This window comes from Salmo salar, chromosome 03 (assembly GCF_965601325.2).
Source record: "Salmo salar chromosome 03, fSalSal1, whole genome shotgun sequence".
In the NCBI taxonomy this organism is placed as follows: domain Eukaryota; kingdom Metazoa; phylum Chordata; class Actinopteri; order Salmoniformes; family Salmonidae; genus Salmo; species Salmo salar.
The window spans coordinates 50,296,390-50,440,568 of record NC_138293.1 but is presented as its reverse complement, the minus strand read 5'-3'; the positions used below and the strand labels follow the sequence as shown (position 1 = coordinate 50,440,568).

General features: G+C 42.1%; 4 protein-coding genes and 1 long non-coding RNA gene across 8 annotated transcripts in view; 3 read left to right on the top strand and 2 right to left on the bottom strand.

Moving 5' to 3' along the window:
* Positions 1–7,733: 7,733 nt before the first annotated feature.
* LOC106600632 (F-box/LRR-repeat protein 12) lies at positions 7,734–9,654 on the bottom strand. The gene is made up of 3 exons (XM_014192133.3): positions 9,456–9,654; positions 9,230–9,305; positions 7,734–8,856 (listed from the first exon to the last, which is right to left on the bottom strand). The coding sequence occupies exons 1-3, from the start codon at positions 9,554–9,556 to the stop codon at positions 7,825–7,827; spliced, it is 1,209 nt and encodes a 402-aa protein (XP_014047608.1). The 5' UTR covers positions 9,557–9,654; the 3' UTR covers positions 7,734–7,824.
* A 234-nt stretch (positions 9,655–9,888) lies between these two features.
* Positions 9,889–21,288, top strand: csn6 (COP9 signalosome complex subunit 6). Its single transcript, NM_001141023.2, is given in 10 exon segments — positions 9,889–9,938; positions 11,572–11,697; positions 16,343–16,474; positions 16,849–16,937; positions 17,133–17,195; positions 18,419–18,466; positions 18,555–18,669; positions 18,825–18,917; positions 20,489–20,589; positions 20,836–21,288. Coding segments are annotated over 10 exon segments (951 nt in total). The 5' UTR covers positions 9,889–9,895; the 3' UTR covers positions 20,977–21,288.
* Positions 21,289–38,284: 16,996 nt separating this feature from the next.
* LOC106600631 (uncharacterized) lies at positions 38,285–42,959 on the bottom strand. Its single transcript, XR_001327866.3, has 3 exons — positions 41,789–42,959; positions 41,416–41,536; positions 38,285–40,938 (listed from the first exon to the last, which is right to left on the bottom strand). It is a non-coding gene; the product is annotated as an uncharacterized LOC106600631 (long non-coding RNA).
* A 21,301-nt stretch (positions 42,960–64,260) lies between these two features.
* LOC106600630 (solute carrier family 26 member 6) lies at positions 64,261–94,139 on the top strand. The gene is made up of 19 exons (XM_014192131.3): positions 64,261–65,048; positions 66,888–67,027; positions 67,809–67,919; positions 68,053–68,393; positions 68,639–68,791; positions 69,369–69,451; positions 71,340–71,487; positions 72,777–72,890; positions 73,000–73,077; positions 73,155–73,250; positions 73,599–73,705; positions 74,256–74,325; positions 75,149–75,241; positions 81,626–81,733; positions 83,004–83,135; positions 88,127–88,333; positions 88,759–88,813; positions 92,003–92,151; positions 92,299–94,139. The coding sequence occupies exons 1-19, from the start codon at positions 64,909–64,911 to the stop codon at positions 92,323–92,325; spliced, it is 2,352 nt and encodes a 783-aa protein (XP_014047606.2). The 5' UTR covers positions 64,261–64,908; the 3' UTR covers positions 92,326–94,139.
* Positions 94,140–129,485: 35,346 nt separating this feature from the next.
* The window catches only part of LOC106600629 (nuclear receptor coactivator 6), a 31,312-nt gene continuing 16,618 nt past the window's right edge, over positions 129,486–144,179 (top strand). For 2 of the 4 annotated variants that reach the window (XM_014192129.3, XM_014192127.3), the window contains exons 1-8: positions 129,486–129,604; positions 139,436–139,763; positions 139,989–140,144; positions 140,287–140,409; positions 140,510–140,632; positions 140,737–140,840; positions 140,968–141,676; positions 141,920–142,063. In XM_014192129.3, coding sequence (XP_014047604.3) covers positions 139,484–139,763; positions 139,989–140,144; positions 140,287–140,409; positions 140,510–140,632; positions 140,737–140,840; positions 140,968–141,676; positions 141,920–142,063 — 1,639 coding nt within the window. In that variant the 5' untranslated portion in view covers positions 129,486–129,604; positions 139,436–139,483. Of the gene's footprint in view, positions 129,605–137,694; positions 137,754–139,435; positions 139,764–139,988; positions 140,145–140,286; positions 140,410–140,509; positions 140,633–140,736; positions 140,841–140,967; positions 141,677–141,919; positions 142,064–144,179 lie in introns of all 4 variants that reach the window. The other 2 variants (XM_014192128.3, XM_014192130.3) reach the window with 2 other exon arrangements.

The following is a 144,179-nucleotide window of genomic DNA, read 5'->3' as shown; positions in this document are numbered from 1 at the left end:
AATACTTTCCGAATGCACTGTTTCTGAATGCACTGTATATATACAGTGCGTCGGAAGTATTCAGACCACATTTTGTTACGTTACAAACTTATTCTAAAATTGATTAACTAGACTGTGCGGTAGGCTAGTATACATGATGATATTATTATGGATAAAAACGAGAATATTTGTATTTGTCAAACGGCAGTCAAGCATCGATATTTATTGGAAAGGAGCATCAAGATCACAGTGCATTTTCACGACCCTGTGAAGTTCATTTCATCGTAACTTATTTCATCTCTAGCCTAATAAACCACATGGTTTCCCGAGTCATAGTGGGAGGACCACTCACCATATCGCTCTAAGTTTACTTCGATTAGATGGTTATTATATTGATATTTGTGCATAAAAAACGTTTCCAATGACATTTCTCACATAATTAATTGTAACAACACAAAAAATTCTCACCTTATGTAGTTTATTTTCTTTTGTCAACATTTGGAAAGTTTACCGACAAAGTTTCTGTTTCCATCAGGCCTGTCATATAAAAAGGTTGGATGGAAACCTGCTTAGATGTTAGGTTTTTATCCAATTGGCCACAGATTTTCATGCGAATATTCTAAAATCCGCATAAAGAAAAAAGGCGCATTATCCATAATAATTTTATTTTGTAGACTAGCACTGTATCTGTGAGCTGCTGTCTAGTAGCACCCTTGGAAAGACCAGAGTACATTTGTATATATTGAACTCAACAGTTTGTGTGACAAAACTATTGGTAGAGTTGAAAATGTGATGGAAACATATTTAACTCTAGATTGTATTCGGTACATGAAGACAAGTGAAAAAGTACATTTTGTGTGGACTTTTATTTTACCGGGGGGGGGATGACGCAGAGTAGTTCGAGGGCAAAGGTGTTTGTGTGCCAGTCGAGAAACATATCTACAGTTGAAGTCGGAAGTTTACATACACTTAGGTTGTAGTCATTAAAACTTGTTTTTCAACCACTCCACAAATTTCTTGTTAACAAACTATAGTTTTGGCAAGTCGGTAAGGATATCTACTTTGTGCATGACACAGTAATTTTTCCAACAATTGTTTACAGACAGATTATTTCACTTATAATTCACTGTATCACAATTCCAGTGGGTCAGAATATTACATACACTAAGTTGACTGTGCCTTTAAACAGCTTGGAAAATTCCAGAAAATGATGTCATGGCTTTAGAAGCTTCTGATAGGCTAATTGACATCATTTGAGTCAATTGGAGGTGTACCTGTGGATGTATTTCAAGGCCTAACTTCAAACTCAGTGCCTCTTTGCTTGACATCATGGGAAAATCAAAAGAAATCAGCCAAGACCTCAGAAAAAAAAATTGTAGACCTCCACAAGTCTGGTTCATCCTTGGGAGCAATTTCCAAATGCCTGAAGGTACCACGTTCATCTTGTTCAAACAGTAGTGCGCATGTATTAACACAATGGGACCACGCAGCCATCATACCGCTCAGGAAGGAGACGCGTTCTGTCTCCTACAGATGAACGTACTTTGGTGCAAAAAGTGCACATCAATCCCAGAACAACAGCAAAGGACCTAGTGAAGATGCTGGAGGAAACCAGTACAAAAGTATCTATATCCACAGTAAAACGAGTCCTATATCGACATAACCTGAAAGGCCACTCAGCAAGGAAGAAGCCACTGCTCCAAAACCGCCATAAAAAAGCCAGACTACGGTTTGCAACTGCACATGGGGACAAAGATCATACTTTTTGGAGAAATGTCCTCTGGTCTGATTAAACAAAAACAGAACTGTTTGGCCATAACCATCATTATGTTTGGAGGAAAAAGGGGGAGGCTTGCAAGCCGAAGAACACCATCCCAACCGTGAAGCACAGGGGTGGCAGCATCATGTTGTGGGGGTGCAGTGCTGCAGAAGGGGCTGGTGCACTTCACAAATAGATGGCAGGACTCAGTCAGGAAGTTAAAGCTTGGTCGCAAATGGGTCTTCCAAATGGATAATGACCCCAAGCACACTCCCAAAGTTGTGGCAAAACTCAGTTACACCAGCTCTGTTAGGAGGAATGGGCCAAAATTCACCCAACTTATTGTGGGAAGCTTGTGGAAGTCTACCCGCAACGTTTGACCCAAGTTAAACAATTTAAAGGCAATGCTACCAAATACTAATTGAGTGTATGTAAACTTCTGACCCATTGGGAATGTGATGAAAGAAATAAAAGCTGAAATAAATCACTCTCTACTACTATTCTGACATTCACATTCTTAAAATAAAGTGGTGATCCTAACTGACCAAGACAGGGAATTTTTACTAGGATTAAATGTCAGGAATTGTGAAAAACTGAGTTTAAATGTATTTGGCTAAGCTGTATGTACATTTCCGACTTGAACTGTATGTCACTCCCTTTGGTTCCTTTTCCAGGCGTCATTGTTTCTGTTTCAATTTCATGTCTTGTTTTTGTTCATGTTTTTTGTTTCATTTATTTCTCTTGAGTGTTAACCATTTCCGAGTGGTCCCTGACCATAAGGGGTCCGGGGCCATTCGGTCTTGGTCTTGAATCGGTCTTGCTTTAGGTGGTTTCGTACACAACACTGATTTCAACTACATAAAATAAGCACCCAAAAAGAACTGAAGCCTTTTTGGTACTTCCCTTACGCTTTTCCACGTGATAACTTTTACTCTACCACAGGTCACTATAGTCTACCAGTCTATCCTGAACTCTATCCACCATTCATATTGACAATAGTGGTAGGTGGATCATTTGTCCAGATCTGCAATAGGCTAACTAGCAATCATACCACACATAAAAGTATTCAAAGTTGTATCAATTGTAATATGAACCCACAAAAACAAATAGGAATAGCTGATAGGCAGAGGAGAGACCAGCTGCATCACTGCGAATGAAAGAACAGTGAAGACATGAGACACACAGCTCAAAAAGCTCCCCTATACTCCCCCATTGCCAGTGTACCCAAGAGCAAAGCTAGGTAACAGAGTTTCTAAACCCAGTGTCCCAATACCACGATACATCAGGGAATACTTCTCGAAGTCGACTCGACAGACCAGACCGAGGTTTGGCAAGTCAATGGGAGAAGAAAAAGAATGTGTCCTTAGTTGTTAATTTTCACGAAATCTAAAGGCAAAACCTAGATTCGAGCCAATGTCCTATATAGTTGAAACTGTCATACTACAACCTCTTGAAAGTGACAAACTGACATGTTTTCCTTATTTTTTTTAACAACTTGATGTCGGACGAGTGACTTTGATTTGACAGCCTGCACATGCGTAATTCGGCACAACACGAGCGTTCGACCCGATGACGCGTTTCTGTGCATGAGCTTAGCTAGCTAATGTCGCCATGACATCGCCTACAAGCGTGATCAGGGATATCTATTGAATAAGTGGTTTCTATGCGTCTTTATATAAATTATCTTTGGCAAATTACCTTGGAGCAAGGTTGAAGATACAAAGGTTAAGAAAACGTAATAATTACATGCAGAAGCGTTTTGAAAATAAACAAATTAATTGGACCAGCTCCAGAGCAAAATGACTGGGAGTAAATGGTAGCAGTACAGAAAGTTTGCCATCAAAGTGGAAAATAAACAATCATAGTACATTTCAGCTAAGTACTCAGCAAACACATAGCATGGTCCAACTCGGCAATGGCGTTGGTCCAATGAAAGTGTTCCTTTTCAATTATTAAGTTGCCTTAACTTTTTTTTTCAACCTAGGAGCAAAGCAGGAAGTAAAAGCAGGATGTTTACCCCATATAAAGAGAATGAATAGAACCCTTGCCATTTCTAACCCTTGCAATTTCACTGGTAAACTCATTGGGTATGCTCTACAACATTCGCAGAGTACGACCCTGCCTCACACAGGAAGCGGCGCAGGTCCTAATCCAGGCACTTGTCATCTCCCGTCTGGATTACTGCAACTCGCTGTTGGCTGGGCTCCCTGCCTGTGCCATTAAACCCCTACAACTCATCCAGAACGCCGCAGCCCGTCTGGTGTTCAACCTTCCCAAGTTCTCTCACGTCACCCCGCTCCTCCGCTCTCTCCACTGGCTTCCAGTTGAAGCTCGCATCCGCTACAAGACCATGGTGATTGCCTACGGAGCTGTGACGGCACCTCCATACCTTCAGGCTCTGATCAGGCCCTACACCCAAACAAGGGCACTGCGTTCATCCACCACTGGCCTGCTGGCCCCCCTACCTCTGAGGAAGCACAGTTCCCGCTCAGCCCAGTCAAAACTGTTCGCTGCTCTGGCACCCCAATGGTGGAACAAGCTCCCTCACGACGCCAGGACAGCGGAGTCAATCACCACCTTCCGGAGACACCTGAAACCCCACCTCTTTAAGGAATACCTAGGATAGGATAAAGTAATCCTTCTAACCCCCCCCCCCCTTAAAATATTTAGATGCACTATTGTAAAGTGGTTGTTCCACTGGATATCATAAGGTGAATGCACCATTTTGTAAGTCGCTCTGGATAAGAGCGTCTGCTAAATGACTGTAATGTAAATGTAATTGGGTACACTTGCAATAGATACAGTAAAGAGGTAAATCGAACTCGACCAAAACAATGGAATTGCCATGGAAACGCGTGGAAGAAAGGGTCATGGGAGAAAGACACCCAAGTCTCCTCATTGCCCCCCAGAAAAATGTGCCTACATTCAGGCTATTGTTTATGTGTATTTCACACTATGTTTTGGTAAAAATCGGAGTATAATGCTTGTATGGATGTCAACCCCAAACACATCTTTACCAATCAACTGCATTACAGATAAAAATGACTGACTACCACCACCAATTTCAGTATGCTAGCTATACTAACCAGCTTATATGAACGGCAGTTAGCATTTAGCAGTCACTTCTTCTAAACCTGAAAATGAACAACTTCTACATGTTATGCTGCGAAAACAGCCAAATATATCAAAATCAGGCTTAAGTAACCATATTGTGGGCCTGTTAAAATACATAAATATTGACTGATTTGACAAATATCCACTTTGTTAGATCAGATTTGTTGAATTTGCACCAATCTGGTCAAAAGAATGTCTGTATTCCATTGGGTGTGTTCGGAAATGTAATATGGCGTGCCAGAGTGAGCTCAGTGCGCTCTGGGCATTCGTAAACTCAGAGCATTGTCAGATTGTCATTTTGTAAATTCAGAGCGCACACTGGACGCTCTGGCCGAGGAGTAGGGTTGGTGTGAGTGTTCTGACCATAGCTAACTGGCTAACTATTTCTAGACACAAACAAGAGAACACCTCACTCTGACCATTTTACTTGCCCTAGCTGCTAGGGCCTAGCAGAACAGGTTAGGCTATTTTCATATTATTAAGAGAGTTGGTGACTGTAACTGTGCTTTTTGCTGATATTTACTGACACCGGCCATATTCAACGAGTGTTGAGCATTCGTAAATTAATCAGTTATTCTGCACTCACACTCAGATCAGTGCTCTGAAATCAGAGTAGATAGCCAGAGTGAATTTACGAACGCAACCATTGACTCCTTTATTGCATCTTTGGCTGCCTGGTATTGTGATTCAATCATTTCCATGGTATTTTTTCTTCTTCTTCTATCCACTGATGCTGGATTGCCATGGTAATAATGTAGAATGTTCATTTCAAATGATGCTAACCAGAGCCCTATACACTGAGTGTACAAAACATTAGGAGTACCTTCCTAATATTGAGTTGCAGCCCCCTTTGCCCTCAGAACAGCCTCAATTTGTCAGGGCATGGACTCTACAAGGTGTTGAAAGCGTTCCACGGGGATGCTGGCCCATATCGACTCCAATGCTTCGCACAGTTGTGTCAAGTTGGCTGGATGTCATTTGGACCATTCTTGATAACACACAGGAAACTGTTAAGCGTGAAAAACCCAGCAGCGTTGCAGTTCTTGACACAAACTGATGCGCCTGGTGTAACAAGTGTAAAATATCCTTTATGTATTTCACCGAAAGTCCCTCATATTTATTTTAAGATGTATTACATTACTTTCAAGGGTGAACTATTTTATTGTATTTATTTTCAAAATTGTGTTAATGCTGTGATGTCATCAATGAGAGTCATGCTTTTACTCCTCAGTTTGCTCAGAACGTGATGAGAAGAGGCAAATATACTTGTATGGAGTCCAGACGGCAGCATTAACTTTTGCCTTGTATTTATATCCATTCCATGCAGGTATGTTGTGAAATGTGCCGATTTTGTATTTCATGTTTAGTGTGCCTAGTTAGCTGTCGTTCATTTTGTTACTTCGCCCGGGCATGTCAAAAATGGCATTGTTGCTTCATTGGTATGGCTCAGGTATAATGGTACAATAGTACACTCTCTAAGAAATATTTAGCACTTATTAGCACATTTTTTGTGTATTGGTGTACAACATTTATAAAACAAAATTAGTCTTTTGAAAATATGAACATGTACATTTTGTACAATGTATTTTTTTGTTGATGCTTTTACTACTGAGTTTGCTCAGAGCGTGATGAGGAGAGGCAAATATACTTGTATGGAGTCCAGACGGTAGCATTAACTTTTGCCTTGTATTTGTATCCATTCCATGTAGTCATTAAAAGAGACAACCGCCAGAATTGTGTCCAGAGCCCTATCTTCCGGTACAGGGCCGGTTACACTGTCACCTACTATCATACCCCATTCAAAGGCACTTAAACCTTTTGTCTTGCCCATTCACCGTCTGAATGGCACACATACACAATCCGTGTCTCAAGGTTTAAAAGTACTTATTTAACCTGTCTCCTCCCCTTCATCTACACTGATTTGAAGTGGATTTAACAAGTGACATCAATAAGGGATCATAGCCTTCAGTTGAATCCAGGTGGTCAGTCTATCGTGGAAAGAGCAGGTGTTCTTAATGTTTTGTATACTCAGTGTATATTGCCATGCTTGCATTGTTCCATCTTTCTTACGTTCTGGATAACTGTGATAGGGGGCAGGACCAAGTTTGGGATAAATGTTGAGTGTGTGTTTTACAGATTGAGAGAGCTTGAGCCCGTTTCCTGAATATTTGTTTATTCATGATCTATTGAGGTATGTTCTACTTTGCCATTTATTTATTTTATTTAACCAGGCAAGTCAGTTAAGAACAAATTATTTTTTATTTATTTTACCAAGTAAGTTGACTGAGAACACATTCTCATTTACAGCAACGACCTGGGGAATAGTTTCAGGGGAGAGGAGGGGGATGAATGAGCCAATTGTAAGCTGGGGATGATTAGGTGGCCGTGATGTTATGAGGGCCAGATTGGGAATTTAGTGAATACAGGCAACATAATGCTTTGGAGAATCACACAACCAGAGTATTTTTCCTAGACTTGAGGGGGCCAGTTAGCAAAACTAGTGGGCTACTTCTAGCCTACTGAAACCCCCCCAGAGTTGCAATATATTCATTGACTCTCTTCTCAAGGCAGCCTCCGGAGGCATGCAATTACGAAGCCTCCAGAGACATGCAGAGGCCGAATTGCAGTAAATGCTATACGGCCACTGCAGACATTGGATTGACCATGCAGTGCCTTTAAGAGCTGAATAGCCCTGGTCTAGGGGTTGAATTGAAACATTACATTTTCTGTGAGACAGTTCATTGCATGTGTTTGTATAACCGTTAACTGTCCCTTTTTTGTTCAATAGCACAGCTGTATGAAAGTTTAAAATATAATTTGATTGGGTTTGTTAATGGGTACATTTGTTTTCTACATATGTCAACAAAAAGGTGATTCATGAGAGTTTGCAAACAGGTTTTAAATATAGCTTTGACAGCTTGTATTTTACCACTGTAGAATAAGGGAACCAGATGTGTAACATAGTATGTAATCTAGTCTGATGTTGTTGTAACAGTGCAGTTGGTGAATAGTAGTGTACATTGTGGCAGCAGAGCAGCAAGTGAGCGGCGCAGACTTGGCACAGGGTCATTCTCATCCAGTTTATCATTGCTCTCATCACCACCGTCTGCACCATCCTCCCTCCCCTCCTCACCCTGCCTCTCCCTCTCCCCCCCTCTCTCTGGTGTCTTTGGGCAAACCTGGAAGAACACCTCACAGAACTCCAACCGGCGCAGCTCCCGCAGCGTCCTGCAGCTCCGTAGCACCTGCATCTCTCTCAGCTTGCAGCATCTGAGGCGCAGGCGCTTCAGGTCCCTCAGGCGGCTGGCGGACAGCAGGCCTGGTCCCACCTCCTTACCGCCAAGGCTTAGCTCCTCTAGGCCGAGCCAGCCCACCCCCAGCCCCAGGGAGGCCATCTGTAGCTGGGCGCCAGGCCGTCCAAAGTGCCCTATCTCCAGGTACTTGAGCCTGGAGAGCCCGTTTAAGCCCGAGTCGGTTTCTTGGGCAGCACTGCGCCTAAGGCCTTCCGCTGTCACCCGAAGGACATTGCGCAGCTCTAGGCGGCTAAGTTTCAACCAAGATGCCAGACTCTGCAGGTGCAGGTCTGTGAAGGAGGGCACGTTATCAAGGACCATCGTCTCAATGGCAATCCCTGACGTGGAGGCAGGCACTTTCCCAGTCTGACCGCGTCCCTGTTGCTGAGTAGAAGCAGTTGATGCAGCTTCAGCTTGTTTCTCAGGACTGGGTGGGGTCTGGGTGAAAAAGCTCTGTGGTAGCTCACAGCCACGCAACTCTAGGACCTGCAGCGTTGTGGGCAGGAGCTGGCAACTACGCAAGCCTCTCAGGTCTGCGTGCAGCAGGGAAAGACTGCGCAGACGGGGGCACCTGGAGGACAAAGCCTTAAGCCAGGACTCAGAGAGAAATGCTCCGCCTCTAGCAGAGAGCAGCAAGCCACGCAGCCGCAGGCATCGGAGCCCAGTGCCCAGATACTGGCGCAGTAGAACCCACAGCATGCGCGACGTCACCTGACCCAAAATGGACACCAAGGGCAGGGAGAGCAGTTGTAGAACAATAACATCCAATGAGGGAGAAATGGAAAAGAAACAATGCATCAGTGTTTGAGTGATGACTTGAACATTCTTTAGAGTTAGCTAGTCAACAGGTAGGAAATAGGCCTTCAATGCAAGCATCAACATTGTATTTTGTTGCAGAAGGTGAGAGGCCTCAAACAGGAAGTTAACAATAATCGAATCAAGTCTGCTGAAATCTCATTGTATGTTAGGAGAAACATGGATATACCACAAAACGGCTGACGTCTTTAGACATAGCAGCCTCAGAAATCTTTTCATGTCAAGTCATGAAATGGTAAGATCATCATGCAATAGGCACCATTCTTACCCCTTTCCATGCAGTTAGATCAATAGTTCGCCATAGTCGTTGGTCTTTTACAAGGCGTCTCCATCTCTTACACACCCTGCAAATACACCATATGAATGGCATGACAAAGATACGTGTTTGTCATGCCATTCATGACAAACACGTATCTTTGTTAGCTAACGTTTGCTAGCTAACTATCTTGGATATTTATGTTGAACACAGACGTCAACTAGCTAACTTATTTTACCTTCCAGTTCTGATGAGCTCTCGCACACCTAAATATGATAAAATATCAATTAAAATGTTCTCTGGGAAATAATCGAGAGTAGAAGTTCTGAAGTCTGCCATTTTGTAAACAAAAAGTACCGTCAAGTACACGGACAAAATACACCGACGTACCAAAGTTTCATTCAAGTAATGAACCCCGCAGAAACGGTTGCTTAAGTGATAACGTTCCTACACTAAAAACTCTATGTGCGAAATGAACACCTTTTATGTGAGAGTAACGTTAGCAGATATATATACAAAGGCGTAATTTTTTTAGATAAATAAGCATAACAACTTCAGAATTTCCAAAACATGCATCACCAAATCTGCTTTGTAAATGCAGCAAACAAACACTGCCCCTTAGCGTTTGAGAAAAAACGCATTGTTCTATTGCGTTTGCGCAGCTGTCAGTCGGACAAGATGGCGACGAGCAATGGTGGTGGAATGGAAGTGGATGGGGCTGGTAATATCCCTAAGCATTATTTATTTGATTTTGACAAGGTTGTATATATATATTGTGTTGGCGCTAACTTTACTCATTGGTCGATGGTGTTAGCTCATGTTTAGTTTACCATTATTTCTCCTTTGCGTTCTCTAACGTTACTTCAGCGAGGCTAGCTAACTTTAGTTAGAATAGCTAGCTATCTAGCTAATTTAGCTAACGTGGCTGTCCCAGTTAGTATTTGTGCGTACTGTACCGGTGTTATAATTAGTGATGAGGGAGAAAATGATAGTTACATATCGGGATATTATTTTTGAGTATATATCGTATGTTGTGACAATTTTTGCGCTAGTTTGCAGTACCTACACCAACTCTAGTCGTTTTCTTTCATACACTCTTAGAAAAAAGGTAAAGGGTTCTTCGGCTGTCCCCATAGTAGAACCCCTTTTTGTTCCGGATAAGAACCCTTTTTAGTTTCAGGTATAATCCTTTTTGGTTCTATGTAGGGCCCTCAGTGGAAAGGGTTCTACATCGAACCCAAAAGGGTTTTTACCTAAAACAAGTTTTCTACCTGGAACCACTAAGGGTTCTTCAAAGGTTCACTTATGGGGACAGCCCAAGTACCCTTTTAAGTTCTAGATATCACCTTTTTACTAAGAGTGTACATACAGTAGCTTGTTTTCCATCTTTTTAAATAGGGAGACCATTTGTTTTCAGAACTTATTTCCATGAATCGTTTTCTCATGGTTCTCTCGTCTCTCTGCAGTAGACGTACTGTATGGTGAGCAATATGTTTGGATCGTCGAATTGCAATAAATATAGAATCGTGAGAATCGAAATATGTGTCGGCAGGTAGCCTAGTGGTTAGAGCGTTGGACTAGAAACCAAAAGGTTGCAGGTTTTAATCCCCGAGCTGACAAGGTAAAAATCTGTCGTTCTTCCCCTGAACAAGGCAGTTAACCCACTAGGCCGTCATTGAAAATAAGAATTTGTTCTTAACTGACTTGCCTAGTTAAATAAAGGTAAAATAAATATATCGCGATATCGTTTCGTGAGGTTTCTGGGAATTCCCAGCCCTAATTATTATCTATACAATTACAAAACGATTGCAGTTAATATTTGCTTGTTAGCTAACTAGGTAGTTAATAGTTGACCTCAACTGTCACACATTGATTGGTCCGTCTGTAGTAGTTAGCTACAGTTTAAACTAACGTTAGCTTATCTATTGCTAGCTAATTAGCTAACTATTGTGCTTTCTTAGCTAGCTTAATTACAGCGACGTAATTGGACCTCCACACCGAGCTAGTAGTTAACTGTAGCAATGGAGATAGCTACAGCTGTTATTAGCGAACTTCATGATCACATCTTTTAACATGTCAATTGGAATAGCATTGTTGATAAATTGAAGCTCTGCTGAGTAGAATCAATGTCCTCACTGTACCTTTCCTGTATATTACCAAGTGGTACGTGTTTGTTCAAATCCAGCTCAATTCAACGACACACTTGTATTGTAACATTCATCTAAAGAAAACAATATTCAATACAAGAACACAGATGATTTGTTTGCTCGAAAGCAGGTGTTCATGCTTAGGCCATGTTGGGCTGCGATGGCCAAAAGTAAAGGAAACCCTCCCTCTTTCTGTCTGTCCCACAGCCAGCCCCAGTGTTATGGCGTCTGGGGTCACCGGCAGTGTCTCTGTTGCCCTGCATCCTCTAGTCATCCTCAACATCTCAGACCACTGGATTCGCATCCGCTCCCAGGAGGGGCGGCCCATGCAGGGTATGTGAGCTGATCAGTTTTCAAGTATACCAATAATTCTATACAGTCTTGCATTTGGCATGGAATAATGGACAAGGGGGTGGGGATGAGATTGAAATTGGTTCAGTATATTGCTCTGTAAATGTCTTAAAGTTTAAATACTTTGTAAAAAGTTAAGACAATAATTAAAATACACTGAACAAAAATTTTAACCCAACTTGCCACAATTTCAAAGTTTTTACTGAGTAACAGTTCATATAAAATCATTCCATTTAAATTAATTAATTAGGCCCTAATCTATGGATTTCACATGACTGAGAATACAGATATGCATCTGTTGGTCACAGATTCCTAAAAATAAAGTAGGGCCGTGGATCAGGAAACCAGTCAGCATCTGGTGTGACCACCATTTGCCTCATGCAGCGCAATACATCTCCTTCACATGGAGTTGATCAGGCTGTTGATTGTGGCCTGTAGAATGTTGTCCCACTTTTCTTCAATGGCTGTGTGAAGTTGCTGGATATTGGCGGGAACTGTAATGCGCTGTCGTACACGTCAATCCAGAGCATCCCAAACATGTTCAATGGGTGACGTCTGGTGAGTATGCAGGCCATGGAAGACCTGGGACATTTTCAGCTTCCAGGAATAGTGTAACAGATCCTTGCGTCATGGTGCCGTGCATTATCATGCTGTAACATGAGGTGGTGGCGGAGGATGAATGACACGACAATGAGCCTCAGGATCTCATCATGGTATCTTTGTGCATTCAAATTGCCATCGATAAAATGCAGTTTTGTTCAGTCAAATCAAATACATTTGTATTTGTCACATGCGCCGAATACAACAGTATTACCGTGAAATGCTTACTTACAAGCCGTTAACCAACAATGCAGTTCAAAGAGATATTTACTAAATAAACTAAAGTAAAAAATAAAATGTAAAAGTAACACAAATTACATAACAATAACGAGGCTATATACAGGTGGTACTGAGTCAATGTGAGGGGGTACAGGTTAGTCGAGGTAATTTGTAAAGTGACTATGCATAGATGATTAACAGCGAGTAGCAGCAGTGTAAAAACAAAGAGCAGGGGGTCAATCTAAATAGTCTGGGTGGCCATTTGATTAATTGTTCAGCAGTCTTATGGCTTGGGGGAGGAAGCTGTTAAGAAGCGTTTTGGTCCTAGACTTGGCGCTCCGGTACCGCTTGCCGTGCGATAGCTGAGAGAAGACTATGACTTGGGTGACTGGACTCTCTAACAATGTTTTGGCCCTTCCTCTGACACCGCCTAGTATATAGGTCCTGGATGTCAATAAGCTTGGCCCTAGTGATGTACTGAGTCGTACGCACTACCCTCTGTAGCGCCTTATAGTCAGATGCCGGGCACTTGCCAAACCAGGCAGTGATGCAACTGGTCAGGATGCTCTCGAAGGTGCAGCTGTTGAACTCTTTGAAGATCTGGGGACCAATGCCAAATCTTTTCACTCTCCTGGAGCGGAAAAGGTGTTGTCCTGCCCTCTTCACAACTGTCATGTTGTGTTTGGACCATGATAGTTTGTTGGTGATGTGGACACCAAGGAACTTGAAACTCTCGACCCGCTCCATTTCGGCCCCGTCGATGTTAATGGGGGACTTGTCAGCCCTCCTTTTCCAGTAGTCCACAATCAGCTCCTTTGTCTTGCTCACATTGAGGGAGAGGTCGTTGTCCTCACACCACACTGCCAGGTCTCTGACCTCCCTATAGGCTGTCTCATCGTTGTCGGTGATCAGGCCTAGCACTGTTGGTGTCAGCAAACTTAATCATGGTGTTGGAGATGTGCTTGGCCACGCAGTCGCCCCAGTGTTGAGGATCAGCGTGGCAGATTTTACCACCTAGGGGTGGCCTGTCAGGTAGTCCAGGATACAGTTGCTAAGGGAAGTGTTTAGTCACAGGGTCCCTAGTTTAGTGATGAGCTTTGTGGACACTATGTTGTTGAACACTGAGCTGTAGTCAGTGAACAGCATTCTCACATAGGTGCTCCTTTTGTCCAGGTGGGAAAGGGCAGTGTGGATTGAGATTGTAGATCTGTTGGGGCGGTATGCGAATTGAAGTGGGTCTAGGGTTTCCGGCATGAGTGTTGTGAGCCATGACCAGCCTTTCAATGCCCTTCATGGCTACCGACATGAGTGCTATGGGGCGGTAATCATTTAGGCAGGTTACCTTCGCTTTCTTGGACACATGGACTATGGTGGTCTGTTTGAAATATAGGTATTACAGACTGTCAGGGAGCGGTTGAAAATGTCAGTGAAGACACTTGCCAGTTGGTCCGCACATGCTTTGGCTATACGTCCTGGTAACCCGTCTAGCCCCACGGCTTTGAATGTTGACCTGTTTAAAGGTCTTGCGCACATCGGCTACAGAGAGCGTGATCACACAGTCGTCTGGAACAGCTGGTGCTCTCATGCATGCTTCAGTGTTGCTTGCCTCTAAGGGAGCATGAAATAAAAAGGCATTTAGCTTGTTTGGTAGGCTCGTGTCACTGGGCAGCTCGCGGCTGGGTTTCTCTTTGTAGTCCGTAATAGTTTGCAAGCCCTGCCACATCCGACGAGCGTCAGAGCCGGTCAAGTAGGATTCTATCCTAATCCTGTATTGACGCTTTGCCTGTTTGATGGTTTGTCTGAGGGCATAGCGGGTTTTCTTAGAAGCGTCCTGATTAGTGTCCCATTCCTTGAAAGTGGCAGCTCTAGCCTTTAGCTCGGTGCGGATGTGGCCTGTAATCCATATCTTCTGGTTGGGAAATGTACGAACGGTCACTGTGGGGACAACGTCGTCAATGCATTTATTGATGAAGCCGGTGACTGAGGTGGTATACTCCTCAATGCCATTTGATGAATCCCGGAACATATTCCACTCTGTGCTAGTAAAACAGTCCTGTAGCGTAGCATCTGTGTCATCTGACCACTTCCGTATTGAGCGAGTTACTGGTACTTCCTGCTTTAGTTTTTACTTGTTAGCAGGAATCAGGAAGTTAGAATTATTGTCAGATTTGCCAAATGGAGGGCGATAGAGGGCTTTGTATGAGTCTGTGTGTGGAGTAAAGGTGGTCTAGAGTTTTATTTTTTTCCCCCTCTGGTTGCACATGTGACATGCTGGTAGAAATTAGGTAAAACAGATTTAAGTTTTGTAGCTTATTTTTTGTGAAATGTAAGTTACTCACATCTGTTTCACGATTTCCTTTTTTTCTGCCCATACCATAACCTTGCCGCCACCATGGCACACTCTGTTCACAACGCTGATATCAGCAAACTGCTTGCCCACATGTCTGCCATCTGCACCGTACAGTTGAAATGGGTGACTACTGGCACACTTCTCCAGTGTGCCAGTGGCCATCGAAGGTGAGCATTTGCCCACTGAAGTTGGATACCTTGCCGTACTGCAGACAGGTGAAGTCTCTGATGAGGACGACAAGCACACAGATTAGTTTCCTGGAGACGGTTTTTGACAGTTTGTGCAGAAATTCTTCGGTTGTGCAAACCCACAGTTTCCTCAGCTGTCCGAGTGGCTGGTCTCAGGTGATCCTGCCGGTGAAGAATCCGGATGTGGAGGTCCTGGGCTTGCCCAGTTACACGTGGTATGATGCCGGTTGGACGTACTGCCAAATTCTCTAAAACAACTTGTGGTAGAGAAATTAACTTCTCTGGCATTAGCTCTGGTGGACATTCCTGCAGTCAGTATGCCAATTGCACACTCCCTCAAAATTTCTGAGATCTTATTTCAGCTCATGAAACATGTGACCCTACATTTTGCATTTTATATTTTTGTTCAGTATAGTTAAGACACTGCAAGAGAACAAACACAACAGTGGGAAGGGCATCTTACATGGGTATGGTTACAGTAGGACTGCCACAATTACCATATAACCGAGGGTTATGGCTGAAGATGGTTATGGAATAAAATACCTCTAAATACCCCTTTTTTTGTGTGGAACGAACAGATGACTGAAGATGGGATAACCAGGCATTTTTGCGTTTAGTTTCGACTGTTTCTTGACTCTTAATAACGTGATGAAACGTATTTGCTGAAACAAGAGAACTAGGCTTTGGTTGCTTTTGCAATACCCTCATCAATGTAGCATACAGAAATAGAATGACTGACTACAACGGGCTTGGAACCAATTAGACTGCTAAACTCATGGGTACACTCAACAGCTGCCTGGTATTGTGATGCAGTGATTTCCTTTAATGTAGAATGTTCATTCAAATGATCATCTGGTGCCTCATGCAATGGAATGTATTTTTTGTAATATCAGTTGAGTTGAATCAACAAATCACAGCACATATTTTAGTTCTTGCTTTGCTCCTATGGATACACACACAATGGCCGCCAGTCCACCCATTATGCCAGCATTGACTTGAATGGGATTCCCATTCTATTCATTCTATTTCTATGGCAGCACATGCAGTCAGGAGGAGAGGAGAAAATGTGTCAAAAGCTGTTCCTATTCAAACAGTTATATCAAAGACTGTAGTCATTTGGCTGGCCAATTACTCTCATCCAAAATTCCATGGCCGTCACAGCCCTAGGTTCTAGTTAATGACAGTTTCAATGGGCTTTGCTATAGCCTATATGTGTATCAATTCCAATCGGTTGTTTTATGTTGCATTTTATCCTTTCCTTATCACCCAGTGATTGGCGCACTGATCGGGAAGCAGGAGGGTAGAAACATTGAGGTGATGAACTCCTTTGAGCTGCTTCATCAATTGGTAGATGACCGAGCACACATTGACAAGGAGTACTACTACACCAAGGAGGAGCAATGTGAGTCTCATCATACATACACTGTGTGTGTTCATTTCACTAACCTACCTTACAAAGAAAAGGTCAGGTGGCATTTACTCCCCTTAATTACTGATGGTGATGAAAGTGCAATATGAAAAGTGATGATGTTGTATGTTATGCTGTGTCATGGTTTCGCCACCATCTCTGAAGCAAAACATGTCATAGTAGGCTTGTGCCTGAAGCCCTTGGTGTGATAAGTGGAGCTAAACCTCATTAGGTGTTCTGGTCTATGATTGGTTTTGCCTTTTTAAATCACAATTAATAAGATTACTTTAGTAGGGGACCTGATCCTAGATCAGCATTCCTGTTCTGCTTGATTCATATGGCACCTGACCTCTTCACCTGCCTCTCAGTCAAACAGGTTTTCAAGGACATGGAATTCCTTGGCTGGTATACCACAGGCAGTCCTTGTGACCAATCAGACATCCACATTCACAAGCAGGTAGGCAGAGCAAAGGGGACTACGTTTCATTTTCCTTGAGGTTGGGCATGTTCCATGGGGGAGAAATTAGAGCCATGGTAAAATGTACTTTTACTCTAATTGGTCAGTGAATTGTTGTGATTTGAAATGTCAGTTGAGGTTGTTTGGCCAACAGGTGCTGTTTTCTTATTGGCTTTTCTTCTCTCTTCACTTCAGGTGTGTGAGATCATTGAGAGTCCTCTCTTCCTCAAGCTCAACCCAATGACCAAACACACAGATGTGAGTTTCTCATTTGGAGTTGTTTATATAATAATAATAAATTAATCTTCTTTAGTGCTTTTCATAACACATTTTTTTTAAAGCGCTTCATAAGCAAAAAAAACATACAAGCAATACATCATGAGTATAGCTAGCTAGGTCAACCAATAGAGGCCAAGGGAGAATCTCAATTGCACTCCCTTGACTCTTCGCCCCCAAAATCCACTGGATATACAGTGTTTAATTTGCATTGGATGTGTCTCAATCCACCGCATCCGCCTATGTAACATGAGGTGACAGAGTTTCATTATGTAGCGTCCTAACGGTTTGGCCTATAAACTATTAAGACCTCTCTATGGAAAGAGGATTCTCAGGAACACAATATTCTTCATTTTGCTCTATGACCCTTACAAGCGTCTTGGGACTCGTCTGAAGTCGGTATAGCCAATCTGCCAACGTCTGTCTGTAGCGTTCCAACAGTTTAGGCTACCCACTAATATGACCCCTCTAGTACGCCCAGAGGCCTCACAAGACTCGTCTAAAGGTCCCCCGGTAACAGTTGAAAACATTTATGGAAGTATATGGATACTGTTTGGTGACGACAATAAGGGGTTAAATACAAGTATTATCTCTCAGAAATGGGATAGGCACTTCAGAACCAACTTTTAGTCCCCCCCCCCCCCCCGAATTTTTTTAAAATCTATCGGTTGTTCCATGTAGTTATGTTATTCAATGCGTTTGTATGGGCTAACAGCAGTAAGGCCAAATACACATTTTCATCAAAATGTTGATACTTCAAGGGGTCTTAATTCAAAATCAAATAGCAAAATGATCCTTGGTATGATTTTCTTAAAACAATTCCATATAGCTTATTAGAAACCCCACCTCCACTGGCTTAGACTCTTATGAGTTAATGAAGAAAACATTCTTAAAGGTGGAATCCTTAATTGTGAAACTTTCCATTTGGGATATTACAACAACAAAAAAGCTACTCCCAACAACAAACGCTGTTTTTTTTCCTCGGACAAACATTGCATGCGTGATAGAACAGCAGAATATGTACTGTACTTTGTTATTGGTTTTGTGGACAGTGTTAAAACAAAGGTGCTGAGGCGGACAGTCGAACTGTTTCCCCTAATACGGATTCCATCTTTAAATGAAAGTTACTTGCTTTTATGCAAGACCGTTACTTGGCTATGATACAGTACATATGGTAATTCAAACATATGTCCTGTCTCTCCCAGCTCCCTGTCAATGTGTACGAGTCTGTCATCGACATCATCAACGGAGAGGTAACTCAAGCTCTCCTACCACGCACATCACTGATTAGTACGAGTGGCTGATTTGTAAGCTTGGCTGTCCCATATTGCCCAATCCCAGGCGACCATGTTGTTTGCTGAGCTGGGGTACACTCTAGCCACAGAAGAGGCGGAGCGAATCGGAGTGGATCACGTGGCTCGCATGACAGCCACTGGCACAGGGGAGAATTCAACAGGTAACTATAGTAACGGCTGCCTATACCCCCATTTACAAGGCTCACCATTTTAAAACGCCTCCCCAGCAAATGATCTGCCTGGTACGTCTGATACAGCTAAAGGTTTACAAATGCACTCTCAAACACTCTCCCTATTATGTGTCTCTTCTGTTCAGTGGCAGAACATCTCATAGCCCAACACAGTGCAATTAAGATGCTACACAGCAGGGTGAAAGTAATCCTGGAATACGTCAAAGCAGTGGAAGCAGGTGAGAGAACCGCTGTCTCTGTGTGATGAAAGACCGAAAGAATGACTGTTCAAGTGAGTCTGGAAAGAATATGCTTTTATTACCTTAGAGTAATTTCCAGCCCTTTCTTTAAAAATGCAATATGATCTCTCAACAATCTACAGTGCCTTTGGAAAGTATTCAGATCCCTTGACTTTTTCCACATTTTGTTACGCTACAGCCTTATTCTAAAATTGATTAAATAAACAGAACATCCTCAGCAATCTACACAGAATACCCCATAAGAACAAAGCGAAAACAGGTTTCGAATTTTTTGCAAATGTATTAAATAGAAAACAGACCTTATTTACATAAGACAGGATTGTGTCAAGGCACAGATCTGGGGAAACGGTACAAAAAAATGTCTGCAGAATTGAAGGTCCCCAAGAACACTGGCCTCCATCATTCTTAAATGGAAGAAGTTTGGGACCACCAACAATCATCCTAAAGTTGGCCGCCCGGCCAAACTGAGCAATCAGGGGAGAAGGGCTTTGGTCAGGGAGGTGACCAAGAACCCGATGGTCACTCTGACAGAGCCCCAGAGTTCCTCTGTTGAGATGGTTGTCCTTCTGGAAGGTTCTCCCATCTCTGCAGTACTCTACCAATCAGGTCTTTATGGTAGTGGCCATACGGAAGCAACTCCTCAGTAAAAGGCACATGACAGCCTGCTTGGAGTTTACCAAAAGGCACCCGAAGACTGTCAGACAATGTGAAGACTCTAAGACAATGAGAAACAAGATTCTCTGGTCTGATGAAACCAAGATTGAACTCTTCGGACTGAATGTCAACCGTCACGTCTGGAGGAAACCTGGCACCATCCCTACGGTGAAGCATGGTGGTGGCAGCATCATGCTGTGGGGATGTTTTTCAGCGGCAGGGACTGGGAGACTAGTCAGTATTGAGGCAAAGATGAACGGAGTAAAGTACAGAGAGATCCTTGATGAAAACCTGCTCCAGAGCGCTCAGGACCTCAGACTGGGGCGAAGTTTCACCTTCCAACAGGACAACGACCCTAAGCATACAGGCAAGACAAAGCAGGAGTGGCTTCGGGACAAGTTTCAATGTCCTTGAGTGGCTCAGCCAGAGCCCAGACTTAAACCCGATCGAACATCTCTGGAGAGACCTGAAGCTTGCTGTGCAGCAATGCTCACCATCCAACCTGACAGAGCTTGAGAGGATCTGCAGACAGGAATGGGAGAAACTCCCCAAATACAGGTATGCCAAGCTTGTAGCATCATACTCGAGGCTGTAATCGCTGCCAAAGGTGCATCAACAAATTACAGAGTAAAGGTTCTGAATACTTATGTAAATGTGATATATATTATTTTTCTTCAAATTTGCTTTGTTATTATGGGATATTGGGTGTAGCTTGATAAATGTTTTATTTAATCCATATTAGAATAAGGCTAATGTAATAAAATGTGGAAAAAATCAAGGGCTCTGAATACTTTCCAAATGCACTGTATATCCGAACAACTTTCTTATTGTGTATATTTCTTCCCTCATGCTCTCTTTTGTTATACACTATCCCCTTCTGATTTGGTACGACCCAGGAGAGGTGCCATTTAACCACGAGATCCTCAGAGAAGCCAATGCTTTGTGCCATAGACTGCCTGTTCTCAGCACCATCAAATTCAAGACCGACTTCTACGATGTAAGTTGTCCCTACTTAGGCACTTGGCAAAGCTCAGCTCTTGGTGTGAACATACATATGCTTTTGGTTTAGATTATAGCCTTCGTTTTGTAGTAGTCTGCCAAGTTGGAAGGATAATGAACATACATTTTTGTTGAATTACTACTTTAAATCACTCGAGGGTATTTAATCATTTGAGCAAGCATATATGGGTTGGATTGGCACAGTACTGTAAAAGCATATGAATCTCCTTCCTTCTATCCTCAGCAATGCAATGATGTGGGCCTCATGGCTTACCTAGGTACCATCACTAAGACCTGCAACAGCATGAACCAGTTCATCAACAAGTTCAACGTATTGTACGATAGACAGGGCATCGGCCGGAGGATGAGAGGACTGTTCTTTTGAGCGACACCGAGAGAGAGGGAATGAAAGAAGAGATGAAAAGGTCACAAGCACTGCAAATGTTCATTTGCTTGTCTGTATTTTGTTAAATTGTCTCATCAAACCAGTTTACTGTTTTCAAAGGTAGCAAATGCAAGAAATGTCTCAGACCACTTGTCTATACCATAAAATCACACACAAACAAACTTCTCACTCGCAGTTTAAGGTTTGTGACTATGCACATTAATGAATCCATGTACACGAACAGAAATTACATTTTTCCCTTTTGCTTTGTTTTGTTCCATGTTTCTGTAAGTAATAAATAATCTGATTTTTCGTGGGACTTTGATTCCTCTGTTTATCCCAAAAATATACAATTATAGCTAACAGATTAATATAAAAATCCTTAAGATTCTATTGATGTGTGTCAATCTAAGTAACATTAAAAAAATCCATCAAACTCCGGCAATTTAAATTATACGTTTCTTATGCATGGGCTGTCTCTCAATCTGCCACATCCATGTATGTCGGCCTTCTGCATCAGCAGTGGAAGGTGGCCAAGCTACAGTGGTGTTAGTCAGACCATGAGACATCCCGAAAATCGGTCTTCTCAAACTTCTGTAGTGTCCAAACGGTTTGGCCTACAAACTACACTGAACAAATTTCTAAGTGTTTACTGAGTTAGTTCATATGGGAATCGGTCAATTAGGCACTAATCTATGGAGTTCACATGACTGGGCATACAAATATGCATTAGTTGGTCACATAATTAAAAAAAAAAAATGTTAAGGTAGGGGCGGGGGATCAGAAAACCAGTCAGTATCTGGTGTGACCACCATTTGCCTCATGCAGCAGGACATCTTTCGTATAGAGTTGATCAGGCTGTTGATTGTGGCCTGTGGAATGTTGTCCCACTTTTCTTCAATGGCTGGGCGAAGTTGCTGGATATTGGCGGGAACTGTAATACGCTGTCGTACACATCGATTCAGAGCATCCTAAACATGCTCAATGGGTGACATGTCTGAGTATGCTGGCCATGGAAGATCTGGGACATTTTCAGCTTCTAGGATTTGTGTACAGATACTTGAGGTGATTGCAGTGGATGAATGGCACGCCAATGGGCCTCAGGACCTCGTCACGGTATCTCTGTGCTTTAAAATTGCCATTGATAATGCAATTGTGCTCGTTGTCCGTAGCTTTTGCCTGCCCATACCATAACCCCACAATGTTGACATGAGCAAACTGCTTGTCCGCACAACGCCATCAGCCCAGTAGAGTTGAAACGGATTCATCCATGAAGAGCACATTTTTCCAATGTGCTAGTGGCCATTGACGGTGAGCATTTGCCCACTGAAGTCAGTTACGACACCGAACTGCAGTCCGGTCAAGACCCTGGTGAGAACGACGAGCACCCAGATGAGCTTCCCTGCGATTGTTTCTGACGGTTTGTGCAGAAATTCTTCAGTTGTGCAAACCCACAGTTTCATCAGTTGTCCTGGTGGCTGGTCTTAGAAGATCCCGCAGGTGAAGAAGCTGGATGTGGAGGTCCTGGGCTGGTATGGTTACACATGGTCTGGGGTTGTGAGGCCAGTTGGACGGACAAATTCTCTAAAATGAAGTTGGAGGTGGCTTATGGTAGAGAAGTTAACATTATCTGGCGGACATTCCTGCAGTCAGCATGCCAATTGCACGCGCCTTCAAAACTTGAGACATCTGTGGCATTTTGTTGTGATAAACACCCAACGCTAAGACAGAGTTGAGATCCTAATGTATAATAGCTATTTAGCAGGTGTTTTATCTAAAGCATTTACAGTAGTGCTTCCATTTCTCGCGTGGACAGGCGTACACTGGTATCTGAAACAATTACGCAAGAGCCTTGTTTATATCTGGGCAAACATGCATCCTTGGTCTTATCCACATTCTGGTTGTGCCTACCTGGTAGTAAAATGTCTCATCTGTCTGCATTTTGTCCAGATATCCTGGCCACTCCCTGTATGCAAATGATTTGACATTGATGACATACATTTACAGGTGATGCAATCAAGTTAAGTCACCTGTAGACGGTGGGATAATTATGGTTTAAATTTACAGATCCCTCTACACTTGTAATAATATCCAGACAATGCTTGTCTGACTACCTCCCAAGTTTTAAGGGAGCCTGTACTCAAGTAGATACAATGCCTTCAGAAAGTATTCACACCCTTGACTTTATCCAGATTTTGTTACAGCTTGTCAAACTGGAATTAGGGTTTTAGAAATGTTTACAAATTCATTAAATCAAAAGCTAAATTGTCTTGACTCAAGTATTAAACCACTTATGGCAAGCCTAAATAAGTTGGAGTAAAAATGTGCTTAAACACACTAATGGTGTTTAACATGATTTTTAAATGACTATCTCGTCTCTACCCCACACATACAATTATCTGTAAAGTCCTCATGATGCCAACTATACTGCTCAAAAAAATAAAGGGAACACTTAAACAACACAATGTAACTCCAAGTCAATCACACTTCTGTGAAATCAAACTGTCCACTTAGGAAGCAACAGTGATTGACAATACATTTCACATGCTGTTGTGCAAATGGAATAGACAACAGGTGGAAATTATAGGCAATTAGCAAGACACCCCCAATAAAGGAGTGGTTCTGCAGGTGGTGACCACAGACCACTTCTCAGTTCCTATGCTTCCTGGCTGATGTTTTGGTCACTTTTGAATGCTGGCGGTGCTTTCACTCTAGTGGTAGCATGAGACGGAGTCTACAACCCACACAAGTGGCTCAGGTAGTGCAGCTCATCCAGGATGGCACATCAATGCGAGCTGTGGCAAGAAGGTTTGCTGTGTCTGTCAGCGTAGTGTCCAGAGCATGGAGGCGCTACCAGGGGACAGGCCAGTACATCAGGAGACGTGGAGGAGGCCGTAGGAGGGCAACAACCCAGCAGCAGGACCGCTACCTCCGCCTTTGTGCAAGAAGGAGCAGGAGGAGCACTGCCAGAGCCCTGCAAAATTACCTCCAGCAGGCCACAAATGTGCATGTGTCTGCTCAAACGGTCAGAAACAGACTCCATGAGGGTGGTATGAGGGCCCGACGTCCACAGGTGGGGGTTGTGCTTACAGCCCAACACCGTGCAGGACGTTTAGCATTTTCCAGAGAACACCAAGATAAGCAAATTCGCCACTGGCACCCTGTGCTCTTCACAGATGACAGCAGGTTCATACTGAGCACATGTGACAGAGTCTGGAGACGCCGTGGAGAACGTTCTGCTGCCTGCAACATCCTCCAGCATGACCGGTTTGGCGGTGGGTCAGTCATGGTGTGGGGTGGCATTTCTTTGGGGGGCCGCACAGCCCTCCATGTGCTCGCCAGAGGTAGCCTGACTGCCATTAGGTACCGAGATGAGATCCTCAGACCCCTTGTGAGACCATATGCTGGTGCGGTTGGCCCTGGGTTCCTCCTAATGCAAGACAATGCTAGACCTCATGTGGCTGGAGTGTGTCAGCAGTTCCTGCAAGAGGAAGGCATTGATGCTATGGACTGGCCCGCCCGTTCCCCAGACCTGAATCCAATTGAGCACATCTGGGACATCCTGTCTCGCTCCATCCACCAACGCCACGTTGCACCACAGACTGTCCAGGAGTTGGCGGATGCTTTAGTCCAGGTCTGGGAAGAGATCCCTCAGGAGACCATCCGCCACCTCATCAGGAGCATGCCCAGGCGTTGTAGGGAGGTCATACAGGCTCGTGGAGGCCACACACACTACTGAGCATCATTTTGACTTGTTTTAAGGACATTACATCAGTTGGATCAGCCTGTAGTGTGGTTTTCCACTTTAATTTTGAGTGTGACTCCAAATCCAGACCTCCATGGGTTGATAAATTGAATTTCCATTGATTATTTTTGTGTGATTTTGTTGTCAGCACATTCAACTATGTAAAGTAAGAAGTATTTAATAAGATTATTTCATCCATTCAGATCTAGGATGTGTTATTTTAGTGTTCCCTTTATTTTTATGAGCAGTGTATTTTGTGAAGTGCACCAGTTCCTCTTGCAGCAAAGCACCCCCACAACATGATGCTGCCACCCCTGTGCTTCACGGTTGGGATGGTGTTCTTCGGCTTGCAAGCATTCCCCTTTTTCCTCCAAACATAACAATGGCCATTATGGCCAAACACTTATATTTTGTTTCATCAGACCAGAGTACATTTCTCCAAAAAGTACGATCTTTGTCCCCATGTGCAGTTGCAAACCATGGTCTGGCTTTCTTATGGCGGTTTTGGAGCAGTGGCTTCTTTCTTGCTGAGCGGCGTTTCAGGTTCTGTCGATATAGGACTTGTTTTACTGTGGATATAGATACTTTTGTACCTGTTTCCTCCAGCATTTTCAAAAGGTCCTTTGCTGTTGTTCTGGGATTGATATGCACCCTTTGCACCAAAGTACGTTCATCTCTAGGAGACCGAACGCGTCTCCTTCCTGAGCGGTATGACGACTCCGTGGTCCCATGGAAATTGCTACTAAGGATGAACCAGATTTGTGGAGGTCTACAATTTGTTTTCTGAGGTCTTGGCAGATTTATTTAGATTTTCCCATGTTGTCAAGCAAAGAGGCACTGAGGTTGAAGGTAGGCCTTGAAATACATCCACAAGTACACCTCCAATTGACTCAAATTATGTCAATTAGCCTATCAGAAGCTTCTAAAGCCATGACATTTTCCGGAGTTTTCCAAGCTGTTTAAAGGCACAGTCATTTCATCGAGTTTAAACAGTACAGCAAAAATGGTACTTACAGAGTGCATCAAACATGATTTAGACCTTGTTTATGAAAAACTGTTTATTTCTGTATTTCATGTTTGCTACTTGCTGAAAAGTGTTAAATATGTTACTTTCATCGAGTTTAAACATTACAGCAAAAATGGTCCTTACAGAGTGATTCAAACATGATTTAGACCTTGTTTATGAAAAACTGTTTATTTCTGTTTTTCATGATTGCCACTTGCTGAAAAGTGTCAACAATGTTCCTTTCATCGAGTTTAAACAGTACAGCAAAAATGGTACTTACAGAGTGCATCAAACATGATTTAGACCTTGTTTATGAAAAACTGTTTATTTCTGTATTTCATGATTGCAATTTGCTGAAAAGTGTCAACAAGAGGGCCAGAGGGTTTCTCTGGTCTCTGCTCCTCCCGTTACGGGGTCTGAGACGCCAAAGCTTCCCACCATTAGCTCTGACAAATTGAAAACCCTAGTCATTGGTGACTCCATTACCCGCAGTATTAGACTTATCGCTGGTTGAAAACTGTTTTCTGTCCCTCCCAAAAGATAGAATTTGTAGATAATTGGACTCACAAACAGAACCAAGCCTGGCCTGTTCAGGAGTGACAGACTCCATCCTAGCTGGAGGGAGGCTCTCATCTACGAACATAGACGGGGCTCTAACTCCCCTAGCTCCACAATGAAATAGGGTGCAGGCCAGGCAGCAGGCTGTTAGCCAGCCTGCCAGCTTAGTGGAGTCTGCCACTAGCACAGTCAGTGTAGTCAGCTCAGCTATCCCCATTGAGACCGTGTCTGTGCCTCGACCTAGGTTGGGCAAAACTAAATATGGCGGTGTTCGCCTTAGCAATCTCACTGGAATAAAGACCTCCTCCATTCCTGCCATTATTGAAAGAGATTGTGATACCTCACATCTCAGAATAGGGCTACTTAATGTTAGATCCCTCACTTCCAAGGCAGTTATAGTCAATTAACTAATCACTGATCATAATCTTGATGTGATTGGCCTGACTGAAACATGGCTTAAGCCTGATGAATTGACTGTGTTAAATGAGGCCTCACCTCCTGATTACACTAGTGACCAAGTCCCCCGTGCATCCCGCAAAGGCGGAGGTGTTGCTAACATTTACGATAGCAAATTTCAATTTACAAAAAGAAACAACGTCTTCGTCTTTTGAGCTTCTAGTCAGGAAATCTATGCAGCCTACTTTTTTATAGCTACAGTTTACAGGCCTCCTGGGCCATATACAGCGTTCCTCACTGAGTTCCCTGAATTCCTATCGGACCTTGTAGTCATGACAGATAATATTCACATTTTTGGTGACTTTAATGTTCACATGAGAAAGTCCACAGACCCACTCCAAAAGGCTTTCAGAGCCATCATCGACTCAGTGGGTTTTGTCCAACATGTCTCCGGACATACTCACTGCCACAGTCATACTCTAGACCTAGGTTTGTCCCGTGGAATAAATGTTGTGGATCTTAAAACTTCTTAGGGATAGGGGGCAGTATTCGGAAGTTCGGATGACTGAGTTGCCCAAAGCAAACTACCTGTTACTCAGGCCCAGAAGCTAGGATATGCAAATAAGTGGTAGTATTGGATAGAAAACACTTTGAAGTTTCTAAAACTGTTAGAATAATGTATGTGAATATAACATAACTGATATTGCAGGCAAAAACCTGAGGAGAATCTACCCGGAATTTATTTTTTTGAGGTCACCACCCACTGAAATGCCTGTCAACGGGAAAATCAAAGGAAATCCTCGCAGATTGCAGTTCCTATGGCTTCCACTAGATGTCAACAGTCTTTTTAGAAAGGGTTTCAGGCTTGTTTTTTGAAAAATGAGCTATAATTTGTAGTTTTTCAAGGTGGCTCTCATTTGGACTGTAGTCTAGTGGCACGCATGGATGATGGCGTGCATTTCGTTATTTATCTCCGGTATTGAACACACTATTCTCCGTCTTAAATTTTATCGTTTATTTACATATTAGCGTACATGAGAATTGAATAGAAATGTTGTTTGACTTGTTTGGACGAAGTTTATTGGGATTCCTTTGTATGCATTTAGAACGAGGGGAACAGGTGGATTGCTGAATCAAGCGCGTCAACTAAAATGTCTTTTTTGGGATATAAAGAAGGACTTTAGCGAACAAAACAACCATTTGTTATGTAGCTGGGACCCTTGGGATTGCAACCAGAGGAAGATCTTCAAAGGTTTTTTATCGCTATTTCTGACTTTTGTGATGCCTCTGCTGGTTTGGAAAATGTTTTTAATGCTTTGTACGCGGGGCGCTGTCCTTAGATAATCGCATGGATTAACAAGAAGTTAAGCTTTTAAATGATGTATGACACTTGTTTTTTCATGTTTTTTTGTATTTTGAATTTCGCGCTCTGCAATTTCACCGGATGTTGTCGAGGTTGGGCGCTAGCGGCACGTCTAGCCCAAAGAGGTTTTAATGTTTTTCCTCAAAGTCCTGGAATATCGGACCACCATTTTATTACGTTTGCAATCGCAACAAATAATCGCAACAAATAATCAGACCCCGACCAAGGATCATCAAAAGTCGTGCTATAAATTCTCGGACAACCCAAAGATTCCTAGATGCCCTTCCAGATTCCCTCCGCCTACCTAAGGACGTCAGAGTACAAAAATCAGTTAACCACCTAACTGAGGAACTCAATTTAACCTTGCGCAATACCCTAGATGAAGTCGCATTTGTCATAAGAAACTGGTATACAGAAAATATCCAAGCTCGGAATCAAGCTTCCAGAAAACATGAACGGAAATGGCGCTACACCAAACTGGAAGTCTTCCGACTAGCTTGGAAAGACAGTGCCGTGCAGTATTGGAGAGCCCTCACTGCTGCTTGATCATCCTATTTTTCCAACTTAATTGAGGAAAATAATAACAATGCAAAATGTATTTTGATACTGTCGCAAAGCCAATTAAAAAGCAGCATTCCCCAAGAGAGGATGGCTTTCACTTCAGCAGTGATAAATTCTTGAACTTCTTTGAGGAAAAGATCATGATCAATAGAAAGCAAATTACGGACCCCTCTTTAAATCTGCATATTCCTCCAAAGCTCAGTTGTCCTGAGTCTGCACAACTCTGCCAGGACCTAGGATCAAGGGAGACACTCAAGCGTTTTAGTACTATATCTCTTGACACGTTGATGAAAATAATTATGGCCTCTAAACCTTCAAGCTGCATACTGGACCCTATTCCAACTAAACTACTGAAAGAGCTGCTTCTTGTGCTTGGTCCTCCTATGTTGAACATAATAAACGGTTCTCTATCCACCGGATATGTACCAAACTCACTAAAAGTGGCAGTAATAAAGCCTCTCTTGAAAAAGTCAAACCTTGACCCAGTTTTTTATATTTTCTATCAGCCTATATCAAATCTCCCAATTCCTCTCAAACATTTTAGAAAAAGCTGTTGCAACTCACTGCCTTTGTAATAAAGATAATCTAACGTTTTACCTAATGATATATAAGGAGGGCATTTGCACAACATGTTTACCAACAGCACACAACAAAATTCCAGAGACATATTGAGCAACCAACTGATACCAATCACGACCACACCTAGAGACAGATGGCTGACTTAAGCCCTAGCCACACGAACTGACCACTGGTGTAAAGAACAACATTCCATGAATATCGCAAAGCACCCAGACACGAATTACCAGAAATACACACACACACACACACTTAGGTGTGTTGGACTCCGAGGACAAAGGACACTGCCAAGGGCCAATGGGAAGTCGACACCACCTGGAGAGTGGACCGTCCCTCCACTCATCTACCAGTCAGGAGAGCGGACCTACTAGACTCAACGTCAACACACTGTTATTTAATTGTATAAATTGGATGTACACTATGTTTCGGGGCTCTCTCTTCTGCTAGTTCCCTAAGAGCTAAACGAAGGAGTCCGTGCACGCTCAGCCAAATATCTTTGTCTCATAATAAACTGCCTTACTATAAACTGAATCCACCTGGTACAGCGTCTTGACTTGGTCTCCTTCTCAAGTAATTGATCATCAACACCTTCCTGAAGACAAACAATGTTTACGAAACGCTTCAGTCTGGTTTTAGACCCCATCATAGCACTGAGACTGCACTTGTGAAGGTGGTAAATGACCTCATGCTCCTAGATCTTAGTGCTGCTTTTGATACCATCGATCACCACATTCTTTTGGAGAGATTGGAAACCCAAATTGGTCTACACGGACAACTTCTGGCCTGGTTACGATCTTATCTGTCGGAAAAGATATCAGTTTGTCTTTGTGGATGGTTTGTCCTCTGACAAATCAACTGTAAATTTCGATGTTCCTCGAGGTTCCGTTTTATGACCACTATTGTTTTCACTATATATTTGATCTCTTGGTGATGACATTCGGAAACATAATGTTAATTTTCACTGCTATGCGGATGACACACAGCCGTACATTTCGATGAAACATGGTGAAGCCCCAGAATTGCCCTCCCTGGAAGCCTGTGTTTCAGATGTAAGGAAGTGGATGGCGGCAAATGTTCTACTTTTAAACTCGGACAAAACAGACATGCTTGGTCTAGGTCCCAAGAAACAAAGAGATCTTCTGTTGAATCTGACAATTAATCTTGAAGGTTGTACAGCCATCTCAAATAAAACTGTGAAGGACCTCAGCGTTACTCTGGACCCAGATCTCTATTTTGAAGGACAGCTTTTTTCCATTTACATTACATTGCAAAGATCAGAAACTTTCTGTCCAAAAATGATGCAGAAAAATGTATCCATGCTTTTGTCACTTCTAGGTTAGACTACTGCAATGCTCTAATTCCGGCTACCCGGGTAAAGCACTGAATAAACTTCAATTAGTGATAAACACGGCTGCTAGAATCTTGACTAGAACCAAAAAATGTGATCATATTACTCCAGTGCTAGCCTCTCTGCACTGGCTTCCTGTTAAGGCAAGGGCTGATTTCAAGGTTTTACTGCTAACCTACAAAGCATTACATGGGCTTGCTCTACCTACAGTTGAAGTCGGAAGTTTACATACACTTAGGTTGGAGTCATTAAAAGTCTTTTTTCAACCACTCCACAAATTTCTTGTTAACAAACTATAGTTATGGCAAGTCGGTTAGGACATCTACTTTGTGCATGACACAAGTAATTTTTCCAACAATTGTTTACAGACAGATTATTTCACTTATAATTCAGTGTATCACAATTCCAGTGGGTCAGAATATTACATACACTAAGTTGACTGTGCCTTTAAACAGCTTGGAAAATTCCAAATTATGTCATGGCTTTAGAAGCTTCTGGTAGGCTAATTGACATCATTTGTGTCATTTGGCGGAGTAGCTGTGGATGAATTTCAATGTGTAGACCTCCACAAGTCTGGTTCATCCTTGGGAGCAATTTCCAAATGCCTTAAGGTACCACGTTCATCTGTACAAACAATAGTACACAAGTATAAACACCATGGGACCACACAGCCGTCATACCGCTCAGGAAGGAGATGCTTTCTGTCTCCTAGAGATGAATGTACTTTGGTGCGAAAAGTGCAAATCAATCCCAGAACAACAGCAAAGGACCTTGTGAAGATGCTGGAGGAAACAAGTACAAAAGTATCTATATCCACAGTAAAATGAGTCCTATATCGATATAATCTGAAAGGCTGCTCAGCAAGGAAGAAGCCACTGCTCCAAAACCGCCATAAAGAAAGCCAGACTACGGTTTGCAACTGGACATGGGGCCAAAGATCGTACTTTTTGGAGAAGTGTCCTATGGTCTGATGAAACAAAAATAGAACTGTTTGGCCATAATGACCATCGTTATGTTTGGAGGAAAAAGGGGGAGGCTTGCAAGCCGAAGAACACAATCCCAACCGTGAAACGCGAGGGTGGCAGCATCATGTTGTGGGGTGCTTTGCTGCAGGGGGGACTGGTGCACTTCACAAAATAGAATAGAACATTTTGTGGATAAATTGAAGCAACATCTCAAGACGTCTGTCAGGAAGTTAAAGCTTGGTTGCAAATGGGTCTTCCAAATGGACAATGACCCCAAGCATACTTCCAAAGTTGTGGCAAAATGGCTCAAGTACAACAAAGTCAAGGTACTGGAGTGGCCATCACAAAGCTCTCACCATAATCCTATACAAAATTTGTGGGCCGAATTTAAAAAGCGTGTGCGAGCAAGGAGGCCTACAAACCTGACTCAGTTACACCAGCTCTGTCAGGAGGAATGGGCCAGAATTCACCCAACAATGTTTGAAGCTTGTGGAAGGCTACCCGACACGTTTGACCCAAGTTTAACAATTTAAAGGCAATGCTACCAAATACTAATTGAGTGTATGTAAACCTCTGACCCACTGGGAATGTGATGAAAGAAATAAAAGCTGAAATAAATCATTCTCTCAACTAATATTCTGACATTTCACATTCCTAAATAAAATGGTGATCCTAACTGACCTAAGGGAATTTTTACTCGGATTAAATGGCAGCAAGTGTGAAAAACTGAGCTTAAATGTATTTGACTAAGGTGTATGTAAATTTCCGACTTCAACTGTATCGTTCCATTTTGGTCCTGCCGTACACACCTACATGTACGCTACAGTCACAAGACGCAAGCCTCCTTACTGTCCCTAGAATTTCTAAGCAAACAGCTGGAGGCAGGGCTCTATCCTATAGAGCTCCATTTTAATGTAATGGTCTGCCTATCTATGTGAGAGACACAGACTCGGTCTCAACTTTTAAGTCTTTATTGAAGACTCATCTCTTCAGTAGGTCCTATGATTGAGTGTAGTCTGGCCCAGGGGTGTGAAGGTGAACGGAAAGGCACTGGAGCAACAAACCACCCTTGCTGTCTCTGCCTGGTTAGTTCCCCTCTCCACTGGGATTCTTTGTCTCTAACCCTATTACAGGGGCTGAGTCACTGGCTTACTGGTGCTGTTCCATGCCATCCCTAGGAGGGGTGCGTCACTTGAGTGGGTTGAGTCACTGACGTGATCTTCCTGTCCGTGTTGGCGCCCCCCCTGGGTTGTGCCGTGGAGGAGATCTTTGTGGGCTATACTCGGTCTTGTCTCAGGATGGTAAGTTGGTGGTTGAAGATATCCCTCTAGGGGTGTGGGGGCTGTGCTTTGGCAAAGTGGGTGGGTTATATCCTGCCTGTTTGGCCCTGTCCGGGGGTATCGTTGGACGTGGCCACTGTATCTCCCGACCCTTCTTGTCTCAGCCTCCAGTATTTATGCTGCAGTAGTTTATGTGTCGGGGGGCTAGGGTCAGTATGTTATATCTGGAGTATTTCTCCTCTCTTATCCGGTGTCCTGTGTGAATTTAAGTATGCTCTCTCTAATTCTCTCTCTCTTTCTCTCTTTCTCTCTTTTTCTTTCTTTCTCTCTTTCTCTCTTTCTTTGTCATGTCCTGACCAGTAAAGGGGCTGTTTGTTATTGTAGTTTGGTCAGGACGTGGCAGGGGGTGTTTGTTTAGGGTGTTTCGGGGTTGTTTGGGTTATGTTCTATGTCAGTGTATTTCTATGTTATTTCTAGTTGGTCTATTTCTATGTGGTGTTTATTGGGTTGACCTTCAATTGGAGGCAGCTGCTTCTCATTGCCTCTGATTGAATGTCCTCTTTATAGGTGTGTTTGTTCTATGGGGGTTTGTGGGTAGTTATTTCCTGGTTTAGTGTTTCTTGCACCTGACGGGACTGTTTGGAATCGTTTGTTTTGTATACATGTTTATTTTTTTTTCCTTCTTCAAATAAAAAAAGAAGATGAGTATAGATTTTTCCGCTGCGTTTTGGTCCACTCCTTACGACAATCGGGACTTTCTTTCTCTCTCTTGGAGGACCCGAGCGCTAGGACCATGCCTCAGGACTACCTGGCCTGATGACTCCTTGTTGTCCCCAGTCCACCTGGCCATGCTGCTGCTCCAGTTTCAACTCTTCTGCCTGCGGCTATGGAACCCTGAACTGTTCACCGGACGTGCTACCTGTCCCAGACCTGCTGTTTTCAACTCTCTAGAGACAGCAGGAGCGGTAGAGATACTCTGATATGATTGGCTATGAAAAGCCAACTGACATTTACTCCTGAGGTGCTGACCTGTTGCACCCTCGACAAACACTGTGATTATTATTATTTGACCCTGCTGGTCATCTATGAATATTTGAACATCTTGGCCATGTTCTGTTATAATCTCCACCCGGCACAGCCAAAAGAGGACTGGCCACCACTCATAGCCTGGTTCCTCTTGGTTTCTTCCTAGGTTCTGGCCTTTCTAGGGAGTGTTTCCTTGCCACCGTGCTTCTACACCTGCATTGCTTGCTGTTCGGGGTTTTAGGCTGGGTTTCTATACAGCACTTTGTGACATCAGCTGGGGCTTTTTCAATACATTTGATTGATTGATTTAGTTTAGCCTAGTTGTGGTTTGGATGAGAAAGACCATTTAGTCAAATCAAATCAAACTTTATTTGTCACATGCGCCGAATACAACAAGTGTAGACATTACTGTGAAATGCTTACTGTGCCGGGGTACAGGTTAATTGAGGCAATTTGTACATGTAGGTAGGGGTGAAGTGACTGTGCATAGATAATAAACAGCGAGTAGCAGCAGTGTACAAACAAATGGGGGTAGTCAATGTAATAGTCCGGTGGCCATTTGATTAATTGTTCAGCAGTCTTATGGCTTGGGGGTAGAAGCTGTTAAGGATACTTTTGGTCCTAGACTTGGTGCTCCAGTACCGCTTGCCGTGCAGTAGCAGAGAAAACAGTACATTTTTTGTTTTAACCTTTATTTAACTAGGCAAGTCAGTTAAGAACAAATTCTTATTTACAATGATGGCTAGGAACAGTGGGTTAACTGCCTTGTTCAGGGGCAGAACAACATATTTTTACCTCGTCAGCTCAGGGATTCGATCTAGCAATCTTTCGGTTACTGGAACAACACTCTAACACTCTAGCCACTAGGCTACCTACTGCCCCAACCCTATGACTTGGCTGTCTGGAGTATCTGAAAATGTTATGGGCTTTCCTCTGACACCGCCTATTATATAGGTCCTGGATGGCAGGAAGCTTGGCCTCAGTGATGTACTGGGCTGCACTACAGCGTTCAACAACACATGTATAAAGATGTGAAATGTCACATGTGAAGTGTTAAAAAACACCTGTTTTCAGATGTAAAATGTCAGTATTAAGTACCCTGCGACCAGTAAATTAGAGGTAGTTTCGTGAGCTAATGCTAACTAGCTTTAGCGCAATGACTGAAAGTCTACAGGAACAGCTAACATTCCAGGAGTTCCTGTAGACTTCTAGCCATTGCACTAATGCTGGTTAGCATCAGATAACAAAAGTACCTCTAACTTCCTTCATACTGGATGCAGAGACTTAACATTTTTATCCACCAGTCCATCTGACCCCGGTGGGAATAAAGGGCTTCAGTGCCACAATCTCAAACTACATCCTTAATGTAATAAAATGTTCAAGTGTTAAAGTAATTACTTTTTTTGATTAATGTAATAAGTTGTTACATTAAGCAATGGTTATTACAACTTTTTTGATGAATAATGTAATAACTTCAACCGATCTGATCATGTAATAACATACACTGTTTGCCGTTTTTGTAAATTTTTCAGTAACTTACTATATTAATCAACAGTATGATACTGTATAAACTGATTACAGTAGATTACCATAGAATATGCAGTAAAATACTGTATATTTCTTTCATAGCACAATGTATGACCTTTCTGTAATTCCAACTGTAAAATACCGTAAATGTGATTTACAGTATTAATTATGGTGCATTGTGGGAAAATGTTGTGGGCAGGGAAAGAGTCTCTGGATCATTAACATATTATAAGGCGTGCCTTTTAAGAGGCTATATTTGTTGCATTCGGGAGTGAGAAGGCTGTACCCCCAAAGAATAGAGTAATATACTGTATTTGTGGAATTCCACAAATCTTGTCCTGAAAGGCTACAGTAACTTATTCTAATTCAGAATACACAACCATACTTAATTTTTGGATCACCAAAAACCTTTTGAACACATGGTATTGGATGGTATTGTTGTTTCTAACTCATTAACATATTTTGAGGCGTGTCTCTCAAGAGGCTATATTTGTTGCACCCATTAGTGAGAATGCTGTACCAATTGAATTTACATGTGGTATTGGTCCCCTTACAATGACTTTTAAACAGGAGACAGATCAAACCAGAAGCAAGTCTCAAACGTTTAATGGTTGTGTGGTTAGACATGTCCTTTTAATCTGTATTGCCCTGCAGTTGGCATGCTGGAATATATAATTATATATTTACTGTTATCAATGCTGAGTTTATTTTCCAATCAATTCAACAATCAAGTACTTATTTGTTGTTTAGCTGTACTGTAAATGATGGTGCATTGTGAAGAAATATTGTGGGAGGAGAAAGAATCGCTGGCTCATAAACCTAGTTTAAGGAATGCCTTGTAAGTGGCTATATTTGCTGTACCCGTTTGTGAGAGTCCTGTACCAATTTAAGTGTGGTGGTAGTACCTTGATATTTGCTCGAGTAGCTCAGAGAACCTGACGAGGATGAGGACTGCTGATTTCGAGCATCCTCTCGATGATGACAAGGATGATTCTGGCCCAGTGGGAGTGAGATTTGTGGAGAGAATGGATCCTCGTATTCTGGCTGATCCATATGTGGTGTCAGGTTGGGTGTTGAAGAGTTTGGGGACTGTTGAGTTGGTGAAAGTAACTCGAAGTGGACTAGTGATGATTTATTGTGTTTCTTTCATCCGAACCACATGACTTGCTTTGCTCTTCGGAGCAGGGGCCGTTGAAAGGAGTGATAACAGGGGTAGCATTAAGTGTTGAGGAGGATCAGCTGAAATGGAAGCTTCCTGGTGTTTGTGACACCTGCAGTTTGGTGTGACACAGACCTGGTGGAGACTGTGGGGAAACGGAGAAAACAATGTCTGTTCTGCTGAGTTTTGATGCAGTCTTTGCTCGACAATGTCAAGTTAGGATGTGTTAGTAATCCCTTGAGAGCCTTTGTTTCCCGAAAATACTACACTGTTTTAGGTGCCAAGCTTATCGTTATGTTGCAGCAGTGTGTAGGAGGGAGATTCCTTGATGTGGGAAGTGTGCAGGAGGACATGGGATGAAGTAATGTGTAGTATAGTTGGAGAAAGTTTTGTGTGTATACCGTAGGGGTGGCCATGGGGCTGGAGATCGGAGGTGTCCGGTGAGAGAAAGGCAGGTGGAGGTTGAAAGGGTCAGTGTAGTACAGAAAGTCTCATATGCTGAAGCCATGAAAGAGTGGTAAAAGGATTCCTGTTAGTAGGCAGAGCCCAATAGAGAGGGATGGGAATAATATGTTCTTCAGTAAGGAGGAGTGGAACGTAAATGCAACGTAAATCACAGAAAATAGAGGTTATGGTGGCAGTTGCAAAGAAGTACTTAGGATTGCGAGGTTTTACTGCAGAAGATTTGCAGGGGTGTTGCGTGGTAGTGGTCTGTCCTCCATGACCGTTGGCCTGGAGTAGGATTAGCTGTGGAACTGTGTTTCATTGCTCTGGCATCAAGTTACCATGAATATCTCAGTATTCTATTGGCACTATCCAGAGATAGTCAGAGATATATCATAAGATATATTGTTGTAATTCTTTGTCTTCTTCTTCTATAGTATTATGGCGGTCTGCAAACAAATGTTAGAAGTGTATGCCGCCACCTACTGTACAATCCATTATACTTGGTGTTGGATTCTAGCTTGAAATACTTACTATACTAGAAGTTAATGATTACATGTATAAGGAATGTATATGGTGATGTCAATGGAGTGAGGTTAAGTACTAGGGGTATGGAAGTAACTGAGTGAGGAAAAAGGTAATCACTTGGTTGCAGTCACTGATAAAGTTGGACAGCCGTGGATTAGGGAGGAGTGAGGAATGTGGGCCGAGGTCAGGTCAGGTCAGATGAAGAGAGAAGGAACAGTTTTATTACACACATCATTTAACTTCCTGCCTAGCAACAGAGATGTATTGACTGTCTAGATGTGCAAGGAGGAGACTCCGCCTAATAGGAGGGTATAAATACTTGTGCTGGAGGAAACATGTCTTTGTTTTTGCAGATGTTTAACCCATTTGGTGAATAAACTTGGTTTGAGCTTTGACTTGCTGTACGTTCGTTTTTTGGGGGGGTGTTCCTCTGCAAGATCCAAAGAAATACATGTTTTAGGGTAGGTTCCCATTAGGATAGGTCCCACACTGCAAAAACTGAAATCTAAGTAAGATTAAATATCTTAAATCAAGGCAATATATGCTTGTTTTTTGTCTGACAAGATATTTCTTCTTATCAGCCAGTTTTTATGTTGGAGCAATTCACTTGTTTCAAGCTTTTTGTCCTTAATTATCTTAATAAGATAATATAACTTGTTACTGAGAATGTATTACTGGTTCTGAGTAACTTAATGCTCGAAACTAGAATTACCAGAATTATAAAGCTGTTTGATCAACACCGACAAGTACAAAACCGCTTGTCAAAGTCAGAATTTCTTATTTCAAGCATCTTATCCTTTTCATCGCTTCACATATTAAGAACAGATAATGACCAAATGGAATTCCCTGTTTTATTGTCAATCTTACACACAGCACATAAATCATGTAGACAAAATACAGTACAGAGCAAAGACAGTACACTTTCATATCTGGAGAACACACTGAGTCATTTGAACTGTTGTACAATTCTATTACATCCCCAAGATGGTATTTGACTTGTACATAGGTTTGGCTCTTGTTGCTAATTTTGTAATAAGAGGTAAAATCAACCAGTGGCCTGTGCCTGAGGTGTGGGACCTCAACTTGATAAGCCATGACATTTCTATCAAAGTGTATAGTTTGAAATGGTTGATATTCCTAACAATAAAGCCTAGAATCAACAAGAAATATGTTTTTTTACCAGTCCAAATTCTGGCATATTACCATTAAGTACTTTGGCAAAGATCATGGACTTCTGAGTTATGTATTTATTAGAATGTATTACAAGCCCTTTGACTGATACAGCATGGTTCACTTCAGTCCCTCAATTTTCCACGCAAATATTGTAGATCTTTAACCTCTGGTCCCATCTCCCTTTCATTTTAAAATATTGGGTGCATTGAACTGTCAACATTTTGGCAGCTTTCATATATTTGGTTCTGATTGATCTAAGACTTGCAAATATTTTTTAAATGGAGCTTGGAAGCCCATTGTTTAAGGAAACAATGTTTAGACTCGAACCGCACACACATATGTCTAACCATTGGACCCAATGACTTTATCTGTGATGGCAAATGTATTATATAATGCTGTTTAGGTGTAACATTGCAGTCTGGAAAAAGCTCCTTTCAATGCTTCAAATGATTTTCAATGAGTAACTTCAACCTAGACACAGTCACAATGGAAAGAACAGGTGCAAATACTATCTGTACAGTCTCTATTTGCTCAATTATCGGTCGTATATATGCATTGACTTCCAAACTCTCCAAAACAAATGGCAATATCTTTAGCAGGACAAGCATTTGCCCAGATGACTGTTTTAGTTAACCATCACTTGACGTTAATGTACTAACAGAAATTGGGGATGGAAGATCTCTAACATCTAGAGGGGAATAAGGGAAACCAAGAATATCAGAATTCACTGAGTCCAGATCAATATGTCCTGACGCAACAAGATGATTCAAAACACATTTGATTTCCAATGGGGCTATACCCTCCCTTATTACATGCATAATGTCTTGCGGAGTTTGTTGTATGATATCAAAAGGCTGGGAATTCAACTAACTTGCTCCTTCTATTGATCCCATATGTTGTTCTCAGGCTGTTGCGAAGCAAGTCAGTCTGTCCCTTTTCTATTTCATCACACTGTCTGACATGCTTCTCCAATGTCCTTTTAGTATATGCATCCTCATTGAAGTGTAACTGCATGTCCTCAAAAGAACACTCAGTGTCTGCATTTACTGTAGGCAAAGCCCACACTCTCTTTGAACCGTGCTAGTTCATGTTGTGCCAGGGTGTCTCCACAGAAAGAGACCATGGCACCATATATCGTTTTCTCTCCGTTAATAGTTAGCATTTTAACCCCACTGTACAATGCATCCATGTCTTCCTTGACTCTATTCAATATTACATCTACACCTGATTGACGGAGGTCTGCTGATCTAGCCATGGCAAGAAGCCTGATAGCAGCCAGTTTAGACCTGTATTTTGGATTTATATTTCCTAGGGTGTAGTACACCATTAACAACTTGTTTTTTGATGCAAAGGATCCTAGTGGATTACAGATTTCTATTTGTGTATTTGTGTACAGAACAATCTGCAATGCATTTGGCTACTCTGAAATTAAGGGATGTGATTTTAGAAGAGCACCATCAACAATGTCATGAAAAAAACTTTCCCTGCACATCTGGGGTCCCTTTTCAACCATAGACAAAATCCTAGGGTGTGATAAGAACTGTTCTAGACTTTTGACTAATGGTACGTAATAAAATAATTTGTCTTTGATGAAAATGTATTTTGATCCTCCACATTTCTTTCTTTATTTTTTATTTTTTTCTCCCCAATTTCGTGGTATTCAATTGGTAGTAGTTACAGTCTTGTCTCATCGATGCAACTCCCGTACGGACTCGGGAGAGGCGAAGGTCGAGAGCCATGCGTCCTCTGAAACACAAACCAACCAAGCCTCACTGCTTCTTGACACAATGCACATCCAACCCGGAAGCAAGCCGCATCAATGAGTCGGAGGAAACACTGTACACCTGGCGACCTGGTCAGCGTGCACTGCGCCCGGCCCGGCACAGGAGTCGCTAGTGCGCGATGAGACAAGGATATCCCTGCCGGCCAAACCCTCCCTAACCCGGACGACGCTGGGCCAATTGTGCGCTGCCCCATGGGCCTCCCGGTCGCAGCCGGCTACGACAGAGCCTGAGCTCGAACCCGATCCTCCACACTTCATCCTGCATATGGTTCAAGCAATTGGAGTTTCCTACGCTTCCAAACAGCTAAACTGCTTCTTAATAACACTGTCCTGTCTAAATGTTGTTGCAACGCCAGCAAGAGGGTCAATGAAATTGTCAAATATATCCATTGCATCTTTTTCAAGTTGACCTGATGTGCTTCCTGAAAATTCTTCTTTACCACTGCCTCCATCTGCTTCCTGAGGTTGTCCAATAGTGATGATTGATACTGCTGTACCCCAGCAACAATGTCATTCACGACTTTCTGAAAATGAGAGAGAGAGAGAGAGAGAGAGAGTGGGGGATGTCATCAATCATGGAGGTTGGAACACACCATCATATATACCTATGATATTCAGATTTGCTTATGGCATATTCATTAACATAAGGGATCAACAGTAACCTAGCTCTGAGAATGAACTCAACCATCACTGAACCACTACAAAATGCTCTGCATAATGTAACATACTAAATGCTGTGCTCTGTTCAGAAAAAGCATCTTACCTGTGAGAGACGATGCTAGGCTCAAAGCATTTATCACAAAAGCAGTGGCATGTGTTGTCAGACCCTAAAATAATGTTGACATTGAATGTAGTATCCTGAGGCTGGACATTCCTAGTTCATGACAAGTATAATCTTTGTGTGATGCTTGCGAAGACTGACTATGAATGATATTAGTAAATCTAAGTACTTAAACAAATATGGTCAATATCAGTAGATTGCCACCAACCAAGTAACTTACTTGTTGCACTGTGACAGATCTGTTGGTCAATGCCCCTTTGCCTTTCATCTGAGTCAGATGTATTGAGTTGCTGATCAGTGATGCTGGAGTTAGCTAGAAGCTGATCGGGTTGAATGTTGTCCTGTGTACCACACATCAAAGAAACAGACTATTATTTGAAATTGTATTTAGTTTCACCAATAGAGCTATTTAAGTGTTTTGTTACTATTTATCATTGATTATTTTCACATTAACCCAGCTTTAGCCATAAGAGTCATTATAGTTAAATTATCGAATAGCCTATGGACAGTATGACTTTGGTCTGTGTATCGTCCGTTCATTAAATAATTTTAAAAATCCATAGAACAAAAAAAAATGCTAGCTAGCTTCTTACTTGTTCTGGTGGTACTTGGCTTTCCTCTGATGGCTGTTCATCTGGTCGGGTGCCTTCAAGTAGGTTTTGAAGGTGGTTTCTCTTTACATGATGATGATAGAAGGAATTGTACACTCTACATTCCTCAGTGCATCCGTCAATACCACAGAGCAACCAGAAATCAGGGCTGCGACTGTGCAATCTATTGATATGGCTCAATAACAGTTTCAATGGAAAAAGTAATAAAAACGCAGCAGATAATGCACCGCCAAAGCATCTTGAACGTTACTAAAAGCAAACGCAGTAAAACGTTCCCACTGCTTTCGATGAAAAGGACAGAAAGAACTGAAAATGATGTTCACAGGTATACATAATACGACCAAGTCATTTGATTGGAGTAGAGTACAACAGCATTGGGACTTTTAACTATATATGTATCACTCCACTTTACAGCTGTTCTAATAACCGTTAATTACATTAACGATTGTTATCGATCTTAAATTGTAACAAACTTCGCACTGCAAAGATGAACATGTTTCCACAAATAACATTTGATGAATGGTCGTCAGGAGAGGACGGTAACGTGTAGACCTACATAAAGTAGCAGTAGCAAGCTAGTGTGGAGGAAAATGTATATGTGGTGCTTGGCAACAGTCCAGTCCCAGACCAGTTGGGGAACTATGTGTGTTGGCGGAGCCAAATAAATGATGAAATAAATAAACAAATCATAATCTGTTGTCGCTTATTACTGTTAACTAATAAATTGCGTTTGTAGAACTGTTGTATAAAAGCAATATCACACTCGAGGTCCTGCTGTTATATTGAATATTATTATCTTCGGACTGCGGCCTCGTACCTAAGACCGAATCACAGCCGTGCTGATATTCAGCACTCCCACTCGTGTGATATTGCTTAACTGACGTACGTTGTCACATTATCTAGCTACATAAAGGAGACCTATAACTAAAAAGTCAAAGATGGTCCAAATATTTGAGGCATCTAACAACACCATGAATGAAGATGGAATGGATGACACATGTCCAGGCATGAATCATATATCAACCGCAGTATTAAAAGGTAATGTTCATTTGTTTATACCCGTCTACCTTTCTCCTTAGCAAGCTAACGTTAGCTAACGTTCATTTGAATTGGAAAGTTGGCAAACCAAGTATGCTAATTTTTACTAGGTAATATTGACTGTTAGCAGTTAATGACTGACACCATCGATTATTTAGCTTCGCCGTCTTTGGCGCCCTTTCTATTGACAATAGAAAATAAATAGAAAGGGCGCCAAAGACTGCAAAGCCAAATTATCGATGGTGTCAGTCATTGTCTACAATCTTAGCTAGGCAAGCAAAGATTAACTACCTAAGATTTTCAATATGGGAGACAATTTAGCATTAACGTTAGTTTCATTAGTTTATACTATCTTTTGGTTTAAAGTAATTGACGTCAACGTTAATGATATACTGGTAGTCTAATTTTGTTAGCTAACATTAGCTAGCTTGGTAAATCATTCCTGCATTAACTGGAAATGGAAGACAGTATGCAAATGTATCATAACCTATATCAACCTGACACTTTGCGTCTATAAACTATGATTTAGCTGCTAATTACTTAACTATTTACCATGTGGTTAAATGTGTTTTTCAGCTGCTAATATAAGTACAGCCATGCTGCCCAGCCTCTCTAAGGAGGTTTTACGTGATCTCTTTCCCGGGCCAGAGCACTTCTTCAGAAGGAGAACCATTTGGAGATTTACTCATGGTGAAAATGAGGTAATGTTAGATTTTGACATTTGGAAGACATTTAATCTAACCATGCAGACAGTGTTTCCTGTTTTCAAAGTAGCATTTCCTGGTCATCAGTACAATACATGTATCTACAGATGTAGTTGTTTTGGTGTTTGCTGTTAGGTTGTTGTTACGGTGTGGTGTTCTTTTTTCTTTATAATTACCCTTGAATAAATGTATGTCTTATACAGGGCAAAGAATCAGACCTGTGTAGACCAGGCACCTCCTCTGGGACCTGTGATTTCAATTATTCTTAAATATTTTCTTTGTATCCAGACAAATTACTTGTTTTTAGTCTGAACGCACTAGGTTTAAGATATCTGTGCATTCTTTGAGACTAGATATTTTTACTTGTTAAAAAAATCTTGGCAAGCAACATTTTCTGTTGGCAGATTATTTTTCTTATTTTATATTTCCCTCAATTTATTGCTTTTTTTCTTGTTTTTGAGAGCTAACTTTTTGCAGTGCAAGTGGAGCTAGTTCTCTGCGAGATCTGTGAGTAACACTACAGTGTAGGATAGGTCCCTAGTGAGGGTATTCCCCTGCGAGATCCGTAAGAGGGACAGAAGTCCCAGCCACATTGGCCATGAAGCCATAGGGTGTATGTGTGTGTGAATGGATGTTTGAACATGATTGTAACGGTAGCAATAAAGAGAGAGGTTGGGTTAAGCCCTATTGCGGCAGCGAACCGTGACAGATTAGATGGAAATAGGAGGACTTTTTCCACATTTTGTTACATTACAGCCTTACACCAAAAATATTGGGGGAAAAATCCTCATCAATCTACACACAATGCCCCATAATGACAAAGCAAAAACAGGTTTTATACATTTTTGCAAATGTATTAACCTCTATGGGCCCACCTACTCAACAGCCAGTTGAATCCTGTGGCGCGTTATTCAAATCCTTAGATATGCTATTACTTCAATTTTTCAAAAATATGACTATTTTACACCATTTTAAAGATAAGACTCTCGTTAATCTAACCACACTGTCCGATTTCAAAAAGGCTTTACAACGAAAGCAAAACATTAGATTATGTCAGCAGAGTACCGAGCCAGAAATAATCAGACACCCATTATTCAAGCTAGCATATAATGTCACATAAACCCAAACCACAGCTAAATGTAGCACTAACCTTTGATGATCTTCATCAGATGACAACCCTAGGACATTATGTTATACAATACATGCATGTTTTGTTCAATCAAGTTCATATTTATATCAAAAAACAGCTTTTTACATTAGCATGTGACTAGCATGTGACTAGCATTCCCACCGAACACTGCCGGTGAATTTACTAAATTACTCACGATAAACGTTCACAAAAAGCATAACAATTATTTTAAGAATTATAGATACAGAACTCCTTTGTGCAATCGAGGTGTCCGATTTTAAAATAGCTTTTCGGTGAAAGCACATTTTGCAATATTCTCAGTAGATAGCCCAGCCATCACGGCTAGCCATTTAGACACCCACCAAGTTTAGCCCTGACCAAAGTCAGATTTACTATTACAAAAGTTTGATTACCTTTGTTGTCTTCGTCAGAATGCACTCCCAGGACTTCTACTTCAATAACAAATGTTGGTTTGGTCCAAAATAATCCATCGTTATATCCAAATAGCGGCGTTTTGTTCGTGCGTTCCAGACACTATCCGAAATGGTAAATCAGGGTTACGAGCATGGCGCAATTCGTGACAAAACATTTCTAAATATTCCATTAACGTACTTCAAAGCATGTCAACCGCTGTTTAAAATCCATTTTTATGCCATTTTTCTCGTAAAAAAGCGATAATATTCCGACCGGGAATCTCCGTTTAGGTAAACAGAGGAAAGAAAACAAAGCATTCGGTCGACGCGGGCACGCGCGTGAGTCTCACAGTACTGTAACCAGCCACTACCCAAACGCGCTACTTTTTTTCAGCCAGAGCCTGCAAAGCCACGATTCAGCTTTTTGCCGCCTTCTGAGAGCCCATGTGAGCCGTAGGAAGTGTCACGTAACAGCAGAGATCCTTTGTAATGGATAGAGATGGCAAAGAAGGCCAAGAAATGGTCAGACAGGGTACTTCCTGTACAGAATCTTCTCAGGTTTTGACCTGCCATTTGAGTTCTGTTATACTCACAGACACCATTCAAACAGTTTTAGAAACTTTGAAGTGTTTTCTATCCAAAGCCAATAATTATATGCATTTTCTAGTTACTGGGCAGGAGTAGTAACCAGATTAAATCGGGTACGTTTTTTATCCAGCCGTGTCAATACTGCCCCCTAGCCCTAACAGGTTAACCTGTTAGGGCTAGGGGGCAGCATTGACACGGCTGGATAAAAAACATACCCGATTTAATCTGGTTACCACTCCTACTCAGTAACTAGAATATGCATATACTTATTACATATGGATAGAAAACACCCTAAATTTTCTAAAACTGTTTGAATGGTGTCTGTGAGTATAACAGAACTCAAATGGCAGGTCAAAACCTGAGAGATTCCTTTACAGGAAGTGGCCTGTCTGACCATTTCTGGAACTTCTTTGCCATCTCTATCATTTACTAAGGATCTCTGCTCTAACGTGACACTTCCCACGTCGTCCATAGGCTCTCATAGCCCGGGAAAAAAGAGAATGTCGTCATTCCAGCCCCAGGCTGAAACACATTATCGCCTTTCTCAAGTGGCCCATCAAGAGACACTAGCTTATGCGCGTGACCCCGACCGCCCCCGCCTTTGGGATTTTTTCCTCTGTTTGCCGAAAAGGAGATTCCCTGTCGGAATTTTACCGCTTTTCTACGAGAAAAATGACGTAAGGGCTTGGAACTCCTCTGGGACCCCTACAGGTACTCCCAACAAATTGAAATGAATGTCCTCAACTTCTGTCCATGGGGCACTTCTTCGACTTCTTCCCCCACTTCTAGGGGAATTGATATGTCCTAGTAACTGATCAGCTGTAACATCCACAATAGTTAATGGTATGATCAGACTGGTAAGGGCACAAGTACCCTGCCAACTTCCCTTTAATATGGGCCACAGTTGCCTATTAGGCCCACACATCCACCATATATCTGCCCTGCCTTTCGTTTGGTGCTTGCCCTCCACTGGCCATGTTGAGTTCATAGTTACATTGGTTTTACAATATCCCAAAGGCAGATCCCCATAAATACGTCCCTGACCTGTACCAGTGATGCAGCTATAGTTACCTCCATACGTCCTTACTCCCCCTGGAGCTCTCAGTGGTGGGACCTCGGGGAAGACTAGATTCAATGAGTTACACAACGTGCTATTAGGCAGTACATCATAAAATCCCTCTAAAATACACAACCACCCTTCCCCTTCTTCAATGGCAAAAGGGTGGGTTGCTAACTCTGGTCTAGCCCTCCCACAGATTACACAGGCCCTTTTCTTTAATATCCTGGCAGTGTACCTCATATAGGCCAGCCACATATTCCCCCTCCCTTCATACCCTGTCTCGATACCCAGCTGGTCACTATCCGTAATATCCTTCACATTTACAACTCTTACCGGATTAGTTCCCTCAATTGTCTGTGGAGTGGCAGCACTTAACATGATGGGAGAGTCAGTGCTGTTCCCCCACCTCCTGGCATACCCATAAGGTGCCGAAGGGGTAACCCTTAACTCGTTGAGTCCCATAACATCATCCCCGGCTCGTGCACCTCCCAGCGTATAGGTCCCAGCATCTGAGGATTTCACATTCTGTATGGTTAGTAAGATTTCATCACCTTTACATGAGTTACTTTTCGTTCCTTGTACACCCCATATCATTGAAAACCTGTTTACTTTGGACACATCATTCAACGTATATGGGTAGCCTCTTCGCCACTCCCACAAGGTTCCCATATTGGTGATCATGTAATCCCAATATGGACACCATTTCCCTTCGCATAGGTACGTCTCTCGTTGTTTTGCATAAGGCACCAGTACATTACATTCCCCTGATTGTAGTCTAGGACAAATATCACCAATTCTTCTGGCCCCATTTCTCCAGGTCCATATTTGACATGGTTCTAGGGTCACAACTTGAGACTCCCCTTCCTCCAGAGTGATAACTATACCCCCTCTAGCCCTAACTATAACCCCCTTCAATATCCAAATCACCCAGAACACCCACAGCCCCCTCATTATTCTAACCTGTCGCTAAATCCTGCTGTACTTGGTCTAGAGTTCTCTCTGGGACAGTGTCTTTTGCACAGTGTGTTCTATGATACCACACGTCCTTCTTATGTGTGTTCACCCTTAGTGAGTGACTTGATACCTCCTTCACCTAGAACGGTCCTTCCCACCTTGGTTCCGTCCACTTCCTGGAGTGCACCTTTCCTCTCACCCAATCTCCCACCAGGATGTCTCTGTTCTCGTCTGTGGTTCCAACGGCAAGAGTGCGGATCTCCACCACCTGTTGGGACAGTCTTTCGACAAGAGAAATTAGCGCCTGCATGTAGTCTGTGTACCTGATTTTAGCAATGTCTAATCTAGGCAAACTCAAATTGTCTGCCGGCAGTCCTGGCATCCTACGTCCTGTCAACAGTTCATGGGGTGTGAGATGTGTATCTGAACCAGGTGAGTTTCTCATTGACATGAGGGCCAGAGGTAGCGCATCTATCCATTTCAACTTTGTCCCTGCTATAATCTTAGCCATTTTTCGTTTCAGAGATTGATTAGCCCTCTCTACCAAACCTTGCGATTGTGGGTGATACACTGACCCGAACTTGTGGGTGATCCCTAACGCCTGTTCTACCTCCCTCAGGTGCTCATTCTTGAAGTGGGTACCGTTGTCAGAACGGATCATTCGCGGGACTCCGAATCTTGGTATGAGGTCTCTTCTTAACCATTTGATGACTGCTTTAGCGTCTTCCCTCGCCGTAGGGATGGCTTCCACCCATCTGGTGAATCTGTCAACCATTACTAACAAGTATCTTTTTCCTTCCACTCGATTATCCTGCCCCATGTCGGTGAATTCGATACAAATGTCCTGAAATGGCGCATCAGGTATGGGAAAACTGCCTATCACTGCTCCCAGTGATATTTTGTTGTTGTAACTTCTGCACACTTCACAGCTTTCCGATATTTCCCTAGCCATGTCCATCATGTTTGGGTGATACCATGCCTTCTCAATCGCTTTTCCTACACTCTTCCAACCTCCATGTGCTTTCCCATGTTCCTCTCTAATGATTGACCTAAGGAGTTTGGCAGGCGCCACTATTTTTCCTGTGTTGGCCCTCCATATTCCTTTATGATCCCTTCTTGCTCCATGTCTGCTCCACACATTCTGTTCATAGACATCAGCTGCCTCCTGCAACTGTCTTACTGTATCTTCCGTTAGGTCCTCCTGGCTCTGGGCTGTCTGCTGCACCATCTGTTGAGCAGTGTAGCCTCCTGCTACCTTAGCTGCCAGGTCTGCTTGGTCATTTCCTTCTCTCACTCTTGTGCTCTCCTTGCTGTGTCCTTTACACTTCATGATTGCTACCCGTCCGGGCAACTTAATAGCCTCTATTAACTTCTGGACCTCCTGTTTGTGCTTAACCGGTTCATTTGAGCTGGTCAAAAACCCTCTTCTCATCCACTGTGGTCCATCAATGTGGGCAATGCCATGGGCATATGCAGAGTCTGTGTAAATATTCACTTATTTTCCCTGGCAGAGTTCCAGCGCTCTCCTTAGTGCTCTTAACTCAGCCAGCTGTGCCGAGGCTTCCGCTGGTCCCAGTTTCTCTGCTTCCAGCACTGTATAGTCACCGTTCTTGTCCTGTCTTACCACAGCATAGGCTGCTATGTTTCCTTCACCCGGGTCTTTTGACCTGTAGCAGCATCCATCCGTGAATAAACTCTCTTTTGCCCCTTCTAACGGGGTGTTTTCCAGATCCATTCGAATTTTTATTTGCTTTGCTGCTCTGTCTTTGCAAACATGCGGTTCACCTTCTCCCATTCCGTCAGTCATGTTGGTTTTCGTAGTGACATAGGTGATGTGTTTTGCTGTTATGGCTTTGGTGATATTAGATTTTCTTTTGCTGGAAAGAGTAAATAGTTTTGATCCAATGAACGCTGTTACCCCATGGTCAGTGTTGATTTCCAGTGGATGTCGCATCACGATGTGTGCAGTTTTTCCAATCGCTTTAGCCAGGGCAGCCAAATGCCTGGCACAATCAGTTTGTCCTGTTTCCATGTTATCCAATTTCGCACTATAGTAGTGCAGTACTCTCCTCTCCCCCTTTTGTTTCTGATACAGGACCGAATGGACATACCCATCCTGTTCAGAAACATCCAGAGAAAACGGGACCGTATAGTCTGGCAGGGACAAAGCTTCAACTTGGGCCAGGGCCTGTTTCAGTTGGATAAACGCCGTTTCTGCTTCCGTAGTCCATTTCAGAACACCCGCGAGGTTCCTGTTACCTGCTTCCCTCAAAATGCTCCTCAGTGGTTCCACTTTTAGACAGTATTCTGGGACATGCGTCCTACTATATCCCGTCAGACCCAGAAAAGACAACAGATGTTGAACTGTGGTAGGTTTAGGGTGTTCCAGAATAGACTTCCGTTGAGCCATGGAAACAGCCTGCCCTCTTCCAGATATCACCCTACCCAGAAACTGAATGGTTCTCCTGCCACACTGCACTTTCTCCCTTTTTACTTTGTATCCCTTTCTTGCCACAAGAGCAAGCAACGCTGCCGTTGCTTGTAAACAGGACTCCGCCGTAGGAGCCGCAAGTAGTAGGTCATCCACATATTGCAACAGCGTGACACCTTCTGGGAGGACCAGCTCCTCCAGGTGTTCCCTGAGGATGGAATTGAAGATTTCCGGAGAATCGCGGTAACCTTGTGGAATTCGAGAATAGGTGTACTGCTGCCCCCTGTAGGTGAACGCAAAGAGTGTCTGAGAGTCTTTATGCAAGGGTATGCAAAAAAATGCATTAGCCAAATCAACAACGGTAAACCAGTCCTGGTTAGGTGAAATATTCTGTAGTGCCAGATACGGGTCAGGAACTGGCCGAACATCTGGTAGGGTTACCTCGTTTATTGGTCTAAAGTCCTGCACCATCCTCCATTTACCCGTATCCCCTTTTTTCACAGGCAAAATAGGCGTGTTCCATTGTGAGACAGTAGGGTAGATAACTGCACTTGTTACCAGTCCCTCCAGCGTAGGCTCAATACCCCTTTCCTTTTCTTCACTTAATGGATATTGAGACCTCCATACCGGAACCGTCAATTTGGTGTCTTCTTTAACGGTGATAACTACAGGCTCGACATCCACCAGTCCCACATCCTCAGCACTGGTCGACCACAGGCTTCCGGGCAGGTTGGCAAATATGTTTGGGGTGTCGGGGTGGTCTGTCATCTCCCTCCCATGGTGCCTAGACCTTCTCACAACGTCAGGTTGTGATACGTCATCCACATTTAGCTTCACTCTCCAAACTTTGACACCATCCATAACAGCTCCCTCCATTCTGGGAATTTCTGTCTTTTCCCATTTTAGGTAGCTAGCCTTCCGTATTGCAGGTCCAAGTGACCTAGCCTCGTATCCAAACCCAACCATTAGGGTGACATGTGGGATTGATCCAGCATGTGAACCTTCGGTGAGAGCAAACCAGTTATCTTTAAGATCCATATCACCTTCCATTACCATGCAGCTTGTAGCCACACCTTCCTTGAGTATGTACATGTGGTTGCTAAGCACCACTGGTCGTCTGTCCTCCATGTCAGTTTCCCATGCTTCATCGTATATTTCATCGAGCTCACTGGTATAATTCATGGTCACATGGGGTGGGTCTTCAGGTGGATAGTAGGCATTGAGCGTTTGTATCCATGGCTTCCATTGTTGGAATTCCCTACAGACCCTTGGTGAGTCCGGGTCTGGGCTGAGAAGCTTCAGCCAGTATACATAGGCCTGTTCCTCCTCTTCCTCCTCTTCGCAGCTACCCATGTATAACATTCGTGATGTTTGCTCAGCAAGGGTCTGTCCTAGTATTTCCATCGGGAGGGTGGTTGCATGCAAACCTTCGGAGCTACAGTAGATGCTACATCCTAATTTTGAAAGGAGATCTCTCCCCATCAGTCCAACTGAACACTCAGGGTTATGTAAAAATTGATGTGTAACTTCAAGGTTATCCCATACAACTTCTAGTGGCACCGTAAAATACTTTCTCATTATAGCCCCGGAAACCCCGGAGAAAGCTTGTGTTTTGTTAGTAAGTTGATATGCTGCTTGCACAGAAGACCACGTGCATCCGGTGTCAATCAGCATATTTTGCACCTTTCCTCCTATCATGCACTTCACCACCGGCTCCACATCCGGGGGAAAGGTGTAGATTCTAGTGGAGGGGAGCTTGGGAGTTTCCGGGCAGCTTCATTGTTCAGTACTATATTCTCCAGCCCATGCCATGTTGGGGACTAGTGTTGGGTTTGGTACGGGCTGATATTGCCCCTGGTCTTGTACTGGCGATTGCTGGTACCATTGTACCTGACTACCTCGTCCTCCTTGCCAGCTCCCACGTGCCCGAGGAGCCCACTGTCCTCGTCCCCTAGGTTGACTCACATATCCTCCTCCTCTAGCCTGGTATGGTTGTCTAGGCTGGTTGCAGTGTCTAACCAAGTGTCCGTATGCTCCACAGTTGAAGCACCCTTGGTTCCGATACCCAGATGTGTATGGTTGGTTTGGTTGGTTTAGAGAAGGCATGTACGCTGGTTGTTGATACCCAGGTCCTGAATATACTTGGGGAGCGGGGTTTGGACCAGTATAAACCATATTTACGGGTGGTGGCAGGGGTTGATACGGAGCGACAGGTGCCCGTTCCGGTGCCATCAGTCCTGCCATAGCCTGAACTACCGCAGCTACTGTTGCCGCATCTGGAGTGGGTGTTAGAGGGCCAGTCACGGGCGTACTGGTCACAACCATTTGCTTACCGGGCTTATCTTCCGTCAGCTGTTTCTTCAGCACTTTCTTTTGTAGCTGTTTAATTTCCTCTTCTTCCTTCCGTTTACCTTCTCTCCATCTCTCCACATGATGTTGGGCTATATCAGTGAATTCCAATACAGTCTTTGCAGTGATGCCTACCACTTTCTCACACTCAACTCTCACGTGTTCTGGAAGCCCTTCCAGACAGCTAGCCAAAAATAAATATTTTGTAGTTTCCTTCCCTGGTTCCTCGTTCCAGGCCTGTCTCCACAGGCACTTGGCCTTTTTCATATACACTGGTACACTCTCATCCACATCCAGTGTCAGAGTTTTCATCAATTGAGGTCTTGGTTGGGTCGGGTATTTGCGTCTTATGGTCTCCCATATCTGTCCACGGTGCTGATCAAATCGGGTCGCTGAAGACACCCTACCTCTCACTCCCCCTGTTATAAAGATGTCCCGGCATTCTTGGTCGCCCATACATCTGTTCATCACTGTTGCCATGTCTCCTATTGTCAGTTCATCTGCAGCAGTTAAGCTTTCAAAAGCTTTAATCCATCTATCTCCAGATTCCTCCGGGGCTGGGAGAGCATCCACCAGGGCTTTAATGTCTCTATGGGCCCAGGGCTTATAAACAGCACCACCCCCTGGCGTGTCTCTCATCGGGTATTGGCCCCTGGTTTCCTTTTCCCGAGCTCTTGCCCGAGTGTGCATAGCAGGGGCATCGCATTGCTCCCATACATCTCCTTCAAATGTTCCACATATTATCTTGGGCTCTCCCCCAATTGCCTCCTCACCTTCTTCCCCCATGTTTATATAATGCCTGCTGGGAGGTGTGCCTGATCTGTTTATCGGTGATGGAGTGCTCGCTCTTCTTCGTTTCCTTTCCTCGTTCAGATCTCGCACAGTTTGTTCCAATTCCTGCAACTGTATTGCCCCTTTTTTTACTTCCTCTTCCAGCTTTTTCACATTCATTATTCTTTCTTCACGCTCCCTGTTCTCCACTTCTCTGTTCACTTGCTCCATCGAGCTCCAGTCCGAGTTCACCAGGCCCCCTCTTTCACCGTCACCGGTTAGCCTCATACAGTTGTCCTCTTCCTGCATTCTGGACATGTTAGTAACCCCTTCTCGTATAGCTCTAGCTGCTTCTAGCATTACCCTTACCTCCTGTCTCCGATCGCCCAGATCACTCACTTTCACCCACTTCTCCCCCTCTTCCTCATTTGGCCTCTTGTGATATTGGACCTGTCCCGTAATATCCAGTGTTGGTGCCATCAGCTTTGGTGCTTCGTACGGGGGTGGGGCCGTAGGTAAAACTGGGTATAATCTGTGTTTTTCTTTCTTATTCTGCTTCTCCTCGTTACTTTGTTTTTCTTCCCATATTTTCTTAAGTTTTTCCAACATCGCCAGTCCTATTCTCTCCTTTAGTCTGGCTTTCTCCATTGTTTCCTTGATTTTACCTTTTCTGGGTTCTCCTTCTTTCTTCCATTCCACCTCTGCTTTCTGGGTTCTTCGCTTCAATGTTCCCAGTATTCGCCCTGGCTCGCCTCCTGTGGGAACCCCATCGGGGGATAGTATCAAACCATCCTCTATCCATTCCTTATAAAGTTTCTCTCCCCGTCTCTTCCATTCTTTCCCGTTGTTTCCTCCGTTGCTCTCGAGTGTGGATTTTAGAGCCTTTAATATTCTCTCCGCTTCTTCACTGGTAGTCATGTTTTTGTTTTACCGTATTATCCCCGTGTATATTTTACGACCAATTTAATAATCAGTCCGTCATGTGAAGTATGTTAACCTATTTATTTAAACCCAATTGTTCCACTTTATTCAGTTAAAATCGCCGTCTATTATAACCTAATTATTTAAAACCGGTCTTATACAATATAAACAACCATTCAGCATTAAACTAAATAATAATCCATACTATTTTAACCCCAATGTCAAAACCGTGTTGCCTCACGTCAAACGGCAACCATCCAATAAAATAATAGTCTAAATTATTCCACCCCAATTAATTAAATTTGTGTTATACAATGTCAGACAGCAACCGTCACATCGAAATATAATCTAAATTAGTCCAACCCATTTGTTTAAATTCAGATTATACAGCGTTCCTCATCAAACATCAAATTATTTAAACTCAGTGTTGTACAGTGCACGTCAATACAACATCAATATACAATCAAAATCAGTGTTATACAGTGTCCGTCAATAAAACATCAAATTCAATCAAAATCAGTGTTATACAGTGTCCGTCAATAAAACATCAAATCCAATCAACATCCAAGTTATTCCATCCCTATTAATTAATCTCGGTGTTATACCGTGTCAATCACTAAACACAAAATTAATTGATAAATCAACCCGCTACTAGCCCACCTATCTAAACTTGGTGTTCGTACACTAGACAAACATCAAATATCAAATAAATTGATAAATCAAGCCGTTCTTCACCGTTTAACATTTAAACATTAAAACAGCAAATGAATTGATAAAACAACCCGTTCTAGCACCCCTTTTTCAAACGTGGTGCTCATGCACCCTCAACCATTGAACATTTAAAACACCAAATAAATTGATATATCCCTATCATTGCCCACGATAACCCATAGATGAAAACATATACTCTACAAACTTAACCACACCCTTAGTATTTCAAATTCAGTAATATTTGTCCGTTAGCGTCAACATTACCCCACCATTCAAAACATATACGCATGCCCGCACGCAGTACATGCCTTGCAAATAGCTACAATTATCGTCCTATCTAAAATATTCCTCCCGTCTTTTATTGCATTTTCGTTAATAGTTTCAAACAGTAAACTATTCCCTATTATTCCACGCCTAAATTTATCATATTATTTTATTTCCAATCCTTTCATTATACCATCATTCTCTTATCTTTAAATCCTCAATTCAGTATTCCTCTTATACTTCGCCTTATAACCTCACCTCCTTTCCCAAGAATTACTCTACCGAACCCAACCGCACCTTTATATGAGCGAATCTTGCCGGTCATCCAGTATTCTTATCTAAAATTTCCCGATCTTTGTCGTGGTAATTCCTCGAACCTAACCGCACTTCTATATGTACGAATCATTGCCGATACCAATTACAAACCCAATTATTCCCTATATCATCGAACCTAATCGTATCCTTCCTTACGAATCTCGCCGATAGATTTCAGTATTCTCCCTGAACCTAACCGCACCTTTTATATTTTACGGATCTCGCCAAGTGCACAATACTCTAAGGTACCATTAATAACAACACATCTACCACAGGTTTGCATGTCACAATGGTGACTATCAAATTTCTTATCTACTCATAATAATTCATAATTTTGTTCACTTTTATCGAACAGGTGCTTCACAAAAGTAATTTGGTTAAAGCCAATATGCAGATCTTTAGTTATTATAACAATAGGTGTCTGCTTACCTGTTTTTAGTAGTCCGGACAATTTGTAAAGCAGACCGTTCCCCGAAAGCGAAGTCCAATTGGCTGATTAAATGCTCAGTGTAGACGTTCTATATACCAGACCGTCGGGGTTCACCATGTTAATGTCGCGACAGTTCGTTTCTGGTAACAGAACAAATTAGTCAGCACATAGTAACTTCTGATTTAGCTGTACTTTAATTAATGCAAACACGTGTGTGGTAAATATGTCGTTCATATACGGTCTCTCTGTGACACCTCGCAGGGCAAACAGGGAAGAGAACGACACCTCCTTTGTTCTCTCTTTTATTCTCTGACAGAGTTAGTTCCCGCTCAATGCTGGCCTGTCAGAGGGAGGAGGAGCGTGGTTTAAACTTGCTCCTCCTGTCGTCGGCGTGCAGGCTGATCCCAGCGTCGTGACGCACTTCCTGTTGCCGGTTGTAGTTCTTCTTGTCTTCAACAGTTGATTTACTCGTAGTTTATGTACTTTGCATAGCTTCCCCAGTATATTATAGAAGTTATGCATACAAATAGCCAGTTCAACCCTAACAGGGGGAAGACTCATGTATTACAGATAGACTTTATAGGGCCACTCCCTGGAAGCAGGGGAAAGACCCATGCATTGCAGATAGACTTTATAGGGTCACTCCCTGGAAGCAGGGGAAAGACCCATGCATTTAGTCTCGGAGGTGTAAACATACAAATCAACTGAGAATGTTAAAACCTCTTACATCTAGATGTTCCGCTAGCGGAACACCTGCTCCAATATCCAATGATAGGCGTGGCGCGAATTACAAATTCCTCAAAAATACAAAAACTTCAATTTTTCAAACATATGACTATTTCACAGCATTTTAAAGACAAGACTCTCCTTTATCTAACCACACTGTCCGATTTCAAAAAGGCTTTACAGCGAAAGCAAAACATTAGATTATGTCAGCAGAGTACCAAGCCAGAAATAATCAGACACCCATTTTTCAAGCTAGCATATAATGTCACAAAAACCCAGAAGACAGCTAAATGCAGCACTAACCTTTGATGATCTTCATCAGATGACACACCTAGGACATTATGTTATACAATACATGCATGTTTTGTTCAATCAAGTTCATATTTATATCAAAAACCAGCTTTTTACATTAGCATGTGACGTTCAGACTAGCATACCCCCCGCAAACTTCCGGGGAATTTGCTAACAATTTACTAAATTACTCACGATAAACGTTCACAAAAAGCATAACAATTATTTTAAGATTTATAGATACAGAACTCCTCTATGCACTCGATATGTCCGATTTTAAAATAGCTTTTTGGTGAAAGCACATTTAGCAATATTATAAGTACATAGCCCAGCCATCACGGGCTAGCTATTTAGACACCCGGCAAGTTTAGCACTCACCAATATCAGATTTACTATTATAAAAGTTTGATTACCTTTTGTTGTCTTCGTCAGAATGCACTCCCAGGACTGCTACTTCAATAACAAATGTTGGTTTGGTCCAAAATAATCCATCGTTATATCCGAATAGCGGCGTTTTGTTCGTGCGTCCCAGACACTATCCGAATGGTAAAGAAGGGTCGTGCGCATGGCGCAATTCGTGCCAAAAAAAATCTAAATATTCCATTACCGTACTTCGAAGCAAGTCAACCGCTGTTTAAAATCCATTTTTATGCCATTTTTCTCGTAAAAAAAGCGATAATATTCAGACCGGGAATGTCCATTTAGCTAAACAGAGGAAAGAAAACAAAGCTTTCGGTCGACGCGGGCACGAGCCTGAGTCTCACAGTACTGTAACCATCCACTACCCAAACGCGCTACTTTGTTTCAGCCAGAGCCTGCAAAGCCACGATTCAGTATTTTGCCGCCTTCTGAGAACCTATGGCAGCCGTAGGAAGTGTCACGGGACAGCTAAGATCCTCACTCTTCAATAAACAGAGACAAGAAGAACGACACCTTGTCAGACAGGCCACTTCCTGCATGAAATCTTCTCAGGTTTTTGCCTGCCATATGAGTTCTGTTATACTCACAGACACCATTCAAACAGTTTTAGAAACTTTAGGGTGTTTTCTATCCAAAGCCAATAATTATATGCATATTCTAGTTACTGGGCAGGAGTAGTAACCAGATTAAATCGGGTACGTTTTTTATCCAGCCGTGAAAATACTGCCCCCTAGCCATAACAGGTTAATCATGCTTTATTTTCTGTTCATTTATAAGTAATTTCAAAGTTTGTATAATGTTGAATGGTATGGAATTACTATTCAAAATGGAGTGACTGTTGTGTTCTAGTTTGAAATACTTGCTATACTAGAAGTTCATTATTACATGTATAAGAAATGTATATGGTGGGGTCAATGGAGTGTGGATAAGTAATAGGAGTATGGAAGTTACTTCGTGAGGAAAAAGGTAATCACTTGGTTGCAGTCACTGATAAGGTTGGCTAGCCGTGGATTAGGGAGGAGTGAGGAATGTGGGCCCAGGTCAGGTCAGATGAAGGAACAGTTTTATTACACACATCATTTAACTTCCTGCCTGGCAACAGAGATGTATTGGCTCTCTAGATGTACAAGGAGAAGACTCCGCCTAATAGGAGGGTATAAATACTTGTGCTGGTCGAAATGTGGCTTTGTTTGTTCAGCTTTGACCCATTGGGTGAATAAACTTGGTTTAAGCTTTGACTAGTTGTCCATTAGTTTTGAACTCTTTCAGAACCAAACATTGGTGATTCAATAAAGGGAAAATGGAAAAGGAAAACATTACCCTGCCAACTATTAACACGAATGAAAAAATAAATATCACCACACCATTCCACTATTTTAACGCTATCTAATCCTACACCAGGCCAACGAGAAGACAGAACAATACCATTCCACACCACCTGTAACTCTTCTGCAGTAAAATCTCGTAAGGTGCCACCACATATTTTTTCTGTGATGTACGTTCCATTTCTGCAGTTGATAACCATGTCTATGAACGCTGAAAAACCAACCTTACTGATGCACATATTATTCCAATCACTGTATTTTCATTGGCCTACTCACAGGGATCCTCTCAGGATTCCTCGCCCTGTACCAATCTTCCCCTACTACTCTCTTCATTGCCTCAGCATATGACACCTTCTGTACTACTCTGATCCTGACAACCTCAACCTGTCTTTCCCTTACCGGACACTTCTGATATCAGCACCATGGGTACAACTACAGTTAACTTTTTCCACCGATACTACACTTTGCTTTGTCTCATGCCCTCCTGCACACTTCTCACACCTAGGAACCTCCCTCCTTCACACTGCTGCTACATGACCATAAGCTTGGCACCCAAAACACCATAATGGGTTTGGGACAATAGCTCTCATGGGATAACTGACATATCCTAACTTGACTTTCTCGGGCAAAGTCTCTGCATCAAAACTCAGCAGGACAGACAGTGTCTTCTCTGTTTCACCGTGCTCTCCACCGGGTCTGCGTCGCACCAAACGGCGGCCGTCACATACTCCGGGAATCTTCAATTTCAGTTGATCTTCCTCAACACTTAACGTCACCCCAGTTATCGCTCCTTTCAATGTCACCCTAATCCAGAGAGCAAAGCAAGTCACAGTTCTTGTCCCTTGGTGCATGGTTTGGTAAATTACAAATATTTTTAACACAAATGTTTCCTTAACAAAAACAACATTTTCAGTAACAGTTACAAAGACTTATTATTTGCTATGACTGTGATGTGTTTATTTTTTATCAACCTTGGTTGAATGCACTGACTGACTATAAGTTGCTAAGGACAAGAGCGGCCGCTATTACCTAAATGTAAAAGTGAAAACTTTCAAAGAACACTGGGTAATATGTCGCTGCATGGGTAATTCCAGTAATATACTGTAAATTAGATTACAGCAACATTTTTGGTACTGTAAAATGGATTACTGTAAAATGGATTACAGTAGCTCTACTCTACAACAAATTACACATTTCTGCCAGTAAGTTAATGTAGATTTTACAGGAAATTTACAGTGTACCAAAATCAATGTTTTTATGTACTACTTCCCTCAATTCGATGCAGATTCCACCCCCCACCACCAATTACTACACAAACAAACTCATGCACTCATATAAGAATGCTCATAGACATTCACAAACACATTGAAACGTATACACATGCACAGTCACATTGAAATGCGATTGGCATTCATAAAACCTTTGAAACCATTCAACATCATTTTCAAAATAAAAGTTGCAATAGAAAACACCTTTACTTAGGCCGGGATTCAATACGATAAATTGTTCAATGGTTAACGTATTACCTTTTCCCGTTTATTATTATGTTATCTGGTGGTTATTACATTATCAGGTGAGTAGCAACTTTTTTGATGAATAACGTAATAACTGATCATGTAATAGCATACTAAAATCTATGTTTTTATGTATTATGTCCTTTATTTTGATTTACATGGAATAGTCCCAAAAGTGCAGAACCAATCAATCTGGCACGCCAGGCAGGCCAAAGCAAATGTTAAAAGTATTTCAAATACTATTTCAACCAAGATCTGGAAAACACCAGGGCAATTCGTGTCATTTGAAAATGTTTAGTAACCTTGCTGGAAACCTGAAACCTTTCATTAGCTACTCAAGCTAACATCTTGGCTTAAGCTCAGCAGAGTCTATCAAAGTATTTTATTGCGCAGAATTATCCTCGTCAGTAACACCAGCAACTGTCCAATTCAATCCAACCAGATATTTCTACTACAAAGTAACTTGTAATACTGTAATGAAAACAGGCCTTTTGTTTAGAAGATTACATATGATTGATGCTGTATTAATGTGGTATGAGGGTTATCATGAATGATGCAGTATTGCAACATTCATGAAGGGGTTATTAATTATTTAAAAAGGGTCTAATTAATGCATTATGGTGTACCCCCTTTTGTGTTGCCAAAATACACATAATGTACTGCTATATACCCACACATACAGGGTGTGCATGTGTATAATGGAAACATGTATTTTTGTTGTTACCGTGCCCAACCCTATGACACACCAAACACAATAATACAGTTTTCACATACAATCACTTCCTGGAACTGTGGTTGAAAGTAGCAGAACAACAATGATCAAATAAAATTTGAAAATATATTTTTTTCCCACTTTAGTACTGAGTGTATTTAAACTTGAGATATCCCTTTTCAACAGGAAGGGTAAATAAAAATCATTGTACTATGTCTTTAAATACATTTGCATAATGTCTGGTAATTTTCTAACATTTGTACCTGAATTACATATCTTAGACCCACTTTTGCAAAACTTTAAATATAATTGTAATCGATGAATACAAAATTAATTGTAAAGTGTTTTGTTCACAGAACATTAACACTTTGTTTTCATCAGAAGAGGTTGCAAATTTGTTCACTGTTTATGGAAATCAGTAAAAAAAATCTGTAAATACTACTACACAAAATTGTGAATGGCTTCATCAGTAGTCAATCAGGTATAATATAGGGAAAGATCTAGGCAACGGGGACTTTCGATTTGTATGATTTTTTTACAACACTGTGGACATGCAGAGATACTTATAATGAAGTTGGATTACTTCTACTTCTACGTATCTTTGGGTTACTCCTACATGTACATATGTCTGATCTTAATTTGAGCCAGTTTCACACAGCAGGAAAATATTCCTGCAGCAACAAGAAATGTCAATTATAATGAATGAAAAGTTTGTGGTCGTACGTACATCCTTAAAAACATACTGTAGATGCTGGGCTAATAAAGAATTCTAATGTAGAACACGAAGGCCTGCACACTGTTAAAGCTCCCAATTCACCACTTTCTTGACCATGCTTTGACCCGAAACGAAGATCCGTTTCGGATGGAAACGTTGTCAATAAAGCGGTGAATTGGGAGCTTTAACAGTGTGCAGGCCTTCTTGTCATATACGATTATAATTAATGGACATTCTTGAGGGGTTGATACATTTTTTGTTAGGGCATATCAAGTCTGACATTTTAAAGTGGAAATGACATTTTAGATGTATTTTTAAACCATGAATACACTACAAGTTTTCATTTCAAATTCATGAAAGAAGAGAATGATCAAATTAAGATAGGGCATCTGTAAGTCATCATCTTCAACATTGTGGCCTTCCATTACAGAGCGTTGCTTTGGTGGAGTTGAGGCTGATACATTCATATCAGTTGTGTTCCTCCACTGTATTCACCATTCCTTATTTTCATTGGGGGTTGTGTTTATGCTTGCTGAAGTAAAGTCTACAAAACTATGAGCAGACCAGCCTTTATATTGAATACATGGAATTGGATTGTGATGAATGAATCCTGAACACAATGTGATTATTTTCCATTTTCATTTTGATCAGGAATTATATATTTTTAATGTTAAACCATTTCGTGAAATTCTACACTGTTTCTTCACAGGAGGAATCCATATGTATGAACAGAACACATATAATTTTCTTAGGTTCTGCCACAATAAATTATATTGAACTGGAGTACTCAAATAAATTTAAAAAAGTCCAGAAAGAAATATGTGTTATGTGTTAAATATGTTATCTATATGCCAACAATGCCTAATTTATCATTACAATTACAGATAAGAAATCCCAATTGCTAAACTGCTCAATATACTGTATATTCAGTCAATAAAAAAACAAATGCCATTTAAGATTGATTTATTGAAACCGTAATATCAGCTGGTTATATTGTGGAACACGATCATCAAAAAGGTGGAGCTTGTTTGTAGAAGCCTGTGGCTGTGACATAGCCAGCCTTGTTTTGTTAATTTAGTAGACGGATGATTCTTATTTCCCAAACCCTGGTCACAGTCAAGACACACCTATTTTATAGTAAAGAAAATTATTTAAAATAACAGAATAAAATAGAATAGAACATTTTTCCAAATGAAAAAAGATTGCAGTGCAAAGTGATGCGCATCTCAAAGAGTGATCATTTGAAACGGGGCTCAGTTTGGCGAAGTTGAAAGACAATTTTTCCACGGTTACAAACCAAAATTGGTCTTCTTTTCTATATACATATGTTTGATTTATTTTATTCTGCTTGTTCTTTGAAATTTTGTAAATGGGCAATTCCATATTGAACACTGCATGGTATTACGGCCACAGAATCTGTTTGGCAAGGAATGTAGCTTGTGTATCACATCAGTTAGATATGTTTTTATAGGTATTTATTTCTGTATGTCTAGTGGGTGCTTGTGCGCATATTCATGACAAGTGTGTAGAGGGAGGTGTCTGAACGCAGTTGAGTGAGTGAGACACAGAGGAGAAAGGGAATGTACAGAGAGGAACTTGGCTTGGTTTCTTTTTTGTTGTGCAAAGGCACATGTAGGCCTATGGAACACTAGAGTCCATGCAAATTAATTTCAAAATGTGTGATCTCTGTTTTAAGATCGAGTTTTGTCGTCCGTCGAAACTCATGCACATCCCTATCTCTAACATGTTTTTTTTTTAAAGCGCTGTCACAGTATCACCATGAAAATGTTTCAAACCTGTCCCAGCAGCATACGTATTTGATCCATATAGGGTAGAATTTACTTATTTGGTTGATTTTACTTACCAACAAAGCAGAACTGTTTTATCGAGGTACAAATATTCAGTGCTTTCTCATTTTGCGCATAGGCACAGCATACAGCTTGGCAACATTGTAACTGCCAAGCGGCCACAGTACACTTCCATATGGGGCTCTTGCTCAGGTGCCTATGTGTTTGTGTGTGTGTACACATTTCAATGACGTTTGGTAGTTTGGTGAACACACTTACGTGTCTTGTATGAGTTTATGACTATTCTGTTACTTTGGTGTTCGTGTGTTTCTATGACTCTGCATGTGCGTAGCCTACATTTCAATGAGTGCTTATGAATGTCTGAGTATTAATGTATGATGTGCATGAGTTTGTTTGTTGGTGGTGTTATGTTTATCAAACTGAGGGAAATAGTACATAAAAATATTGATTTTGGTATTTTATTACACTGGTTGAAGTTATTACCATCTAACAAGTAATTACATTATTCATCAAAACAGTTGTTACGTAATACATTTACATTTTACATTTACGTCATTTAGCAGACGCTCTTATCCAGAGCGACTTACAAATTGATAACAGTTGTTAAGGCAAAAAAAAGTTGTTATATCAACCTTTCAACATTTTATTACATTAGCCGGCAAGTTATTACATTAACCAGTTTTATTATTAACAAAATTGAAAAGTTATTACATTAACTGTTATTCATTTGATCACCCTGACATAAAACTTGTAGTGTATTTTAGGTTGAAAAACTCTTCTGAAGTTTGTAATTTCCACTTTGAATTTTCACACTTGATTTTCCTTTCCCGAAAAAAACCTACGAAAATGTACATTTATTACAATCCACATAATAATTCACATTTCCTGTTGCTGCAGGATTATTTTCCTGTTTCAAAGTAAGATCCCATACTGTAACTAACTGCAATGTTGTTGATCCATCCCCTGTTTTCACTAATCACAGTGGTAAATCCCAGCAACAAATAAATGTGTATTTGGGTTTATTTGGCTTATCTATAACCAGCTAATTTTCTTGGGAACAGTAATATTTAGACAACATGATGCCAAGTGTGTTGTTTTTACATAAACAGCCACTCCTTTCCCTTTTTGCAATATATCACACCTGAAGATATTTTAACCACAAATCTCAATGTCCTTATCCGAGACCGAATCAGTCAGCCAAGTCTCTGTTAGAACCAGAATATCAGGGATTGTGTCCTGCACCAGATATGAAGAAGGTCCAACAGATACAAACAAAGACACAGCCAGGAGTACACTCAGACTAGCTTGGAACATAGAGTAGCTTCTTGTTTTTTGTACCTCTTATCAGGGTGTTTGACAGTTTGATGATAATTGTGAGACTGCTGTTTTGGAACAAGAGGTTTCTCCTCTGTACACTGTTTCAGACTAAAAAGACAGACAAAGAGACATAGAAAGAAAAGAGAGAGACACATAAAGCAATAAACACACAGACATTCAGTGTTGGAAGACAGCCATGGGAGTTAAGGAGCAGAGGGCTGGGGAGTTTTACGTGGAGAGGGATGTTCTGAACGAGCTTTGCTTGGACGAGTTGGCCAGAAGACGGACTCACTCCACCAGACCTCTCCTGAAGGAACGGGTGAAAGATTCCCTCAGGTAAGATAGTAACATCCCACTGGGCACAAACTAGTTGAATCAATGTTGTTTCAATGAAATTTGTCAAGGTATTGTGATGTGGAATTTAGTCAAATACATTGGATTTGCAAAAGTCATCAATGTAGACTGTTATTTAGAGGGTGAAATTTCAACAAAGGGATTATGTCATGGTAACCAATTTTCAACATAGACAAACCAAAGAGACAAAGAGACGCCTTCAAGACCGCCTAGCGGAACACAAGTACGACATACGGGTAGGCAATGACGACTACCCCATGGCAAGGCACTACACGTCCTTACACCATGGCAACCCTGCCTCCCTACAAGCTATGGGTATTGATCATATCCCGGCCTCTATTAGAAAAGGGGACCGTCTTAAACAGTTAAACCAAAGGGAAAGTTTTTGGATTTACAAACTACAGGCCACTAAATACCCGGGTTTAAATGAAGATATGGATTTCTCACCCTTCCTGTAGGGTTGTGATGGGTCCATTTGCTGTCATCTAGTGGACATTTTGCTCAATTGCCCTCAGCTATGTTTAGACTCTTGTTGTTCATGTTTTGCTGTGTTCTAGTGTACTATGGAATATATTACTTTCTTATTCTTGACACTTCTCCCAGCCATATTTAAGGTTAGAACTACCTTTTTAAGTGTTCTGATACTTCTAGCTTGGATAACATAGCTACAGTATTTCACTTTAAAGTGTGTATACTATTGCTTACTAGGTGTGTCCAATCAATTTTAACCACTCCCTCTTCAAATTAGGGCTAATTGGAAAAGCTGTTCAAAAGAAGACGTATTATTTCTTTGTACTCCCTGACGAAGGCCATGCAGCCGAAACGCGTCGGATTTGAAAAAACATTGTTTCTATTGAACATGCCATAATAATAAAGGCATTTTAATTAATTATATGAAGAGTGCCTTGGTCCTCCTTTCTTTTTGATGACCAACTCACCCCTTTTACCAAAGAGCACCTTCTGTCTACCAACATTTACTATTGTGTACCTTAGTAGCGCTTCCCTTCCTCCTCTTTCTAATAATTACAAGTCAATTTGACCGCAAGAATCCCAAACAGATATACTATTTGACTAAAACATAATCATTTCAAAACTTTCTTGCATTTTTATACGATCATGTCACTCTACTATGTGTGGGAATACTTGGGAGCAGATTTCAAAAATGTAAATCACCTGGAGCTGATTTCCTGGTGTTTTTACAGTCTTTTGTGTCTAATGACATAAGACAATTTTGGGGACCAAATAAAACCACTCGTGGGCCAAATCCGGCCAGTTGGGGAACCCTGCCTTACAACCTCCCCCCTACATTGTGGACTTCAAACCGCGAGCAGCGCAAGTGATTTATACAAAATCTGAGTGTACACATCTTATTAATAGTTTGATATGCTCAAACTCAGAATCAATTGAGCTTCCCCAAAATAATATGTTCAATGTGATAGAACATTTATTTTAATTGCCGAATTTCGCCTTTTGTCAAAATCCTATGTAGGCGTACTCCCTTGATTTTATCTACAGCCCTATGGCACAGTGTTACCAGCTCTATGTGCCACTAAAGGAGATGAAACCTGGTCCTGAATGGCCACAGTGTGTGCTGGCTTATGTTCCAGCCTAGCTGTAAGACTCCTGGTTAGTTTAATTAGATGTGTAAGAGATGGAATGGAACAAAACCCTGCACTCACTGTGGCACTCAAGGAGCTGAGTTGCCTGCATGCCCTATCCACCAACTTCAACACACAGCAGACACATATCCGTTGTCACAAATGGATAACAAAAATGTATTATTCTTTTCTCCACTTCTCCAACTCTTCCCCCTGGTCGCAGGTGTTCAGTGCCCAAGCTGAAGCGTTCTGTGCTGAGCTTTATACCTATCCTGTCATGGCTGCCTTGTTACTCAGTGAGACAAGACGCACTGGGAGACCTCATATCTGGCATAAGCATTGGCATCATGCACCTGCCTATGGGTCTGTACCACCTCTACTGTTTGAACACACACACAGGGCCCAATCCTAACTTGAAATCAACAACACATGGTGGAAAAAGTACTAAATAGTCGTACCTGACCAAAATGTATAGAAAATGACTCAAGTAAAAGTGAAAGTTAACCAGTAAAATACTACTTGAGTAAAAGTCTAAACTATTTATTTAAAAATGTACTTACTGTAAGTTCAAAAGTACCAATTGTTATACTTGAGAATATGTCAAGTTAAATTCTTATATTAAGCCAACCAGACAGCAGCATAAAAAAAACTCCAACAATCTGAAATAATTTACAAATGAAGTATTTGTGTTTAATGAGTTCGCCAGATCTGAGGCAGTAGGGATGACCAGGGATGTGCTCTTGATCAGTGGAAAGATTTGACAGTTTTCATGTCCTGCTAAGCATTAAAAAAGTTCTCAGTTCTTTTGAGGGTGAAGGAAAATGTTAAAAAAGTACATTATTTTCTTTAGGAATGTAGTTGAGTAAAAGTAAAAGTTGTAACAAATAGAGATATTAAAGTACAGATAGGCCTCCCCAAATAAATTACTTAAGTAGTACTTTACACCACTGAGTACTTAGTCACGTCAGCCACTGCATGTAACCACATGTAAATCTTTAATTGATAACAATGCTTGAGGTATGTGAAAGCATGATTTACACAAGTTGATCTCAAGTTAGTGTTGCATCTCTTTGGGCTGAGAATACTACATGATAACTATCTATTTTAGACTATGAAGACTGACATTTCTGTAACGTTTCCCCAGGTTTGGCCTATGCTCTCCTGGCCTCGGTGCCCCCAGTGTTTGGCCTCTACACTTCCTTCTACCCTGTACTCATGTACTGCATCTTTGGCACCTCCAGACACATCTCCGTAGGCAAGACAGAGTGTGGAAGGGGGGAAGGAGAAAGAGAAAGAATTTGAATGTTTTAATATAATTTGGTCGAAGGAATATGCTAATGAATTCACTAATATGATCTTGTGTGTGTAATGTGTGTGTGTTCCCTCAGGCGCATTTGCTGTGACCAGCATCATGATAGGCACCACGACAGAGAGGCTGGCCCCAAACAGTGCCTTCATGATTCTAAATGGAACCAATGGGACTGCAGTTATAGATGTAGTAGCCCGTGATGCCTTCAGAGTACAGATAGCAGCCAGCACCACTTTACTGAGTGGGATCTTTCTGTTTCTGCTGGGCATGATTCGGTTTGGTTTTGCGGTGACGTACCTGTCGGATCCCCTGGTGCGTGGTTACATGACAGGAGCAGGTATACATGTGGTACTTTCCCAACTCCCAAACTTCTTTGGGATCCGCACTGGACGCTTCTCCGGACCGCTGTCTCAGGTCTATGTGAGTGGTACACACAACACATCCACACACAGAAACAGATGATTCACACGTACAAAAGTTGTAAATGTTTTCCAACTACTGCATGTATGCAGAAACTCTCTCTCTCTCGCTCTCTCTCTCTCTCTTGCTCCTCATTCCTCTCTCTCTCTCTCTCTCTCTCTCTCTCTCTCTCTCTCTCGCGCTCCTCATTTCTCTCTCTCTCTCTCGCGCTCCTCATTTCTCTCTCTCTCTCTCTCTCTCTCTAGCTCCTAATAGATATCTGTAGACATCTGCCAGAGACTAACATTGCGGCCGTGGTGGTAACTCTAGTGGCCTTGGCGGTCCTCATAGCGGTCAAAGAACTCAACATTTACTATGAGAAGAAAATGCCTGTGCCTGTTCCAATAGAACTCATAACGGTAAGTCCTCTACACCAGGGTTAACCAAACTCGGTTATTTGAATAAGCTGTGTAGTGCTAGGGCAAAAACAAACACGTGGACCAAGTTTGGGAAACCCTGCTCTACATCTAACACCTCTCTGTGTGTTTCTGATTATTATTCATACAATCATCCTCAAGTCTTTTGCTCCTCATTCCTCTCTCTCTCTTTTGGTCTCTTTAACGACACGTTTAGTGAAAACCACTAGAGGGCAACCTGTCACCATGGCTGATAGGAGAGTAAGGCCAGAAAGTGGTTCATCTTATTTTTAGTTTAATGTTCCATATTTGCACATAATTTTGTAATTTCGTCAAGAGGAGTGTATGTGTCTCTCTGTGTGCATGTGCCCAGTTAGTCACATTGATCCAATAAAATATGGTAAAATGATTAGTTGTGTTAAATAATCGGCCTGTATTTGTTCATGGATTCCAAACACAGCAAAGCCACACAGGGTCTGAAATAATGATTTACTCACAAATGCACATGTACACAACAGGACAAGCGATGTTGTGTTTTTGTGAGCATGGTAACTTATGTGTGTCTATGTGTGTGTTACAGATCATAGTAGCAACACTTATCTCTTACTACTGCAAACTGAACAGCCGATACAAAGTGGCCGTCATCGGACAGATCCCCAAAGGGTGAGTGTTTATGAGTGTGTGTTATGTGTTAGTGTTTGTGTGTGGGTGGGGGATTTCTAAGATCAGTTGAGTCCACAGGAGAAGAGGAGAGGAAGAGGGAAGATAGGGGAAGGTGATATGGTGTAGTTCATTGGGAAAGAGTCATCCTATTCGCCTTGTTCTGGAACGTCACAGTGATCGCGGTGAGTTAGTTGCAATTGTGTTTGTATTTCCGGCAGCATTTGTGCGACGCTAGCGCATGCAAAGTGGTACTTTTAGTTGAGAGCTTAATAGTTTTACACTGACAGAACCGCACAAAATCCTAAAATTGATCAACATGACAAGCATTATATGTTCAGTACGAGGCTGTCACAATAGTTGGATGAAGAGACAGTTTTTACAATAGCAATGTTTTGAACACCAACCTCTACGTCGATTTGAATGGACCTGTGAGCCACATACGACCTGCATCCACCTCCTAAAGACGTGGAGACTTTGCGGTTTTGGCTCAAAGCGTTGAAACTAAAGAAATCACCAAAACATCCCTTTGTGTGCTCCTACCACTTCTTTGACAAGAAGCCTACAGTGGAGCATCCTTACCCAGAGAAATGGCTTGGCTACGATGCTCCACTCATGAAGAAGCATTGGGTGTTGGTCAGGCAGTCATCAGTGACAGGTAAGCAAAACGCTTGAAAAGTTTTCTTGCTTTCATTTTGTGTCTCCCTCTTGCATTTGTATCTATGCACAGTCTCAATATAACCATTTATTTCCTCTACAACGCAATAATAAAAAAATCCAATTTTATATATACTTAATTATTATGATTATTAAATATTATTAGGAGCGTCCATTTAGCATGGTGTTTTTTTGTTATTAACTGTCCATTGACTTGTTTAACAAGCCATACTGATTTCTTAACAGATGACACAACAGGCTCAAGTGTTCACCAAAGTGAAAATGGAGATTGGCCAACACAGATAGAAGGAATGGATATGCCTTCAGAGAAGGATGCCCAAACCCAATGGGAAGACCCATCTCTAAGTGTTCACCAAATTGAAAATGGGGATTGGCCAACACAGATAGAAGGAATGGATATGCCTTCAGAGAAGGATGCCCAAACCCAATGGGAAGACCCGTCTCTAAGTGATCACAACTACAGCTCAGGTGATCATGTAAAGCCCACCACCTGTGAGGCAGGGACACAGTGCCCAGCAGCACCTCTCTACAAAACCCTGCTGAGGAACGAAGCACTCTGTCGACTGCATACAGGCTTGTCTCTTGCTGCCTTCTCTACCCTGGAGGAACATCTTCTATCCCTCTACAAAGGCAGCTTTCAGTTGGACTTGACAGACCAACTCCTGATGACACTGATGAAGCTGAAGCTCAACTTGCTGCAACAGTAGCTAGTGGAACGTTTTGGTGTTTCCCAGAGTATTGTCAGTTGAGTGATTAGTTATCAGATTGACATGAGACAGTATTCATAAGCTTGATCATTATCACTGGTGTAAATTGATCATTTCATTCTTTCAATTATCAAATCATTTTCTTCATAACAATGCTTTACCTCAGGTAGCCTACAGGTCCTTTATCACTTTGTTTATCATTCAGGTTACTTTGAGCCATCATAACATAGCCTGCGCATTGATACACAATTAAACCCCAATGTAATTATTTGTTTGTGTACATGTTTCAACAGCGGCAAGAATCATGGGGATGTGTTGGGGAAGGAGGAGGGGTCTGTACGAGGCAGTAATCAATGGGATACATTTTTACAGTGTCTTTGTAACCACATAATTCTCCTCTATCCCTTCCTCCCCCTGTCCACTTTAATTTCTCCCTCTCCTTCTCTCCCTCTCCCTTTCTCTCCACTCCTGCCTTCTCCCCATCTCCCTTTCCTCTCTATCCTTAGACTACAGCCTCCCATGTCACCTGACATTAGTCTGTGGGGTTCGGTAGTTGGTGATGCATTCGTAGTAGGCATAGTGGGATATGCCCTTAACATCTCCTTGGGCAAAATCTTCGGCCAAAAACACGGCTACAATGTGGACAGCAACCAGGTGGAACATTTATTTTTTATTTTTATTTCACCTTTATTTAACCAGGTAGGCAAGTTGAGAACAAGTTCTCATTTACAATTGTGACCTGGCCAAGATAAAGCAAAGCAGTTCGACACATACAACAACACAGAGTTACACATGGAGTAAAACAAACATACATTCAATAATACAGTAGAAAAATAAGTCTATATACAATGTGAGCAAATGAGGTGAGATAAGGGAGGTAAAGGCAAAAAAGGCCATGGTGGCAAAGTAAATACAATATAGCAAGTAAAACACTGGAATGGTAGATTTGTAGTGGAAGAAAGTGCAAAGTAGAAATAGAAATAATGGGGTGCAAAGAAGCAAAATAAATAAATACAGTAGAGGAAGCGGTAGTTGTTTGGGCTAAATTATAGATGGGCTATGTACAGGTGCAGTGATCTGTGAGCTGCTCTGACAGCTGGTGCTTAAAGCTAATTAGGGAGAAAAATGTTTCCAGTTTCAGAGATTTTTGTAGTTCATTCCAGTCATTGGCAGCAGAGAACTGGAAGGAGAGACGGCCAAATGAGGAATTGGCTTTGGGGGTGACCAGAGAGATATACCTGCTGGAGTGCGTGCTTCAGGTGGGTGCTGCTATGGTGACCAGTGAGGGGAGATAAGAGGGGACTTTACCTAGCAGGGTCTTGTAGATTACCTGGAGCCAGTGGGTCTGGCGACGAGTATGAAGCGAGGGCCAGCCAACGAGAGCGTACAGGTCGCAGTGGTAGGTAGTATATGGGGCTTTGGTGACAAAACGGATGGCACTGTGATAAGACTGCATCCAGTTTATTGAGTAGGGTATTGGAGGCTATTTTGTAAATGACATCGCCAAAGTCGAGGATCGGTAGGATGGTCAGTTTTACGAGGGTATGTTTGGCAGCATGAGTGAAGGATGAGTGAAGGATGCTTTGTCGCGAAATAGGAAGCCAATTCTAGACATGCACGCACAAACACACACACACACTGGCATGCAGGCAGACCAACAGAGGCATGTGCTTGGGGTTGCTTTGCTCTGAAAGAGTGAGACAGGAAGAGAACACACAGTGTCTGTACCAGCTTACAGCTCTCTGGTCCTGAATGTTTAATGGCCGACACGCTCTGCTCAGTCAAGTATGAAGGAGAAGTACTGAATATACCACTGAATAAGCACTAGGACTTATTTACTGGGGGTGGCCACAAGTAAATAAACCCCAATGTAATTGAGCCTCTGGATTCCTCTAATCTCCCCCCTCTCTTTCACTCTCTTGGTCTTCTTTCTCTCTTTCTAGGAGATGGTGGCTATTGGTCTCTGTAACATAGTGGGAGGATTCTTTCAATGCCACGCTATTGCTGCTTCTCCGTCCCGTACCCTCCTCCAGGATAGCACTGGAGGCAAGACACAGGTAACACACACAGACATACACTCATGCATGCACATACACGTATCTTCATTTGCTAATATTTACGCAAGCGTACACACTAACTGATGTGTGTGTTTGTACATTTTGTCAGGTTGTGGGGCTGATTTCTTCAGTACTTGTGCTGATCTTCATTCTGCAACTGGGGACACTGTTTGAGGAGCTACCCAAGGTATCCATCTCTCCATCACCTCCACTCCATCCAAACACAGACAACACTGATCTGATGAGTGTTTGTGTGTCCCCTAGGCTGTCCTGGCCTGTATAGTGGTTGTGAACCTGAAAGGCCTTTTTATGCAGTTTAAAGACATTCCTGCACTCTGGAAGAGCAATAAGGTCGACCTGGTGAGCAATTTTATTTTTTATTTAACTAGGCACGTCAGTTAAGATCAAAATCTTATTTACATTGACGGCTTACCCTGGGCCAATTGTGTGCCGCCCTGTGGACTCCCAACCAGATGTGATTTAGCCTGGATTCGAACCAGGGTCTATAGTGACACCTCTTATACTGAAATTTAGCATCTTAGACCGCCGTGTATAGATGTGTGAGCAACACATCTATACACTTCATATTTATGTCCTAAAACATGCATCCTAACTTGAGATTAACGTATATGACTCAAATGGGGTTTGGGAAACCCTGATTCCTGGGTATTCCCCATATTGATTACCTGTGTCTCTGCTGTCCCCTAGCTGGTGTGGTTGGTAACTCTGGTGTGTACTATTTTGCTGAACCTGGACCTCGGCCTGGCTGCATCCATCAGCTTCTCTATGCTCACTGTCATCTTCAGAACACAACTGTGAGTCTGAGTGTATTTTATTTGTATTTATTATGGATCCCCATTAGCTGCCGAGGCAGCAGCTACTCTTCCAGGGGTCCAGCAAAATTAAGGCAGTTTATACAATTTTAAAAGTGTGTATGTGTGTGTCCATGAGCACACGTGTTTGCGTTTGTGTTTGTTTGCTTTGTTATAAGAGAGAGTAAGAGGGATTTACCTTTTAACAGTGGTATTCAAACTTTAAGCGGGGACCCCATTTTTTTCGCAATAATTTCTCGCGACCCCACCCCAAATATGATGATACAACCTTAAAATCGGTACATTTACATTTTTACATTAACAAATAACCTTTATTACATTTTAATCTCTTACCGAAATGAAAAGAAACCAGTAAATATCTTTCTCAAAAATGTTATATATTGTCCCATACAAAAATCTGTACTCGTATTATTATAATTTTTGGGGCAACCCTTCTGGTCGCGACTCTTTCTTCCTCTTTCTTCATAAAGTAGATAACATCTGTTCTCTCTCTCTCACGCGCACTCTCTCTCTCTCTCTCTCTCTCTCCCAGGCCGCGGTACTCTATCCTGGGGCACGTTCCTGGGACTGAGCTCTACCTGGATACAGACACATATGAGGAGGTGAAACTGAGGAGTTTACAGGTTTTTTGTATCGCTTTAGTATGCGGTACATTTTCATAACTTTTAGTACAAAACTCAAAACAGATCATCAAAAAGTTAGTTGTCTAAGTACATTTTCAACTGACCAACTACACAAAATCATACAGTCCTTTTTTTCACCAAACTTAATCAGTGTTTCATCTAGAAATACATGTTTCACATTGCAACACATGTTCATATAAAGTAATTGCCTTTCACAATGCAATGCAAAGTTCACACTGCTTTACTAAAATTACGTTGGCAAATACAGTACTGTAATATATGCCATTTACGTAGCAGACACTTTTATCCAAAGTGACAACATTTTTGGTATGTCACCACAGTTGGAATCAAACCCACAACTCTGGTGTTGCTAATGCCATGCTCTTACAAACTGAGCCATGTACAGGACTACTACAATACAAGTACAATACATTACTGTAAATACAATACACCATTACAATACAGGTGGAAGATTTCTGATTGCCATCCCCATGAGCGTACCACATCATGGATGAGTCATGCAACGATTTCAGTGGTTGCGTGGTGAACAAACAAGATTAATGCACAATGAAAGGTTTTGAATGCAAGACTGTCCATGTTACAAGTGTTACCAGTTTGTAGTTTTGTACTAAGAGTTTTGGAAATTCATCCCATACTTTAGAAAATAAAACCAAAGCAAAAAAACAGAACTGTAATATGTAATTAGGTGGGTGTGAGTGGGTTATTCAACAGTGGCTTTTAAAACAGTTTTTAGATTACCATCTATTGAAGTCCCCTGTTTGTGTGTTGGTTTGTCCCACAGGCAAAAGAGATACCAGGTATCACTATCTTCCGTTCCTCCACCACAATGTACTATACCAACGCTCAGCTATACCTGGATGCACTGCAGGAGAAGGTAGTGTGATTGTTTATGACCGGTAGAAGCCCACACCATTCCAACACAGAAAAATCTGCTTTTTAACATACTTAATTAAAACAATTCTGAAGGAAAATGATTTCACTCATATTGTAATTAATTATAGGTCATTTCTCATTGAAATCTGTAAACACTGGGCAGTTACTTTAAATACACACATCAGTAGTCACATTATTAGTACAATTGGCTAATTGGAAACTTGCTTGACTACAAGGGCAATATTGGTCACACCTTTTTTACAGTTGTTATTACTCGTAGCCTATGCTATTTAACAAACTGTAGTATCAATCCACATTGGAACCCTTAAACTGAAGAACCATATCTCCGTTTTGGAACATTTTGGTGATATGGAGTAGTTGTGTAGTCGATCAAATCAAACTTTTTTGTCACATGTGCCAAATGCAAGTGTAGACCTTACCGTGAAATGCTTACTTACAAGCCCTTAACCAACAGTGCAGTTCAAGAAGAGTTAATAAAATATTTACCAAATAAACTAAAGTAAAAAATAATAAAAAGTAACACAATAACATAACACTAACGAGGCAATATACAGGGTACCAGCACTAAGTCAGTGTGCAGGGTACAGGTTAGAGGTAATTTGTACGTGTAGGTAGGGGTGAAGTGACTATGCATAGATAATAAACAGCGAGTAGCAGCAGTGTACAAAACAAATGGAGGGGGGGAGTTAATGTAATAGTCCAGTGGCCATTTGATTAATTGTTCAGCAGTCTTATGGCTTGGGGGTAGAAGCTTTTAATGTCCCAATGGTAGGATAATCGTAAACGTAGGTCATCAATTTCATTTTCCAATGATTGCATGTCAGCAATTAAAATTGATGGCAGTGGGAGTTTACTCGCTCGCCTACAGATTCTCAAAAGGCAGTCCTATCTGCATCCTCTTTTCCTCCATCTTTTCTTCACGCAAATGACGGGGATCTGGGCCTGTCCCTGGGAGAGCAGGATATCTTTCTCATCGGACTCGTTAAAGGAAAAAGATTCTTCCAGTTCGTGTTGAGTAATCCCAGTTCTGATGTCCAGAAGTTATTTTCGGTCATAAGAGACATTTTTTTTTACATTTTAGTCATTTAGCAGATGCTCTTATCCAGAGCGACTTACAAATTGGTGCATTCACCTATAATATCCAGTGGAACAACCACTTTACAATAGTGCATCTAAATCTTTTAAGGGGGGGGTTAGAAGGATTACTTTATCCTATCCCAGGTATTCCTTGAAGAGGTGGGGTTTCAGGTGTCTCCGGAAGGTGGTGATTGACTCCGCTGTCCTGGCGTCGTGAGGGAGCTTGTTCCACCATTGGGGTGCCAGAGCAGCGAACAGTTTTGACTGGGCTGAGCGGGAACTGTGCTTCCTCAGAGGTAGGGAGGCGAGCAGGCCAGAGGTGGATGAACGGAGTGCCCTTGTTTGGGTGTAGGGCCTGATCAGAGCCTGAAGGTACGGAGGTGCCGTTCCCCTCACAGCTCCGTAGGCAAGCACCATGGTCTTGTAGCGGATGCGAGCTTCGACTGGAAGCCAGTGGAGAGAGCGGAGGAGCGGGGTGACGTGAGAGAACTTGGGAAGGTTGAACACCAGACGGGCTGCGGCGTTCTGGATGAGTTGTAGGGGTTTAATGGCACAGGCAGGGAGCCCAGCCAACAGAGACGGTAGCGGCACATCGATATGAATCATCCAGAGTCTTGATATGACATACAGACTATAAGCAAGTAGCCTAGCGCTTAAGAGCGTTAGGCGAGTATTCAAAAGTTCTGGTTCGAATCCCCGATCAAACTTGGTAAAACAAATCTGACGATGTGCTCATGAGCAAGGCATGGAACCCTAATTGATCCTGTAAGTCACTCTGGATAAGAATGACTGCTAAATGAGTTAAGTGCATCTTAAGACAAAGGAGATGATTGTGGACTACAGGAAAAAGAGGACCGAGCACACCCCCATTTTCATCGACGGGGCTGCAGTGGAGCAGGTTGAGAGCTTCAAGTTCCTTGGTGTCCACATCACCAACAAACTAACATGGTCCAAGCACACCATGACAGCTGTAAAGCGGGCATGACAAAACCTATTCCCCCTCAGGAGACTGAAAAGATTTGGCATGGGTCCTCAGATCGTCAAAAGGATCTGCAGCTGCACCATCAAGAGCATCCTGACTGGTTGCATCACTGCCTGGTATGGCAACTGCTCAGCCTCTGACCTCAAAGCACGACAGAGGGTAGTGCTAATGGCCCAGCCCATTCCATCACTGAGGCCAATTATCTTGCCATCCTAGACCTCTATACCAGGCAGTGTCAGAGGAAGGCCCTAAAAATTGTGAAAGACTCCAGCCACCCTAGTCATAGACTGTTCTCCCTGCGACCACACGGCAAGCGCTACCGGAGTGCCAAGTCTAGGTCCAAGAGGCTTCTAAACAGCTTCTACTCCTAAGCCATAAGACTCCTGAACATCTAGTCAGACGATTCACATTGCCCCCCCCCCCCCCCCCCCATCTCCACACCACTGCCACTCTCTGTTGTCATCTATGTCACTTTAATTAACTCTACCTACATGTACATACTACCTCAACTAACCGGTGCCCCCGCACATTGACTCTATACTGGCAACCCCCTGTATACAGTTGAAGTTTACATACACCTTAGCCAATTACATTTAAACTCAGTTTTTCACAATTCCTGACATTTAATCCGAATAAAAATTCCCTGTCTTTGGTCAGTTAGGATCACCACTTTATTTTAAGAATGTGAAATGCCAGAATAATAGTAGAGCGAATTATTTATTTCAGTTTTATTTATTTAATCACATTCCCAGTGGGTCAGAAGTTTACATACACTCAATTAGTATTTGGCAGCATTGCCTTTAAATTGTTTAACTTGGGTAAAACGTTTCAGGTAGCCTTCCACAATAAGTTGGGTGAATATTGGCCCATTCCTCCTGACAGAGCTGTTATAACTGAGTCAGGGTTGTAGGCCTCCTTGTCCGCACACACTTTTTCAGCTCTGCTCACAGATTTTCTATAGGATTGAGTTGATCATTTTTTTTATTTTACCTTTATTTAACCAGGTAGGCTAGTTGAGAACAAGTTCTCATTTACAACTGCGACCTGGCCAAGATAAAGCAAAGCAATGCGACACAAACAACAGAGTTACACATGGAATAAGCGTACAGTCAATAACACAATAGAAAAAGAAAGTCTGTATACAGTGTGTGCAAATGGCGTGAGGAGGTAAGGCAATAAACAGGCCATAGTAGCAAGTAATTACAATTTAGCAAATTAACACTGGAGTGATAGATGTGCAGATGATGATGTGCAAGTAGAAATACTGGGGTGCAAAAGAGCAGAAAAGTAAATAAAAACAATATGGGGATGAGGTAGGTAGATTGGATGGGCTATTTACAGAATGGCTATGTACAGCTGCAGCGATCGGTTAGCTGCTCGGATAGTTAGTGAGGGAAATATAAGTCTCCAGCTTCAGCGATTTTTGCAATTGATTCCAGTCATTGGCAGCAGAGAACTGGAAGGAAAGGCGGCCAAAGAGGTGTTGGCTTTGGGGATGACCAGTGAGATATACCTGCTGGAACGCGTGCTACAGGTGGGTGTTGTTATGGTGACCAGTGAGCTGAGATAAGGAGGAGCTTTACCTAGCAAAGACTTATAGATGACCTGGAGCCAGTGGGTCTGGCAACGAATATGTAGCGAGGGCCAGCCGACTAGAGCATACAGGTCGCAGTGGTGGGTGGTATATGGGGCTTTGGTGACAAAACGGATGGCACTGTGATAGACTGCATCCAGTTTGCTGAATAGAGTGTTGGAGGCTATTTTGTAAATGACATCGCCGAAGTCAAGGATCGGTAGGATAGTCAGTTTTACTAGGATATGTTTGGCGGCGTGAGTGAAGGAGGCTTTGTTGCGAAATAGAAAGCTGATTCTAGATTTAATTTTGGATAGGAGATGTTTAATAAGAGTCTGGAAGGAGAGTTTACAGTCTAGCCAGACACCTTGTCCACATTTATTTAAGATAGTGAGGAAATTACTTTAACCTGTTGAGGACAGACGTTCCGCAAGCGGAAACCTGTTCTGCCTGCAGAACCCCTAGCCAACAGCCAATGGCATCGCACGTCGCGAAATACAAAACCAACTAAAATACCACAATTCAATTTTCTCAAACAATCAACTATTTTACACCATTTTAAAGATAAGACTCTTGTTAATCTAACCACATTGTCCGATTTCAAAAAGGATTTACAGCGAAAGCAAAACATTACATTATGTTAGGAGAGTACATAGACACAAATAATCACAGCCATTTTCCAAGCAAGCATATATGTCACATAAACCCAAACCACAGCTAAATGCAGCACTAACCTTTGATGATCTTCATCAGATGACACTCCTAGGACATTATGTTATACAATACATGCATGTTTTGTTCAATCAAGTTCATATTTGTATCAAAAAACAGCTTTTTACATTAGCATGTGATGTTCAGAACTAGCATACCCACCGAAAACTTCCGGTGAATTTACTAAATTACTCATGATAAACGTTGACAAAATACATAACAATTATTTTAAGAATTATAGATACAGATCTCCTTTACGCAATCGCTATGTCCGATTTTAAAATAGGTTTTCGGCGAAAGCACATTTTGCAATATTCTGAGTACATAGCTCGGCCATCACAGGCTAGCTAATTTGACACCCACCAAGTTTGGGGCTCACTAAACTCAGAATTACTATTAGAAAACTTGGAATACCTTTGCTGTTCTTCATCAGAATGCACTCCCAGGACTTCTACTTCAACAACAAATGTTGTTTTGGTTCCAAATAATCCATAGTTATATCCAAATACCTCCGTTTTGTTCGTGCGTTCAGATCACTATCCGAAGGGTGACACGCGAGCGCATTTCGTGACAAAAAATGTTCAAAATATTCCATTAGCGTACTTAGAAGCATGTCAAACGATGTTTAAAATACATTTTTATGCTATTTTTCTCGTAAAATAGCGATAATATTCCAACTGGTTTTGGCCTGCCATAGGAGTTCTGTTATATTCACAGACACCATTCAAACAGTTTTAGAAACTTGAGAGTGTTTTCTATCCAAATCTACTAATTATATGCATATTCTAGTTTCTGGGCAGGAGTAGTAACCAGGTTAAATTGGGTACGTTTTTAATCCGGCCGTGAAAATACTGCCCCCTATCCCAAAGAAGTTAACAAGAAATTAGTGGAGTGGTTGAAAAACAAGTTTTAATGACTCCAACCTAAGGTGTGTAAACTTTTGACTTCAATTGTATATTGTTATTTTTTACTGTTGCTCTTTAATGACTTTTATCTCTTATTCTGATCCGTATTTTTTAAACCACACTGTCGGTTAAGGGCTCATAAGTAAGCATTTCACTGTAAGTTCTACACCTGTTGTATTCGGCGCATGTGACTAATAAAATGTTATTTGATTTGATTGAAATGAACAATATTAATGTCAGTTGAGAACTCTGAACATTCCAGTAATAATAAGATACAAAATCAGTACTCATCTGAAAAAGAATGCGCATAGGGTTCTTTGGTTGAAGGGTTCTACTAGGAATATTCAGAGTTGATGACAACGCAAAGACTATCAATGAACTTGAGACAACGGCATGCCATATTAGACTGGCTTCACTTGCTCGTGGGAAGTCGTAAGTCTGATGTGGATGTGTTCAAGTGCTTTTGAACTCTGAACAATTCTTCAACCAATAAGATTTTAGATAGCAAGCTTATCAAGCTGACATTGCTAATAATTAAGTTAGCTAGCTTGCTTAACATTGACAATATGGTCAGACCAGCTTCATTATTCATATTGATGAGCAATTTGTCGTCATCTTCTGGTTGAAAAAGTAAAAGGTCAGTGGTGAAATGTCACAACTCGGCAACTCGGGTAACAACATTTTCTCTGAGTTTCCCACTTGTTATTCTGACTTGGATTCGGGGTCATTCAAGTGAAATTTCCCACTGGGAACTAGGAGCTTCTGATAACTCCAATAGGACGTGGACACGGCATTAGGCCATGAAACACTTTGATTGGCCAGTGAGTGGCCATGCCCTCGTCACACCTACAATGTATGTATTTATTTATTCATTTAAACAGTTGTTTTGTGCCACTTCCACCTATTGTGCTCATCATTTCCACTGTGAAAATAGCACAAATATTTCTGACACACCCCTGTGGTTGAAAATGTGTTATTAGCAATTGTGGTTGGGTGAACAAACAGTGTATGACTAGTGTTTGTGTGTCATTCTCTCAATAGACCTTTTTATCTGAATTGCTTTCTCTCTCCTTCACTCTCTTTATCTCAAGCACTCCATTTCATTTTCTTACACAGAGTGGAATTGACATTGGAATGCTGCTGATAAAAAAGAAGAAAAGAGACACTGAAGAAAAGAGGAAAGACAAGAAAGAAAAAAACAAAGCTAAAAAAGAGGCAAAAAAGGTATAGTACACACACACACGTCCAACACACATACACCACTGTTCAAAAGTTTGGGATCACTTGCTTCTACACCTGCATTGCTTGCTGTTTGGGGTTTTAGGCTGGGTTTCTGTACAGCACTTTGACATATCAGCTGATGTAAGAAGGGCTATATAAATACATTTGATTTGACTTAGAATTGTCCTTGTTTTTGAAAGAAGAGGACAAGTACATTAGAGTGTCTAGTTTGAGAAACAGACGCCTCACAAGTCCTCAACTGGCAGCTTCATTAAATAGTACACGCAAAACACCGGTCTCAACGTCAACAGTGAAGAGGCGACTCTGGGATGCTGACCTTCTAGGCAGAGTTGCAAAGAAAAATCCATATCTCAGACTGGCCAATAAAAATAAAAAAGATTAAGATGGGCAAAAGAACAGACACTTGACAGAGGAACTCTGCCTAGAAGGGCAGCATCCCGGAGTCGCCTCTTCACTGTTGACATTGAGACTGGTGTTTTGCACATACTATTTAATGAAGCTGCCAATTGAGGACTTGTGAGGAGTGTTTCTCAAACTAGACACAAACTAGATGTACTCGTCCTCTTGCTCAGTTGTGCACCGGGGCCGCTCACTCCTCTTTCTATTCTGCTTAGAGCCAGTTTGCGCTGTTCTGTGAAGGGAGTAGTACACAGCGCTGTACAAGATCTTCAGTTTCTTGGCTGTTTCTCGCATGGAGTAGCCTTCATTTCTCAAAACAAGAATAGACTGACGAGTTTCAGAAGAAAAGTCTTTGTTTCTGGCCATTTTGAGCCTGTAATCGAATCCACAAATGCTGATGCTCCAGATACTCAACTAGTCTAAAGAAGGCCAGTTTTATTGCTTCTTTAATCAGTACAACAGTTTTCAGCTGTGCTAACATAATTGCAAAGTGGTTTTCTAATGATCAATTAGCCTTTTAAAATGATAAACTTGTATTTGCTAACACAACGTGCTATTGGAACACAGGAGTGATGGTTGCTGATAATGGGCCTCTGTACGCCTATGTAGATATTCCATTAAAAATCAGTCATTTACACGTTTACAGCTACAATAGTCATTTACAACATTAACAGTGTCTACACTGTATTTCCAATCAATTTGATGCTATTTTTATGGTAAAAAAAAATTGCTTTTCTTTCAAAAACAAGGACATTTTATAAGTGACCCCAAACTTTTGAACGGTAGTGTAGGACTAACAAACACACACAAAACAATTGCACTGTTAGTGACCTTATTTCTCTTCCCTTCCCAGAATGGTGTGAATGGACACCTACCCAACAATACAGTCCATCCAGATGACAAGGGGGATGAAGAGAAAGGTTCCCCAGACCTGAAATTGAACCAGACGGCCATTTCCCTAGTTGACCGACCCATCAACGGACAGGTTTGTAGTGTGATGTACTACAGTATAGTGAGGCATTTAAGCAAAACAATTGTGTAGATGTATGTACCCTGAAAAGATTCAGATATGTAGCCACCCCAGATTTGGCCCCTGGGGGTGTGGCAGCCATTTTTCAAAATGGCAGCATATGGCAACAATATTTGACATTTTAAACAGATTGTTTTGAGATAAACACACCAAATCTGGCACAGAGGTAGATTTATGTAGCCTGAAAATATTTACATCTGGAGCCACCACACATTTGGCACCTGGGGTCCATGGTGGCCATCTTACAAAATGACCACTGTCGGTAATAAAATGTTACAATTCTGAGGGCCTTTTTTGAGATACACCACATTTGGCACAGAGGTAGATTAATGTACCCTGGACAGATTTAGAGTTTGAGACATCATATATAAAAAAACAGAGCTAGATTTATGAACCCTTAAAAAACTTAGATATGGAGCCACCACATATTTGGCCCCTGGGGGTCGTGGCATCTTACACAATGGCCGCTGTTGGTAATACAATGTTACAGTACTGAAGGGCTTTTTTTAGATAAACTTACAAAATGTGGCATATAGGTAGATTCCTAAGGGCATGGCATGCAGGTGGGGCAACCCAGCTATAAGTAAAGAGAGCTCTACATTATTATTATTATTATTATGAGATGAATTCTATGGAGGCTGTGCTGTGTCTGTGTGTATATGTATGTATATTTGTGGTTTTTGTTGTTTCATTTTTGACATTTGTTTCTAAACCTTTCCCTTGGGAAATTATAAAAAAAAGGTGGGAAGGAAATCGTGTTGGGGGGAAGAGTTAAATTATTGACAGTCTCGCTGTTCTACTGGTCACTCTTGTGGCGGTCGATGAGCTTGTCGGCCCGGGTGGCTTGGGCTGGTGGCAAGAGTCTTGGACCCTCCTATTCCTGACCAGTGTCATATGGTTGGACCCATTCTGGTATGTGTATGCATGGGGGTGTGTGTAGTGGGCGGACATGTGTCTAGGCGGGTGGGCATGGATCTGCTTGCCCGCACGCATAAACATGGGCTGAGTATGCTCGAGGGTAACGTGGCTCCCTGTATCTTTGTGGCAGCTGTCTTACAAAATGCATTAGACCCCAATTAGGCTAGATGTTATACTGTATGGTATAGTAAAGAGACCCTTGCATACATCTCCTAACATTTTTGTAACATGCCTGCCATTGGTTGATACACAGCATTGGTTGATGTGCAGCATACACTTGAATACAGGGATTTAGGTCAGGTCCAAGGCCAGGAATTTATTTTGCTTAGTAGCCACTAGTAAATTAGCTGGTTAGAGTCCTGGCTTTTAATGCTGTACTCATCTCTTTCTATTCTGTGTATGGCTCCACTGACCCAGTAATTATTTTTTTAATTAGGATTTTAGAGGTCCCTAAGGGTGTATGAAATACACCTTTACCTGATGCTGTCTCAAATCAACAGTTAGAAGCAAAATCCATGTCAGACTAAACTCTGTTAAAGACTTTAATTTCTTCCAATTGCAGTACATTATAATCAGCTGGAATTAGAAAAACTGGTTGAAATTAAAATATTATGCTGACAGGCACATATCTGACTGAAACACAACCTGAGATAATAGTTCACATCAATTGTGAACTATTCCACCTCGATGGCAGGGATATTTTCCAAAGTAGCTTTAGTGGCCATTTGTTAAATGCTCATGTTGTAGGACATAACCCAGCCTAAAACCCTAAACAGGAAGCAATGCAGGTGTAGAAGCACGGTGGCTAGGAAAAACTCCCTAGAAAGGCCGGAACCTAGGAAGAAACCTAGAGAGGCTATGAGGGGTGGCCAGTCCTCTTCTGGCTGTGCCGGGTGGAGATTATAGCAGAACATGGCCAAGATGTTCAAATGTTCATAGATGACCAGCAGGGTCAAATAATAATAATCACAGCAGTTATAGAGAGTGCAACAGGTCAGCACCTCAGGAGTAAATGTCAGTTGGCTTTTCATAGCCGATCATTCAGAGTATCACTACCACTCTTGCTGTCTCTAGAGTTGAAAACAGCAGGTCTGGGACAAGGTATCTTGTCTGGTGAACAGGTCAGGGTTCCATAGCCACAGGCAGAACAGTTGAAACTGGAGTAGCAGCACGACCAGGTGGACTGGGGACAGCAAGGCCAGGTAGTCCTGAGGCATGGCCCTAGGGCTCAGGTCCTCTGAGAGAAAGAAAGAAAGAGAGAAAAAGAAAGAGAGAGAATTATAGAGCATACTTAAATTCACACAGGACACCGGATAAGACAGGAGAAATACTCCAGATATAACAGACTGACCCTAGCCCCCCGACACAAACTATTGCAGCATAAATACTGGAAGCTGAGACAGGAGGGGTCGGGAGACACTGTGGCCATGTCCGACGATACCCCCAGACAGGGCCAAATAGGCAGGATATAACCCCACGCACTTTGCCAAAGCACAGCCCCCACACCACTAGAGAGATATCTTCAACCACCAACTTACTATCCTGAGACAAGACCGAGAATAGCCCACGAAGATCTCCTCCACAGCACGAACCCAAGGGGGGCGCCAACCCGGAGAGGAAGATCACATCAGTGAATCAACCCACTCAAGTGACGCACCCCTCCTAGGGATGGCATGGAAGAGCACCAGTAAACCAGTGACTCAGCCCCTGTAATAAGGTTTGAGGCAGAGAATCCCAATGGAGACAGGGGAACCGGCCAGGCAGAGACAGCAAGGGCGGTTCGTTGCTCCAGTGCCTTTCCGTTCACCTTCACAATCCTGGGCCAGACTACACTCAATCATAGGACCTACTGAAGAGATGAGTCTTAAATAAAGAATTAAAGGTCGAAACCGTGTCTGCGTCTCTCACATGAATAGGCAGACCATTACATAAAAATGGAGCTCTATAGGAGAAAGCCCTGCCTCCAGCTGTTTGCTTTGCAATTCTAGGGACAGTAAGGAGGCCTGCCTACTGTGACCGTAGCGTACGTGTAGGTATATCCGATTTGGAAAGATAGGTAGGAGCAAGCCCATGTAATGCTTTGTAGGTTAGCAGTAAAACCTTGAAATCAGCCCTAGCCTTAACAGGAAGCCAGTGTAGAGAGGCTAGCATTGGGGTAATATGATAAAAATGTTTGGTTTTAGTCAAGATGCTAGCAGCCGAAGTGACAAAAGCATGGATACATTTTCTGCATCATTTTTGGACGTAAAGTTTCTGATTTACGTAGTCCAAATCTGTGGTGGCTCCATATCTAAATATTTTCATGCTAGATAAATGTGTTTTTGTCAAAATAGACCTTCTGAATTGTAAAATAGTGTTATCATATACGGCTATTTAACCCCTGGTCGGGCTCGGACGGACATCCAGCGAAAAATCCTATCGCTATTAGCATAACGATTTTTTTGTTGTTGATTTTTTCAAATATAGGACTATGTTATATCGTTTTATAGATACACCTCTCCTGAATCGAACCACGTTGTCCGATTTCAAAAAGGCTTTACAGCAAAAGCAAAACATTAGATTATGTTAGAGGAGTATATCGTAAAAGTAGCCACATAGCCATTTTCCGACCAACCACATGCATCACAAATAACCAAAAAACAGCTAAATGCAGCACTAACCTTTGACAATCTTCATCAGATGACACCCCTAGGACATCATGTTACACAATACATGCATTCTTTTGTTCGATAAAGTTCATATTTATATATAAAAACAGCATTTTACATCGGCGCGTAACGTTGACTAACTATTTTCCCTCAAATGCATCCGGTGAAACCGCTACAATTTACTAAATTACTATTCGAAAACATTTTTAAAATGTAATATTGTCATTCTAAGATTTATAGATTAGCATCTCTTGAAAGCACCTGCAATGCCAGATTTAAAAATAACTTTACTGGGTAATCACACTTTGCGATAAAAGGGGATGCGATACTCAGAAAAATAGGCTAGCAATACAGGTCAGCGCCATCTTGGAACAATCGCATATCAAATCTAGTCTTGTATACTATTGTCAATAATCCCTTACCTTTGATTGTCTTCATCAGAAAGCACTTCCAGGAATCCCAGGTCCACAACAAATGTATTTTCGTTCGAAAAAATGTATCCTTTATGTTCCAATAGCTTGTTCTTGTTAGCGCGTTCTGAAGGCTGCTCCAAAACTTCCGTCGTGCGCGGGACACCTCTTTAGAATTTTTTTTATTTTTTTTTAGGTTCGTTCAAACATGTCAAACGTTGTATAACATAAATCTTTAGGGCCTTTTTCAACCAGAGCTCCAATAAGATTCAAGGGGGATGATTGCATTGTCTTTCAAAACGTTTCGAAAGGGGAGGGTAGCCAGGGGCGCCGGCGTCATAATGGTGATGGCCCTCCTCATGTGACCACGTTCCACTGCGTCTCATTCATTCAGTTTTCACAGTAGAAGGCTCAAATCACTTTGTAAAGACTGGGGACATCTAGTGGAAGCAATAGGAAGTGCTCAATGAACCATTGCTCACTGTGTGAATTACAGGCAAATTGGTGAAGTTGAGTCCGCAATTCAGAATTCCACATCCTGTTATGATCGGTCTCGGGGTTTTGACTGCCATATGAGTTCTGTTATACTCACAGACACCATTCAAACAGTTTTAGAAACTTTAGGGTGTTTTCTATCCACAAGTATTAATTATATGCATATCCTAGCTTCTGAGTTTGAGTAGGAGGCCGTTTAAAATGGGCACATTTTATTATTTTTTTATCGCTGTAGCGCCCCCTATCCTAGGCAACCGTCAAGAGGTTAAAAGAAATTGCTGCCACGCTCCACCAGGGTCCAATTCTAGGGTGGCTCCATATCGAAATATTTTCAGTTTACATAAATCTACTGCTGTGCTAAATTTGGTGCTTCAGTAAAACCTCCAGGTGCACCTAGGCTAGCCCATAATGCTTTTGAAATGTGTATTTTATCAGAGCAGAGTAAAGATTGAAACTCTGTCTCTGTCAATCTAAGGTGAACTGGGCCTTTGAGCAGCAAGGTACCGGGTTCGACCTGGGCTCTGAGACTGGTATTCATGGCTATGATCACATAACCCAGACGTCCAGTACCGGAGGAGAAGGAGAGATGGGGAGGAACTCCGTCAACGACACACACACCATCATCCTGGACCTATCCACAACCAACTTTGCTGACACGGCCACTGTGAAGACGCTGAAAAACGTACGAGTGTGTGTTTTTGAACAGTGGTGATGAAGGAGTGGGGTTTGAGTGCAAAGGGGATAGAGAGGAGATAAGGAAAGTGCGAGGGAGAGAGAGAAAGAGAGGTTAGGTTACCAGATGTTTTCAGAAATGTGTTATTAGTTTGTATCCAGTCTTCTTATGTAACATTGTTTGCAGTCGCTCTCCTGTGTGGCCTTGTGCTCAAAACAAACAAAGGTCTTGTGTTCTGTGAGTTAGCAGGCTTAAATTATGTTTTTATGTACTGTATGTCGGGAAGAGGCACTGATAGAAAGAGGAGGTGGAAATGAAGAAGGATGGAAGAGAAAAATAAGATAAATCCAAACTGGTGTAACAAAAACAGTCCCTGAGAGAAACATGGACTTGTTATTTGACCTTATCTGTCTCTCACTTTCTCTTTTTTGCAGATATTCCTAAACTATAGAGAGATTGACATTGACATCTATTTAAGTGGATGCCAAGGTGAGTATGTGTCAGTAGAGGCTCCTCAGAGGAGGAAGGGGAGGACCATCCTCTTCAGTGAAATTCTGAAAAAGAAAATTAGTCAAACATATAACATAAACTATACTAAATATATTCACGTCACCAAATATTTTTTTTAACTACACTGTTTTGCAATGAAGGTCTACAGTATATTCAACAGCACTCTGTAGCGTAGCACCGTAGTTTCCGTCCTCCTCTGGATACATTGACTTCAATACAAAACCTAGGAGGCATGTGGTTCTCACCCCTTTCCATAGACTTACACAGTAATTATAATAACTTCCGGAGTACATCCTTCAACCTATAAGAGTTCTTGCAGTATGAACTGACATGTTGTCCAGAGAATGAATGTAGTACTGAAAGAATAAGCTACAGCTAGCTAGCAGTACATAAAATGTGGTGAGTAGTTGACTCGAAGAGCGAGAAAGACAACAGTTGTACAGTTTTGAACAAATTAATTTATTAACAAGTGAAGGAGAAGCGAGAACGAGATTTAGATTTTTTTAACCTCTGGGCGGGCTCGGGGCGGACATCCAGCGAAAAATCCTATCGTCATTAGCATAACGAAATTAACCTTTTTTTTTTTTTTTAAATATAGGACTATGTTATATCGTTTTATAGATACACCTCTCCTGAATCGAACCACGTAGTCCGATTTCAAAAAGGCTTTACAGCAAAAGCAAAACATTAGATTATGTTAGAGGAGTATATCGTAAAAGTAGCCACATAGCCATTTTCCGACCAACCACATGCATGACAAATAACCAAAAAACAGCTAAATGCAGCACTAACCTTTGACAATCTTCATCAGATGACACTCCTAGGACATCATGTTACACAATACATGCATTCTTTTGTTCGATAAAGTTCATATTTATATATAAAAACAGCATTTTACATCGGCGCGTGATGTTGACTAACTATTTTCCCTCAAATGCATCCAATGAAACAGCGCTACAATTTACTAAATTACTATTCGAAAACATTTTTAAAATGTAATATTGTCATTCTAAGATTTATAGATGAATATCTCTTGAAAGCACCTGTAATGCCAGATTTAAAAATAACTTTACTGGGTAATCACACTTTGCGATAAAAGTGGATGCGATACTCAGAAAAATAGGCTACCGTTACAGGTCAGCGCCATCTTGGAACAATCGCATATCAAATTTACTCTTGTATACTATTGTCAATAATCCCTTACCTTTGATTATCTTCATCAGACAGCACTTCCAGGAATCCCAGGTCCACAACAAATGTATTTTCGTTCAAAAAAGTTAATCCTTTACGTCCCAATAGCTTGTTCTTGTTAGCACGTTCTGAAGGCTGCTCCAAAAGTTCCGTCGGCCGCGGGACTCCTCTTTCAATAAAATGCTTTTTTTTTAAATTTAGGTTCGTTCAAACATGTCAAACGTTGTATAACATAAATCTTTAGGGCCTTTTTCAACCACAGCTCCAATAAGATTGAAGGGGGACGATTGCATTGTCTTTCTAAACGTTTCGAAAGGGGAGGGTAGCCAGGGGCGCCGGCGTCATAATGGTGATGGCCCTCCTCATGTGACCACTTTCCACAGCCTCTCATTCTGTCAGTTTTCACAGTAGGAGACTCAAACCACTTTGTAAAGACTGGGGACATCTAGTGGAAGCAATAGGAAGTGCGCAATTAACCATTGCTCACGGTGTGATTTATAGGCAAAGTGATGAAGTTGAGTCCGCAATTCAGAATTCCACATCCTGTTACGATCGGTCTCGGGGTTTTGACTGCCATAATGAGTTCTGTTATACTCACAGACACCATTCAAGCAGTTTTAGAAACTTTAGGGTGTTTTCTATCCACAAGTATTAATTATATGCATATCCTAGCTTCTGAGTTTGAGTAGGAGGCCGTTTAAAATGGGCACTAATTTTTTTCAAAAATCGCTGTAGCGCCCCCTATCCTAGGCGACCGTCAAGAGGTTTTAAATGTTTTACTTTCACTTACTTAGCTAGCGAATGCAGCTAGCTAGTTTAGCCTACTCAAACACCCAGCTCAAACTCAAACAGAGAGGGATGCTATGTTAGCTAGCTGGCTATGGCTATCCAACATTGAATTGCTTCCAAGTCAAGGTATGTTTTTGGTTTTATTAATTTATTGCCACCAGGGTCCACAGGTGTAACTGCTCAACTACTTGCTTCTGTACTGCATGATTGTAGTGGGTTTACTAGTGCATTATATCTAGTAGCTATGTTGATTATGACGTTAATATGGTGACAACAATGTAGGCTGTGTGTAGAGGTTAGCGGTTATTATATTAAGGTTTGGCTTGGAAAGGTTTTTTCGCCTGGTCCCAGACAGCTGATTTGTTGTTACTGAAGACCACAAGCGAAGGGAAAAGGTGAGAAGGAAAGCACGTAGTTGCGAGAAGAGGATTGCGTGTAGATGCGAGAAGGAATTATACAATGATCAAAGAGATCATGCTGTTTGTATGTGGCTGATATGAAATTTAAACGTGTTTGCTTTTGATCAGGGGTTGTATTCATTCCGCCGATTCTGTTGAAAATGTTTTTTAAACAGAAGCAAACAAATAAATATTTATTTTATTTTACCAGCTAAGTTGACTGAGAACACATTCTCATTTACAGCAACGACCTGGGGAATAGTTACAGAGAAGAGGGGGGATGAATGAGCCAATTGTAAACATACCTGAATTTGTCCAATAAAAACTATCATTTGCAACTATTGGACTAATGATTACACTCTAGATCAGCTAGATGCGGGCAAGAGTCTGCAAGGCGATAATGAATGTGTCAATGTCTGTCACCTTGACTACTAAAATATATCTCAACCTGTGTACCTACATTGTAAACGTTAATTCATATGCTAGGTTGTAGCAACCTCATGATGGGTATAGGAAACATTTGAGTATGATGTAGTAGCCTAAAACTATCGATGTTACGTTTAGCTGGATGAATAGAATATGAATGACAGTCATACAATATGCTGTAATAGAAATTCTGTAAGGCCATGCTCATAAAAAAAGATTTGTCATCCCTCATCTTAAAACGGCACCGACCGCCACTGGTATGTGTGGTAATTCAGGCTCGTCGCTCTGGCCTTAGCTTGTGTTGTCTGTGTGTGTGTTTGTGGTTCACATGTGTATTGTCTAACCTGGTTCGTCTTTCCTCCAGTCTGTGTGGTGGAGCAGTTATCGAGTGCAGGCTTCTTCTCTGAGTCCATCCCTAAGAGCTGTCTGTTCACTACGATCCATGACGCGGTGCTACACAGCCTCCGACTGCATGGGGCCTCAGACGTACCCATCATCTACGAGTATGCTCTGGTGAGTGGAGCAGAGTAACTTTTTTTTTTATGAGGTACTTTCTTGTTATTATTTCTTAGGCGATACCTAGAAATTGATTAATTCATATAGTCACAGAATCTTATCTTATGTTCCTTCTGACACTTCTGATATCTCCTCTTCTATTAGGACTTGACCTGCACTACCAAGATGTAACCAACCGGGGTCACTTTGTTCCTCTTCCACTCCACCTCCCTTCCACTCCACCTTCCTCCTTCTCCTCACTTTTCCTTCTGCTGCCTGGCTTCCCATTGGTTCCCCTCACCTCTTCCCTCTCTGTGAAAGAGAATGCACCAAGAGAGTGTGTGTGTGTGTGTGTGTGTGTGTGTGTGTGTGTGTGTGTGTGTGTGTGTGTGTGTGTGTGTGCGTGTGCGTGCGTGCGTGCGTTTTGCCGGTTGGACCAAGGCAGTTCCCCTTTCATGTTATGTTTAATAGCTGAACACAAAATACCTCCCCGAATTAAAAATAAAACTCCCCAAAATATTTGTCAGCCACCTGAGATGTGTAGTCTAGTCAGCAGTTCTCTTCACCTCCCCCATCACCCTAATCCTAATCCTATTTAATCCATTCCGCCTGGGGCCAGTGTGACACAGACAGTAGTATGTCCTGTACCTCAGGGGCCTTCTCCCATTATACACACACACACAGTACCAGTCAAAAGTTTGGACACACCTACTCATTTAAGGGTTTCTTAATTTTTACTATTTTCTACATTGTAGAATAATTGTGAAGACATCAAAACTATGAAATAACATATGGAATCATGTAGTAACCAAAAAGTGTTAAACAAATCAAAAAATAAATTATATATTTGAGATTCTTTAAAATAGCCACCCTTTGCCTTGATGACAGCTTTGCACACTCTTGGCATTCTCTCAACCAGCTTCATGAGGTAGTCACCTGGAATGCATTTCAATTAACAGTGCCATGTTAAAAGTTAATTTGTGTAATTTCTTTCTTCGTACATTTGAGCCAATCAGTTGTGTTGTCAAAAATAAAGAAAAACCCTTGAATGAGTAGGTGTCCAAACTTTAGACTGGTACTGTATACATACATAATATGTATGTATAACACCCTTGCCTTTTTTCCCCTTCTAGCGCTGACTTTGCTGATAGCTACTATATTGAGGAAAAATGTACTGACTATGACTGAGATATGTGGTTGTCCCACCTAGCTATCTTAAGACGAATGCACTAACTGTCAGTTGCATTGTATAACAGTGTCTGCTAAATGACTAAAATGTTAATGTAAATTATAAATGCTTTAATAACATTAGCTCTAGCTGAGTCCTCTGTCTCTCATAGGCTAGGGTTATACGGTTTCAATGCCAAGGGGAAAACATACAGTGGGTAATTTCTTAAGCCTCACTGCTGACGATGTAATCATAATGATGTTGAAAGTTATGTAAATCATCCCAAGACAGAAACATGGTAGTTCAATATCAACTGAATGAATAGCAGCTTTCACTCTGTTATCCAAAGGTGTTTGTATCACATCACTGACAATTTTAGCATTTTAGCTACTTTGCAACAACATAGTATCCTTCCCCTAACCCCTAGCCTAGCTAACGTTAGCCACAACAAATTGGAATTCGTAACATATCATACTAAATGACGGGAGACAGACTTAAATTTTCTACCACTGAGTCCAGGTTGGCATCACGTAACCTTGAGCCACAACTATACATCATCATGTATTTCAGGGTCAAATCAATGCCAAAGGGAGTATAGTTCTCCCATAGTTTGAACACTGTTATAGAGCTAATCTCTTTGTATCTTTCTATAGAGGATGTGAATAATTCATGTTTATATGCATTTTCAACATTTTACTAAATTGTTAATTTCCTGATCTAATTAATCTACTTTGAATACGATTTGTAATTTTCTAGCATTGATCAAATACACTCCATTATCTTAAAGTAAAATATTATTGTTTCTGAGTACATGGCTAAATAAACACCAGTAAAGTGAGCAGATCTGTTGTGTGATTTATTGTGTTTATCTGTTTCATATTCAGCACTTGTATGATTGAATACACTTCTGAAGCATAGCTGCACTCTTTATTCTCTCCAAAATAATATCCTACACATTTCATCATTACACATTGCAAACTAGGTGAAACATCTGTTGTTGTGTCCTTGAGCAAGGCACTTTACCCAAATTGCTCTTGCAGTTGCTCTGGATATGTCTGTTAAATGACTAAAATGTACATGTAAATGTTTTAGCCTGGTCCCAGATCAAATGTCTATGTGGTCTAACCTCTCTAGGGGTTAGCATGTGATGTTCAGAACTAGCATACCCACCGAAAACTTCCGGTGAATTTACTAAATTACTCACGATAAACGTTGACAAAATACATAACAATTATTTTAAGAATTATAGATACAGAACTCCTTTATGCAATCGCTATGTCCAATTTTAAAATAGCTTTTTGGCGAAAGTACATATTGCAATATTCAGAGTACATAGCTCGGCCATCACGGCTAGCTAATTTGACACCCACCAAGTTTGGGACAACCTAAACTCAGAATAACTATTAGAAAGATTGGATTACCTTTGCTGTTCTTCGTCAGAATGCACTCCCAGGACTTCTACTTCAACAACAAATGTTGTTTTGGTTCCAAATAATCCATAGTTATATCCAAATACCGCTGTTTTGTTCGTGCGTTCAGGTCACTATCCGAAGGGTAACGTGCGAGCGCATTTCGCGACAAAAATGTTCAAAATATTCCATTACCGTACTTATAAGCATGTCAAACGCTGTTTAAAATAAATTTTTATGCTACTTTTCTTGTAAAATGTAAATGTAAATGTAAATGTAAAATAGCGATAACATTCCAACCGGGCAACGTTGTATTCATTCAAAGACTGAAAGAAAAAAATGGAGAAGTCTCGTGAATGCGCATCTCCAGTCTCACTGTCCCCAGGCTGACCACTTACAAACTCTGCTGCTGTACTTTGCCCAGAGACAGCAGACACCCCATTCCACTTTCTGGCGGCTTTAGAGAGCCAATGGAAGCCTTAGAAAGTGTCACGTTACAGCACAGATGCTGTATTTTCGATAGAGATGCAACAGAAGGACAACAAATTGTCAGTCACGGCACTTCCTGTATGGAATCGTCTCAGGTTTTGGCCTGCCATATGAGTTCTGTTATACTCACAGACACCATTCAAACAGTTTTAGAAACTTTAGAGTGTTTTCTATCCAAATCTACCAATTATATGCATATTCTCGTTTTTGGGCAAGAGTAGTAACCGGTTTAAATCGGGTACATTTTTTATCCGGCCGTGAAAATACTGCCCCCTAGCCCCAACAGGTTAACTAAGTGCACAAATTAAAAACTTAAAATAACGCCACAAACATTACACACTGCAGGATGCCACAGAGCTATTCCCCCTCAGGAGACTGAAAAGATTTGGCATGGGTCCTCAGATCCTCAAAAAGTTACAGCTGCACCATCGAGAGCATCCTGACTGGTTGCATCACTGCCTGGTATGGAAACTTCTCGGCCTCCGACCTCAAGGCACTACTGAGGGTAGTGCGTACAGCCCAGAACGTCACTGGGGACAAGCTTCCTGCCATCCAGGACCTCTATACCAGGCGGTGTCAGAGGAAGGCGCTAAAAATTTTCAAAGACCCCAGCCACCCTAGTCATAGACTGTTCTCGCTGCTACTGCGCCAAGTCTAGGTTCAAAATACAGCTTTTTAACAGCTTCTACCCCAAGACATAAGACTCCTGAACAGCTAATCAAATGGCTACCAAGACTATTTGCATTGCCCCCCCCCCCCTTTTTTACACTGCTGCTGCTCTGTTTAATATCTATGCTTAGTCACTTTAAATTCTACTTACATGTACATATTACCTAAATTCCTCGACTAACCAGTGCCCCCGCTCTTTGACTCTGTACTGGTACCCCCTGTATATAGCCTCGCTATTGTTATTTTACTGCTGCTCTTTAATTCTTATATATTTTTTTTTACTTACTTAACACTTATATTTCCTTAACTGCATTGTTGGTTAAGGGCTTGTAAGTAAGCATTTCACTGTTGTATTCGGCACATGTGACAAACAATTTCATTTGATTTGACAGAGTGAAAGCCTAACAAGAGTCAGACATTAATTGGGCATGGTAGGAGCTAATGAGGGAAACCGTTTCAACTGAGCAGTCTGATGTATTGAGTGACTCACATTCACTATCATTCCCTATTAGACAGTGACAGTCAAAGTCATATTAGAATGTTACAGTTAAGTAAGCACTGTCAGCCACAGAGGCAACACAGGCAGTGGGTACGCCTACACTGAGTTATAGGTCAGAGGTTTGTAGTTCACCACGTAGAACAGGAACACACACTACCCTTAACATAGACCCAGGCCACCACCACACACTTCTAGAATGCCTGCTAGAGCAATGTCATCCCACTGGCAGAGTAGTAGTAAAACAGCTGGAACACATACATCCCTCCCAGAGACAGAGAGACATATGAAATGTCTTTATTCATTTGGAATATCTGTGAGTGTAATGTTTACTGTTAATTTGTATTGTTTAATTCACTTTTGTTAATTATCTACTTCACTTGCTTTGGCAATGTTAAAATATGTTTCCCATGCTAATGAAGCGCTTGAATTGAGAGCGGGTAGAGAAGTGGGGGAAGAGTCTGAGTTTGTGTTGGCTTGTACAGTAACAAAATAATAACTACTTAATAACTGCCTTCTTCACACTTCCCATCTTCCCCTTCTCCATAATTTTTTCAAACTCCTCATCTCACAGACTCCTCCTCCTCAGACTCCCTTACCTCTGTTACCATGGAGAGGTCAATGAAGAAGCAGGTGATGTAGCATATGGGCACTAAAACATCGCAACGCAGCGAGATCGCCATTGATTTGGGTGAGAGCATGTCCATGACCCCATTGACAAAGCCCTCTACCCCAACAAACTGACAAGAATAGAGAGTGATTACTTCCTGATATACAGTACCAGTCAAAAGTTTGGACACACCTACTCCTTCAAGGGTTTTTCTTTAAAACATCAAAACTATATACATATAACACATATGGAATCATGTAGTAACCAAAAAAAGTGTTAACCTGTTATGGATAGGGGGCAGAATTTTCACGGCCGGATAAAAACCGTACCCGATTTAATCTGTTTATTACTCCTGCCCAGAAACTAGAATATGCATATAATTGTTTGATTTGGATAGAAAACACCCTAAAGTTTCCAAAACTGTTTGAATGGTGTCTGTGAGTATAACAGAACTCATATGGCAGGCCAAAACCTGAGAAGATTCCAAACAGGAAGTGCCCTCTCTGACCATTTCTTGGCCTTCTTTAGCCTCTTTATTGAAAACAGAGGATCTCTGCTGTAACGTGACACTTTCTAAGGCTCCCATAGGCTCTCAGAAAGCGCCAGAACGTTGAATGATGACTCTGCAGTTCCTGGCTGAAAAACAGTAGCGCATTTGGATAGTGGTCGATCTGAGAATAATGAGACGGACGCGCGCGTCCACGTGAAGAGTCCATTTTACATTTTCAGTCTTTGAACGAAAACGACGTCTCCCGGTCGGAATATTATCTCTATTTTACGAGAAAAATCGCAAAAAAATGTATTTTAAACAGCGTTTGACATGCTTCGAAGTACGGTAATGGAATATTTTGACATTTTTTGTCACGATACGCGCCGGCGCGTCACCCTTCGTTACCCTTCGGATAGTGTCTTGAACGCACGAACAAAACGCCGCTATTTGGATATAACAATGGATTATTTGGAACCAAACCAACATTTGTTGTTGAAGTAGAAGTCCTGGGAGTGCATTCTGACGAAGAACAGCAAAGGTAATCCAATTTTTCTTATAGTAAATCTGAGTTTGGTGAGTACCAAACTTGGTGGGTGTCAAAATAGCTAGCCTGTGATGGCCGGGCTATGTACTCAGAATATTGCAAAATGTGCTTTCACCGAAAAGCTATTTTAAAATCGGACACCGCGATTGCATAAAGGAGTTCTGTATCTATAATTCTTAAAATAATTGTTATGTTTTTTGTGAACGTTTATCGTGAGTAATTTAGTAAATTCACCGGAAGTGTTCGGTGGGAATGCTAGTTCTGAACGTCACATGCTAATATAAATAGCTGGTTTTTGATATAAATATGAACTTGATTGAACAAAACATGCATGTATTGTATAACATAATGTCCTAGGAGTGTCATCTGATGAAGATCATCAAAGGTTAGTGCTGCATTTAGCTGTGGTTTTGGTTTTTGTGACATTATATGCTAGCTTGAAAAATGGGTGTCTGATTATTTCTAGCTGGATACTCTCCTGACATAATCTAATGTTTTGCTTTCGTTGTAAAGCCTTTTTGAAATCGGACAGTGTGGTTAGATAAAGGAGAGTCTTGTCTTTAAAATGGTGTAAAATAGTCATATGTTTGAAAAATTGAAGTTTTTGGATTTTCGAGGAATTTGTAATTCGCGCCACGCCTTATCATTGGATATTGGAGCGTTGTTCCGCTAGCGGAACATCTAGATGTAATTAAACAAATCCAAATATATTTTATATTTGAGATTCTTCAGAGTAGCCTGTCCCTCGATGACAGTTTTGCACACTATATGCATTCTTTCAATCAGATTCATGAGGTAGTCACCTGGAATGTCCAAAAGGCACCTAAAGACTGTCTGAGAAACAAGATTAAGTCTGATGAAACCAAGATTAAACTCTTTGGCCTAAATGCCTAGCGTCATGTCTGGAGGAAACCTGGCACCATTCGTACTGTGAAAAATGGTGGTGGCAGAATCATGCTGTGGGGAAGTGTTTCAGTGGCAGGGACTGGAAGACTAGTCAGGATTGAGGAAAAGATGAATGGAGTCAAGTACAGGGAGATCCTTGATGAACACCGGCTCCAGGGCTCTCAGGTTCTCAGACTTGGGCGAAGGTTCACCTTCCAACAGGTCAACAACCCTAAACACACAGACAAGACAATGCAGGAGTGGCTTTGGGACAATTCTCTGAATGTCCTTGGGTGGCCCAGCCAGAGCCCGGACTTAAATCTGATCAAATATCTCTGGAAAGACCTGAAAATAGCTCAACAGCAACACTCCCCATCTAACCTTACAGAACTTGAAAGGATCTGCAGAGAAGAATGGTAGAAACTCCCCAAATACAGGTGTGCCAAGCTTGTAGCGTCCTACCGACGAAGACTTGAAGCGGTAATCGCTGCCAAAGGTGCTTCAACAAAGTACTAAGTAAAGGGTCTGAAAACGTAATATTTCATTTTTTTATTTTTAGAAATTAGCAAAATCTCATAACTGTTTTCACATGGATTTATCAATATATTTGGTGAATATATACAAAAATGTATTTGGAAATGCTTTGTAAAATATTTTCTAACATGCATTTAAACATATTTGTAAGAAATGTATTTTTTTTATTATTACAAATGTATGGTAAATATATAAATTGGCCAAATCATACTCTTACAAAATTGTGACTGTCTTATAAATGAAACTTTATTTGGTATCACATTCTCTTATGTCAGTCTCATTAAGACTGCAAGAACTGGCAATATACATACAAGCTTAGCCATGCTGACCATACCACTTGCGTTACGTGTGTGAGCATTGCAAAAAAAAACATTTACACAAAATACATTTACACATATGTTATTCAGTCATTGCATCCAAACTGCTTGTGCGTCTGCATAGACAGGCACTAAAATAGAACTTGCTTTTATTTGTGAGGCTTAACGCGGTGCAAATCCCACCTCTCCCATCTCTTCATAGGTTTTTAGGAGCATATACAGTGAGGGGGAAAAGTATTTGATCCCCTGCTGATTTTGTACGTTTGCCCACTGACAAAGAAATGATCAGTCTATAATTTTAATGGTAGGTTTATTTGAACAGTGAGAGACAGAATAACAACAAAAAATGTCAAAAAATGTTATAAATTGATTTGCATTTTAATGAGGGATATAAGTATTTGACCCCCTCTCAATCAGAAAGATTTCTGGCTCCCAGGTGTCTTTTATACAGGTAACGAGCTGAGATTAGGAGCACACTCTTAAAGGGAGTGCTCCTAATCTCAGTTTGTTACCTGTATAAAAGACACCTGTCCACAGAAGCAATCAATCAATCAGATTCCAAACTCTCCACCATGGCCAAGATCAAAGAGCTCTCCAAGGATGTCAGGGACAAGATTGTAGACCTACACAAGGCTGGAATGGTCTACAAGACCATCGCCAAGCAGCTTGGTGAGAAGGTGACAACAGTTGGTGCGATTATTCGCAAATGGAAGAAACACAAAATAACTGTCAATCTCCCTCGGCCTGGGGCTCCATGCAAGATCTCACCTCGTGGAGTGGCAATGATCATGAGAACGGTGAGGAATCAGCCCAGAACTACACGGGAGGATCTTGTCAATGATCTCAAGGCAGCTGTGACCATAGTCACCAAGAAAACCATTGGTAACACACTACACCGTGAAGGACTGAAATCCTGCAGCGCCCACAAGGTCCCCTGCTCAAGAAAGCACATATACATGCCCGTCTGAAGTTTGCCAATGAACATCTGAATGATTCAGAGGACAACTGGGTGAAAGTGTTGTGGTCAGATGGGACCAAAATGGAGCTCTTTGGCATCAACTCAACTCACCGTGTTTGGAGGAGGAGGAATGCTGCCTATGACCCCAAGAACACCATCCCCACCGTCAAACATGGAGGTGGAAACATTATGCTTTGGGGGTGTTTTTCTGCTAAGGGGACAGGACAACTTCACCCCATCAAAGGGACAATGGACGGGGCCATGTACTGTCAAATCTTGGGTGAGAACCTCCTTCCCTCAGCCATGGCATTAAAAATTGGTCGTGAATGGGTATTCCAGCATGACAATGACCCAAAACACACGTCCAAGGCAACAAAGGAGTGGCTCAAGAAGAAGCACATTAAGGTCCTGGAGTGGCCTAGCCAGTCTCCAGACCTTAATCCCATAGAAAATCTGTGGAGGGAGCTGAAGGTTCGAGTTGCCAAACGTCAGCCTCGAAACCTTAATGACTTTGAGAAGATCTGCAAAGAGGAGTGGGACAAAATCCCTCCTGAGATGTGTGCAAACCTGGTGGCCAACTACAAGAAACGTCTGACCTCTGTGATTGCCAACAAGGGTTTTGCCACCAAGTACTAAGTCATGTTTTGCAGAGGGGTCAAATACTTATTTCCCTCATTAAAATGCAAATCAATTTATAAAAATTTTTAAATGTTTTTTTTATTTTTTTGTTGTTATTCTGTCTCTCACTGTTCAAATAAACCTACCATTAAAATTATAGACTGATCATTTCTTTGTCAGTGGGCAAACGTACAAAATCAGCAGGGGATCAAATACTTTTTTTCCCCTCACTGTACCCCACGTGGGTGATTGAACGATGAACTGAGGTCCACTCTCCATTCCAGTTGGTAGTGGTAATGCACCTTAAAGTTGGTTGCCAACAGGCATATAAAGTCCAAAGATGAAGACAAGGAGAGGTTATTAGAAACAAACTTGGTTTAGCGTTTTATCTCTGGATTATTGTTGGAGTTGAGGATCTTGTGCATTTCAGGTAAAATAACAATGTTTATATCCCAGGACAAATTAGCTAGCAACATCAAACTAGCTAGCTAAATTTCCATGAATATTGAATGCTTTTTGACATGTCCCCAACATAATATAGTTGGTTCAGAGTTCGTTTTGATATTTCAGTCCTGATTGCGTCTGGTGTGGATGAACAAAATCAACATGCGAACGATGGCGCATGCACATGAAAATAATCATTGGTTCCTGCCTGTGCTTGGTAAAGATATGAGGGGGGGCAACATGAACCCCTCCTTAGGACCATCTGGCAAAATGCCCAGAATTTGTTCCATAAGTCAAGATAGGAGATAGGTGTGCCAGGTGTGCCAGACACATGCATGAACCAACCCGATGTAACTTGTCTGTGTAGTCAGTATATAAGAGATCTAATGGGAATGTGTCTAAGTTTGACTGTGACCTCTCCAGCTTGCTGTTAATAAACAATGATTAATTTCAGATTGACTTCTAGTGTCCCATGTGTAGAATTTCCACAACAATTTTGCGTCAATGAACAGGATGATTGATTCTGCCTATAGAGCTATCCAGTGGGGGTCTGTGAGGAACACAGGTGGCGCATTTTATGATGCGTGAGGGAAATTCCCTTACCAAAAGATGACGATGACCCCTACTGTGAGCTGCCCAGGAGGAGACCCATCATCCACAAACAATTGAGGGACACGGTGACTGAAATTCATTAAGTCAATTTAAGTGAATCTGTATAAAAAAATAATAAAATGAACAACAACACTGAATTCAAATGTACCCATAGTCATATGAGAAGGCTATTCACTAATTTATGTGAGAAGACTAGAGTGAGGGCAAGTACTGTCATGGCGTTGCCCTCTGGACACAGCGAGCACCATCCCCCTCTCTCTCTCCTACACTCAGGCTGCTGTGGTCAGAGAGGTCGTAAATTCCTGGAGGAGAATCTCTCCTCATGGCCAGAGTATGGAGAGAGTGAGTTTTCATAGAGAGAACAAAGGAATTTCTTCCACCTCACAGAACTTGACAAGCGAACAATATTCATGTTCTGGAGAAGGTATAAAAGGTCGGTGAAGAATCCAGCTACGAACTGGCCCATTTGGTACAATTTTGTGAAACTCATGAGACAATACCATAACCATGTTTATAGAAGAGTCTCACTTATGAGGCTTACATCTAATGGTTGTTTAAAATGAATGAGTAAAGATGAAACTGTGTGAAATTATGTAATGTATGTATGTATGTAATGTGATTTTAGACTGTTGAAGGAAACTCCAATTCCCTTTGGAGTTTAACTAAATCAGAGGACCGCCCATGAGCACAGTTATGGTCTGGCGTCATGGGACAGGCCCTTTTCTGCTCTTCCGAATAAAACCCCCACCCAGGTTTTCTATCACCAGACCAAGCTTACCTCAATTACAAGAGGGCTAAGGGTTGAGACGAGACCAGCTTACCTCGATAACGAGAGGGCCAAGGTTTGAGACCGGACCAGTACCTCTATCACAGAGGGAAATAAGATTGCTGAATCTTTTAACCATCCCACATGGTTAAACTCTTAGACTATCGATACCGACAGAATAAGAACAAGTCTTTGATATTAATTACTAGTCTGCAGCTAGGAACTCGATATCATTGAACGCGAAGACTGACAACCGCTGAAACATCTATTCTATTGCAACATTTCTGAATGGGACTCTGAAGTATCCATTCTAACCACGAAAGACAGGCGGATGAACTTCCAACAGAAAGGACGATTCCAACAGAGATCACGTGACACACTGAGCTTAAATATATATATATATATATATATATATATATATTGATTGCAATTATTCCCAAATGAGTGAGCATTCATGTGCAAAGGATTAGCATTTCAATTGTTATAGTTATCAACTTTGTAGTGTCTTTTATCTTTCGCGCCCCTCAGTCTTTTGTCCACCAAGCCACCATGCCGGTTTAGCCCACTAGGTCACATTCCCCTATCATTTCTTTGTAACCATATCTACTTTGTTTGTGTTATGCATTTCTGTGAGTACTTAGTAAATCAATTATTTTAAGACAATTGATGTATGGATGCCTTATAGTGAAGACTGGGTTCGTGCAGATAACCAACAATTTACGACATTTGTAATGAGGCTAACGTGAGGTAAAGAATAATTCATTAATCAGAAGACTAAGTGATCAGATATGAAAATATCTGAAAGTTATATTCGGAAAATTATAACTTTGTAATCTGAATATTTTCCTTGGTGCCCCGACTTCCTAGTTACAGTTACATGATTAACTTCTTTTGGATAGGTGGCAGTATTTTCACGGCCGGATAAAAAAACGTACCCGATTTAATCTGGTTACTACTCCTGCCCAGAAACTAGAATATGCATATAATTAGTAGATTTGGATAGAAAACATTCTAAAGTTTCTAAAACTGTTTGAATGGTGTCTGTGAGTATAACAGAACTCATATGGCAGGCCAAAACCTGAGAAGATTCCATACAGGAAGTGCCCTGTCTGACAATTTGTTGTCTTTCTTTTGCATCTCTATCGACATTACAGCATCTGTGCTGTAACGTGACACTTTCTAAGGCTTCCATGGGCACTCTAAAGCCGCCAGAAAGTGGAATGGGGTGTCTGCTGTCTCTGGGCAAAGTACAGCAGCTCTGTTTGTGAGTGGTCAGCCTGGGGACAGTGAGACTGGAGATGCGCATTCACGAGACTTTCTTTCAGCCTTTGAATGAATACAACATTGCCCGGTTGGAATATTATCACTATTTTACGAGAAAAATCGCATAAAAATTGATTTTAAACAGTGTTTGACATGCTTCTAAGTACGGTAATGGAATATTTAGACTTTTTTTGTCACGAAATGCGCCCGCGCGTCACCCTTCGGATAGTGACCTGAACGCACGAACAAAACGGCGGTATTTGGATATAACTATGGATTATTTGGAACCAAAACATCATTTGTTGTAGTAGAAGTCCTGGGAGTGCATTCTGACGAAGAACAGCAAAGGTAATCCAATTTTTCTAATAGTAATTCTGAGTTTAGTGAGCCCCAAACTTGGTGGGTGTCAAATTAGCTAGCCTGTGATGGACGAGCTATGTACTCAGAATATTGTAAAATGTGCTTTCGCCGAAAAGCAATTTTAAAATCGGACATAGCGATTGCGTAAAGGAGTTCTGTATCTATAATTCTTAAAATAATTGTTATGTATTTTGTGAACGTTTATCATGAGTAGGGTGGGTATGCTAGTTCTGAACATCACATGCTAATGTAAAAAGCTGGTTTTTGATATAAATATGAACTTGATTGAACAAACCATGCATGTATTGTATAACATAATGTCCTAGGAGTGTCATCTGATGAAGATCAAAGGTTAGTGCTGCATTTAGCTGTGGTTTGGGTTTATGTGACATATATGCTTGCTTGGAAAATGGCTGTGTGATTATTTGTGTCTAATGTTTTGCTTTCGCTGTAAATCCTTTTTGAAATCGGACAATGTGGTTAGATTAACGAGAGTCTTATCTTTAAAATGGTGTAAAATAGTTGATTGTTTGAGAAAATTGAATTGTGGTAATTTAGTTGGTTTTGTATTTCGCGCCGTGCGATGCCATTGGCTGTTGGCTAGGGGTTCCGCAGGCGGAACAGGGTTCTGCTAGCGGAACGTCTGTCCTCAACAGGTTAAGTAGTTTAATCATGTAATAATAAATTACAGAGCATTTTTGATAAAGATTAATCTTCAGTTTAATGATGCCAAAGACACGACAGTACCATGGAAAGCCCCCCATTGAAGCCCCGCTGACAGCTGTCTGTTGGCATTTATTGAAGAAATGTCTACGTGGTCTGCAGCCACTACTATTTGCACGTGGTGTTATTATATATGCATAGGACGTAGCGACAAGAGAACCGTTGATTATACATATGGTGCATAGGAAGTAACAAGAGAATCGTTGAAGATGCACAACAAAATCAAATGTTATGAGTCACATGCCAAAAACAACAAACGCTTACTTAAAACAACAAATGCTTACTTACAAGCCTCTAACCAATTATGTAGTGGGAAAAATACAAGTAAGAATAAGAAATTAGAGGAACAAGTAAATAAAGAGCAGCAGTAAAATAACAATAGCGAGATTATATACATGGGTTACCAGTACAGAGTCAATGTGCTGGGGCACCGGTTAGTTGAGGTAATATGTACATGTAGGTAGAGTTAAAGTGACTATGCATAGATAACAGAGTAGCTGTGGCGTAAAAGGGGGTGGGGAAATGCAAATAGTCTGGGTAGCCATTTGATTAGATGTTCAGGAGTCTTATGCCTTGTGGGTAGAAGCTGTTTAGAAGCCCCCCCAGAGAGAACAGTCTATGACTAGGGTGGCTGGAGTCTTTGACCAGGCGGCACCATATTACTCTGTGCCGAATGGCCAAGAGGAGAAGACTGAAGGACACCTGAGAGAGGCAAAGTCTGAAACTTTCTGTCTTCTTCACTCCTTTGTGTACCGAGCTCCGGTTGTGAGCTAGGTTACTTGGTTAGGTAGTCACTCTGTAGCCATAGGCAGAAATCACAGGGGGGACGGGGGGGACACGACCCACCCATCCTGGGAAAAATATGATCTGTCCCCCACAATATATCACTGTAAACATAACTATGTAATTTCAATAATATTAATAATACGCAATGAAAGCACTTGTGCTGATTATAGACACTTAATAGCACGTTTTTAGGTTTCAAAAGATTGCGACCCTTTGCCTCACAATGGTTTCATCCACTGCCTCCCACCCCCCAGCCCTCAGCAGTGGCACATGATGCAGGTACTGTGCATGTGTGGGAATCTGACAGAGCCTGTCATTGGTGGCTGACCTCCAATAAGTAGTTCAAGCAAAGAATATGTTAGACATTTCTTTACTTCTATCACTCAATACAAGAAAACACATTTATAACCGTCACCAGTCTTAATTTTTGCTGCATTAAATCACAGGTCACTCTCTATGTTAGCTAGCGGTAAGCTGATGTTTGCTAGCTTGCTACAGTAACATCAACCAGTGTTTGCAGCTATTTGAATTTGAGTCAATGAGAGAAGCTAGCAATGCAATGTAGTGTTCCTTATCTGGCAAGGTAACAGGGTTTGTGTCTACCGTCTGAAAGGCCCTCAATGCATGTAACTAACGTGAGGTTAATCCAGTCAATCGCACCATAGCGATGTTGTTTTATGTTGGCAGGGTTCACACACGCAATAGCTGAATTTGCACAGCTAGCGAGCAAACTAAAGCAAACATTAGCTAGCTAGTACCTATTCCGTTTATGAGGCGTCTGTTACGTTCTGACCATAGAAAGCTTTCATTTTCTATGGTAGAGTAGGTCAGGGCGTGACGGGGTTTTTTGTCTAGTTTATTTATTTCTATGTTGGTTGTAGTTTCTTTTTTCTATGTTGGGTTTTGTCTAGTTTCTATATTTTTATGTGGGGTTCTAGTTTCTGTATTTCTATGTTGTTGTTTTTTGGGATGATCTCCAATACAGAGGCAGCTGGTCATTGTTGTCTATAATTGGGGATCATATTTAAGATGTTGGTTTTCCCACTAGGTGTTGTGGGAGATTATTTTGAGTAAGTGTATGTTGCACCTCTTTGTCACGATTTGTTGTTTTGTTTATGAGTTTATATGTATGTCTTGCATATGTCGTGTCTTTGGCATCATTAAACTGAAGACATGTTTATCAAATAACTCTCTGTAATTATTATTATGCGATTAAACTGATTAATCGTGTAACTGTAATTAACTAGGAGGTCGGGGCACCAAGGAAAATATTCAGATTACAAAGTTATAATTTTCCTAATATAACTTTCAGATATTCTAATATCTGATCAATTAGTCTTCAGATTAATGACGTATTCGTTTACCTCGTCAGTCTCATTCCAAACGTCGTAAATTGTTGGTTATCTGTACGAACCCAGTCTTCACTATGAGTCATCCATACATCAATTGTCTTAAAATCATTTATTTACTAACTATTTATTTACTAAGTAATTCACAGAAATGCATAACAAACAGATATGGTTACAAGGAAATGATAGGAGAATGTGCCCTAGTGGGCTAAACCGGCATGGCGGTTTGTTAGACAAAAGAGTTGATAATTATAACAATTGATATGCTAATCCTTTGCACATGAACGCTCACTCATTCGGGAACAATTGCAATCAATATATATATTTACGCTCAGTGTGTCGTCGGGATCTTTGTTGAAAAGTTTGTTCTGTTGGAGAGTTTTGTCCTTGCGTTCTCTCTATCTCTCTCGGTCAGAATGGATATTTCAAAGTGACATTCATTAATGTCGTTATAGGACAGATGTTTCGTCGGTCTTCGCGTTCAATGATACCGAATTCCTAGCTGCAGACTAGTAATTAATATCAAAGACTTGTTATTATTCTGTCGGTATCAATAGTCTAAGAGTTTAACCACGTGGTATGGTTTAAGTTCAGAACGAGGAATGCATGGTCAAACCTTCAGCCAACTCGTAATGGAGGTCAGCTCGGTCTGGTGATAGAAACCCTGGGTGGGGGTTATATTCGGAATAGCAGAAAAAGGCTGTCTCTTGATGCCAGGTCCCGTCTGTTCATGGGGGCGTGCCGATGACTTGCTGAAATTTTAAACAGAAATACAATTCTCTCACATTAACATCTTACAAGCATCCCAACATATTCCAAATAGCTTTATCCTTATTCATTCATTTTATACAACCATTAGATGTAAGTCTCACAACTGAGGCTATTATATCAACAGCGCCATGGTAATGTGGCCGTATTGTCTCTCATGAGCTTCACAAAATTGTACCAAACAGACCAGTTCGTAGCTGGATTCTTCACCGATCTTTTATACCATCTCCAGAACATAAATGTCGTTCGGTTCTCCAGTCCTGTGAGGGGGAGGATTCCTTTGTTCTTTCTATGAAACCCACTCTCTCTTTATACTGTGGCCATGAGGCGGGACATTTTCTTAGGAATTTACGACCGCTCTCACAGAGCCTGGGTGGGGGAGACAGAGGTAGGGGGATGGTGCATAGAAAACCCAAAGAGGGCAACATCATGACACATAGTTTCACAGTTAAAATAAAATGTGGAACGATGCACATGCTGTGCCTTGGTCCCATTCTTCAGACAACCGTGACAGAATCTCCCACCACCAAAGGACCAAGCAGCGTGGTCAGGACAAATGGACATGGCAGGAAATCCTGGACGGGAAAGGACCCTGGAGGCAGGCCGGGGAGTGTCGCCATCCGAAGGAGGAGATTAAAGCAGCGAGAGCAGAGTGGCGACAATACAAGGAACTAGCACGGCAACGACGGAAGCACGAGAGGCAGCCCCAATACATTTTTGGGGGGGGCACACGGGTTGGTCGGCAAAGCCGAGGGGTGAGTGAGAGCGAAGAGGAATATTGGGAGAGACTGAGCGAGGAGTACTGTGAGATAGTGGAGGGGGAGGATGAGAGAGAGCTGTTGGTTTGGCGTAGTATGTACAGCATTTTCCCTGAGGAGCATGTTAGCCGTCAGATGCCACCTGAGTCAGCTCCCCGTACTCATCCCAAGAAGTGTGTTAAAGTTCCGATACAAATAAGGCCGGCTATACGCACCATGTCTCCAGTGCGCATTCACAGCCCAGAACGTCCTGTGCCAACTTTCCGTACTCACCGTGGGGAGCGTGTGACCTGTCAGGCACCATGTTTTGCAGTGATACGCATGATGTCTCCAGTGCGCATTCACAGCCCAGTGCGTCCTGTGCCAGCGCCCCGCACTTGCCGGGCTAAAGTGAGCATCCAGCCAGGACGGATTGTGTCAGCCCTACGCTCCAGACCTCCAGTGCACCTCCACAGCCCAGTACGCCCTGTTACTGCTCCTCGCACTCGCCCTGAAGTGTGTGTCACCAGTCTGGGGCCACCTGTCCCGGCTCCACGCACCAGGCCTTCAGTGAGTCTCTCCAGTCCGGTGTGTCCTGTTCCTGCTCCCTGCACTCGCCCTGAGGTGCGTGTTACCAGTCTGGTGCCACCTGTGCCAGCCCCACGCATCAGGCCTCCAGTGCTCCTGCCCAGTCCGGGGTGTCCTGTTCCTGCTCCCCGCACTCATTTACATTTACATTTACGTCATTTAGCAGACGCTCTTATCCAGAGCGACTTACAAATTGGTGCATTCAACTTATGATATCCAGTGGAACAACCACTTTACAATAGTACATCTATATCTTTTTTTTGGGGGGGGGGTTAGAAGGATTACTTTATCCTATCCCAGGTATTCCTTAAAGAGGTGGGGTTTCAGGTGTTTCCGGAAGGTGGTGATTGACTCCACTGTCCTGGCGTCGTGAGGGAGCTTGTTCCACCATTGGGGTGCCAGAGCAGCAAACAGTTTTGACTGGGCTGAGCGGGAACTGTGCTTCCGCAGAGGTAGGGAGGCGAGCAGGCCAGAGGTGGATGAACGCAGTGCCCTTCTTTGGGTGTAGGGACTGATCAGAGCCTGAAGGTACGGAGGTGCCGTTCCCCTCACAGCTCCGTTGGCAAGCACCATGGTCTTGTAGCAGATGCGAGCTTCAACTGGAAGCCAGTGGAGTGTGCGGAGGAGCGGGGTGACGTGAGAGAACTTGGGAAGGTTGAACACCAGACAGGCTGCGGCGTTCTGGATGAGTTGTAGGGGTTTGATGGCACAGGCAGGGAGCCCCGCCAACAGCGAGTAGTAATCCAGACGGGAGATGACAAGTGCCTGGATTAGGACCTGCACCGCTTCCTGTGTGAGGCAGGGTCGTACTCTGCGAATGTTGTAGAGCATGAACCTACAGGATCGGGTCACCGCCTTGATGTTAGCGGAGAACGACAGGGTGTTGTCCAGGGTCACGGCAAGGCTCTTAGCACTCTGGAGTTGTCAACAATGGAGACAATGGAGTTGTCAACCGTGATGGCGAGATCATGGAACGGGCAGTCCTTCCCCGGGAGGAAGAGCAGCTCCGTCTTGCCGAGGTTCAGCTTGAGGTGGTGATCCGTCATCCACACTGATATGTCTGCCAGACATGCAGAGATGCGATTCGCCACCTGGTTATCAGAAGGGGGAAAGGAGAAGATTAATTGTGTGTCATCTGCGTAGCAATGATAGGAGAGACCATATGAGGATATGACAGAGCCAAGTGACTTGGTGTATAGCGAGAATAGGAGAGGGCCTAGAACTGAGCCCTGGGGGACACCAGTGGTGAGAGCACGTGGTGCAGAGACGGATTCTCGCCATGCCACCTGGTAGGAGCAACCTGTCAGGTAGGACACAATCCAATCCGGCGCAGTGAGCCGCACCGGAGATGCCCAACTCGGAGAGGGTGGAGAGGAGGATCTGATGGTTCACAGTATCAAAGGCAGCAGATAGGTCTAGAAGGATGAGAGCAGAGGAGAGAGAGTTAGCTTTAGCAGTGCGGAGAGCCTCCGTGACACAGAGAAGAGCAGTCTCAGTTGAATGACCAGTCTTGAAACCTGACTGATTTGGATCAAGAAGGTCATTCTGAGAGAGATAGCAAGAGAGCTGGCCAAGGACGGCACGCTCAAGACTTTTGGAGAGGAAAGAAAGAAGGGATACTGGTCTGTAGTTGTTGATATCGGAGGGATCGAGTGTAGGTTTTTTGAGAAGGGGTGCAACTCTCGCTCTCTTGAAGACGGAAGGGACGTAGCCAGCGGTCAAGGATGAGTTGATGAGCGAGGTGAGGTAAGGGAGAAGGTCTCCGGAAATGGTCTGGAGAAGAGAGGAGGGGATAGGGTCAAGCAGGCAGGTTGTTGGGCGGCCGGCCGTCACAAGTCGCAAGATTTCATCTGGAGAGAGGGGGGAGAAAGAGGTCAAAGCATAGGGTAGGGTAATGTGAGCAGGACCAGCGGTGTCGTTTGACTTAACAAACGAGGATCGGATTCAGGAGGGAGGAGAAGGTGGCAAAGAGCTTCCTAGGGTTAGAGACAGATGCTTGGAATTTAGAGTGGTAGAAAGTGGCTTTAGCAGCAGAAACAGAGGAAGAAAATGTGGAGAGGAGGAAGTGAAAAGATGCCAGGTCCGCAGGGAGGCTAGTTTTCCTCCATTTCCGCTCGGCTGCCCGGAGCCCTGTTCTGTGAGCTCGCAATGAGTCGTCAAGCCACGGAGCAGGAGGGGAGGACCGAGCCGGCCGGGGGGATAGGGGACATAGAGAGTCAAAGGATGCAGAAAAGGAGAAGTGGAGGGTTGAGGAGGCAGAATCAGGAGATTGGTTGGAGAAGGATTGAGCAGAGGGAAGAGATGATAGGATGGAAGAGGAGAGAGTAGCAGGAGGGAGAGAGCGAAGGTTGCGACGGCGCAATACCATCTGAGTAGGGGCAGAGTGAGTAGTGTTGGAGGAGAGCGAGAAGGAAAAGGATACAAGGTAGTGGTCGGAGACTTGGAGGGGAGTTGCAGTGAGATTGGTAGAAGAACAATATCTAGTAAAGATGAGGTCAAGCGTATTGCCTGCCTTGTGAGTACGGGGGGACTGTGAGAGGGTGAGGCCAAAAGAGGAGAGGAGTGGAAAGAAGGAGGCAGAGAGAAATGAGTCAAAGGTAGATGTAGGGAGGTTAAAGTTACCCAGAATTGTGAGGGGTGAGCCATCCTCAGGAAAGGAACTTATCAAGGTGTCAAGCTCATTGATGAACTCTCCAAGGGAACCTGGAGGGCGATAAATGACAAGGATGTTAAGCTTCAATGGGCTAGTGATTGTGACAGCATGGAATTCAAAGGAGGAGATAGACAGATGGGTCAGGGAAGAAAGAGAGAATGTCCACTTGGGAGAAATGAGGATTCCAGTCCCGCCACCCCGCTGACCAGATGCTCTCGGGGTATGCGAGAACACGTGGTCAGACGAGGAGAGAGCAGTAGGAGTAGCAGTGTTTTCTGTGGTAATCCATGTTTCCGTCAGCGCCAAGAAGTCGAGGGACTGGAGGCTGGCATAGGCTGAGATGAACTCTGCCTTGTTGGCCGCAGACCGGCAGTTCCAGAGGCTGCTGGAGACCTGGAACTCCACGTGGGTCGTGCGCGCTGGGACCACCAGGTTAGAGTGGCAGCAGCCATGCGGTGTGAAGCGTTTGTGTGGCCTGTGCAGAGAGGAGAGAACAGGGATAGACAGACACATAGTTGACAGGCTACAGGAGAGGCTACGCTAATGCAAATGAGATTGGAAAGAAAATTAACTAAACAACTGGGGAAGCGAGAGAGCAGGGCGTCCCTCACTAACCATTTGCTGAAACACTCAAATATAACTATTCCAACTTCCACTTAGAAATTACAATTGATGTTACCTAGGTGGTTCAATGTTTCCAGGAATAGGCTCAAACTTAGTTTATTCAGCTAGAACCTCGGCAAGACGGAGCTGCTTTTCCTCCCGGGGAAGGACTGCCCGTTCCATGATCTCGCCATCACGATTGACAACTCCATTGTGTCCTCCTCCCAGAGTGCTAAGAACCTTGGCGTGACCCTGGACAACACCCTGTCATTCTCCACTAACATCAAGGCGGTGACCCGATCCTGTAGGTTCATGCTCTACAACATTCGCAGAGTACGACCCTGCCTCACACAGGAAGCGGCCCAGGTCCTAATCCAGGCACTTGTCATCTCCCGTCTGGATTACTGCAACTCGCTGTTGGCTGGGCTCCCTGCCTGTGCCATTAAACCCCTACAACTCATCCAGAACGCCGCAGCCTGTCTGGTGTTCAACCTTCCCAAGTTCTCTCACGTCACCCCGCTCCGCTACAAGACCATGGTGCTTGCCTACGGAGCCGTGAAGGGAACGGCACCTCCGTACCTTCAGGCTCTGATCAGTCCCTACACCCAAACGAGGGCACTGCGCTCATCCACCTCTGGCCTGCTGGCCCCCCTACCTCTGAGGAAGCACAGTTCCCGCTCAGCCCAGTCAAAATTGTTCGCTGCTCTGGCACCCCTATGGTGGAACAAGCTCCCTCACGACGCCAGGACAGCGGAGTCAATCACCACCTTCCGGAGACACCTGAAACCCCACCTCTTTAAGGAATACCTAGGATAGGATAAAGTAATCCTTCTAACCCCCCCCCCCTAAAATATTTAGATGCACTATTGTAAAGTGGTTGTTCCACTGGATATCATAAGGTGAATGCACCAATTTGTAAGTCGCTCTGGATAAGAGCGTCTGCTAAATGACTTAAATGTAAATGTAGAAGTAATATAATGATTTAAACATTTGAACAAGTTGGGACAACCCTTCAGTTAACTACCTATCAATTATCCAGTAGTAGTAATTATGGTTCCTCAATATGCATTTAACATATTACAACGTAGGCTATGTGTTACAGCACTACTTTTGTTGTCCCCCTCAGGAATTGTTCTTGAGAACATTTAATGTAATTGTCCCCTCCAAAATTTATATCAGATTTTCGCCCCTGGCACAAATAAATATTGAATTTGTATTTATTTTGGATCCCCATTAGCTATCCTGTTTGTTTGGTCCTGTCTGGGAGTATCATAGGATGGGGCCACAGTGTCTCCCGACCACTCCTGTCTCAGCCTCCAGTATTTATGCTGCAGTAGTTTATGTGTCGGGGGGCTACGGCCAGTCTGTTATATCTGGAGTATTTCTCCTGTCTTATCTGGTGTCCTGTGTGAATTTAAGTACGCTCATTCTAACTCTCTCTCTCTTTCTTTTTCTTTCTCTTTTTCTCTCTTTCTCTCTTTCTTTCTTTCTTTCTTTCTTTTTTTCTCTCTTTCTCTCTTTCTTTCTTTCTTTCTTTCTCTCTTTCTTTCTTTCTTTCTTTCTTTCTTTCTTTCTCTCTTTCTCTCTTGGAGGACCTGAACCCTAGGACCAGGCCTCAGGACTACCTGGCCTGATGACTCCTTGCTGTCCCCAGTCCACCTGGTCGTGCCGCTGCTCCAGTTTCAACTGTTCTGCCTACGGCTATGGAACCCTGACCTGTTCACCGGACGTGCTACCTGTCCTAGACCTGCTGTTTTCAACTCTCTAGAGACAGCAGGAGCGGTAGAGATACTCTCAATGATCGGCTATAAAAAGCCAACTGACATTTACTCTGGAGGTGCTGACCTGTTGCACCCTCAACATCCACTGTGATTATTATTATTTGACTCTGCTGGTCACCTATGAACATTTGAACATCTTGGCCATGTTCTGTTATAATCTCCACCCAGCACAGCCAGAAGAGGACTGGCCACCCCTCATAGCCTGGATCCTCTCTAGGTTTCTTCTTAGGTTCTGGCCTTTCTAGGGAGTTTTTCCTAGCCACCGTGCTTCTACACCTGCATTGCTTCCTGTTTGGGGTTTTAGGCTGGGTTTCTGTACAGCACTTTGAGATATCAGCTGATGTAAGAAGGGCTACATAAATACATTTGATTTGATGTCATTCAGGGGTTGAGAGGGAGTAAAGATGACCCCGGGGCCACAGGAGTTTTATGGCACAGTCGTAGGATGATGAGGGGGAAGGGTGCGGAACTTGCCTCTTACTGAAGGTCTCCCGGAGGTCGAAGTATTCGGGAGGGAGAGTGGAGAACTCTTGGTCTTCAACGATGCAGGGGGTCGCTGCGAGGCTCTTGGTGTTTTTCTTAGGCATTTAGTCTGACAGTTCTTCCCCCAGTCTAGTAGGTGTCCCGTGGACCAGGAGAATAGTTGGTTATGTAGCACTAGCCAAGGGTAACATAGGATAAGAGGGTTCTCAGGAGCAGTGATAAAAAGAAAATGAAGAGTCTCTGAATGGTTCACCCCAACCTGCAGTAGAATAGGCTTGGTCTGATATTCCACCTGGCCGGAGTCGATTGGGCATCCATTAGGGGCTTGAATCTGCAAAGGGATTTGTAATTCTCTTTGTAAGTCTTGCTCAATTAAATTATCCTGGGTAGTCGGGGTGTAACTGTACTGCTTATCAGGGTCTCCCCTTGTCCTGGCGAGCCCCGGCGTTTCCCGTCAGCTCTGGGAATGTAGAACGGAGATGGCCGAGACCTCCGCAGTAGAGGCAGCAACCTTAGCGCATGCACCTGTCACATTCCTGTGGGCTCAGACGTGTGCATCCCAGCTGCACGGGCTCCTCAATTATGGCCTCGGAGAGCTTGGGGTGCTCAGGAAACCGAGATACTCGGGTGGTGTCAAAAAGGCCCTGTCTCTAAAGGTTCTCGGATGCGGTTGTCAACCCTGATTGCACGCGTTATCAGGGACGAGGTCCTCCCCCAGTTCCCGAAAGCTGTGACCAGTGCCTCAGTATTCCACCCACTCTCGGGTGCGGAACTCGATGGCGAAGTCAGCCACTGATCTGGTCCATTGGCAGATGTTGAACAGTCGGCTGGCCACTTCTCGTCCACTGACTGGGTAGTTGAAGACTCGTCGCAACCTCGGCAGTGAAGACCTCTTATGGAACAGCAGGATGGTGGCTGCTGTTCCCACTCCGCCGTTGCCAAGGCCTTGCCCGAGAGCAGAGAGATGATGTTGGCAATCATGGCCCGATCGTTCTGGAATGAGAAGTGTAGCTCGAACACCAGAGAGAACTGAGTGAAGAATCCCTTGCATCCTCCCGGGTGCCTGTCATACCGCTCGGGGGCTGGGATCTTGGGTTCCCTGTGCATGTTCTGTGGAGGAACTACAGCGATGCCTGTTGCACTGGGTGGTGAGACTTGGGCATTGGTTCCTCCTGGGTTGGGGTTTTGCCGTGGTTGGAGGGAATCGGTAAGTGCCTGGAGTGTCTCTGACATTTGGGAGAGTTGTTCTTCCTGTCACCCCAGCAGTGCTCCTTGGTGGGTTATAACATTCTTGATCTGGCTGATCTGTGCTGGTCCATGTTGGAGGCAGAAGCTTGCTGTGACGTGATGAGGTTGAACCCAGGAGCAGAGATGAGACCAGCCGAGGAATCAGTGGTTTAGGAAAAACGTAAATACTTTACTGAGAAACGGTAACAGAAGGATCACAGTAACACTGGGAATACAATAAACACTAGGGCTAGAAAACTCACTCAGGAGACAAACACACATGGCAGACGTATCCAGCAAAGGGAAACAGAAAACACACCTGAGTGTCATTAATGTCTCTAGGACAGTCTCTGCCGTCCTCTGGTAACAGGTGGAACCATGACACATAGAGGATCTAGATAATTTTTTTCAACTCTCTGGATTACAACCAAATGATGATGTAGTGTACTATATTACGTATTATACAACGGGTGGGTCTAATCCTGAATGCTGATTGGTTAAAACCGCATTCCAGCCAGTGTCTATTCCACAAGTTACCACCGGCTAAATCTGTGACATCAAAATGCCTATTTACTTTGTTCCATCTGTTGAAATCGGCTAAACTTTGAACATTAAATAAATAATAGAGAAGAAGACTTGACTAGAAAGAGTGAAAGAGACTGGGTTTTATGTCAGAAGTTAATGGTTCTCTGTAGGAAGACAGATAGCTTTGGAATGTGTTGGGTGGAAGGGAGGAGAGCAACGGGTTGAGACTTGATCAGAACAAGCTGTAACTGGACTGTAACTGGATTGTAGCATATTACTTAATAAAAATGACATGAAAGCGCACATTTGTAAATCCCAAACTATAAAAGTAATTGGAAAGGTAGATACAAATTATTTGTGACATTGTGGTTATAATAAAGGATGTAAACAAGATGTAATCAACATACTGTGTTTTTATTTACAGTAGTGATTGACAGCTGGAGGCTGTTGTTTTTCACAAGTGTACTGTAGTACTGTAGTACTGTAGCAGGTGTAGCCCATCATGCAAACAATGTTTCCTATTAACAGGACAATAGACTCTTTACAGCCCGGCTACTGGAGGTGTGAAAATCCCCCAATTTGCAATGTATTCCATGCTTAAGTACTCTAAAGTGTTACATTTCTAACTCAAGACCTCATGCAACCACAAAATGCCATAGAGCCATATAGACTTCAAAATAGTTGGGAAGAGATTCCATGGCACATGGAATTGACACGCAACTCTTCATAGCTGTCACGACTTCCGCCGAAGTTGGTCCCTCTCCTTGTTCGGGCGGCGTTCGGCGGTCGACGTCACCGACCTTCTAGCCATCGCCGATCCACTTTTCATTTTCCATTGGTTTTGTCTTGTCTTCCATCACACCTGGTTCCAATTCCATCAATTACATGTTGTGTATTTAACCCTCTGTTCCCCCCATGTCCTTGTCCGTAATTGTTTGTTGTAGTACTTGTGCACTGTATGCTGGTATCTACAGGGTTTTGTTTAACCCATTTATTGTATTATTCTGTTGACGGTGGTTTATGGTTATTAAACACAACTGTTGTAAATCGCTCTCCTGCGCCTGACTTCTCTGCCGCCAGTAGCATCGCATTACAATAGCCCGGCTGCTGTAGGTGTGAAAATCCCCCAATTTGGCCCTAACAGTTCTTCATCAACATATTTATGCTTTCATTAATAAAATAATGAGAGAAAAAAATTGTAGATGTTTATTTAAACTACATTTTAGTTGCACTTCCCCCCAGCTCCATGACCACGGGTAAAACCTTGCTGAGATGATCAATGTATTTGTTGCATTGTTGTATCATCAATTTCTCAAGCCAAACGTCTTGATGGCCTTAACCAGTTCTTTGCTTGTAGGCTTGGCAGAGTTACGGATGAATGTTTTCAGTTGATGCCAAACAAGTTCAATCGGGTTTAAATCAGGAGACATATACACATAGAAATGAAAAAAATATTTTTAGATACACTGTAGGCCTACTGTAGGTGTTGTAGGTCTTTTACTTATTTATATTGCTTTTACTACAAAACGTTCTACTTACTCTGCTGGCGTCTTGACCCAGTTTATGCCCTCATCTGCAATGCAAACCCGGGCGGCTGTGTGTTTTGGGTCTTTGTCTGCATTTGGAGAAGAAAAAAGACATTAAATATACATGTAAATAAGCCTTAACATAACAAAATATTGCTATAATCCTACCTTGAAAGAAACAATGTGGTCCCAGAAACACCTCTCTGACATAGGGTCCAGCATATCTCTTGATGATTTCTTCCTCAAAGAAATATCGAGCCATGATACCTGAAAAAGGAGGCAACAGTGAATTATTGTGGAACACATAGCAGTCCGTGAGGTGTAGGCTACTTTTGTAAACTTACCATTAAATATCAAATATGGGCCTGGTCACTGGGGAGAAATTACCCCCCACACATGGAGTTTGAGGGGATGCTTGGGACTCGGCTTGCTGGATCTTCTTCCTTTTTTCTGTAGCAATTTTTAGCAAAATGCTCAAGGGCCACGGTTGATTCGTCTGTGAAGATGACATCATTGAATGTCTCACCAGCTTTGATCCATGCCTGGGCCTGCAGGACGTGAAGGTCTTTGATTGTCATACCAATCATTGTGTAGAAACTACAGAACAGTACAAAACAAGAGAACACACATGGTTAAATAAAGGTGAAATAAAAAAATAAAAAATTATGTTATGAGAAAAAAGTTATAATATATAAATGATATATAAAAGGTCTTACTGAGCCTTTCCATAAGTCCACTCCAGTTTCTTCAACTGTCTTCTGACTGTGATTAGAGCGATGTAGATGTTGTGTGGTGATGCCAGTAGATTCCAGAAGGCCTTTTCCCTCGTCATCTACATCCATCAGTGAGTCGATCACTTGAATAGTCTGGAAACGGAATACAATGTAAAAATGTGCAGCATACAGTGAAGACCTGCAGTCGATTTATTTAAGCATTATTTTTTAGCATTATTAGGCCTACTTTACAGTATTGTAGCCTACTGTACCAGTTCATTTTCCCGGGCTTTCGCGTTCGGCGTAACACAGGCATCTGATGATAGTGTTCGCCAATAGCACTGTCCGTGACCAAAATCCCAAGTCTACCAGTATTTTTGAAATGTAGATTTTCCGTTCCTTCTGAAAGTCCTAATCTGCTCACTTAAATGAATAGAGATCCTGGTCAAATCAAAATCGAGTCAAATCAAATACAATACAACAGGTGTAGACCTTACAGTGAAATGCTTATTTACAAGCCCTTAACCAACAATGCAGTTTTAAGAAAATATCCCCAAAAAAGTAAGAGATAAGAAATAATTAAAGAGCAGCAGTAAATAACAATAGCGGAGCTATATACAGGGGGTACCGGTACAGAGTCAACGTGCGAGAGCACCGGTGTCTAGTTAATTGAGGTAATATGTACATGTAGGTAGAGTTATTACAGTGACTATGTATAGATAATAAGAGTAGCAGCAGCGTAGAGAGGGGTCGGGCAATGCAAATAGTCTTGGTAGCCATTTGATTAGATGTTCATGAGTCTTATGGCTTGGGGGTAGAAGCTGTTTAGAAGCCTCTTGCACCTAGACTTGGTGCTCTGGTACCTCTTGCCATGTGGTAGCAGAGAGAACAGTCTACGACTAGGGTGGCTGGAGTCTTTGACAATTTGTAGGGCCTTCCTCTGACGCCTGACATAGAGGTCCTGGATGGCAGGAAGCTTGGCCCTGGTGATGTACTGAGCCGTACGCACTACCCTCTCACATAGGTGTTCCTTTCGTCCAGGTGTAAAAGGGAAGTGTGGAGTGCAATAGAGATTGCATCATCTGTGGATCTGTTGGGGCGGTATGCAAATTAGAGTGGGTCTAGGGTTTCTTGTATAATGGTGTTGATGTAAGCCATGACCAGCCTTTCAAAGCATTTCATGGCTACAGACGTGAGTGCTATGGGTCGGTAGTCATTTAGGCAGGTTACCTTAGTGTTCTTGGGCACAGACACTATGTTGGTCTGCTTGAAACATGTTGGTATTACAGACTCGGACAGGGAGAGGTTGAAAATGTCAGTGAAGACATTTGCCAGTTGGTCAGCGCATGCTCGGAGTACACGTCCTGGTAATCTGTCTGGCCCTGCGGCCTTGTGAATGTTGATCTGTTTAAAGGTGTTACTCACATCCGCTGCGGAGAGCGTGATCACACTTGCCTCGAAGCGTGATTACTTGCCTCGAAGCGAGCATAGAAGTTATTTAGCTCATCTGGTAGGCTCGTGTCACTGGGCAGCTCACAGCTGTGCTTCCCTTTTGTAGTCTGTAAAAATGTGCAAGCCCTGCCACATCTGACGAGTGTCGGAGTCGGTGTAGTACGATTCAATCTTAGTCCTGTATTGACGCTTTACCTGTTTTATGGTTCATCGGAGGGCATAGCTGGATTTCTTATAAGCATCTGGGTTAGAGTCCCACTTCTTGAAAGCTGCAGCTCCAACCTTTAGCTCAGTGTGGATGTTGCCTGTAATCCATGGCTTGTAGTTGGGAAATGTACGAACGGTCACTGTGGGGACGACTCCATCGATGCACTTATTGATGAAGCCAGTGACTGATGTGGTGTACTCACCACATGTGCTTGTAAGCGGGAATCAGGAGGATAGAATTATAGTCAGATTTGGGCGAGGAGAGCTTTGTACACACCTCTGTGTGTGGAGTAAAGGTGGTCTAGAGTTTTTTTCTCCTCTGGTTGCACATTTAACATGCTGGTAGAAATTAAGTCAAACGGATTTAAGTTTCCCTGCATTAAAGTCCCAGGCCACTAGGAGTGCCACCTCTGGATGAGCGTTTTCCTGTTTGCTTATGGCCGTATACAGCTCATTGAGTGCGGTATTAATGCCAGCATCTGTCTGCTGTGGTATATAGACAGCACAATACAGGTGAAACAGATCAGGGTGTGACACCTTCCACTTACTATGTCCTTGTTAGTATGAAATTCATGGAATTCATAAAGTAAATAGTTACTTAATCCTTAGGATAGAATTCATTATTAGTCGTACATAGATTGCATGAAAAATGACTGAATTGAAAGTCACACACCGGAGAATTCAGATGCCCTTGCTGTTCTTTTACAAGACTAAAGTTGAAATTTGTGTTTACCTGTATTGTGTCTACACATTTACTGTCAGTTTTTTCAGACACACACTGTGGTGGAAATTCTAATCAAGTGAGAGAGACTTTGTCATTTCTTCAAACAATCATCTTTATTTAATATTGATTAATTATTGCAATAATGAAGCTGGTCGACCTCACATTCTGAAGTGTGTTGCCGAGGGCTCCACAAGCAGAACTAAAGCACAGCATTTTATGGCAAAGTCCATCCTCCTGGATGTTCATGACAAACAACAGATTTGCAGAATTATACAAAGGTACATTGTGATATCAAGCAACAGACAGCAAGATTTACATTTCGGCAGGTTTCTGTCTCTAGGTCATTTACTGCTTGTTTATCCAGAAATACTAATATAACATAGGACACTAGGTCCTTACCGCAAATGATGGAGTCCAGTATTCATCTGCCATTTGGGATAAATAAACTGGAGGGAGGGTCTGCTTGACACCGGCAGACAGGCACACAGACACTAATCATGGAATGGAATGCAGTCTTTAGGGTTTATCACCAAGACATCGTAAATCAATTGCCAGCCCAAGCTTCAGAGGCTCAACAGTCCCACAAACACAGATGAGACAGTACTAAGAAACCTTATTCGATGCATAAACAGTATTAAACATAATCTTGACATTTTTCTAACACACACACACACACACACACACACACACACACACACACACACACACACACACACACACACACACACACACACACACACACACTACACACACTACACACACACACACACACACCTCTCCTCCACTCCTCTCTGCACCTCAGATCTCCAGTGCCCTGCCCTCTCTCTCTTTATGGCCATGGCTGAAGTCCTCCTACTAAGTCTAGGCTTTATGAGTAGAGTCCCTGCATCTGTCTGCAGTTGTGCCAAAATACATGCTCTTGTTGTTCTCTTACAGATTACAGGTGAATTGTGTGTTTACACATACATGCACACACACCTCTTTGAATACTTGTTTTATTTTTTTGAAAAAAAAATTATAACACACATGTTCTTTCCTGTACTTGAATTCTTATTGTCAGTTGTTTCATTTGTTTATTAGTGTCTCATTTAGACGTAATCTCCTTATTTCCTACCTACACCTTCGCAGATCTAAGACAAGATTAAAGTAAAAACCCATTCTCTTTCTAATTCTTTTTTTTTCCACCTGCATTTTGTCAGACCAGTGAAGATGGTGGAAAACTCTACTATTTGTATGGACGCTAGGTTACCTTTTCCCATTGTTATCATACTAACTGTATGTCATATAACCTTAGAGCTCCTGCTCACCTGATGTACCATGCCAGGTGTGTATAATACTGATGTCAATGGAGGAGGAAAGGTGTTAAGGTGTGGTCTTTACTCCAAGATTTCACTTAATATAACTTCCAATTGAAGAGAGACTATGAGATGCCCTCCGCAGGTAGTTGTGGAGAACACATGTGACCTTCACGCAGACATCGACATTTGAGGGGCTGAGACTAAGCACTCTCCGATACATTTTCCCTTGGGCTGCCAGAAAACCAAAGGCTCATTCAACAACTAACCTTGCCCTAGACAGTCGTTTGTTGAAGATACTTACAGGCCTTGGCAAATGGCAGCTGCCGTCCAGCATAGGGCCTCATGAGGTTGCGTTTCAAAGGGAAGGCCTCGTCAACAACGAAGACGTCGGGAATGGGTCCCAGGTCTTCAGCCCATGGAGTGATACAGGTGGTGGAATCTCCAGGGTGCCATCCTGAAGTGCCTGGCTGAAGGCAGAGTCCCGGAGGGTCCCGCCATCACTTCCCTTGCCGTAAGCACTGACATTAACGACATGAAAACAGTAGATGGCATCTACAACAGAGATCCTGGATTACTACGTTTCCCGTCAATGGAGCCAAGACATTTGGGGAAATTCCACCTCTCCAGGAACTCGGCAGCGATGGCCCTGCAGTCTTCCTCCTTGGGGACAGGCATGTATTCGCCGACCAGACAGTCCCAAATGGCTTGTGCCATAGAGGGGACAATGGCTGCCACCGTGGACCGTCCAACTCGGAAGCTGAATCCGAAGGTCCTGTAGGAGTCCCCTGTCACCAGGAATCTGAAATATAATTCCAAATAATTATCCATAGTGTGTGTAACTTCATTCCACCCACACACTATCAACAAGGCAGGTCCTAGTTTTGTCGCAACTGGACTACGGTTCAATGGTGTGGTCAGGTGCCACAAACAGGGACTTAGGAAAATTGCAATTGGCTCAGCATGGCTGGGCCTTTTAGGTCCACAGAGAGCTAACATTAATAATATGCATGTCAATCTCTCCTGGCTCAAAGTGGAGGAGAGATTGACTTCATCACAACTTGTATTTGTGAGAGACATGCTTAATGCACCGAGGTGTCTGTTTAAACTACTAGCACACAGCTCGGACACCCATACACACCCCACAAGACATGCCACCAAAGGTCTCTTCACAATTCTCAAGTCCAGAACAGACTATGGGAGGCGCACAGTACTACATAGGGCCATAACTACATGGAACTCTATTCCACATCTGGTAACTGATTCAAGCAGCAGAATCAGATTTAAAAAACAGATACAAATACACCTTATGTTATAGCGGTGACTATGAAGCAACACAAATATAGGCACAGACGCATACATACACACATACGCACTATACACACATGTACACGTGGACTTTGTGGTGTAGATATGTGGTAGTGGAGTAGGGGCCTGAGGGCACACACTTAGTGTGTTGTGAAATCTGTTATGAATGTACTGTAATGTTTTTAAAATTGTATAACTGTCTTTATTTTGCCGGACCCCAGGAAAAGTAGCTGCTGCCTTGGATCCATAATAAATACAAATACAATATTCTATCTACTCATATAGCTATGTCACTATTGTTTATTAGTCTCTACTGATTATATTGTAATACTCATCAACCATCATTAACAATACCTTAAACAGTACAATTCAGTCTATGACTGTACCAATAAACTAGCCCAGGCTGACTCTACTCTAAAAAAGGTGCTATCTAGAACCTAAAAGGGTTCTCTGGCTGTCTCCATAGGAGAACCCTTTGAAGAACCATTTTGGTTCCAGGTAGAACCCTATTGGGTTCCATGTAGAACCTTTTCCCAAAGGATTCTACATGGAACTCAAAAGAGTTCTACCACTTTTCGTTTTTCTAAAATTATCTAACATGATCTCAGTAAGAATGTAATGAATGACTAACTGTCTTGAACAACAAGTGGTCCTGGAGAAAACTAGCCTACCTTCATCAGGGCAGAAGGCACCCTAACTTTCTTTTCATTTAATTATAAAAAAAATGATTTTAAACCAACTTTGGGAAAGTAATAGTACTAACCAACATTCTGTAAAAGTACATCTGATGTCACATAGGGGCTATTAACTTGAGGGCCCTTTAGCTTTCTAGGTTGCACATAAAACATATCTAATATCAATCAATTACGGTATCAAAGGCTTTGAATTTAGCTTACCGGAGACAAATCGCCAGGCGTTCAACTCTGCTGATTGACTCCCTGTAGTTGGTATCCATCCGGGCGATCCTGCATCCAACCATCGAGAGCAGGTGATCGAACTTGCATTTGTCAAGACTAAAGTAGCTTCGGATTTCCTCTCCAAACACTCAAAACTCTTGAATGAGTCAGTGGAACTCCCCTGCCTGTTTTCAGTACTTCAACCGTCTCTAGACCCACACAGATCTGCGCTTTCGGCAGTGCTGGTGCCAGCCCAACAGCACGATCAAGACCACCTTCCTCAACCTGGTCACATTGTTGAAATAGCCTACTCTCTACTATCTATATTATTTACTATTGCATTTCGCTCCAAAACTATGCATTTTGGAGGGAAATTATATTATAGGCTGTCCCAATAAATAATATGTATGCTACTTGGCAAATAAATGAATAAAACATTAAAATAAATTCAGCTGTCAAACCTTTTTTGTTATGTAATCTCACTATTTCTGTACTGGATATGTGTGCTACAAAAGTTTAACATTCACATTTTGCTACTTTCTATCCATACAATTTGATGCATACGTTCGATAAATCCAACGTATGCACCACATAGAATGCAATGCAACTGCCTCTGCAACGCAATGCTGAAAGGCAAAGGCAGCATTCCATTGGAAATGAAAGTACTTCTGGTGTACCAAAACAAAATAAAACAGTCGGTCTGTTCGAGGTATCAGTCTTTTCACCTTCCTCTATCTTTCCATCCAATCCCCCTCCCTTAACCAAATACAGTACCATATAGAGCGATGACTACATGTAACTCTATTCCACATCAGGTAACGGATGCAACTGATTAAAAAAAATATGATAAAAATACACCTTATGGAACAGTGGGGACTGTGAAGCAACACGGATAACATACAGCTGGCGGGGTTTACAATGCCTCGGCAAGATAGAACAGCTGCCTCCGGTAATACAAGGGGTGGCGGTCTGTGAATATTTGTAAACAACAGCCGATCCCCGAAATCTAATATTAAGGAAGTCTCAAAATTTTGCTCGCCTGAGGTAGAGTATCTCATAATAATCTGTAGACCACACTCTTTACCAAGAGAGTTTTCATCTATATTTTTCGTAGCTGTACATTTACCACACACAAACCGATGCTGGCACTAAGACCACACTCAATTAGCTGTAAACGGCCATAAGCAAACAGGAAAACGCTCATCCAGAGGTGGCGCTCCTAGTGGCCTGGGACTTTAATGCAGGGAAACTTAAATCCGTTTGACTTAATTTCTACCAGCATGTTAAATGTGCAACCAGAGGAGAAAAAAACTCTAGACCACCTTTACTCCACACACAGAGACGTGTACAAAGCTCTCCTCGCCCAAATCTGACCATAATTCTATCCTCCTGATTCCCGCTTACAAGCACATGTGGTGAGTACACCACATCAGTCACTGGCTTCATCAATAAGTGCATCGATGGAGTCGTCCCCACAGTGACCGTTCGTACATTTCCCAACTACAAGTCATGGATTACTGGCAACATCCACACTGAGCTAAAGGTTGGAGCTGCAGCTTTCAAGAAGTGGGACTCTAACCCGGATGCTTATAAGAAATCCAGCTATGCCCTCCGATGAACCATCAAACAGGTAAAGCTTCAATACAGGACTAAGATTGAATCGTACTACACAGGCTCCGGCGCTCGTTGTATGTGGCAGGGCTTGCAAACTATTACTATTACCACAAAGGAAAGCACAGCCGTGAGCTGTCCAGTGACACAAGCCTACTAGACGAGCTAAATTACTTCTATGCTCGCTTCAAGGCAAGCAACGCTGAAGCATGCATGAGAGCATCAACTGTTCCGGATGCTCTCCGTAGCTGATGTAGGTAATACCTTTAAACAGGTCAACATTCACAAGGCCACAGGGCCAGAAAGTTTACCAGGATGTGTATTCCGAGCATGCGCTGACCAACTGGCAAGAGTCTTCACAGACATGTTCAACCTGTCCATGACAGAGTCTGTAATACCAACATGTTTCAAGCAAACCACCATAGTCCCTGTGCCCAAGAACACTAAGGTAACCTGCCTAAATGACTACTGACCCGTAGCACTCACGTCTGTAGCCATTGAGTGCTTTGAAAGGTTGGTAATGGCTCACATCAACACCATTATCCCAGAAACCCTAGACCCACTCCAATTTGCATACCGCCCCAACAGATCCAGAGATGAAGCAATCTCTATTGCACTCCACACTGTTCTTTCCCACCTGGACAAAAGGAACACCTACGTGAGGATGCTATTCATTGACTACAGCTCAGCGTTCAACAGCATAGTGTCCTCGAAGCTCATCACTAAGCTAAGGACCCTGGGACTAAACACCTCCCTCTGCAACTGGATCCTGGACCTCCTGACGGGCCTCCCCCAGGTGGTAAGGATAGGTAACAACACATCCGCCACGCTGATCCTCAACACGGGGGCCCCTCAGGGGTACGTGCTCAGTCCCCTCCTGTAGTCCCTGTTCACCCATGACTGCATGGCCAGGAACAACTCTAACGGCATCATTAAGTTTGCTGATGACACAACAGTGGTAGGCCTGATCACCGACAATGATGAAACAGCCTATAGGGAGGAGGTCAGAAACCTGGCCGTGTGGTGCCAGGACAACAACCTCTCCCTCAACGTGATCAAGACAAAGGAGATGATTGTGGACTACAGGAAAAGGAGGGCCGAGCACTGGATTCTCATCAACGGGGCATCGACGAGGCAGTAGTGGAGCAGGTTGAGAGCTTCAAGTTCTTTGGTGTCCACATCACCAACAAACTATCATGGTCCAAACACACTAAGACAGTTGTGAAGAGGGCACGGCAAAGCCTATTCCCCCTCAGGAGACTGAAAAGATTTGGCATGGACCCTCAGCTCCTCAAAAAGTTATACAGCTGCACCATTGAGAGCATCCTTACTGGTTGCATCACTGCCTGGTACGGCAACTGCTTGGTCCGACTGCAAGGCACTACAGAGGGTAGTGCGTACGGCCCAGTACATCACTGGGGCCAAGCTTCCTGCCATCCAGGACCTCTATACCAGGCGGGGTCTCTACCAAAATTGTTATAGACCCCAGCCACCATAGTCATAAACAATATTCTTTGCTACCGCATGGCAAGTGGTACCTGAGCGCCAAGTCTAGGTTCAAAACGCTTCTTAACAGCTTCTACCTCCAAGCCATAAGACTTCTAAACACCTAGTCATATGTCTACCCAGACTATTTGCATTGTCCCCCCACCACCTATTTTACGCTGCTGCTACTCTCTGTTTATCGATGCATATTCACTTTAACTCTACCTACATGTACATATTACCTCAATTACCTTGACTAACCTGTGCCCCCGCACATTGACTCTGTACTTTTACCCCCTGTATATAACCTTGCTACTGTTATTTTACTGCTGCTCTTTAATTATTTGTTATTTTTATTTATCTATTTTTACTGAATACTTCTTTGTCTTAAAGCTGCATTGTTGGTTAAGGGCTCGTAAAATAAGCATTTCACTGCCAATTACGACACCTGTTTTATTTGGCGCATTTGACAAATACAATTTATTTGAGACACTTACACACACACATACACACACATGATAACATATGCACTACACACACGTATACGTGGACTTTGTGGTGTAGATATGTGGTAGTGGAGTAGGGGCCTGAGGGCACACTCTTAGTGTGTTGTGAATTCTGTAATTAATGTATTGTAATGTTTTTAAAATTGTATAACTGTCTTAATTTTTCTGGACCCCAGGAAGAGTAACTGCTGCCTTGGAAGCAGCTAATTGGGATCTATAATAAATACAAATACAAATCATAATAGCTTGCAAGCTGAGTTTGAATAAGACATCCGATTACCACTTTGCAGTTAGAACAGTTGGTTTTATTATAGCTAATAAATAACAAAATAATTGATTGATCACTAGATAAACAAATGCATGTTTTTTTTATTATTTTTTATTAACAAATATCAACAAACAGAATAGGAATAGTCGCATGCAAACGAGCATACATACAAACTATTTACATTGCCAGGAATCCTAAACAAACAAATCATATTCATTAATAATACAACAAGTTTTAATTGCCTTTTTGTTTTTCATTTTAGTTAAACCAGTGCCATATTGTTTAAATTCATTTATAAAGTGAAAAAAGTTAGGTTTTGAATTAGACCATTTGCATTTGTTAATTTGAAATGTACCTAGTATTATTAGCAGTTGAATTAAATATTCTACATCTTTATCTATGTCTGAAATAAATCATTATATCAAAACCATTAAATTGTTTCCCATGCAAGGCGGTCGGCTACGTTTCATCACACCCCCTCATCTGATTGGTCGAGTAGGCGGCCATCTGACTTTGTGGCTGTGGTAACTAGAGACGCCCTTTTTGCCACGGCTCCCCGATTCATGTTGTTTTCTTAGCTAGCAGGCGTTGCATTGTTGTACTTGCTCCCAAATGGATCTATCTGGTAAGGATTTCGTTGTTTTCTATGTTGTTTGTTTTGAACATTTGTCTTAAGCAGTTGTATGTAGTTAGCTAACCAGCAACATAACGTTAGCTGGAACGAAGATCATGAAATAGATAGTTACGTTAACGTAGTTAGCTAACCGGTACATAATGAATCAATGTACTAGTAGCTTGCAGCTAGGTAATAAATCCTAAAAGCGAACTGCTGGATTTAGCTAGCCAGCAGGCCCAGTTAACTGTGTCGTGATCTAGTTATTCTAATTGTATTGCGCCGTGTAATGACAGTTTATCACCAATTGGTGTTTTGGTGATCTCTTAATATTCAACTGCAAGGTTCTTAGCTTGTTTGCTCGGTATTATGCAAGCTTGTCAATGTCTTATTCGATTGCCAGTTAGCGAAGGCCTTGTAATCGTTCTCCTTAGTTAGCCGATCGAATAAATTATTGAATCTCTTTTGCCAGATACTAGTTAGAGTTGGCTAAATCTAATGTAGCAGTACGAATCGTCTGTTTAGTTATTGCTATAGCATGTACCGTTAGCTAGCTAACTATGGTGTTCACTAACGTTAGCCCGTTGGTGTTTGTTTATAACTCATCAACAGTTAACCAAGCTAACGCTAGCTAGCTACCTCTACCTGTCATGATGTTCATGATTGTGATAACAAGCAACTTTGTGTTGGACGCTGGACCTTGTAATAAGCAATATGGAACCACATTATAAATACTGCTTGAAACAGTTACAACGCCCGTGACAACGGCAGTATTATACATTGAACTACAATGTTGTTAGACTATACTTCGGACACCAAAAGCATCATTGCGCAAAATAGTATGCAGCATCATCTGGATATGTATGCAACAAAAGTTCAACATTCACCTTCTGCTACCATTTCTGTCAAGCCGTTTTCGCATACAGTTTGTATTCACCACACCGAACGCACTGCATATGCAACGCTGCAAGGCAAACGCAGCGTTTAATTGGATATGAATGTAATGCTGGTGTACCAAAATGCAATGACCCTGTCGGTGTGATCGAAGTAAGCACCGGGGCACCGACTACCTTTTCCCCAACGTCTTATTCCCAGCTCACTGTTCTGCGTCGTTGTTGCTGTCAATAAGACCTGCCCACGTTGACCTCGTAGGTTTCTTCATGTAACTAATTATTAACATGGTTCCGACTACTTTGTGAGTAAGCTCATTGTTCACCTGGGTACACATTCTGGTGAACCGCATTTGTAGCGACGGCTGGCGCATAGCAATCAAACGTTAAACATTTTCTGGTCATGGTTAACCATATTTGTTTTCAAAAAAGGGTGTGAAGCCTAAACATAACCGTGTTCCAGCCCTCTTTTTCAAGATGTGGCCGATTTTAAACATTTTATAATTAAGAAATAACCGAATAGCCAACGATGTGTTTTTTTTCTTGTTAATTTGATATGCGTCGAAATCTGTTCATTCATAGGCATCGAATTGAGCGAATGCTGAGCAGGTTCAATGAGTTTCAAATCAAATGGATAGGTCGAGCTCATTGATTTGTGGAGCTGAAGCAGTTGCTACCTCAGATCATGAGCCTAGCAAGTGTCACAAATTAGTTATGTAGTACCCACAGAAGGCCACAGGGCGGAGCAAGAGAGCTAGCTGTGTTTTGCCTTAAAAAACCTGAACCCACGCATAAAGTATATTAGCCTTACCCATAGTTTTCAGCTATTTTAGCCCGAACCCCTAATTTTAGGGTTAGGATTATACAATAGGGATAACCTACAACACGTATGGAAAATATTTTATTAATAATATTATGTTAGTAAATACCATTATAGTACTAAATAGCATTTCAGTTGTTATTTAAAAAAAATCAAAACCTATGTAAGCCTTTTGCTGTTTATTGTTATTAGTTATTTTTGGATATTTATTATTGCAAAGCAGAACACTTGATAAACAAGCCACATTTGTTTTATTTTTTAAATGTGGTTTGAATTGGGTGTGACCTAGTAACCACTATGTGAAAGTCCAGAAATTGGTGTAGGGCAGGGTTGAGACTGATCTCGGGAACTACTAAGAAAAATACAATTTATTTCTCAGCTGCCTCACCAATGTCTGTAGGCTATGAGCAGCAATATGATTGAGATAAAATAGCATGCAACTAAAAATTATATGTCCCATGATTTTCTAAAATGGTCACCCATTGCTTTACAGTTAGCTACTTGTGCGAGAAGGCAGAGCGTCTCGAAGCTGGTTGATGAATTTGACAATCATATGAAATTTCATTTATGGTGTTATGCTGCCATCTATTGGACTTCAGCAATTGCAAAAAAAGAGATTATATCATGCAACCCGAAGCCCCTCCCTTGCGCAAGAAGGCAGTGGTTGCTGTCAGCAAGAGATTGAATTGGCTACTTGCGTGAGAAGGCAGAGCTGCTCAATGCCTTTACCTCGCTTTGGCATCAAACCTAGTCGAATAAACCATAAACGCTATCAGCAATGACGTTCATTCACGGACGGTCCAGATTAAAACCTCTCTGGGATATGTGAGACGCTATCGTCCCACCTCAACAACAGCCAGTGAAATTGCAGGGCGCCAAAATTAAAATTCCTCAAACATACAAGTATTATACACCATTTTAAAGCTTAACTTCTTGTTAATCCAGCCACAGTGTCTGATTTCAAAAAGGCTTTACGGCGAAAGCATACCATATGATTATGTTAGGTCAGCGACCTAGTCACAAAAAAACATACAGCCATTTTCCAGCCAAAGAGAGGAGTCACAAAAAGCAGAAATAGAGATAAAATGAATCACTAACCTTTGATGATCAGATGGCACTCATAGGACTTCATGTTACACAATACATGTATGTTTTGTTCGATAAAGTTCATATTTATATCAAAAAATGTCGGTTTACATTGGCGCGTTATGTTCAGTAATGTTTTGCCTTAAAAACATCCAGTTTTTTTGCAGGGAGCCACATCAATTAACAGAAATACTCATCATAAACGTTGATATAAGATACAAGTGTTTTACATAGAATTAAAGATACACTTCTCCTTAATACAACTGCTTTGTCAGATTTCAAAAAAGCTTTACGGCAAAAGCACACCATGCGATAATCTGAGTACAGCGCTCAGGCACCAAAACAAGCCATACAGATACCCGCCATGTTGGAGTCAACAAAAGTCAGAAATAGCATTATAAATATTCACTTACCTTTGATGATCTTGATCGGAATGCACTCCCAGGAATCCCAGTTCCACAATAAATGGTCTTTGTTTGGGAACACACATACCAAAGCATGCAACAGGCAGACCAATACAATGGTTGAAAGATTGGTGGCCATCTGGCAAATTTGAGGCCTTTTGAGCCTGACAACAAGCCATCCTCAACAAGGTTTGAAGGTGACAGTGAAGATGAGGCCTCAGTCTGATGTTCAAGAGGTGGACATTGAGGAGGTCCAGGGAGAAGACATGGAAGTCTGAGAGGAAGACAACCAAAGCTTTAGTCTAGAAACTATCATTTTACAGATGTATGTTGAAAACGTTTTTGGGAGATGTGATGGATCATTGGGGATAATTTAATATTCCCTTTTGTTGTTCAGTGAAATCATCCCATGTGAAGAGTCAACTCATTTAATTAAAGTTAATTTAGTAACTAAATTGTTTTTTTAAATTTCTATTGGAAGGATTTAATAATTAGCAATTATGTCTACTTATGATAAGGTAAAAGGTTTATGTTTCTGTCTCCATATGATATGGTAAATATTTCCACTGCAAAAAACATCTGCATTTAAATGGTATTAATTTGAATATATTTCCATTAATTCCCATATATTCCTGTTAATTCCCACGGAAAGTTTCCACCTCTGAATATTCCCCAAAATGTGCAACCCTAGGGGCGGGTGCAGGTATGTCGCCTAATATTTGTTTTATGTACTCTATACTTGAAGCCTCGAAGCATGCATTGCCTGATGCACACTGCTGGGTGCACCCTGGCACATTTGGAACGAGCATCATATCAGCAGTTGTACCATTTGCGTACCATCAGTGGTCCACTGGTACAGATTGGAACAGCTCTACCCCGGCCGAAGGACGATGCTACCGCTAAACATGTAGTTAAGGAAACAAATCTGTCACATGAAAACGATGGTGTCGTTTTGTTTTAGGACTAATAGATTATTTCTGAGGCACTCACAACCCAGTCACACACTTTATAGCAGTGACCGGCTTCATCTTAATTGTCACGGCAAGGGTAGGCTTTTTTTGTTTCATTACATGAGTTAGTTAAATAAAGGTACAACATTTTTTTTGAACCTCTTGAGGACCCCTTCGAGATACAATCCCGGTAACGGGATTGGTTGGACAACAACCAGTGAGATAGCACGGCGCGATATTCAAAACAAAATAATCTCAAAATTAAAATTCAAGTATTATACGGAATTTTAAAGATACTCTACTCGTTAATCCAATCACATTGTCCGATTTCAAAAAGGCTTTACGGTGAAAGCAAAACATTAGATTATTTTAGCATAGCACCTCAGCAAAAAAAAAAGCAATTTTCCAAGCACGATAGCCATCACAAAACCAGATATACAGCTAAAATTAAGCACTAACCTTTGACAATCTTCATCACATGACACTCCTAGGACATCATGTTAGACAATACATGCATTTTTTGTTCAATCAAGTTTATATTTATATCCAAAAACCTAATTTTTACATTGGCGCGTGACGTTCAGAAAATGTTTTCTCCCCATAACTCCCGGTGAATAGGCACATTTAATTTACAGAAGAACTCATAAACGTTGACAAAATGTATAACAATTATTTAAAGAATTAGAGATAATCTACTCCTTTATGCAACCACTTTGTCAGATTTCAAAATAACGTTACGGAAAAAGCACATTGTTCAATATTCTGAGTACAGAACTTAGCCTTCAATGCTAAGCTATATAGTTAGCCTACAACCAAGACGTCGACAAATCTCTAACAATATGTTGGAAATATTTACTTACCTTTGCTGATCTTCGGCGGAATGCACTCGGATGGGCACCCACTTCCACAAGAAATGTTCATTTGTTCTGCAAAGTCCATAATTTATGTCCAAATACGTCTGTTTTGTTGACCCATCCAGAACACTTTACAATGCCATGTGGCGTGGACGCAAATCCATAGACGAAATGTTCAAAGTTCCATTACCGTTTGTAGAAACACGTCAAACGATGTTTACAATGAATCCTTTAGGGTATTTTTTTACGTAAAATTGCGATCATTTTACAACCGGTATTCATCCCAGAAGAAAAATAAAAAAATGACGAAGTCACGTGCACGCGCATCATAAGACACCTCTCCTCAGACTGGCCAATGATTGACTGAGCCATAATTATCTGCCCGGTAACAGCTGACGGTTGAAACCAGTTCCTAAAGATTGTTGACAGCCAATGGAAGAGTTAGGAGGTGCAAAGGTAATTCCTATGTCACTAGTTTTAAGGGATTCAAAACAAAAACAAAATTTCTAATTTCTCCCACTTCCTGATTAAATTTTTCTCAGGTTTTTTGCCTGCCATATGAGTTCTGTTATACTCACAGACACCATTCAAACAGTTTTAGAAACTTCAGAGTGTTTTCTATCCAAATCTACTAATAATATGCATATTCTATTTTCTGGGCAAGAGTAGTAACCTGTTTAAATTGGGTACGTTTTTCATCCGGCCGTGACAATACTGCCCCCTAGCCCCAACGGGTTTTAATAAATAAATGGTATTCGGTTTATTTCTGTTGTTTTCTTTGCATTTATTTTTTGAGCTGCCTCAGATTTTTTATTTTACCTAATGTTGATTTGAGGTTTTATTGTGCTATCCGGTGTTCATGTTCCTTGTTGTTTTCCAAATAAATACACCAAATCTCTTTGTTCATGTGATGCCATTCACTTGAATATGAGAACTGATGCAACACTTTCAACATATGAAATGTTCACAACATTGTTTATTGGCTTGTACTGTGTATTTTTCAAACATTAAGATCAAATTCCCTCATTGGGGCGGCAGGGTAGCCTAGTGGTTAGAGCGTTGGACTAGCAATCGAAAGTTCAAATCCCCGAGCTGACAGGGTACAAATCTGTCGTTCTTCCCCTGAACAAGGCAGTTAACCCACTGTTCCTAGGCCGTCATTGAAAATAAGAATTTGTTCTTAACTGACCTGCCTAGTTAAATTTAAAAAAAATATATTGTGATGCCATTCACTTGAATAAGAGCATTGGTGCAACTTCTGACAGGTCTGTCTAAGACACTGTAAGCCTATGTTATTGCTATCAGTGCAATGCTTCCCAACACGTGCCAGTTTACAACACAAGCATGCTACATACGTTTCCCAACCCACCCACAATATAATTTCTGAAATCCTCCTAACCATGAAAATGAATAAATATGCCAGTATATGTCAGGTTAGACAGAGGGCTGGATAAGAATGAATGAGGCGCCCTGACTATATGTGACTTGATGTGCCAGCCCATCAATAAAGTGCATACTGCAAAATAGCTAATTGACAAGAGAAAGTCCAGCCTTTTCTGTGTCATTGAACCCATCTACAATATCTGGTATTATGTTTGACCTGAACTGTGATAGAATCTCATAATTTTTTTTATCTACGCTCGCTCTGTCACCCATTTAAGTTTGTTATTTTTGTAAATATGTGTGATCGCATAAAAACTCAGTTTTACCACTGACAACGTCCTGTACCAATTCTACAATGGTGTCAAATGTGCATTGCGCAGAACTAGATGCCTGTTGTCTTAAACATAAATGAAGCCTAGAGCTGTCTTTAAAACAACAACCTGTTGTTCCGTATTTATGACCCAGCTTTACTGGTCCCGTCAGTGGTGAGCGTAACCTCGTTTTCATGCATTATCCTATCTTGAATTTGCTGCAATGACACCTGTCTTGCCTCCAGTGTAATATTTGTACTTGTCAACATGTCGGTAGCCTATAAATGTGCATCTCTGCCATGTTTTGTACTACGCAATCTATTATTTCAGGTGCTTTGTTACTACTGACCCCTAATGCACAGGTCAGCTCCATCACTCCATCACGTCTGCCTAGTGTTGTCACTAAACACACGACCATCCACTAATGTAGAAAGGCCCCTACCTCTTTCTTCTCTGTTTTGTTGGGATTGCCAGAATTGTTTAAATCCTTCATTTTATCTGGCAATTATTTTTCCTTTCTCTTCTTACACCTAAGTTTATTAAAATTGCTCTCTTTTCCACGCTTAAGGTTTTCAATTTTTACTTGCAGCTCCTCTATTTCTCTCTTAACTGTAAATTAACCTGCTCTAGTCTGTGGTTCTCTCCTTCCTGCTCCGTGATTTTAGTTTGAAATAAATCTGTTGTAACATCTTTCCGCTTACTGCGTTTGTTTGAATTGCGCAAGGTCTCTGGCGCGCTCTGATATTTATTTGAAAGGGAGCTGATAACTTTCTTTGACTGTTGTAGCCCGTGCTCCTTTTCATCATATTGAATCTGAAGTCTAGACGTTTTAGTTTTTAGTATTTACATTTCTGCATCTAGATCTTCTTGGCTCTCTTTTGTTTGATGACAAACTGTGAACTCCTTGTTTAACCCAATAACAATTTAATTTGCATTTCATTTGTATCCAGGTAGAAAACTGCTCTTCTGACATGTCATTTGTGGTGCTATGCAGTCATCTATTGGAATGATTTAGTAATTGCAGTTCATAAATTTTTTTTAAACAATCTGATCAGACCATCAAAGTTTCTATACCTAAGGTCACTGAATAAAGTGTATATCCTTACTGAAGTAATACTTACTCAGAATTGTTAAATATAAAACATTTGCCAGTTCATTTGATCACTTACAACCATAAAATAAACATTTACAGCATTACAATTAATCTGATGGGCCATACGTATATACAAAAAACACCATAGATTGTTAATTATTTAAGAAACATTTTTTTAAATGGGTAACATTATATGCCAAAGTATCACCCCCTTAACATATAAACACAGACACTGGACACAGAAAATGTGCTTTTTTAAAAATAAATCTGGTAGCTCTTGAAATCACTTTTGCTTTGCTGATATTTCACAGATGCCTAGTTCAAACCACAACATTTCTAACAGAAAAAGGCAAATGGTAGCAGATAAATGGTAAGCTGGTTAAATAAAAGACTGCTCTTAGAACTTTCAGACTGCCATTGTTTTGGGGACATGTCTGTCTATTTCACCAAGTATCTCAGAATGTACACTACCGGTCAAAAGTTTTAGAACACCTACTCATTTAATTTTTTATTTATTTTATTTTTTACTATTTTCTACATTGTAGAATAATAGTGAAGACAAACTATGAAATAACACATATGGAATCATGTAGTAACCAAAAAAGTCTTAAAGAAATCAAAATCTATTTTATATTTGAGATTCTTCAAATAGCCACCCTTGATGAGAACTTGGCACACTCTTGGCATTCTCTCAACCAGCTTCACCTGGAATGCTTTTCCAACAGTCTTGAAGGAGTATCCACATATGCTGAGCACTTGTTGGCTGCTTTTCCTTCACTCTGTGGTCCGACTCATCCCAAACCTTCTCAATTTGGTTGAGGTTGGGGGATTGTGGAGGTCAGGTCATCTGATGCAGCTCTCCATCACCCTAAAATAGCCCTTACACAGCCTGGAGGTGTGTTGGGTCATTGTCCTGTTGGAAAAACAAATGATAGTCCCAGTAAGCGCAAACCAGATGGGATGGCTACCACAGAAATCTGCAGAAATATGCCATGCTGGTTAAGTGTGCCTTGAATTCTAAATAAATCACAGACAGTGTCACCAGCAAAGCACCCCCACACCTGACCTGACCATGCTTTACGGTAGGAAATACACATGCGGAGATCATCCGTTCACCCATACGGCGGTTGGAACCAAAAATCTCCAATATGGACTCCAGACCAAAGGACAAATTTCCACCTCTCTAATGTCCATTGCTTGTGTTTCTTGGCCCAAGCAAGTCTCTTCTTCATATTGGTATCCTTTAGTAGAAGTTTCTTTGCAGCAATTCGACCATGAAGGCTTGATTCACAGTCTCCTCTGAACAGTTGATGTTGAGATGTCTGTTACTTGAACTCTGTGAAGCATTTATTTGGGCTGCAATTTCTGAGGCTGGTAACTCTCTAATGAACTTATCCTCTGCGGCAAAGGTAACTCTGGGTCTTCCTTTCCTGTGGCAGTCCTCATGAGAGTCAGTTTCATCATTGCGCTTGATGGTTTCTGCGACTGCACTTGAAGAAACTTTCAAAGTTCTTGACATTTTTCTGAATTGACTGACCTTCATGTCTTAAAGTAATGAAGGACTGTTGTTTCTCTTTGCTTATTTGAGCTGTTCTTGCCATAATATGGACTTAGCCCTACTTGGTAAAAGACCATCTTCTGTCCTTGTCACAACAACTGATTGGCACAAATGTATTAAGAAGGAAAGCAATTCCACAAATTAACTTTTAAGAAGGCATACCTGTTAATTGTAATGCATTCCAGTGTGCAAAGTTGTCATCAAGGCAAAGGGTGGCTACTTTTAAGAATCTGAAATATAACGTATATTTTGATTTTGTTTAACATGTCTTCATTATTATTCTACAATGTAGAATAGTAAAGATAAAGAAAAGCCCTTGAATGAGTAGGTGTCCTAAAACTTTTGACTGGTACTCTAGATTGACACTTATGTTCTTTCCATTGAAAACATTTTTTTTGCATGACATTTCATGGATTTACATGTAGTTGATCACATACAATATTTGTCTCAATTGGGCATAACTTTACCTCTAAAGATATCTTTTGGTTCTACAGCATAAACGGTTCCAGTCTTCCCCACGCCAGTCCCACTAAGAGGGGTGGATGGCACATCAACACCCCCCATCAGAGCTTCCCCAGTGGACAGTAGTCCCAGATGGGGACCCTGATTCAGATTCCGACCAGGACTCTGGAGTCGGAGAGGATGCTGGCGTTCACCATGGCAATGACGTTTTGCACCGGCAGGAGGGAGTTGGAGAGAGAGGCAGAGGGGAAGCGGGGGATTTCAACATCTTTGTTGCCTTTCGGGGAAACATGGATGACGAGGACTTCCAAGAGAAACTTGACAACATACTTAACAGGATGCCTAGTATGCTTGAATTGGGTTAGTAATGGTTGGTGATGTGGTGCACCTTTCTAACTGGCTAATCACTTTACAACTTTTTAATGTATTATGAAAGTAAAATGTTGAAAGCCATTTCAGAGCTCTGTATTATTTATATACTGATAAGAACAGTGATATTGAGGTATTGTATTGTACTCCTACCACTCCCCCCTCATCCCCCATGTCTCATCCTCTCTTTCTTCATGTCTACCTATCCCTCTACAGACTCAGAAAGACTGCAGCTCCAGCATGTGGAGCCATGGAACAGTGTGCGTGTCACCTTTAACATTCCTCGGGACGCGGCAGAGCGCCTCAGGCTGCTGGCCCAGAACAACCAGCAGCAGCTCCGAGACCTGGGCATCCTCTCTGTACAGATAGAGGGTATGTACAGTACCAAAATAGCAGCAGCCATGGGTATGGTCAGGCCCAAAATGTATTGTTTATTTTATAGTAAGCATCCTGAAAAGTACTTAGATCCTGATTGTTGTTGTTAATGGTTTTTATTTGTTTTTGTTTCGTCCAGGTGAAGGAGCCATAAACGTGGCCATTGGGCAGAATAGAGGTCAGGAGGTCAGGGTAAACGGACCAATCGGTGCGTCCGGTCAGATGAGGATGGATTTGGGATTCCCAGGACAACCAGGCCCAGGTGACTTGGGGCAGGACAGTGACAAGCTGAACTCTATGCATTCATTGATCGTCTTTTAGTTGTTAGAATATAAACCAACTCCCATACCAATCTCTTGTAGGAGGCATGAGAATGAGCAACCCGTCGATGGTCCCCCCTTGCCCCAGTATGTCTGGACAGGCCATGGTTCCCGGCAGCAGTGGACAGATGCACCCCAGAGCCCCTAGACCCCCCTCACAAACTGGTGAGGACATATGCATGCTTAATAAGCAACCAGTTAACTCATTCACACATCCAAAATATGTGCAACTTGTTCAAAGACCATATACGTTTTTACCCTCCCTTCAGATGCGATGGGCCCAATGATGTCCTTGCAGCAGCAGCTTCAGCATCCCCAGGCTGGCCCCTATGGCCAAGGACCCATACCCCCCCAGGCAGCTCACCACATGCAGGTACACAATCACTAATGGAGCTCAACAATAACCATGCATTATAATCACTATCAATACTACCAATTAATGCAAGGATTAAATGTATCAGAAGTTGACTGTATTTATAAAGGCTGTATTTTGACCACAGACCATGCAGGTGGGGAGGCAGCTAAACCCGGCTACCCTCCATCAGCTGCAGCAACAGCAGCAGGCCCAGCAACAAGCCCAGCTCTCCCAGCTTGGTGGCCCCCGTCCCCCCTTCAACCCCTCTGGCCAGATGCCTGTACCCTCCGGCTGGAACCAGCTCCCCTCAGGGGTCCTCCAGCCTCCGCCAGCCCAGGGAGGACCCATGGGCTCAGCCTGGAGGAAGGCCCCTCCCCAAGCTCAGATGACTCAACGTCCCCCCTCCCTGGCTACGGTCCAGACCCCCAGCCACCCTCCACCTCCGTACCCGTTTGGTAGCCAACAGGCTGGCCAGGTGTTTAATGCTATGGTGCAGGGGCAGCTCCAGCAGCAGCCAGGGGCTGGTCAGTTTGCAGCCCCCCAGCCTAAAGGTCCCCAAGGTGGGCCTGGACCCCCTAGACCTCCTTCAGCAGGGCCTCAGGGAAACCTCACAGCCAAGTCTCCTGGGTCTTCACCTTCCCTCTTCCAGCAGGGCTCTCCAGGGACTCCTCCCATGATTGGGCAGGGTCAGGCTCAGCTGGGCCCGAGACCTATGACCCCACAGGGTTTCCCTCAAGGGGTAGGCTCACCGGGCAGGGCAATACTGGGACAGCAGGGTAACATGCAGCAAGGGTTCATGGTAATGCCCCAAAATGGGCAGGCTGGACCTCCGGTTCATCAAGGAGGAATGGCAGGTAAGAAATTGAACTACTGCAGATGACTACAAATGATGCATTCACTTTCACAGTGTAGGTTTGTTCCATGGTCACAAATGATCTCCTGAAGCATTGCCTTATTAGTTAGAATGACTTATTAGTTAGTAACACAATTCATGCTGAAATCAAAGTAATATTCAGACAGTTATCTGTATCCAGGCTTACTATAATGACCATTTATGCTGGGCTAATGAAATTCCCAACGGTGGTGTTTGATCATAGGCATGCCCAATCGTCTGCCCATGGGGTTCCCTAACGTCCCAGGGAACCAGAACTTTGTCCAGGGTCAGGTGACTAGCGCCCCAGGAACCCCTGGGGGAGGAGCCAATCCCCAGCTCCAGAGCAGCCAGGTTATGGCACACACAGGTACACGACAAAGAATAGATCAGCACAGTTAAAATTATACTTTGCAGCTACACTACCTTTCAGATGTTTGGGGTCACTTAGAAATTTGTTTTTGAAGGAAAGCACATTTTTTGTCCATTAAAATAACATCAAATTGATCAGAAATACAGTGTAGACATTGTTAATGTTGTAAATGACTATTGTAGCTGGAAATGGCAGATTTATTATGGGATATCTACATAGGCGTACGGAGCAACCATCACTCCTGTGTTCCAATGACATGTTGTGTTAGCTAATCCAAGTTTATCATTTTAAAAGGCCAACTGATCATTAGAAAACCCTTTTGCAGTGATGTTAGCACAGCTGAAAACTGTTGTCCTGATTAAATAAGCAATAAAACTGGCCTTTAGACTAGTTGAGTATCTGGACCGTCAGCATTTGTGGGTTCGATTACAGGCTAAAAAAGGCCAGAAACAAAGACCTTTCTCATGCAACTAATCTGTCTATTCTTGTTCTGAGAAATGAAGGCTATTCCACACGAGAAATTGCCAAGAAACTGAAGATCTTGTACAAGGCTGTGTACTACTCCCTTCACAGAACAGCGCAGACTGGCTTTAACCAGAATAGAAAGAGTGGGAGGCCCTGGTGCACAACTGAGCAAGAGGACAAGTACATTAGTGTCTAGTTTGAGAAACAAGACGCCTCACAAGTCCTCAACTGACAGTTTCATTAAATGTACCCGCAAAACACCAGTCTCAACGTCAACAGTGAAGAGGCGACTCCGGGATGCTGACCTTCTAGGCATAGTTGCAAAGAAAAAGCCATATCTCAGACTGGCCAATAAAAAGAACACAGACACTGGACAGAGGAAGATTGGAAAAAAGTGTTATGGACAGACAAATCTAAGTTTGAGGATCACAAAGAAGAACATTCGTGAGACACAGAAAAATGTAAAGATGCTGGAGTTGTGCTTGACGCCACCAAGCATGGTAGAGACAATGTGATGGTCTGGGGGAGCTTTGGTAGTGGTAAAGTGGGAGATTTGTACAGGGTAAAAGGGATCTTGAAGAAGGAAGGCTATCACTCCATTTTGCAATGCCATGCCATGCCATACCCTGTGGACGGCGCTTAATTGGAGCCAATTTCCTCCTACAACAGGACAGTGACCCAAAGCACAGCTCCAAACTATGCAATAACTATTTAGGGAAGAAGCAGTCAGCTGGTATTCTGTCTATAATGGAGTGGCCAGCACAGTCACCGGATCTCAACCCTATTGAGCTGTTGTGGGAGCAGCTTGATCGTATGGTACGTAAGAAGTGCCCATCAGTCCACCTTGTGGGAGGTACTTCAGGAAGCATGGGGTGAAAGCTCTTCAAAATTATCTTCCCAAGAAAATGACAATTAGAATGCCAAAGGTGTGGAAGGCTGTAATTGCTGCAAATGGAGGATTCTTTGACAAAAGCACTTTGAAGGACAATTTATTATTTCTAACCTTGTCAACGTCTTGACTATATTTCCTATTCATTTTGCAACTCATTTCATGTATGTTTTCATGGAAGTGACCACAAACTTTTGAATGGTAGCGTATATACGAGAGAAAAAGCCCTAGCAGGGTCGTTCAATTTGATTTCAATCACTTTTTGACTGCACACCATTACATTTTTAACTTCCAATTACTACCACAAAGATGGCCTCCGGTCCGCACACTGTCGAATGTCAACTTAAATGGTAATGTCTATTCTATTGTCTATATTTCTATGATTTAACTTGGAAGATTGACAGTGTAATTTAAAACAACTGATATTTCAAACAAGTCAACATTCTCCAACCATCTTTGTGGTACCGTTTGAAAGTTGAAATGTCAATGCTATTCCCATTTTAGTGCATTTATCAGCCAAAACTTGACACCCACCCTGTATTCAAGAGCATGCTTTGTCTCAACCGAGGGCGGGCACAACACAAACACCTCAGATTATGTAAAATGGAGTCTAAGCTACAACGTATACAAGAAAAGGAAATCAATAATGACAGTTTTTTTTCGTTTTTATATAATTGATGTTGAAAGTTGTTATATATACAGTTGAAGTCGGAAGTTTACATACACTTAGGTTGGAGTCATTAACTAGTTTTTCAACCA

Bases quoted from the DNA above. Each gene is read 5' to 3' on its own strand.
- LOC106600630 (XM_014192131.3), top strand. From the start codon at position 64,909: ATGGGAGTTAAGGAGCAGAGGGCTGGGGAGTTTTACGTGGAGAGGGAT. The intron at 65,049-66,887 runs GTAAGATAGTAA...CCCTGGTCGCAG, and splicing joins CGGGTGAAAGATTCCCTCAG to GTGTTCAGTGCCCAAGCTGA. The intron at 73,251-73,598 runs GTGAGCAATTTT...GCTGTCCCCTAG, and splicing joins AGAGCAATAAGGTCGACCTG to CTGGTGTGGTTGGTAACTCT.
- LOC106600632 (XM_014192133.3), bottom strand. From the start codon at position 9,556: ATGGCAGACTTCAGAACTTCTACTCTCGATTATTTCCCAGAGAACATT. The intron at 9,306-9,455 runs GTAAAATAAGTT...GTGTATTTGCAG, and splicing joins GAGCTCATCAGAACTGGAAG to GGTGTGTAAGAGATGGAGAC. The intron at 8,857-9,229 runs GTAAGAATGGTG...ATTTTGGGTCAG, and splicing joins ATCTAACTGCATGGAAAGGG to GTGACGTCGCGCATGCTGTG.